Source organism: Natrix helvetica (genome assembly GCF_964273705.1).
Source record: "Natrix helvetica genome assembly, chromosome: 4".
NCBI classification, from domain to species: domain Eukaryota; kingdom Metazoa; phylum Chordata; class Lepidosauria; order Squamata; family Natricidae; genus Natrix; species Natrix helvetica.
In genome coordinates, this window is record NC_138550.1 from 89,237,106 (window position 1) to 89,381,284 (window position 144,179).

At 39.3% G+C, this 144,179-nt stretch overlaps 1 long non-coding RNA gene across 2 annotated transcripts; it reads right to left on the reverse strand.

The window, feature by feature from the left end:
* Window positions 1–34,202: 34,202 nt before the first annotated feature.
* LOC309392251 lies at window positions 34,203–99,116 on the reverse strand. 2 transcript variants are annotated; one of them, XR_014175406.1, is made up of 4 exons: window positions 99,030–99,116; window positions 97,396–97,513; window positions 52,708–52,952; window positions 34,203–34,538 (listed from the first exon to the last, which is right to left on the reverse strand). It is a non-coding gene; the product is annotated as an uncharacterized lncRNA (long non-coding RNA). The 2 variants fall into 2 exon arrangements; XR_014175405.1 differs by lacking the exon at window positions 52,708–52,952.
* Between the last annotated feature and the right edge of the window lie 45,063 nt (window positions 99,117–144,179).

Below are 144,179 nucleotides of genomic sequence, written 5' to 3' on the forward strand. Positions count from 1 at the left end.
GACCTCCTTCTTGTGCATGTCTCGGTATATGTCTCTGTTATACGTTTGTTTTGTCCACATATTTATTTCATATGTTTCATTGTACGCCGCCCCGAGTCCTTCGGGAGAGGGTGCGGCTAAGAAATAAATATTTATTATTATTATTATTTATTATATCTAAAACAAAAGTATGAACTATATCACAGTGAAACAAAGCTGAGCTGAAATGATCTATTCAGCTGTCTACATCTTGACAGTGAAATGGAGATAATTTTGCCAATTTTATGAGGTTGTGGGAGATTCTTAATCCTTCCATTCCAATTTGTGTTTTTTTTTCTTAGACATTAGATTTTTTTTGGGGGGGGGGGGGTCCTGAATAATACTTCCTCTTCCAACTAAGAGGTAATTGAGAGAGAAAAAACATCAACAACAAATGTCATGAACATTGATTTTAACAATTATTGGGAAATGTGTGTATGTGTCTCTGGTTGTATATGTATGATGAATAATTTCTGATACATTTCTGAAATTCCACTCTGTTCCTATACCACTCTTTTACCCAAATCTCCCAAAAGGGTAACCAGATCAAAGCTGCAAAACCTTGGACACCAGAAAAGATACAGAAAAAATGATAATAATGGACAAGTTTGGCCATCAGGCCTAATCCAATTTATAGTTTTTATCTTCTATCTGCAGGAATACCATCTCTGGGCTGGAAAATAGGGACAATCACTAGATGGCAGCTAAGAGTTTTCTGTAACTTTTTGCTGTCATCCAGTGGTTCTTTAAAGTTTTGCAGCACTGATATACTATGTAGGTAGTAATTTTCAGATTCACCTTAACTAACACTGTCAGTTTGGTCTGACAGAAAATTCTTGTGCAGTAGAGAAAAAAATCATAAAATCTTTCTAAAGAATCATGTATGATGGGAAGAATTCTGAAAAGCCACCATGGTATTCCACATTTTCTAAAACAAAGTTTTCAAACTTCTATTTTCAGTAGCTCTGTGAAATTAGCTCTGAGGAAACTTCTTTAACAGATGTATTCCTTGAAGAAACTACAGACCGGATCTACTCATTCTGTCACTCTAGCTTAGAGCAAAATTAAAGTACTGCTTGCTTCAGCAAGTAGGATTGAAATATATAAAAATGAAATGCTGTTGCAGAAGAACCAACAGAGGTCACATTTATTTCTGGGTTGTGATATGCAGAATTGTCTCATGCTAATACATTTTATAGGCATGGGAGTCATTGGCACAAGTAATTCATACTATTGGAATCTGGCATGCATATATATAAGAATAAGAATGAAGAGACAAAACATCACATAGTATTTTTTTAGTTTACCAATAAAACAGGAAACAATCAACAAAGAGTTGCCTTGAATTGCAAGATGGCAAATAAATATAACAACAACAACAACATCTGCTTATCCAAGTTCCTTGGGAATAACTTGATAAATGAATAAAATGCCAAATTTAGTCTTAATACATGGCTGATAGTGCAACAAATCATAATGGCCTATCAAGTGTGGTCCACTTGCATAAAAGACACATTTTTAAGTAACAGTGGTGGCTTTGTGGCTAAGATGCTGAGTTTGTCAATCGGAAAGGTTGGCAGTTCAGCAGTTCAAATCCCAGTGCCGTGTAACGGAGTGAGCTCCCATTACTTGTTCCAGCTTCTGCCAACCTAGCAGTTCGAAATCATGTAAAAATGCAAGTAGAAAAATAGGGACCACCTTGTTGGGAAGGTAACAGTGTTCCATGTGCCTTCAGCATTTAGTCATGCCAGCCACATGATCACGGAGACGTCTTCAGACAGTGCTGGCTTTTCGGCATTGAAATGGAGATGAGCACTGCCCCCTAGAATCGGGAATGACTAGCACATACGTGTGAGGGGAACCTTTACCTTTAGTACTAAGTAATAGCAACAATAAACAATTACAGCAATAAAATTAATATTCTTTTAGGGAAAAAAAGTTGTTGGTTTTCAACACTCCACCTCATGGTACCTTGATAATAGTACTACCATCATACATTTGAGGGACTTCTGGAAAATAAAAAGAGATGGAACTGACCTGAGTTCAGAGGGAAGAATATGAATGTAGGTCCTATGGTAGGCAAGACCTGCCTCCATAGGCCTGCCTCCATAGGCCTGTTGCTTCTCTCTTATATCCAGGTTCTAATCCAAACTGAAATAAATCCAGATAATCCCCTTCATTCAAGGTCCTCAGAAGCTACTGCAAAGCCAACTTTTCAAAACATTTCCCCAAAAGGGGAGATTAGATACTGGGCAAATATTACTACCACAGTATAGTAAGATCTAGTGTTGGCTTCTAGAGAAGAGGGCAAACAAAGATATCATTAAGAGATTTTTTAAAAAAACAATCCTTCATTCAAGGAAAACAGTGGACCATTGCTATAACCCATTCATACAAACCCTTCCCTGAGCCATTTTAACAAGCAGGAGGGGTACGGATTTAAAGATTAGATGACAGCTCACAATCCTAAGGACCCTGTCCACTTTCTCAGACCAACACATTCAAACAGATAATTGGACAAGTCTCCTTTCTAGACATCTTCTCTGGATCTGCAACAAGGCTGTAGTCTAACTGGAGTGACTTTGGGCCAGTCAATCTCTCTAAGTCCTAGGAAAGAGGAAATGGTAAAGTATTTTTGAAATAAAATCACACACACACTCATGAGAAAAAGAGTGAAACCCCCCAATCTCACTCTCTTTTCTCCATAAAAAACCTGTGCATGCTGACTTTATTTGTGGTGTAGATTAAAACATAGGTTAACTTCCTGTGGGGGGTTAAAATATTATTTATTCTTAATATTAGAAAGAGGCAGGATAGAATATTTCCCCTAAAGGAGAAATGGAGAAAAATCTCAACAAAGGCAGAAATCAGTCCTAGTCTTCCTGCCACAGGAAAACAGCCTCAAGCAGAACCTTCTGGCCTTTAGGAATGGATATTTAGTATCCATTCAGAAAGAATAGGCCAATTCATAAGCAAAGAGCAATAAGAAACCCTAAATAAGCAACACAACATATAAACAGTTCAAACTGACAAGATTAGCTCAGAAGAACACCTAGGATTTGTATTTCCCCTTTTGCCTGTAGAGGCAGCCATGACCTCTACATGACCCCACAGGAATCTTGCAATAGCCATTAATATATTGAAGGACATATTCTTCCAAGGGAACAGACATGTCAATCACAAAGCCCCAAAGAATCTATAAAAGTTCAGTACTCCCAATCCCATGTTCTCAGCCACCCCAGAAAAATGATGTTGTCACTAGTTTCTGGCTACCTAATAAACAGAGCAGCGGTGGGTTTCCATTTTTATTACTACTGGTTTGCTTGTGCATATGTGCTCGCTTGTGCGCATGCACAGAAGCATCCGGGTGGGTGGGTGGAGCCTCCCACCGCCACCAATACTGTTTCGCTTGATCTGGGCCAAACCAGCAGAAACCTACCTCTGAAACAGAGACTTCCTTTCCTGCAGCCTGCCTCCATTTTATTGCCAGCTACTTTCTCCTGGGTTGGACTGGACCAGATTTTTCTTCCAACGGTGGCTTCAAATGTTTTGTGAAATTGTGATATTCAAATGTTTTGTGCTTCTTTTCCTATTCTCAGTCCCACTCTTTGTCTGAAACTTTATCTGAAACAGGGGAAAAAATAATGGGAAGAAGCATTGCAAATGAATGGCGTTAGCTGTTTCCTTCCCTCCCCACCTGAAAAGTCAAAGCAAATACAATAAATCTTGGCTGTTTCAAAATAAGCATTTGTGTGGGCATAGTATTTTTGTCTTGCCCTCTGCCACATGTAAAGCAAAACTAAAACATGACACAAAGTGTTTGAAAATGGAAAAGACTGAGGGTCACACAGGAACCTTATATACTGTATCTCTGGCATCAAGCGGTATTATCATACATGGCAGCCATATGAACTGTTTGCATTGCTTCTTTCCAGAATAACAATTTATTTCTTAGCAGAGAAACAGGATAACATTTTTATTTGTGTGATAGAAAAGTTCAATAAGCGATAGCAAATAGTCCGCAGCATTTTCAGATGTATTTGCTTGGAAGTTCTTGACAGCTGCTTCTTTTAAATGAACCACATAAATCTTGATTCTCATTCTAAGGTATGAACACTTTCCTTTCATCAGCTAAGCAGTTGTTTAGCAGCAAGCAGCAAGCAGTACTAATTTAAAATGAGATCTTGAGCTATGAAAGCATCTTTCCAGCTGTCAATTAAAACTACTCAGCTTTGGTATGTCTAAGTGCTTTTGATTATGTAAACTCAGAAAAGATAATTCCCACCTCATTTTACAGGGGAAAGAAGCAGTACTCTTGTTCACAGGGTGTCAACTTATTCTCCAAAACACTTGAAGGCAGGACAAAAAGCAATGGATGGAAGCTCATTAAAGACATATCCAACTTAGAACTAAGGAGAGATATCCTGACAGTGTGAAAAAATAATCAATGGAATAGCTTGTTTATCAGACTTGGAGGTTTTCAAGAACAGACTGGAAGACCATTTGTTCAGAATGATATAAGGTGTCCTGCTGTAGGCAGACAGTTGGACTAGAAGACCCCCCAGGTCCCTTCTATACTTATATTCTATGATTATATATGGAAAAAGGGGGGTACTGTTTTCTTTCTTAACCTGCACAGAGGACAAAAATCATGGGGTACTGTTTATTTTACCATGGATATAACACTGTTACCTGCAAGTGCTATTCACATAGCTGGAGAGAGGATTGTGCTTTGAGTAGAGTCAGGACCTCACTCAAATCTGTTGGGAATGCAAAATCAGAATGACAGAAGCAGTCTTTTCTATGTTTGCTTGTTCTCTGGCATGCTCCCCATGATATATAACAATCCCCAGCTATTCTTGCCTTAAGAACATGTCTCTACTTCCAGGCATTAGGCCCACTTGATTAGTTGTTTAGTTATGTGCCTGATTGCCATTTTATGTTTTAAATTTATATTTTGTTTTTGTTTATTGTTATAAGGTGATTTCTTTTTTGATTTATTATTTTCATACTTTGTGCCACCTGGAGTCACGGTCTTTGAGTTGGATTATACTATATTGTAAATGTTTTAGATAAATGTAGAACAAAACCCTAGAGCTCATTTCTACTATCTAGTGGTTTATGCACTGTAAAGATGGAATCCTATTCAAGATGCCATAGATTTTATGGAACAGCCTGGAGTTCCACATCAGGTCCGAGGACCAAATGTTCTCCATTCTTGAATTTTTTTAAAAAGCCTGGCATTAAAATAAACTATAAAATAATATTTTGATTATTTTACCTACACTCCATAACCCTATCCACTTATCGGAAAAACAGGAGTGTAGAACCTCAAACTCATCTCCATTCCTTAAGGAATTCAGGGTTTGTCAGTAAAACAAAGCAAATATTTAATTCTGCTTTCAGACTATGCTATTGTTAGGATTTCTTTCCCCCCCCCTCCCACACACAGAGATGCTATTATTGTTTTAATGACACTGACTGCTAAAGGACATCATGCATTCAATGAAAATATCTGCAATGTTTTAAGACTTATTCTGACTTTTACATGAGGCAGGATCATAACATATCAAGATTCTCACATGGAAACTATTCATTCTGAACGTGTGTCTTTCAAACAGCCAGCTTTGAGTGACATGAGCAAGGAGTATAAATAGCTCATCTGGAGCACTTGTATGTCAAGGGCAACACACCTGAATTGAACTTCTGTCTTTGTGAAATCTAGAAATGAAATAGAACTATCACAGTCTCACTATAGTCAAGGACAACATACAGCAATTACTGATAAATAACAACGTTACTCTAAAGACAGAGATGTCTGCGGCTGGAACTGCCTTTCTTTGTTCCAGACTCCCAAGGATAAAAGCTTGCAGCCTATACCCTCATTAGAGCACCAGCTACTCATATTTATTCTTGGGCTGATCAGTGACTCCACTGATGTTGATCTTGACCTGTCTTACTGAGTTCTTGTCATGCCATTGAAACTGGTTGATTAATTTATCCTCCAATTTCATGAAGCTTTCAGCCATTCTCTTTTTACATCTACTAATATATATATATATATATATATATATATATATATATATATATATATATATGTATGTATGTATGTATGTATGTATGTATGTATGTATGTATGTATGTATGTATGTGCGTGTGTTATATTTGTACTTATAAATAAATAAAGGGAGACTAGTATAGATCTATTTCGAGCTAATTAGCTCTCATCAGCTAGCCATACCCTTACTGGGATTTGAAGGGGTTGTAACACAAATACATACATACATACATACATACATACATACATACATACATACATACATACATACATACATACATACATACATACATACATACATATATATATATATATATATATATATATATATATATATATATATATATAGTTATAAAATTGCCTAACTGTACCCACCCTCAATATGCTCTGTTTCTCAACTTAATCTTCAACTGCTTGCCTCCTTCATGACATACCCACTTACTTGATTAGTTAGTTTGTTTATCCATGTCAGAAGCATCACAATTAAATTAAGGCATACTATATGACTTAAAATATAAACCACAAGACTAAAATATGTAGAAATTAAATAGTTCTAGCTCAGAAACTAGTAACATTAATTGCATTCTGTTGTGCAGCCATGAGCTCCTCACATGTACACTGATAGAGTCAAAAGGACAAAATACATACGTGTTGTCTGCATGTCACCACAATTGCGAAGAGCAGGAACAATCAGCTAACCCTATTTGTTCCCAGTGTCTCTGGATCTTCTTGTACCCAGGCAGAATTTGGGTACAACATGATTTCCATACTTCCCAACTTTTGTCAGACCCAAGTGCCAGTTCCTCCATTGCTTCCATCAATGGAGGAGCTGTTGGTTCTTTGTAGCTCTCCCTAGATCCACTCTGTTTTCAAATTTTACAGTCTTCTGTCGACTTAAGGAAACTTCCTGGATTTTATTCTCTGCTAAGCTAGTTGTAGGCCATAGAGAGGATACTGATGATTTGAGTGTCTCTGTCTGATTCTGCTACACCTCTGCAAAAAGCAGGTGCAGCAATGCTGGCTAGGTGAAAGCCTTATTTAGAGGATTACTTGATTATCCTCTTGGTCACGGATGTTAAACTTGATTTCCCTGAGGGCTGCATAAGCGTTGTGTTTGACCTCAGGGAGAGGGGGCACCAGTTCAACATCACTTGTATTGAGGGCACCTGTGGTGGCCAAGAACTAAGGCAGTACTTCCCTCAGACCCTACCTCCCACTCATTATAATCTTTCCTTCCTTACTTCTTCTTTTTCATTCCCTTTTCATTCTCCTTTCTTCTTCCTTCCCATCTTTCCTTATTTTTTTCTTTCCTCTTTCCCTTTCACCTTTCCTGTTCCTTCTTGGATGCTCAAATGCAAAAGGGAAACATTTTTCCTTTAGTTTTGTTTTTAGTTTGTTTTGATAGCTCTCTGCCAGTGAAAACCAAACTGCAGGGGGACCACTGTGCCCCCCCCCAGGCCTCAGTTTTGGCTGCAACAGCCTCCTGCAGCCCTATGCTGCCTGAGCTATTTTTGCTGGCAGAGGCATTGCAGGCCAGACCTTCGCTGTTTCCAGGGAGACCCCGTGGGACAGATCTAAGCACCCAGCAGGCTGGATCTGACCCCTGGGCCTTGAGTTTGACACCCCTGCTCTAGATTACCTGGTTACTAGATTACTTGGTTTGTATACCTCTGACTGTTTACCACAGACCAAAACATGTAAGTAACAGGTGTTTTTTTAATCTTGCTATGAAGATCTGGCTAGTGCTTGAATGGGAATACTAATAAGAAAATCCTCATGTAACAGCTAATATAGTCATGTGACACAAGGAAAACAAGACATAAGTTGCTACATGCACACACATGTTAATGCTGCTTACATTTAAAAGAAGTCATAAATACTGTGACTTTATCAGTGGTCTCTTCAGTATAAGATTGCAGCCTTTCATGTACAGCAAGGCTGTCAAACTCCTGGCCTGTGTGCCCAAATGTGTCACGCGCTGGCCATATGCTCGTTCAGTTTAGCAAAGAGAGTGAAACTCTGGATATGTCACGTGACGCCACTGTGACAACGTGAGTTTGATACCCCTGATGTAGAGCATTACTAAATGTAGTCAGAATTATTTACAGTACAGTTAGGCAGGATAGTAGAAATCTTTACTATCTACATTTTTTTTCATTTTTTTTAAAGAAAAGTTGCATTGAAAATATTGACATTTGTTTCTTTCACAGTTTTTCCTAACACATGTAGTTGGTAATGTAAATTCCCCAAGAAAACTTTTTTAATGCAAATTTCCCTGATGTGACTTTTTTTTACATAAATTTTCCCCATGCATGTTTTAAACTGTATTTTCCCCAGGATAAGATCTGTGCTTCCCCCTCTCTTTCTCTAGATATATGCATATTACATACACATATCTATTTTCTATTTAGTTTTCAAGAATAGGTTTAACTTTGGATACATTTGATTAATCATGGAAGGGTTTTCTTTTTTTCAGTTTCAGATGAACACCAAAGGATTCCCCTTTTGGAGATCACATACCCTATGCCAGCAAGATCTTTTTAAATTTGCTCTTTCAGGAATCTACTGATGACAGCTTCCTTTTGCATCTCTAGTTCTTAATGGATATGGAGAGTAAGATAAGGAGGAAACACCTTGCTGATGTTTCAGAATTCAGCTACCTATTGCAGGAAAAGTACTGTATTTTTCGGAGTATAAGATGCACCTTTTTCCCTCAAAAAAGAGATGGAAAATCTGCTGCATCTTATACACTGAATACAGCATTTTTTGCCTCCTGAAACCCTGCCCCCTTCACTAAAATCGCCATGCATAGCCTTTAGGAGGCTTTCAGAGTGCTCCTGGGGGCTGGGGAGGGCAGAAATGAGTGAAAAATGGGCCAATTTTTGTCCAACCCCCCCCCAGTCCCCAGGAGCACTCTACAAGCCCCCTAAAGGCTATTCATGCTCTTTTTTTGAAAAAAAAATGGGCTCATTTTTGCAAAAAAAAAAAAAACAGGCTATTTTTGGGAGGTCTGCAGAGTGCAAAAACTTTTGTAAATTTGCCTCTTCAAAACCTTCGTGCATCTTATACTCTGGTGCATCTTATACTCCGAAAAATATGGTACTTAATTCAGTAAGGAACAAAAGAATTTGGAGATATTCAATAAAATATATTTCATTGGCCTCACTAATGCAACAGTGATCACTGGCCTGCTCACCAAAATAAAGAAGAAAAGTCTTAAAACACAAAAAAATTAGAGGTTATGTATCTTCTGAAAATATTGAAGGAAGTTAGCACTCATCCCTCTACTAGAAAAATGTAATATCCTAGGAAATATTTAAAAGGCAGAATGTTATATTTTCTTGTATGGGAAAAGGAGAAACATGTTTTAAAGAAAAAGCAGCTTCCTGCAGCTCCCCCCCTTCAGCTCCAGTGTGTGGGATTAAGGTATGGCCCTCAAAACATGATAGTATTAGCACTCTACCCATCTAGCAACAGATCTCACCACATGGCACCTGGGAAGTTTGAATCACCCAAGCCTGAGACAGAGACAGCCTACAAAGTTAGCTAAGACCTCCACCCCCTGGGAATCTGATAGCCAATGGGATACATTTCTTTGACAGGAACAGGAAACTCGAAGGTGGGGCCCAAGAGAGGGTATAAAACTCAGGCTATCTCAGCATCTTTTCCCTTTTCTTTCTTCAAGATCTTCAAGGCATGTGATCTCCCGTTTTACCCCAGGACTTCAAACCAATAAACCTTCTTTCCAAGCAACTTCCATGAATCCACTGTCTTTTTCCCCACTTGGAACTGAACCCAGAAGGATATTTCTTCCTACAACACATACATAAAAATTATAAAGACACTAAATTATAACATGACTTTTGCAGCCAAAATTTACTATAAGATAAGTACATGAGATAGCTCTACTGTGGGCTGAACTAGCACTTCTAAATTCCACATTTTGACTCCAAGTCCACCCTTTTATTCTGATACCAGCATCTTGTAAGTTAAACAATGCCCTTTATTATACCTATATATTGATTTCCTTCACAGCACAGAAAAAGATTAGCTGATTTGTACTATCTGTCTCCTTCCATTTCAGGCTGTGTCCATTCATCTGCTCTGTCTAATACACATTTCAGAACCATAAGGGAAGGATGGAATATCATTTGTCTTTCATATTGCATACTTCTTGATCTAGTCAGCTAAGCTGACTAGGACATATGGAGTTGCCTACCCTGAAGAATTGCAATCTTAGATAAAATTTAGCATAATGTTTGGAAAATAAGAATTCGGAAAAATTGCTATATAATACTTACTTAACTACAAGAATATTTTTGGAGTGTAATTTGGGTATTTATAAAGTGACAACTTCTTTTCTTTAGAGGGAAAATATTCAAGTTTTTTTTTAAAAAAATCAAGTGATATCTTTGTAAACAGTCAGGATTTTTAAAAAGAATCCCTGATTTATTATCCAAAATATAATTTAAAATGATGTTTCAGAAGGCAATGGAAACATCAGAAAGCCTCTCACTCATTAAAAGTGCTGTCATTCCAAAATTATTTCCCCATGCCTTAATACAAGAATCAGCATACATTTTCAATTCTGCTTAAAATTAAATAATTAGTGATGGATGTGAGTCTGGTATTTCTCAACAATGAAAGAAAAGTTGTTTGATTAAACTGATTTACACAGTGCCCTGTGCAATTAAAAAGGCCAATTTTCGTCATGAAACACATTTAAATTATTTTGTCAATCTTCCTAAAATTTCCCAGAAATTTCACAAATTCTGCAATGCAAATTGTAGGGGGGGGGGGACGGACAACCCTGCATCGTTAAGAAATTGCCAGCGGGTGAGACATGCTTACCTATCTGTATCCCAAATCAGCTTTTCCTCTTTAGATTCCTCTTAGCTCAACTCTAAGCATAAGTTCTTAGGAAATACATTAGGAGACTGAATAGCAAAACATCTCATAGAAAGATTTTATCGAAGTATTCCTGGACACATCTTCTGGAGGATTACCTGCTCCCATTGCTAGTAAAAGATAAAGTTCCCTTTAAGATTAGTGTGATTCTTAGTGATCTTTGATCACCATGGTGGTGCAGTTGTTAGAATGCAGTTCTGCAGGCTAGCTCACTGCTCATTCCAGGAGTTCGTTCCTGAACAACTCAAGGTAGACTCAGCCTTCCATCCTTCCAAAGTTGGTAAAGTGAGGACCAGATTGTTGGGGGCAATATGCTGACTCTGTAAACCACTTTAGAGAGGGCTGTAAAACACTTTGGAAAAAAAAGTGCAAAGAAGGGCAATTAAGATGATTAAGACAAAAAAAAAATATGCAGAATGGTTGCAGGAATTGGGTTTGGCTAGTCTAGAGAAAAGAAGGAGTAGGGGTGACATGATAGCATTTCCAGTATTTATATTCCAGTATTTATTTTCCAAAGCACCAGAAAGACAAGAAACAATGAATGGAAACTAATAGAGAGAAACAACCTGCAATTAAGATGAAACTACCTAACAATAAGAACAATTAACCAGTGGAATTGCTTGCCTTCAGAAGTTGTATAGATGGTTCATCACTGGAGGTTTTAAAGAAAAGACTGGACAGCCACCTGTATAAAATAGTATAGGATCTCCTGCTTGTGCAGGGGGTTTTGGCTAAAAGACCTCCAAGGTCCCTTCCAGCACTATTCTGATTGGTATGAATGCGATTATTGTCAATCTAATTTTAACAAAGATTGATAGATACATCCTTATTACAATCTTTGGCCTTTAACTGCCATGTGTGCATGTCTGTGTTTGTTTGTGCATATATATATACCAGGGCTTGTAACACAAATACATACCTATTTCCCTGGCTTAGCTGATAAAGGAGGAGAGTCTGTGGCTTAGTGGCAATTACATCGGCCTAATATGCAATACAGCCCTGGTTCGAATCCCAGTAAGGGTATGGCTAGCTGATGAGAGATAAATAGCTTGAAATGGATCCATACTAGTCTCCCTTTATTTATTTATCAGCAGAAATACAACACACACACACACACACACACACACACACACACACACACACACACACATATATTAGAGGTGACAAAATTAATTAGGTGAATTAAAGAGGTAGAAAGGAAGGAAGGAGAAGTTTTAAAGGTATCAAAGAAATATAGTTTTGTTGGACAGCATTTGTTGCCTTTCTCACAGCAGCAAAGCAATATTTGGCAATATTATTGGTGTATTTAGGTCTAAGTGCTATTGCTATTGCTATTACCTCTCCACCTCTTGGCATTTGAGACTGGGTTTTTTTTTAAATCAGAAAATGCCAACATCATAAAATTTCAAAGAGGACCATGGTAGAGTTTGGGAATCAAGATGGGCCATGAAGCCAACTTTGATCTTACATGTTTATAATGAGAAATAAATAAATAATGTTTTTCCCATCAGTTCTCAACTGGTAGCAAAATCACAAATAGATACTGATTTTGTCAGAACATTCTACCTGAGATAGTAAAATGCTTGTTAGTTATTCCATTATTAATAGCAAAGGTGGTATTCAGCCGGTTCTCTCTGGTTCCAGGGAACTGGTAGCGGTAGCTCTGGGAGGCTCTGCCCACCCGCCCCGATGTAATGTGCGAGCACTGCATATGTACAGAAGGTGGCACACATGCACAGATGAATCTGTGAACTGGTAAGGAAGGTAAGTGAATTCCACCACTGATTGTCTGAATAACCATGGCATCGTAATTCTAAATTAAATCTAAATTCAAACCATGGCATCTTAAAAAAACAGATTTGAACAGTTTAAAATGGATGAACTTTATGTATGTATGTTGTATGTATAAATGTATATATGCAGTGACGTGCAGTCAGGTGAGGCAAGTGAGGCACAGCTTCACCACTCTCATCATGAAAAGAAAAAAAATGTAAAAGGAAAAAGGCGAGAGCTGAAGTCAGGCTGAGCTAGTTACTGCCTCACCGTGGATGACTCTGCTTAACTGTTAAAAAAAGCCTCTTAAAAAGCACCCTCTATTATGAGGCAGGAGAACTGCATGCATACTACAGCATGGCTCTTTGCCTGGTTTCCTGCCTCCTCCTGTGGTCTCCTCAGTGCTCGCTTGTGCTCTCCCTCCCCAAGTGTAGTTTGATTGCAGGCATAGCCACGTTGCGGAACAGATGTGTGTGCTACAGCATGGCTCTTTGCCTGGCTTCCTGCCTCCTCCTGTGGTCTCCTCACTGGTGCTCTCCCTCCCCAAGTGTAGTGACTTCCTCTCCAGGCCCCCATTCATTTCTCTCTCACACACACACAGCTGGATAAAACTATATAAAAATCTAGCCCAGCTTCACTGATTACAAGTTTGAAAAGGCAACATGGCTCCACCTGCAATCAAACTACACTTGGGGAGGGAGAGCACAAGCAAGCACTGAGGAGACCACAGGAGGAGGCAGGAAGCCAGGCAAAGAGCCATGCTGTAGTACACACACTTTCCCCCAGCCTCTTTCTTTTGGAAGGCTCGGATAGGCTCCCCTCCGGCTTCTCTGCCTCTCCTCTCACCCCAGCCTGCCAGCAGGAGGTGAGTGGGTGGGCTTTATTGTGTTCCAGGCATTTCCCACCCAGACAGCAGGCTGCATTTGCAATGGTGGAGGTGTTTGGGGAAGGCAGCAGGGGAATGGGGGGGGGGGATGGCAGAGGAACTGCTTTCAAGCCACTGGAAAAGATATCCAATCCAACTTTTGTGTGTGGGTGGGTTTGTTTGAGAGTGAGTGAGAGAGGGAATGGGGTAGGAGAGATAGTCCAATCCAACTTCTGTGTGTGTGTGTGTGTGTGTGTTTGAGAGAGGGGGCGGAAGGGAAAGAGGGAGGAAGGAGGGGAAGGGAGAAGAAAAAGAAAAAGAAAGAAGGAGCAAAGGAGAAAAACAAATGCTGTCGCTTTAAATCAGAACTGAGCATGCCTGGCTGTGGAATTCTGGGAGTTGAAGTCCACAAGTCTAAAAATATTTGAAACCCAGCACTGTGTCAGTGCCTCACCAGTCATAAATCTCACCGCACGTCACTGTATATATGTATGTATGTATGTATGTATGTATGTATGTATGTATGTATGTATGTATGTATACTGTGTGTATGTACTACATACTTTTTCAGTTTTTATTAGATCGTTAGGGTAGTGTCAGAACCCTTTAGGGTACAGTTTAAATCTTGTGTCAATATTTTCTTTTTTATTCCTAGGTATCTGTCAACATTATTCTTTTTGTTGCTTCTACAGTGGAACTGTACCAAATAATTATCATCTACTAACATCTGATTTAAAATTATCAGAAGGCATTATGGCTGGTATTCACTGGATTCCTAGGATTTGATTAATTACACAACGTAAAAATAGCTCATTTGGATTGTTAAATTGTTTTATTGGAAAAACATAAAGAAAAAAAAGTTTTGTTTAGTTAGCTTCCCTTGATGAACAAATTATGTTGTGAAATATTTCCTTTTCCTAATTTTTAATTGAGAAGTAGTTTCCACTAAAAGGAAAGAACATTTGTTTTCTTTTTCCTGGCTCAAGCCTAAAACAACTCTTTATTTGCTTATAATCTCCTTATCCTCAGATTATGATGAGAACCTTTGCCTGCACAACTCTATTTCTAGCCTTAATTATTTTTTAATTTTTGATTTAGGAAAGGGCTTACAGGAAAGATTGGTGGCATTTCTCTTTTTTCTTTCAGTCAAACTGGCATCTAGCTTTTCTCTGAGTGGTAAGAGTTTGAACAACTTTCTTCCTTTCAGGAACATCTGTGCAGGACAAACAACATACAGAGATGCATCCCCGCTTCAACATACTTCTCTGGATCATATCTAATAATTTTCTTCAGGAAATGTCTCCACATTTGCTCTTGAACCCATAAACCTTCAGCAGTATAAATACCACCCAGCCTAAGTCAGGTTCACCAGACCACATTGTTGTTTATTAAAAGCACAGGTTTTTTTTTTAAATATCCAGAGCTGTCTAAATGCACCTTAGCTGCCGGCTAATACCACCTTCCCAGCTTTCCTCTTTTTCTTCTCTCCAGAGACCTAAGCTCAAATTGAATCTTTATTACTTTCAAGGGTCACAAAGTATACGCAGCACAAAAAGAAATATGTGGACATAAAATTAACATTAGTCAGAGAAATCAGTTGTTGTGCCATCAGTATATGGAAACACTCCTTGTTATACATTGATTTCTATCTGATAGTAGGAGCTTGAGGTAAAATTCATTCATTTTGTTTGAGAATTGTTGCAATATTAATGGTAGACTGTCATTTCATGATTCCCTGTAGTAATCCAGTATATAAGAATTCATTCATTCATTCATTCTCTCTCTCTCTCCTCCCTCTGTCTCTAATCACATGGGCATGCATATTTGTGCATAGGGATTTTGTTCTATTTGGCAATCATGAGAACAGATGGTAAAACATTATGCAAAATTTTGAAAAAGTATCTCTTTAGACTGCAAGAGGTTAAGATTTAAGATACTCAGGACATCCCAGGTATTCCTGGTAACGAGCATTCTTGAAATTTTTCTTAGGGAGATAATTTCAGTTTGTAATTCCTCATCCTACAGCCTTTGATATATTTGTCCATATAGCTTGCTCAGAGTGAACAAAAAGTTCCTTGGGTAAGCGAATGATGTTTCATTCACTTCCTACTGTTAAAGCCCATAGCAAGGTGTAATCATGTGTTAAGATAAGAAGTGCTAGATCTCAAGAGAAGACATTTCAACGAATAGGTCAGTACTATCCTCCAGACCCTACATTTAATTCTAGACATCCCTACTTCAAGGGTTAGGGTTAGACCTTATGCACAAAGCCAATGGCCTTGGACATTTACTCTCTCTCAGAGTTAGGAAGCAGGCAAGGATATATAGTCCATTTTAAATAAATGTGAATATATTTATTGAATTCAAAAAGTTATATTTGTAGCGTGTTTTTCTTTTTTTATATAATTTTTGTATATATTTTATTAAAGATTTTTTAAAGAACAAAACTAATATAAATTAAATAAATAAATTAAAAAATCAATGAAAGCTAAATGTGCAAGAAAGAGGGGAAAGGTAGTGTCTCTCTCTCTGTGTTTGTGCATGTCTACAAAAATAATCTTTTGAACTCAATAATAATTGTGTCTGTGTAAAGATTTTCGACTTTTTGAGGAGAACTGGTAAAATAAAAACAAAATACATTTCCCTACGAAGTAAAAAATATATATAGTGTGTAATAGAACAGTTTGTCAATGAATGAAAAATATATAAGCTCAAGTCATCTTCACAATATGTTGTAAATTATACCACCATGACTTCTGTAATTTAAGATAAATTGTTAACACCTATAATTTCTTATAAGTGGAGAAGAATATTGAATAGTGAATCTGGCATAAGGCCAGCCAGAGTTAAAAAAAAGAAGTCATACTGATTTGAATAAAAGTGCTAATGCAGCTACTTAACAGTCCTTCTCAATAATATTTTTCCCTTAAAAACAAAATAATAATAAGGAAAAGAGAGCCTTGAAATGAAGTTTGACCTGTTGGAAGCATTATATCTTTCTTCCAGGTTATTTTGCATTTCCAGTCTACTTATTTTATTTTCGTTCGTTCACCTGCTAGGATTTACAGTTAGCCGGAATATTGTTTGGATTATGGGTTTATAATTTGTTTGAAATCTGCAAAAATAGCTTTCTTCATTAAGCACCCTCCCCCTCCTCTCTCTCTCCAATATAAATATATTTGTATTCCTGTGTTTGCAGTAGAAATATGGCTATGCAAAAAATAATAATAATAAGAAGAAGCTATGAAAACACAGGGTAGTCTTTGTTATATAATTTTGTGTGATCCAGATAAAGAAACAGACAACATATAGCAAAAGGTGAATAAGTCAGGAAAAGGGTATTGTAAAATAAGTCCCTTGTCATATGCCTTCTGCTCTTCCCCGGATTATATAAAATTAAATAGCAATATCAGAGAATCCTTAGAAGTAGATAAAAGATGACAGTCTGATTAAGGCATCAGACTCAAGGTCTGTATTTGAATAATTTGGGTTGATACAGATTTTGCAAATGTAAAAAGAACAGTTTTCTTTAAGCACATATTTGTACAATGTTCTATACTGGCTACATTTTGAATGACAAATAGTGTGAATATGTGACAATAACTAAAATTTTCAAAGTATAATACCCCTTTGAATTGTATATTGTACCTACTACTTGGAATCAGAGAACTGGACTGGGCAATGTGAATGGATTATCTGTTTCCTCCATTATAGTGAAAAGATTGATATTACAACATGGGGAAAATAAGTGTATGGCCCCACTTATTCAATGGATTGAAAAGTTGATTATGCTTGCTACTTATCAACAGATTGCCTATAGGCAGGGCCGGATTTTCCTATAGGCTAACTAGGCTTCAGCCTAGGACCTCAAGATCAAGAGGGGCCTTTTATTTTTATTTATTATCCGTGCCACATTTTTTATAAAGGTTAGTACCAATTACAACATGTTTCATTTAATATATTGATATATATCACAGTAATGATGTATTTTATTATCTCTCATGTAATTTACAAACGTAAAAATGGGAGGTGAAAGGGCCCCATAAGTGGAATAGCCTAGGGCCTCTTTTCATCTAAATCCGGCCCTGCCTATAGGTGTACGGATAAGTATAATAAAATATGGGACTCATCTTTATAAAATACAGGGGATTAAATAAAACATGATAGTTATATAAGAATTACGCACACACATTTGTATAATTTGTAAGCCTCTCAGTTGCCTTTAGATGAGAGAGGCAGCACACAAATACAATAAATAAATAAATAAATAAATACATTTGTGTTAGAAAATTATATATATAGAATTGTAATGGTTTACAGTTGTAGTGACATATACTTTTTACTTTTTACTTTTTGTTGCATCTTTTCATTTATTTTTAAGTGCTTGTTTTGTTAATGTATACATTTTTGTGTTTTGTTAGTTTTCTTTTTCTGATACTTTAAGAGCAACAAAAAGAAATTTTAAAAAGTCATTTGTCTGACTGCATAACTGCATAATTACTTTCAGGCCATTTATTTTCTAAATTATGTTATTCAATGTGAAAAGAATGAATTTAATAATATTGCCATTGGGCAGATATTTTGTGTTTCTTATTATATCCTTAGAAGTTGTATGAAACATTGTTTTGAAAATAGTTAACCAGAAATAGAAAACCCAATGTCTAACTCTATCAATACTCAGCATGAACCAGTTTTTAAAGCACTTAATATTACTGTTAAGAAGTTGCTACAAAAACCACAAAACCCCTCAGAATCTGTTAGCTAGCCTGATGCCCTCTATAATTCCTTTTGGAGAAGAGCTGTTCAATATATAATTCTGTGTGCTTCAAGTTCAAACTGCAATGAGAATTCTAATCTTTTGATAATTATAAAGCATGTTATGCCTTCCTGTTATACGTCTAAAATACCATATCAGGAACACTGATTTACAGAGCCATATTTGTTATCTTATTAATCACATTGAAAACTATAGATTCTAATTCACATGGCTTGAAAAATCTGTTAGATAGATAGATAGATAGATAGATAGATAGATAGATAGATAGATAGATAGATAGACAGATGTATATGTATTTATGTATGTATATTTGTTTGCATGTATGTATGTATGTATGTGTGTGTATATATATGTGTGTGTGTGTGTCCGTCCATCCATCCATCCATCCATCCATCCATCCATCCATCCATCCATCCATCCATCTATCTATCTATCTATCTCTCTCTCTCTCTCTCTCTCTCTAAAGAAAGGGCCATAACAGAGAGGACTACAATATAATTGGTTATATTGTGTGCATGTAATCTTGCAAATTATCCTTCAGTTGAATAAGGTACTGTGTTTATAATGTTTATTATTATTCTCCAATGATTCCCACCCCCAGTGCATTGGTTAGCTGTTTTTCCCAGATTCTATAATCAGTACATCATATTTGAATGCTTGAGTGGTTCCATTTCCATTTATTTTAAGTTACTTTAAGTTATAATGAGATAATACAAGCTCATACCTGATGATTAGTAGATTTGGTGTGCTTGTGAGATTTGAGTTTATAATCCACTCATCTAGGATACAGAACAAACCAACAACATAAATCAAAAGAAAAAAAAAATCCAGAAAGAAGCTAAAGTTGGTCAGCATTCAACCAGCCAATCAACTTTTAAAGACAAAAAAACCTGTAAAGCAATAAATTCAAAAACTGAGAATTAAAGCCCAAGCAAGCTTAAGAAAACAAAATGTTGAAAGGAAGATGGATGCGCCAACTTTATAACCACTTCCAAAGGGAATTGGAATCTTCAACACTCCTCTTCCCAGATGGGTCTACAGCTGTCCAAAGTGCTCCCATCAAACCCAGGGAAAAGCAGCACTGCTAGAAAACCAGCTCTGGCAGCAAAATCAGCAGATTGTTGGCAGTAAAAGGGGAAAAAAACCTAATTTTTAGCAGCCATCTTGGGGGGAGGCGTGCACTCAAGTATCTTCTTTTTTCTTATTCTGTTTGAATTAACCAATCCAGGTTTCTTTCATCTCTGATCATATTACATTTTAATGATTCTTCTTCTACCCCAATCAGCCGTTTTCCATTTGTCAGTCCAGAAGTCAGGTCCCATTCATTGCATTGAACTATATTACTACAAAATTGTGAAATTATGAAAAACTTTTCCAGGAAAATGAAGTTTGACAGAATACTGACCCTTTCCTTTACAGGTGCCAGTTGAGTTATATAGAAATTCAATTGAATTTAAACACTTGTATTAAATGACAATTTAAATCTTTTTTAAAAAAAGGATTCTTACATGGTATAATACAATACAATACAATACAATAGTAGAGTTGGAAGGGACCTTGGAGGTCTTCTAGTCCAACCCCCTGCCTAGGCAGGAAACCCTATACCATTTCAGGCAAATGGCTATCCAACATCTTCTTAAAGACTTCCAGTTTTGGGGCATTCACAACTTCTGGAGGCAAGCTGTTCCACTGATTAATTGGCCTCACTGTCAGGAAATTTCTCCTCAGTTCTAAGTTGCTTCTCTCCTTGATTAGTTTCCACCCATTGCTTCTTGTTCTACCCTCAGGTGCCTTGGAAAATAGTTTGACTCCCTCTTCTTCGTGGCAACCCCTGAGATATTGGAACACTGCTATCATGTCTCCCCTAGTCCTTCTTTCTCTTAAGCTAAACATACCCAGTTCCTGCAACCGTTCTTCATATGTTTTAGTCTCCAGTCCCCTAATCATCTTTGTTGCTCTTCTCTGCACTCTTTCTAGAGTCTCCACATCTTTTTTACATCGTGGCGACCAGAACTGAATGCAGTATTCCAAGTGTGGCCTCACCAAGGCATTATAAAGCGGCATCAATATATGACTTTGTTTATTTTAAAACATTTTTAATTAAATTACATAAATAAATAACACAGGTAAAATCTCTCCAGGGAATAGACAATCCTTAGGATTTTTCTAAAGAAAAAGACAAGGAGTCATCATCAAAATGCACATGGTGAAGAATATGTTGAATGGGATTAAGAGTTAAGGATATAGATATTTTGCCTTTTGTTTTCTTTTTTTATTACATTTATTTTTTTAAAAAAGATAGGCTATTATTAAGAAATTATTACCAAGAAAGATGAGAAGCAAAACATTTTCAAGGAAAAGCAAAGAAAGTCCAGTTGCCTTTTGAAAAAGCACCTTTGGGACAAGTTACACAAATTGGAGTGATGGTGTGGGGAGTGGAGATCCCAGAAAACAAGGTAGAAACAACCATTAGACCATTAGAAACAACCATTCGATGAATGAAACCTTGAATGTGGCATCACTGGAACCAAGAGAAGAAAAAACTCCTCTGCGAGTAATTTTTGAACAACCTTGGTGTTAAAAAGTGGACTGCCAAGGTTATTACAGAATTTATAGAAGGCAAAAGGGAGATGTGGATATAAAGATTAAAAAAAAATATTCCAAGAGAAGCAACAGAAACTTCATTAGGAAGGTAGCAAGAGTTCAGGTTACAAAACAATATTATAACACCAAGTTACTTTTACTCAAAGAGACATCAATCATAAGATTGTCTAAGAGGGGGGAAAATACAAATAGACTTGTTTGAGGGTGAAATAATTTTTTTTTTAAATAAAAGATTAAAAAACCCTTTATGGAATTTTCGCTGAAAATAGTTGAAAATAAACTGGGTGATTTTTGTGTTTGTTAATTAAAAAGGATTAAAGAATGAGAAAGAGGAAATATGTATGGAATTTTAAACCAAGGTAGAGAAAATATATTTGCTTATGAAGAAAATTGTGAAGAAAATTGAAAGTTGCTTTTTTAAAAAAAATAAAACATGCTTTTTCTGTATTTTTTATCTTTTATCTTTTGTACATTTTTTTCGTATTTATTTTTTCATGTAAAAAATCAATAAAAATTGCAACTGGCCTCCCCAAAATGGAGTTTATGACATACTGAAGCTTTGCTTTGTCTTTTGTAATGCAACATTCTCAGAAGAGGCTAACTTTGTCAAGGAACCATGCCAATAACACTGACATCCAGAAAAGCAAGCTGTTGCTGGATGATGGGAGGTTTGTTCTTTAGTTTCAAACTTTTTAACACACAATATTTTCAGATGGAGCTGAATCTCTGAAGAATGGTTCACCTTTTTAACACTTAACCACAGGCTTTTCGTTCGGGAATTGGAAGGGTGCCGTGAATCCCTTACTTTATCCACATATTTCTGCCTGAAGAGATATTCAGGAAAAAAAATGTTACTTAAATTCTGAAATGATTTGGTTGAAATGTTTTTATTTAATACTACAAAAATGAAGGCAACTTTCTTTGATGATTCTTTATTAAAGCTGAGGCTTATAACAAACCACACTGTAAATCGGACATTAACATGATTGAGCGGGTCCAGAGGTATTTCATGACAAGAGTACTCCACTCCTCTACTCACAATAGAATTCCCTATGACACCATAGGCTTGAAAGTTTGGGCTTGGACAATCTGGAATTGTGCCGCCTGTGGTGCGATTTAAGCATAGTTGTCTGCTATAATGTCTTGCCTGTCAGTGATTTCTTCATCTTCAACCACAATAATAGACGGGCAAACAATCAATACAAACTCAAGGTAAACCGCTTCAAATTCGATTGCAGAAAATATGACTTCAGCAATAGAGTGGTCAATGCCTGGAATGCTCTACATGACTCCGTTGTTACATCCTCAAACCCTCACAGTTTCAATCTTAAACTATATACTGTGGACTTCACCCCATTCTTAAGAAGTCCGTGAAGGGGGTGTGCATAAGCACACCAGCGTGTCTAACGTCCCTTTCTTATTGTCCTCATTTATCTGTATTTACTTCCTTTGTTCATATTTATGTTCATACCTATACTTGTTATCTTATGCATGTTTGACAAAGAAACAAATAAACCTTAGTTATTAAACTCACTGGATCTTAAACATAAATACATTATTTTGATTGCCATATCCTATTAATCAACACCAACTTACTTTTATTTAAAATAAAGCAAATTTGGTTATTGTTCTCATCACACATTGTTCAATTCTTCAACTCTGGTTCTGCCTTGTGTCTGAGTGTGATAAATCTATGGGTTGTTGGTTTTTTTTAACTTCCACTATATTTTGTGGAATGATCCCAAGATAAAAGTGCATAGAATTGATCAGTTAATATTCATTATGTGATAAACTCTTATATACTTTGTTGTCTGAGCCCACCGCCAATGTCACAATATTTTTATAACTAGCTTTTATCCCTTGTTTGACATTATAGGTTTTCTTGTTACTAAATTGCTCATGATTCTGAGAACTGATGTGCTCACAATTAGAGTGGTGGGACTAACATTTATAGCTGAAAATTGGCTTCTGCATTTTATTATTTTTGGAGAAATCAATAAAAATAGCAAAAGGTAAGTTATGATATTGACCCATCTATGATAATGCTGGCAAATTGATTTTTACAACCTGCCACTGAGGTCTTACTAAATCCTCTGATAACATTAATTAATAAAGGACTATAAAGCACTTCTGACTGCTTTAAGCTCATAAAGTGTATTACATATAATATCACTTATTCATTCGATAAACTTTAGAATAACTTTTTTTTAATTTCACTTCTCTGCAAATTTTATTTTAAGCTACAGTTAATTAAGCTCTTCTATTAAAAAGTGTTGGCAGTTTCACCTAGATAAGCAAAGTATTTTTTTCTTCTTCTACCAGAGTAATAATGTTATAATAGCAATAATGTTATAATAAGCCAAAAATTTGATCAGGATACGAGAATATAATTGCATTACACTATCAGTTCCAAATATTTTTAGTAGGAAGATATCACTTTCCCTGAAAGCAAAACCACCACCAAGAGTATATTCTTATCCTGTCTCCCTGGAAGTTAGCATCCAATATTCACTCTTCCTTTGTTCTCTTTTGACATCATTTGGGGAACATCTCAACTTTTTATATATGTGCACTTTCAATTTTGAGAGGAAGCTAAATTTTGGAGGGATTGAGGCACACAAGAGTGACAGAAAGTGGAAAGGTCAAGAGAAAGAGGAAATTTTATTTGACATATAATTTGTTACAATTGGGTAGAATTAATAAAATGCAGTCTATATAGTTCTCATTAATTTCCTTGCAATCCAGCAACAATTTACAAGAGGTTCTGGAAGACACATAAAGATCTAAAGGGCCTACAAACCTCTATCAGTAGGTCTTTTCTGAAAGCGACAGGATTGCTAGAAGCCTTTTGTTTTGTGACAAATTCAAAATTAAAATCAACCTATTTTATTTCAGCCCTTCACAAGATCTGAATTGCATAACAGAGTGAGTTTAATGAAATAAGATTGACAAAATAGGATTAAATATATCTGGGATTATGCTGGTGTTTGAATTTAAATTCTTTTAATTTACATATGTTTATGCAAAAACCCATCAAAGTTTCCTTTTCCACTTTCAAAGAGAGGGTTGCTTTTTTTAATGTGTATATCGAACAATGCACAATTGATAAACCAAACTGCTTTTTCCTCCTTTTGTCTTCTGGGCTCAAGCAAGCCAATAATTCTAAGAGTGTGTGTTGTATCCTTGTTTGATTTTCTTCAAGAGCTTTTTAAGTTGATGCTTTATATTACTGCTGTAAATGTGATGCTAAAACCAATGTGCAGATATATTTCACAAATAAAGACAAAAGGCCTATGTTTTTGAACTCAAAGAAAAATCTACTGAAAACTTGGTCTATAGAGTTGACATGTATGTCTCTATAACAAATAAATTAGACTTACAATGAGAAAAGGAAGGATTCATGGTATGTTAAGAGATACAATAAAAGTCAATTAATTATCAATGATATGCAAATATTAATTTTTGAGAACCAGTCTTCAGATGATCAATGACTGCAGTGAAATGAAAATTTTAAAATAAATATCAAGATGAATCAGATAAAATGTTCTGCATAATTTGTATAAATATAGTATGTATGTATGTGTGTGTGTGTGTGTGTGTGTGTGTTGTATTTGTGCTGATAAATAAATAAAGGGAGACTAGTATTTGGGCATACCAGGGGTTGTAACACAAATATATATATATATATATATATATATATATATATATATATATATATATATATATATATATATATATATATATATATATATATATATATATATATATATATATATATATATATATATATATATGCTGGTTTTGTTGTATTCGGGTCTTTTCCCGTGTAAGGTTGAGATTGTCTTTGCAACGTTTCGGCAGGATCACACCTGCCATCTTCAAGCTGTGGGCTTAAAATGGGAGCGGAGCTGCCGTCTTTCTGTAAGTCTTGGTGGGAGGGGATGGGGTGGTGGCCTTCACCACTGACCAAAAAATAGCCAACATCTTAAGAAACCCCAAAGACAAAATCCAGCTAGAAAACCAAGGAGTCTACGAAATACCATGCAAAATCTGCCCAGCAATATACATAGGACAAACAAACAGGAGAATAAATGCACGCATCACAGAACACAAAAATGCAGTAAGAAAAAAAGAAAAAAACTTCTTCCCTTTTCCAGCACCTTAAAGCTACAGGACACGAAATCAACTTTGAAGGAGCCAGGTTAATCTCCAAAACAGAACACCTCCACAAGAGAATAATCATGGAAGCCATCGAAATAGAGAAACACCCCCACAGCATGAACAAACGTGATGATACCTCCCGCCTACCAAACATCTGGAAACCAGCCCTAGCCAACAAACGAACACCACCCACCACCCAAGCCGTTAAAATACAAAACAACAATGCACACACAACCTGCACCAATCAGCACCAATCTACCAATCATGATACAACCACACAACCAATCATTCCACTTACTGAAACAAAGCCACCACCCCATCCCCTCCCACCAAGACTTACAGAAAGACGGCAGCTCCGCTCCCATTTTAAGCCCACAGCTTGAAGATGGCAGGTGTGATCCTGCCGAAACGTTGCAAAGACAATCTCAACCTTACACGGGAAAAGACCCGAATACAACAAAACCAGCATACCTACACACGTGAAAATCTACGCAAACAAATATATATATATTTGTTACAACCCCTGGTATGTTTGTTTTGTTGTATTCGGGTCTTTTCCCGTGTAAGATTGAGATTGTCTTGGCAACATTTCAGCGAGATCTCACTCGCTATCTTCAGGCTGTTGTCTTTGGCTTAAAGTGTGAACAGAGCTGCCATCTTTCTGTAAATCTTGGTGGGAGGGGATGGAGTGCTGGCTTTGTTTCAGTAAGTGGAATGATTGGTTGTGTGGTTGTATCATGATTGGTAGATTGGTGCTGATTGGTGCTGGCTGTGTGTGCATTGTTGTTTTGTATTGTAACGGCTGGGTGGTGGGTGGTGTTCGTTTGTTGACTTGGGCTGGTTTCCAGATGTTTGGTAGGCTGGAGGTATCGTCACGTTTATTCATGTTGTGGGGGTGTTTCTCTATTTCGATGGCTTCCATAATGATTCTCTTGTTGAAGTGTTCTGTTTTGGAGATTAACCTGGTTCCTTCAAAATTGATTTCATGTCCTGTAGCTTTAAGGGAAAGGGAGGAAGTTTTTTTTTCTTTTTTTCTTACTGCGTTCTTGTGTTCTGTGATGCATGCATTTATTCTCCTGTTTGTTTGTCCTATATATGTTGCCGGGAAGATTTTGCATGGTATTTTGTAGACTCCTTGGTTTTCTAGCTGGATTTTGTCTTTGGGGTTTCTTAAGATGTTGGCTATTTTTTGGTCAGTGGTGAAGGCTGTCTTGATATTGTGCTTGTGGAGAATTTTGCTGATTTTATCTTTGGTGCCTTTGATGTAAGGGAGATCTATTTCAAGCTATTTAGCTCTCATCAGCTAGCCATACCCTTACTGGGATTCGAACCTGGGCTGTATTGCATATTAGGCTCTCCTCCTTATCAGCTGAGCCAGGGAAATAGGTATGTATTTGTGTTACGTATTTGTGATAAGGAGGAGAGCCTGTGGCTTAGTGGCTAATACATCTGCCTAATATGTAATGAAGCCCAGGTTCGAATCCCAGTAAGGGTATGGCTAGCTGATGAGAGCTAAATAGCTTGCAATAGATCTATACTAGTCTCCCTTTATTTATTTATCAGCACAAATATATATAATATAATATATTTTAAGTCCGTAATATTTATATTTATGTACAATTCTTAAATGCTTTATTATACTATTGATTGATTGATATTTCCTATTTCTTAACCACCCATCTCCTTCCCTTACTGCTTAATCTGGGTGATGTACTATACAATTTTATATATATCTATTTTTGCATATTCCCTGTTGCACAATGTGCTATAAGTGCTATATAACAAATGCAATATAACTTGATGTTGTTCATATTTTGCAGATATATCTCCCATCTCAAAAATGTATTTTTTAAATGTGGCAACCCAATCAGATGAGAGATGGAATGAATGAATTTGTTTTATGCATAGCTGGATAAGACTAATAATAATCAAGATGAGCACAAACAATCTAATTGCAACCATTCACTGTCCCCAAAGAGTTGATTTCTAAAAATTTTCTAAAAATAGAATCTGTCATACAAATATTTAGGAATTGAGAGAAATTTGTGTAATTCACATGCAAGTGGAATGCATTTATCCACAGTAGCCATATGTTCCAAAATGTTTAATACAGTACATTGCTTATAATGACAACAGATCTACAGAGAGAGAGAGACAGAGAGACAGACTTTTAAAGAAAATTTCACTGTAAATGAAAACTTCAGGCACATACCTCCTGGCATACCTTGTAGAGGGTAGCCATTTTCTGTTAATGTTAGGATAAATAAGCAGATTACAGGTTTGGTCCTATACATAACATCTCCATATATAGTGTTTAAAAAAGCATATCTAAATAATTTCTGCAGTAAAAATGAGTCAAACATTTTGTTCAGATTGCAGTCAGCTTTGAACTACCTTGACTGAACTCAGTGGAAAATTGATCAAAGCAAGAGTGAAGATTTGGTTTCACATAGCTAAGGTTAATAATTATTCATTTATATTACACTGTTTGCAGTAATATTTTTTACCAATGAATAAACCTTCACATCCAAATTTCAAGATAAATACAACATTAATATTTAATTCTGTTTTAGAGAAAGCAGAATCAAATCCATATTATCCTTGTCACGATTGCTTATTTACTGAGAAATTTGCTGAATTTGAAAAGTTCCCAAGGGAGCTGTTTCTTTGTGATATGAGCAAAATGCACAATATTTCTCCACAGATAGCCAGCTATAGTACTATATAATAGATGCTGATGTTTCAGACAACAACAAAAATGTGATTGATTCCTTCCTTCCTTCCTTCCTTCCTTCCTTCCTTCCTTCCTTCCTTCCTTCCTTCCTTCCTTCCATCCATCCATCCATCCATCCATCCATCCATCCATCCATCCATCCATGAATGAATGACATTTCTAAAATGCTGAGGTTCAAAAAACACATCAGTTACTGCCTATTGCTCCCCCCACCCCATACATACCTATCAATGTGCAATGGAAAACAGGGGTAGTATTGTTTTGCTGTTATCTGTTTGTATCTGAATAGAATATAAACTTTGTATCTCAGGCAGAACTGGTAGCAACAGAGAGTACATGTTGGGACCTATAGAAGAGAAGGGGTAAGAATATTGGCAGTTTTACCCATGTTCAATTGACTTGGAACTTGGAGGGGGGGCTTCAAAGTCTTCAAGCCAGCATTCTCTTTACAGGACTTGCTAAAATGACTGAAGGTTAAAAGCTAAGAGAAAGATTAGGAAAAAATTATTCAGCTGAAATCATATTTCAGAGCAGGTCTTCTTTTAGTGAAGCTGAGACAGAAGTAAATCAGCTCATATATCAAAGAGACACAATGGTGTGGAATCATTTGTGTTGAACTTGTCGTGAGGTGGCAACATTTCTCATAAGAAAGTATCCTCTATTTCTTCTTCTGCTACTTCTGTGTTGTTAAGAAAGAAAGAGAAAGAGAGAAAAAAGAAAGAGAGAAAAAGAGAGAAAAAGAAAGAGAAAGAAATGGAAGAGAAAGAATGAAAGAAAGAAAAAGAGAGAGAAAAAGAAAGAGGAAGGAAGGAAGGAAGGAAGGAAGGAAGGAAGGAAGGAAGGAAGGAAGGAAGGAAGGAAGGAAGGAAGGAAGAAATCGCCTTCTATGGAACTGAATCAGAGGGAATAGATCTACATCAGTTTCAAACTGGCATAAATAATACACTAGTTTATGGCAATTTGGAGATGCTGAACCTGCAGCACACTTTTTCCCTTCTGATTTCAAGCCTTCCAAGATCAAAACAAAAGAAGCACGCAGTCTGGCAGACAGGAGGGAATTTCTAATAACAGATGCACTTCTCTGAGTTTACAGCTCTTTTCCTGATCTCAGAGGGAGAAATCTGAACAATCCATGATTTCTGTGATGGCCTCAAAGGATTCAGCCCAAACATCTCAAAGGTAAATATTTAAATAAGTTGAAATATTAATTATTCCATCTCTCCAGGTGGGATGGGATAAAACAAATCCTTTTCCATTCTGCTGTCAGTTTTGTGGCAAAAGCATAAAAGCTTTTGCACCTACCATTCACAATTGAACATGTTCTCTCTAAGGACATGCAATTGAGAAGACTGGGTAGCCAGAAGTTAATATTAGAAAATTATATTAGAAAACTGTAAAGTCTTTTTCTTGTGAAATTTCTGCACCTAGCCTTTGAAACTTGACAGGCTTCAATGCGACGGAAAAGGCAGATATATCTGCAAAAGTCATTAATTTTGTCAAGAAACAAGCGAAAATCAATAGGCATTTTCCTTTGTCAAAAAGCACAATTAGAGAAATATAGTAAAAATTTGCAAGTAATGACTTGACATTTGTTTAATTCCCCTTCACCATAAGATCATCTGTTCATCCATCATCTGTCTAAATGCATCCATCCATCCATCCAACCAACCAACCAACCACCCACCCACCCACCCACCTACCTACCTACCTACCTACCTACCTACCTACCTACCTACCTACCTACCTACCATCTGTTGGTCTATCATCTATCTATCTATCATCTATCTATCATTTTTCAATTGTCCATAATAGTTAAAGGAATATACAGATCATTCAGTTTTCTGACACATTTTTTCAACTTTCCAATAAAATAAGTCCAGCCTAAACTGGGCTATGAAATATTATAAATTTTTCATACTTGAATTCTTTACAATATTTCTTCTATTTCATTATTCATTAGACTTTATTACCTTGGAGTGTTTCACATTTGCATTAGCTAAAACAATAATCTTCCAGATTCATAAAACCATATTTCTGAGAATGACTTGATTCAAAAATCAAGAACAATATACCTAGCAACCACCCAATATTTTCCTCACAAATTTGTTTAGCAGTATTGCTACTTTTTTTATCCAAAACTGTTACAAATCAGAACAGCAACTCACAAGATATTAGTAATAGATATATTACACCAGAATAAAACACAAATATAAAAAGGCAACATTAAAAATATGGTTTTCTGCCTGAATGAGAGCTAAATAGCTTGAAATAGATCTATACTAGTCTCCCTTTATTTATTTATCAGCACAAATACAACACACACACACACACACGTATGTATGTATGTATTTGTGTTACAACCCCTGGTATGCCCAAATATGGGAGGGAGCTTTTCTGTCTACTCCCCTTTCTGTCCTTTGGCTCATTACAGAGGACCATCCAGGCAGGAAACCATATTTTTATTTTTAATGTTGCCTTTTTATATTTGTGTTGTATTTGTGCTGATAAATAAATAAAGGGAGACTAGTATAGATCTATTTCAAGCTATTTAGCTTGAAATAGATCTAATATAATCTATTGTTAAGATCTAAATAGCTTGAAATAGATCTATACTATGTGTGTGTGTGTGTGTGTGTGTGTGTGTGTGTGTGTGTTGTATTTGTACTGATAAATAAATAAAGGGAGACTAGTATGGATCCATTTCAAGCTATTTAGCTCTCATCAGCTAGCCATACCCTTACTGGGATTTGAACCTGGGATGTGTTACATATTAAGCAGATTTGTTAGCCACTACACCACAGGCTCTCCTCGTTTTATCAGATATAGATAGATAGATAGATAGATAGATAGATAGATAGATAGATAGATAGATAGATAGATAGATAGATAGATAATTTAGGAATCCATTCCTCAAAAACATTTATCAGGATTAATAGTAACACAGGTTAAAGTATTTTGAAACTCCATAGCAATGTAGGGGAATGGGGACACAATGTTTCCCCTTCACTGCAAATGGGAGCCTATGGCCATGTGTTTATCTTGTGTGTGTGTTTATGTGTACAAGTGTAAACTATATTTCAAAACATGGTATGGCTAGGAGAAAATTATACATGATTATTAATTGTATATATAACTATTGATTGAAATTAATTGCTTGTAAAACAAGGTACTCATTTATAAAATTAATCCACATCTATTTATATTAGCCATCTGGTCCCATATGCATGAACCATCCTTCTTCCAGCAAACTGCAAAATAGAAGAAAGATGGTTACATTAAATATGTAGAAGATGCATTATAAAGGGAATGAAAAGGAAAAAAAAAGGGGGGGGGAGTGAAGAAATATGAATGGAATTCAGACCCAGCCACCATAAAATGTGCTTTGGTAGAGTTCTGTTCTTTTTTGTTTGTTTCGTTTTCAAATAATTAGACCTCTGGAAATTGACAAAAACGTTTAAAAAACATTGCACAGATATTCCATACATGGAAATACAATTTCATCTATGAAAGATGCTTGATATAAGAATCTTTTTTATGATTAAGTAGAGAAGATAGTGCCATTTCAGATTATGTGTTCATAAATATATGGTATTTCAGATGGGTTAAATATTAAATTATACATAATCTAAAGGGAGCAGTCTTGCTGAAGCCATTTCAGCTACCCAAACTGCACAGGTCAGTTAATTTTCTTCCATATGGCTCAAATAGACCAGTCAAACAATTTATTTACAAGCCCTTGTAAAAATCTATTAGCAATTTGATTGTGTGAATGCTGTGCCAGGCAAAACTACTTTGGTAATATTTTGATATGATTTTTTTCCTGTCCTCATTGGTAATAGAATTGTGTTTTAGTAGAAAGAGCAAAATACAGTTCTTTGCCTCAGAGAAAGATTTAAAGATAAATACTTTATAATTGGAAGAAAACTATACAGTCCAACTATTTCTGAAGTATTACATCGCTGCATTATGAATTTATACCAAGGGAAAGTTGCAACCACAGCAAGATTCATTGGTTAATCAGAAACACTCTTTGAGAGGTGAGTGGGATTGTGGTCCATTCTCTTGTCTTTCAAAAACAAATCCCTTGTGCTTTTCCTTTAGGAGTACTTGTATCTTTTATTTGTGGCTATCTACTGGTATATGAGTAATTATTGTTACAAGGCTGAAATCACCACATAAATAATGTTTTAAAATGGTACCGATTTATTGGGTATTTTATTGACAACATTATATAGTGTTCAGGTAATGGACTAGGATTATGAAGTACAATTAAAATACTGTCTCAAATTGAAGTCACTTCTTGGCATCAGCATGAAAGGAGTTTGGCATTGTCTTCTTCAACTTCCCAGTCTAGTTCAACTTTCTGAATTTCCCTGGTGACTTTTCATCCAAGTACTGACCAGTCTGGATTCCATTTAGCTATCAGACATCAGGCAAGGTACTCTAAATGCTGCCACTAGTTAGTCAAGGAAAATCGAGATTCAGCTCCATGTACCCTAATGAAAACGGAATTACTTACTTCGAATAATTGATTATCTCTCAGCTCAATTTACATCACAGGGGGATAGAATTCAAGAGAAAGTATTGTATACCTTACCTTGAGCTCCTGAAAAACTGACTAGAAATATGTTTTCATGACAATTAGTGTAGTCATTTTAATTAGTGGTATTATTAAGTGTACTGTTTCAAATAATAGAAGCCAGACTCTTAATCCTTAGGTTTAAGTCTTTGGATTTAATCAAAAATGTTCTATTTCCAGCCTATTAAATTCTGACAAAGTTTTCTTTTTGACATGCCAAATCTTTTAAGCTCATTTTCTTCTTGACTAGGAGACCTCTGCTGTCAAGTCATGATTTCATGTGGTTATATCTTAAAATGATTTCTAAACTATCATTAGGACAAAACAGTATTCTGGATTGTTTACTTTCTTTCCTCTCTGTCCATATCAGAAGTTCCTAATATATATTTTGTGATTCATTTTCATTAGTCTCCAAAGAAAAAGGTCATGTTTTTTAAAAAAAAAAACTTGTCATGGTTGTAGGTAGATTTGTTTCAATAAGAAGAAGTTTCGTCTAGTGGTTAAGGCACCAAGCTAGAAACCAGGAGATTATGACTTTAGGCATGAAAGCCATCTGGATGACTTTGAGCCAGTTACTCTCTCTCTCAGCACATCCCACCTCACAGGTTTGTTCTTGTGATAAAAATAAAAGAAGGAAAGGGGTATTAGGTATATTCATTACCTTGAGTAATAAAATAATAAAGGCAAGATAAAAGTTAAATAAATAAATATTTAAAATTATTGAGGAGAGAAAAAGCAGTTAGGTTCACTTTATTTTAGTTCTGCATAGGATTTCACAGTGGGGTAAAGCTCCAACACAAATTCTAACAACAGGGGAAAAAATAGCTTTGAATGTTTCATTAGGATTTTTGTTTTCCTTCATGAAACATTTTGCTGGATGTTGACTCTGCCACAAACATCAACTAGTCTAGTGAATTATAAATGCTCCTTTGAAGTACTTAACACAGATATTTATCTATCCATCAGCACATATAAAATCCATTTACAAGAGTTATGTCATATATCACATTCCCATAACTGCAGCAGTACTCAGCATGCTTATTGGGAAATCATATTTGTACATGTAGCTTTAGGGCTTCAAAAATATTTTCTACGTAATCTTGCTTGAAGAGAAGTATTATTCCTAACATTTCCATGGTCAAATGAAGCCTATAAATATTTTTTTTCCTTAATAAAAACTAGATTCCCTTTTGAAAATGTATGAAGTGAGCTAGGCTTGTAAACTTTTTAATGTTTTCTTTCTTCTCATAGTAAAAATGCCCCATGCTACTGGGCTGCCTAGAAAGATTTTTAAAAAGAACCTTTTTCTAGGGAGCATTTAATCATTATAGCATAAAATATTTAGAATTGCCTTTAACTTGTCCAGAATACAAGGAAATCTAGGAGTAAGCTCATATGAAAGGTTTCATATATCATATGTACTCAGCTATTCGCTGTTTTAATAACTTCTTACAAGGAAATTGAAAATGAGGGCTTAATGAAGAAAGAGTGCCCCTTAAAATATCAGTGTGTTGGATGACATCATGGATAATGTGCTCAGGATGGTAGCTTAGAAATATGATCTTTTTTTCTTAAAGAAACAATCACAAGTTCAAAAGCTTCTGCAGAAAGCAATGAAATGAAAATGAAAGCCCCCCCCCCTTTTAAGGAACATATGGTGGCAAAAATAAAAAAAATATACATATATATATATATGTAGACTTTGCCATTAAATACCAAATACCAATATCTACTGTATATGGCACAAAATAATCCCATAAAATTGATGGATAAACCAAGAAATGCTTTTTCCTCCCTAAATTGTATTTATACATCTTAAACTCCCTCACCCATTTACCCTCACTTAATTTCATTGCATTAAAATGTTACATCTCATTTAAACAACAAAAGAATAAAAATGTTTCTCTGTTTTTCAGCATGCTGGGCTTGGTGTTTCCATTAAAGTTAAAAGAAATACTTTATCCTTCTTCTTCTTTTAAAGCCACATCTTGTCAGCTCAGGCAAGCCCACTGGCTTGGAGCTGCCATTCGGCCAGGGGAGTGGAAGGAAGAAGAAATTCACCTATAAGAGAAAGAATAATTGAGTGTTTTGTGTTTGTTCATTTGTTTTTGTCATTCAACTCCAACCTAGTTCTGAGTCCTATTTTACATTTTCCTACTTAATTACTATCATTATTTTTATATAGCCATATCACATTAACTCTGGAGAGCATGCAATAAAAGCTTCAGTAAAACATAACATTTAATAACAAGCTCTACAAAGCCGATCTTAAAATAATTCAACATAAGGAACCATAACTGAAAGAAGAAAGGTATCTAGATATTCCTTGCTTGTAGCTGAAAGCGAATTGAAAAAGAACCATCTTTAATTATTTCCAGGAATTTCCATAGATATACATCCAGAATGCTAGGATGGAAAGGCCATGTACACCTTTGTGGAGGCTACACAATGTAGGAACTTCCACTGAAAAGTCCTTTTCTAACAAATGCAAATTCAGAAGTTTTATATTTACCTGTTCTAGTTGTATTTATATTTGCATTTATTAGTTTGTCAAACATGTACAAAATAGCAGTATAAATATAAACATGGATATAAATGAAAGAAATGAATCCAAATAGATGGGGACAGTAGGGCAGGGATTTTCTGGATTTATCAAAACAACCGTTGACTTACCTGAACGGTCCTTCTATGTGCGCTGCGAGGGGAATCCAAGCATGGGTTAACTTTGTCCATTAGCCTAGAGACTGAGTTATGTAATTGTTGACCACACCGCCTCTGACAGGATGGGTCAGTTTTGTATGAAGGTCAGCCATATGAAGATGTGCATCAATGTCACTGATGGCCATAGCCAATAGAGGTATCGATAAAGTCACGTCCAGAGTAGAATCAAGTCATCAAATCAGTGTCTATGAGAGTGCCTGGATCAGCCAAAGCTGCGGGGCGGGTTTGGATTCCCCTCGCAGTGTACATAGGACCCTTCAGGTAATTTCTTGTCCCCATTGCTGGGTGGGGTAACCACAGTTGGTTGTGCCCACTGCTTTTGAACAATGTCAAAAAATAATTTGGGGAAGGGAATGACTTCCTGTTCTGAAACTTGTTCTGCAAATAAACGTTCCGTCGCATCCAGACCCACCACTGTACTAGCCTGAGTGGCTGTTCCACCCATGTTACTGGTGGCTTTCGCCTTATACAACAGAGATTTAAACAGCGCTGGAACAATCCAGAAGAGGTAGGCTGGTCCTGTGCTAAACCTTCATCGTCTGAAAATTCCATGTCTGCTACTTCCTCTTTTTCCACCAAGGCCGATTCCTCACTATATACTGAGGGTAGAGGTGAAGAGGGGTCAACCTGAGGATTGGGTAAATCCATAGGCATGGCAGCAGCTCTGGGAACCTGGGCCCTGTGATGCAGTTCTGCATCCACGCCCTTGGAAATTGCTGCTGATATCATTCGGTATAAATCTGGGGGAAGGCCCAGTTCTTGGCCTTCCACAGGCCTGAGGCCTGCAGCAGTAGGGGTAAAAGTAACTGTAGGCCCTGCACGTGGGAACGCCTGGGCCGAGGCCAGGCTTATTTTTGAGAGACCCGGAAGAGATTGTGTCCCCAATTCCCCCTCCTCAGAAGTTGGTGCTTGGGGCAAGGGAAGATCAGGGGACCAACCCTGGTTCCCTCGAAGATGCAGGGAGGAAGCAGGGGAATGCTGCTGAGGAACTAACACAGGAGATGAACCGCTGGCCACTCCAGAGGCCTTGGCCAATGTCTTGGGCTTATCTTTGCGCCTATAGGCCCTATCTGGGGCCGTGGAGGAGGCCCAAGGTTTTTGGGTAGAGGCCCTGGTAGTGGCCCTGCTAGCCCTTGGGGTAGCTTCGGCCTCAATGGGGGATTGGGAAGCATTGGTGGGCCACACAGTACCTCTGGAGATAAATTGGTCTGCCATGATATTAAGTAGGCAAAGTGAAATGGCTTAATCTCCCTGACTCAAAGGTTTTTAAATCACCAAGGTTGATCCATAACTCAGAAGAGCTGCTGCAACCTTCTCACAGCCGAGCAAACAAGGCAAGAGAGGGAACAAGGGAGAGAGCCGTTGATGCAATGTCGCTAATTGGGCACAAAAGTGAGGACCACCCCTCATGGCCATCCATGCACGCGCAAAAAGAGGCCGGCCAAAATGGCGCCCGCAACTTAGACGGGACTTTTGAATTTGCGGTTTGAATTGCTGATGTCTCCGGCTGTGTGGCGGCTCTGCAAACGCCGCGGTGAGCTCGCGGCAAGCTCAGCAGTCTAAAGGGCTTCCAGCGACGATAGGTCTGGGAGATAAACCACATCGACCAGGGCGGGTCGCTCCCTAGGCAAAGCGGTGCGGAGCGGCGAACCGACCCCCAAGCACGTGTGGACAGCTGAGGGAGCGGCGAACTGATTCCCAATCGCAGCTGCAACGTAGATAGGCAGCACGGCCTCAGCGCTGCTATTTCTTCAGCTGCTAAAGCTCCGGAGGACAATATCAGCGTGGTGAGTGTTGTGACTGACAGCGAACTGTCATCTCCCCACTCTGTCCCATAAGGTCACTTTATCACACACAGAAATTAAGATGAATCCAAAAAATCCTGAGTAATTTGTCAATTAGTCTAGAGAGAGATATATATATGTCTCTTCAGGCTGGACTGAGTTAAAAAACTGGGCCATCCAGTCAGAGGAGGCATGGTCAACAATTACGTAATTCAGTCTCTAGGCTAATGGACAAAGTTAACCCATCCTTGGATTCCCCAAGCAGCGCACAAGAGAATGGCTAGTTACATGTAGCTGAATACAGCTACCTGCAAGCATGCTTGTGGGGGGAAAGAGACGCTCTGAGATCTCCTCCTTCCTTCCAGAAGCCAAGAATGCAGTGGTGCAATTCAGCCGGTTCTATTCAGTTTGGGCGAACTGGTAACGGTGGTGGCGGGAGGCTCCACCCATCTGCATTTGCATTTTTGATGCTCTGAGTGTACATGGAAAGTCCTGTGCATATGCAGAGGTGGTGTGAGTGCTCACATTTGCGAACCGGTAGAGAAGGTAAGTTGATTTCACCCCTGCAAGAATGTTTATGCAGCTGCTTGCTCAGCTTTGGCCTGTATCATTTTGGTGTGTGCTTTAAGGTTTTGTTTTTTTAAGCCATGGCTCTTTTGTGGCTGGGGACTGAAACTAATTCAAAGGGTTGGCATTATCATCTTATTGTTTGATTTATGCCTAGCTGACTCTTGGAAAACCAAGCTGACTCTTCCAGCCTATAAAACCAAAATAGGCAAGCTGTTCCAGGGATCTGGGAACACTGTGCATGTGAGGTCTAATGAGGCTAATGGAAGGACTCTGTTTTGTTCCTGAAAACCTCAAGAGTTTCCTTAAGGCTGTAATTATAATTTCAACACAATAGAAGACTCTCAATAGACCTGGTATTTTGACTGCATTGTTTGGATTTAGGTCCAGTTAGTTAAGGAGATCTGGCTTCAGATAGTTAAATAGAGTCAGTATCTATAATGGCACAAATGTTTGGTTTATAACTGGGAAGATCCAGGTTCAAGTCCACCTCACATATGGAATTTCCCCATTTCACACTTTGGAGGACATCATATCTCATTAGGCTTTTGTTGTAGGGAAAATTGATCAGAGAATGTTTTAAGAGACAGTCTTGCCACACACTGTAAGCTCCTGGGATAATCAAAAGCTTGCAAAGCTTGCAAAAATAGGGAGAGCTGAGTGTTGGTCACCAGCTTTGCAGTTTATGCTGGAATATGGCTTCAGTGAAATGTAGAGAGAACCTCTGAACCACTGAAAATCTCTCTTTGGAGGACCAAAAAAGCAGCATTTTTGTCTGCCCAGAATGACTGATTCAAGGTGACTGTTGAGTCTTCCCCTTGCCCAGGGAGCAAATTCATAAATGGCTTCTCAGATCTCATTATCTTTTTAAAAAAGTGCTTCCTGCTTCTTCTTGTATTCACAGTAATAAGTACTGATGAGATTTGTAATCCAAATAACCTTTCAAGAGATGTCTGTGTGTTTGCTCCATTTCTGTTCAACAGCCGTTTGATCTCTCAAGGCAGCGGAACCATTAAACCTGAACAGAGGGCACCTTTCCAAGGAAAAGGGATAATTGCCCTGTAATAACCTCATGTTTCCTTACTTATTTGCTAAATTACGAAGTGTATTTGCTTAAGAAGTTTAAAATCATGCAATATTAGGATTTCAGGGGGGAAAGTAAGGACAAGCTGAAAAAAGAAAGTTTCATTATGCTTCCATTTCTGATAAATGGGATAAAAGTGGTAGAGGAAACAGCATTCATCTTGACACTTAATCAAATTGTATGGCCAGAAATGTAATAATAAAATAAAATAAAAATCCGCAGCAGGATTTCCAAGCTAGAGATTCTGTAGGGAAGAAATATTAGAATTTCCGTCAGAGTCTATTGAATTCATTTTGGATTCTTGTTCAAAAAAGATTCTTTACAGAGTACACCTCAATGCATGACACACACATATCCCAAATACAATAAGGATAGTTTTGAGGATGCTGAGTTTAGCTTTTGGGAAAGCTGAAATTGTGTTATGGAGCAGAGTATATAAATGGCTTATCAAAGGAGCAGTTGCTGACTAGAATAAAAGCAAATCAAACTATAATATTGATTGTATGGCTTTTCTCATAACTAATGACATGGCCAACACAATAAGCTTCCAGAAAATCAGGTTACATTGTAGAACTGTTTAATGAAATTGAAGCTTCAAATAGAAATAATACAAAAGATATAGTATCTACACTAGCCATATCACTGACAGCAATGACTCTATGCAGGCATGAGGTCTGAATGAAAAATGATGCCTCCAATGTCATAACTTGCCAACAGATGACAATGCTGATGTGCTAGAAGATGCTTTGACATGTTCCTCAGCTTCTTCCCCCCCCCCCATCAGTTGATGCATAGTTGCTATGAGAAATGTATATATGGCTATTATTTGTAGCCTGAAGTATTTTTCAGTTAGCTTTGAACAACTGGCTGCAACTAATTATTTCCAATTGAAATTCATTGTTGAATGCAGATTGCTTATGGTGATGGCTATGATATGAATACGGTGCATTGCTGGGTAAAAAAATAATAATAAGGATGTTGAAGCAGGAAGATCTGATTTGTGTGATGAAGAAGAAAGCAGATGACTTGTGACAAAACGTGACAAAGTCCACATGAGAAAGGTTGATGAACTGATTAAGAACAGCAAAAGGAAATTGCTGTCAAGTTTGGTATTTCACAGAAACATGTGGATTGCATTATTAATGTTCTTAATATTGGAAGGTCTGTGCAAGATCTATTCCTTGCATGCTGATGGCAGAGAAGGAAACTTCAAAAGTTGAACTTTAGTGGCTGTCACGCTATGAGAAAGAAAGTGAGGAATTTCTCCACAGCATTGGGCAGCTGATGATACATTGGTTCATCATTATGACCCAGAAGGAAAATACAGGTCGATTGAATATCATCCACAAAACTTTGCCCGCATGCCTATCTGTCTATTTCAAAACCCAGTCTTTGACAAGAAAATTTGTGGCTACAACTTTTCTGAGAGGCAGATGATGTTACGGACATGGATTTCCTTAGACCTGGTACCACTATCAGCTTAGGGCAACATTGTCCTAATCAATTCATCAACTTTTTTTTCCATATGAAACTGATTCTCAGGGGTCACAATTGATTATACAGATCAGGACTCTGGGCCTTGTATTGCAAGATTTAAACTTTTAAAATGACAGTTATGCAGATACACAAGAGCTCATTTCAAGGATTATTTTTGTCCTTCATTTAAACTTATTTAAACTAAACCTGCGAGACAGTTTGATATAGTGTTTAAACATCAGGCTAGAATGAGAAGACTGTGAATTCTAGACCTACTGTAGACATAAAGCCAGTTTAGGCCAGTCACTTTCTCTCACTCTCTCTCTCAGAGTGGCAACTGTAGCACTCTCCTGCATTAAACATAAATTATGGCTTATCAGGATGTCCAAATCCTTCTCATAAGTACCATAGTAAGGCAAATATCACCTATGTTTTACCTTAGCATTTAACTTTTTATATTAAGTCAGAACCTTACACTGTCATTAAACTGCATATAATTTGATGCAGCCCAAAGTTCAAATCTGTCATGATTTTTTTTAAATCTTGAACCTGTTTTCAGTAAGTTTGTGTCATCCACAAATTTAATGAGCATTTAATTTATCCTGTCACCCAAGCTATTTATCGAAATGTTGAAGAGCAAAGCCCTGAGACATCCCACTACTTATATCTGTCAGGGCCACATTGGGTACAGTTGTTTGGCCAACTGAAAACCTATCTAGTAGTGGACTGATCATACCACAATTTTACAGAACAGACTGTTGAAATTCAGGTAACTTTTCTAAGTGTCAATGAAAACTAGGTTTTGAGCAAAGTAGTATCAAAATTTATAGGCTAGGAAAAGAAGGGCACTATATGTGATTCTCTGCTCCACTTTGCATTGGGTAGCAAGTCAAGGAAACCATAATCGATGTATGAGTTCAATAAAATAGCTAAAACCTAAAGAAATAGGTCCCATAGGGGAAGCAGATGCAACCTAGAGAAATGTCTACTTTTCTCCATATAAGATTGCAGCAAATGAGTACTATCTATGCTTCCAGAAGGATGACATAAGATGATGTGAAAGAATTATCATTATGAACTTTTATGTAAAAAAAACCCCATTCATACTGTGAACCAACCTCTGCATTTTAAAGTTCATTTTTTTAAGAATAGGATGAAGAAGGCTCCATTCTCAATAACATGCATACTTAACACACACAAAGATGTCTGATTGCTCAAACCCTTTTATTTTTAAAGTATGAGAGTGAGCAATGAAATGTGGTTAAGCCTGACTGTGCACAAAGATGGCCCATGTGTGCTCTGTGAGTAGCAAAGTGTGTCTCCCAATCTAGCTATTATTGGATATAATCAGGACTAAAAGAGCAGAAATAAAATTAAATGATCCATATGATAAAGAAGTTTATTCATACAGTAAAGATTGTGTGTGTGTGTGTGTGTGTGTGTGTGTGTGTGTGTAGATAATTATAGTAGGGGGGGAAAGGAAAAATCAAAGGAGAATATTCTGTCAGTCAATAATACAAATTGCTTTCTTGGAATGAAGTTCAAGCTACTTTGAATGTTGAATAAGAAGTACCGTAGTATTTGAACTGGGACAATGAATCCTTCAAAATACCCAAGTTGAAATAACTACACTTTCTACTAGGTCCACAAAGGATTTTGCCTCAGTAGTTTTCCACCACAGAACCAGTGTCATTCTGCTCACTGAGGCAAGGAGGTGATAGGATCTGGATCAATGAAATATTTCAATGTTACCCTGAAGTCTTGACTAGAGGTCCCAAAATCCAAAGACGAATCTTTGCATGTGACAGATATACACTGAACTTTTTAAATGTATATTGGAACATCCAGCAGAGGCAGTTTGAGTGGGTGATATGAAACTTTATGGCCATTAAAAGCAGGGAAAGCACATTGTTTCATGAAGTACATTAAGTGTTTCATTGGAGTCTTCTTTTTAAAAATAAAAAAAAATTATTGGTTTTTTAAAACATTTATAAGGAAAAGGGTAGGTGGAATGGTATACAAATTTTGGCAGTTGCAAGTATGGCAGACGCCCCCTCCCTCCAAACTCATAAGATACATCTATGTATAAAACATTAATACAAAATCGTATAAAATCAGCATATTAATTCTATAAAAAATTTTCAATCAGCTTATATATTATGATATATAGTCTAGATATAATTTCATTATTACTTTCGGTCTGTTTATAACAATGTGATTTTCTTATTCATTTTTGTGATCTGAGCTTTCTTAGTGTTGCCCCTTCTCCCCCCGCTGGCAGAGCTCCGGCCCCTCCCGTGTCCTGTGTGACCGTTGAAGAGTCTTCTGTTTTTTCTAGGTTCGCTTTATTTTTTTCCATAAAGGCCTGAGCCTCTATGGGTGTATTGATTCTGATTCTTGTCTCCTCCCAGAATATCAGCATCCCTTCAGGCATCAACCATCTAAACCACACCCCTTTCTGGTATAATTTATTCGCCAATTGCGAATAATTTTTCCTTTTCTCCCTAATTTTTTTTGGGATCTGCTTCAAGATGGTTATCTCCCTGTCGTGATATGTCAATACTTGCCCCCTTTGTACACCCAGAATTATGTCTCTTGTGCTTTTCCTGAGAAATTTGATATGGACCTCCCTGGGTACATTGTGTGTTCTGGCATATGCTGAGTTCACTCTATAGACCAGGTCTATCTCCCATTCCATCTGTTGTTTGTCTTTGTGTATATATTCAGCTAAAATATTAGTCATGATGTCCCTTATGTTTTCCCCATCTGCTTCTATAACATTTTGAAATCTAAGATAAAAGGACATTCTCTCAAATTCTGTTTTCATTTGTTGTATATCAAGTTCTTTGTTACCCTTCTGCAAAGCTTCTACCCCCCCCTCGCCTCCGCCACCCCACCCTCCACAAGGTCCAGTCTCTGTGAGTTCTTATAAATTTGGACTTGATTCTCTTTAATTTCTTCCTTCATTTCCTTTAATTGTTTCTTAATTTCTTCCTGGCCCTGTATGAGTTGCTGAAGCATTTGTTGCAAATCCATCTCTGTACTCTTAGGTTGCATCAGTTCTGTAATCTTTGACTGTGTGGCAGGACTGGATGTTGCAGATGTCGGTGCAGAGGTAGCAAAGCCAGGTTTTCCAGGTGGTGGTCTTTTTGGAGACATAGTTTATAAAGCAGAGAGATCAGTCAGTGTAGAGACTGGACAGGTGAAGAAGTAGAGCAGGCAGATGAGTTCAGGAGGCAGAAGATCCAAGCAGCTGGGAGTTTCTTTGGTCAGTCTAGCAATAGAGGAAAATTTTCTCTCCAGAGGGTTCAGGAAATAGCAATCCACAAGAGATTCTTCTGGGTGACACGGAGACAAAGACCGGAAGCCTGAATTTTAAAGGTGGAGTCAGGTTTCACAGTTCATGAAGACAACGGAAGTGTGCCATCTTGCCCTGCCAGCTTTGGGCTCAGAGGCATAATAAAATTTTAAAAGTTCAGAAAATTCTCAGTTCACCCATAAGTTCTGGAACTAAATCCAATGAAAGTCACTTTTACAGGGGTGAGGCATCATTAGTTGGCTCTCCCCCCTCCTCCTTCCCCTGGGGGCGAAAGCAAAATCTTCTCAAGCCGCTTGTCCAAGGGGGGGGAATCCCCCTCCCTCTAGCCGCACCTCCAGCAAGAATCCGAAAGTTTAACTTTTTAAAAACGCTGAAAAGTCCATCATTTCAAAAGAAAGGGAATGAAGAAAGGAAGCCTCTCACCATACCGCCGCTGCTTCCTTCAGAAGTATGTTGTCCGCTCGGCATGGAACGAGATGCATGCGCGCCCTCCAAAACTGCTCCCCGGTGCCTAGAGCGAAGCGGAGAAGCCCCCACCAGCCGCCGCCGATGCAGGGGCCCTCCACGAGCCGCTCCCTCGGCAGGACGCCTCTTTGGGGCGTCCTGTGCCCCCCCAGAAGCGGGGGAAGCCCACCGGGAGAGCGGGAGCAGGCAAAGGCTTACCTGTCGCCATAGCCGCCGGAACCGGAAGTCATTGGAGTCTTCTTCAAAGTAAAGCAGTTGCTTTAATATCTCCACAACTCTCTTTTCCCCTTTAACTTGTGTATATCTAATATTCTTCTCCTCAACTAATCTTTGAAATTCCTTTTGAAGTTGAGATATGCCGATGAGATAGGAAGAAAAAGACTCCATATTGATTATGTTAAATATTGCACAGGCTTATCAACCACACTTTATACTTAAATCTACTATCTTTGCTAGGTAACAGTAGATTATTGTGATATTGATTTTAAGATAAATGTTATATTTTATTAAATCTGGCTATAATGTACTTTTCCAATGGTTTTTGGAAAAAAATAATTGCTTTTAATAAATAATTAAAAGGAAAACAGCTGTGTAAAATCTATTACCTATGAATCTTTGTTGTAAGTAAAACATTTCTGGAACTCTCTAAAGCAATCTGAAACTAAAAAGTCAATAGAATATTTTGTTGAACCATTAATTAATTAATTAATTAATTAATTAATGTCTGTGTGTGTGTGTGTGTGTGTGTGTGTGTGTGTGTAATATATTTTATATATTTCAGTGTTCTGCAAAACCTAAAATTATTTCAATTTAAACAGAGAAAGCATCCTGATTCTCATAGGGATATTCTCCTTCAGTTATACAGATCTATAGAATCCTTGGTGTTCTCTGAGCCTTGTATTTTCTTGCAGACATCTCATTACCTGGCTAGGTAATATCTTCAATACTAAAAGAAATTGGGTTTACTCTCTGTTTATATATAGCTTGCCTTACCAGTGTTGATGGAGGTATTGTTTTTTGCTTGGTATTTTACTACTGCTGTTTACTACTTGTTTGTCTGGTGATGCTCCTGCTGTTAGTCTCACAATCAAGTAGTAAACGGCCTAAGCAAGGAACTATCAACTCAACAGAATTAAGCAACAAAGGACTTTGACCTGCTGGACATTTCTAGGACTTTCAATTGTGCATAGACAGGAGAGAGGAACTTTTTTGATCATAGTAAAAGTACAGATATTATACTTATTTCCAAAGAAGTTCCTATTTTGGCTAGTGTTATTATTTTCAGTGACCTGACAGTGGAAGAAACATGTTACCAAGTCCAAGATTTGAAGGAGGAGTTTGAGGAAGAGGTCTGTTGTTCATTTGTCTTCAAATAAGTTTCCCCTAGGAGAACTGAGCTAGGAGGCTGAGCTAGGAACCACAAAGTTCCCAATTCATTTCTAAATCTCTTCCACAAACTGCTTAGGTAGTATTAAATAAGCCACTCTCTTTCAACTTTAATCCCCTATTTGCACTATAAAGCATAGTAATAGCTTGATTTATTTCACAGCTGGCTTAGGATCCTGCTTCTTCCACATGCACATGTCCAGATCATAGCAAAACTCCAATTTCTAGTGTCACAGGTATTCTTGTGTGGAAGGAAACAATCTATGTTCAGAACTGATAAATCAACACCCCAGAATGCTTTAGCATTCATTTCACTGCTTGACATTTCACTGCTTCAATCAGGCTGCAAAAATGTTACTAGCCTCATTCCCAGCTGCCTTTAGAGGCTAAAAACAGTTAAAAAAGAGGAGCAGCTACCAGCCACAAATTAGTTGTCCAGCCCTTGCTTCATAGTGGTCAGAATCTACATGTTATATGCTTTAAAGACTTCAAAGTGCTATATAGATGGTAATTGCAGTCAAGATCAACAGTCAAACTCAATCCCCTTACTGCTATCAGATGATAACTTGGAGTTTGACAGCCAAAGACCTGGTAGACCTATTCCAGACAAATTTCCACTGACATCTTCTCTCCATTGCCTAGATCCAAGGAAAGCTTTCACAGAATTGTAAAGCCTTCTTGTGCTGCAGTCCGGTAAGTAATGTTTTTTTTCCATATAGAAATTTAAGTTATGATGAATCACAACTTTGCTTTTCCTGGAGATACTATAAAAGGAAGTAAAGCATGGTAGTGGGAAAGTCTCAGTAGGAGCAGTAACTACTCGATGTATTTCTCTGCTTGATTGCTGCTTGCAAAGAATAGAAATTTGAGGCTTAAAAAGCAAAATTCAACAAACACCATCATGTTTCTGGGAATGAATGTGTGATAATCCCAATTTATCTCTTAAACAGCAACCATTTTTACTCCTAAAACATGTTTTCTAAGGCAGCAATTCTCTACATTCTTTCCAGAATCAAGTACCACTGAGCAACTGAGATTGAGCTTTTTTTAGGATATGTATGTTATGGCTTCTGGACAAAGTTTTCAGGTTTCAGCCAAAACCACTTTGGTCATCCTTGTAATTTACTTGTAGACATTTACTACAGTGTTTCCAATTTTTTTTTAGTGATTTAGAAACGCTCTAGCAGGAAAAAAAATCAGAAGGGTATGGTTGCTAGAGGTACAGTGATAACAATACACAATTATTCTTGTTTATTTACCTTTTTTGCAACACAGTGAACATATTTTATGCATACCCACAGTGCGAAATTAAATAGCTGGAAATCAACAGCTAAAAAATCAGCATATATACTCCATTGAAAAACCTGGAGAATTACTGCCAGTAAAGTATTTCCCATATTCCAAAGCTTGCAATTTTATGAGTAAATGAGGATGAACAGCATATAAATTGAGGGCTACCTATGGCTCATATACCTTCTCATTTCACCAGAATAGAACCAATGGTGAATTACTTTAGGTAATTGTATGAAAGAATTAGAAAAAAAAAATTAACTATAAAGAACATCAGTTTAGAATGTTAAAGTCTGATCAAGCAAGATCTAAATTTTCTTTTGCCAAAGAAAAGATTAGGGGAAAATGAGGCCTGGTTTACATTCCTCATAGCAAGCCTTAGCTAAACTAGCAGAGTCGTATATTTTCTACAGATTATTTAAAACCCAACTCTTTTTCACCTGGGGGACATATTTTACAGTTCCACACTTGAGTATGGTTGGTAATAGTTCTTATAATGGAAAGAAGAATTAAGGGATTCTGTTCGTTCTTCTGGTAATAAAAGATCCAAGAAATGCAATTCATATTTAAATCTATTGTTGAAAAAGGAGCAGAATAAGTTTTAATTTAGAGATCTCCTGGCCTCATTTCCTTGAAAGAAAATGATATTAGAAATAGGTTCTCTGATTATGCAGATATTAGGGATTTTTTTGTTGTTATTGTTTTTATTAGCCATGTATGATTTGCTCTCTGAGTTTCTTTTTGTCTTTAGCACCACTTTCTATTCATTAAAATAATCTACACCACTTAACAGTAATTCTTGAGAATTAGGATATATACACACATGATTCATTTAGCCTGTAACTGTCATAGTCACTTTCCTCCTCCTGGGTGCAAGGAATAGATGACATCACAGTTGTCTGATCCATTGTGAAATCAATATTTGGCTATGTTTTTCGGAACTGATTCATAGCAAAGATACATTTTGACCACAGTGCTTTTTAAGTTCCTCAGAATCGATCCTTTCAAATACTTAAGGGCTTTTTAAAATCTAGCAGTTTACCCAAAGATGGCTCCATGGTGTTTTCCAAACTTCTGTAAAAGCTCCTGCTACATACAACCTCAACAGGTTTCTGCTTGTCTAAATTTCAACCCATATGACAGAAGATTGAAGGCAGCGATGAAGTCAATATGACTTTAGGGTCATTCCAAATGGTGTTCATTGCTGACCTTACAAACATTGACATGTTCATTCAGAACTTGAAGCTCATGTTATGAGTGCACTTCCAGCTATTAATTATGAGCTGACAATAACTGGATTTACACATTATTTTTATAACTAGATTTAACATTTCTGATGCATATAAAGGACTAAAGTAACTAAAAGACACTTATGATGGAAATGGTTCTATTTACGTAGGAAATTTCATACCACTGATTCCCTCCCCCTTAAAGTGTACTTTAGTTAGTGAAGCTGGCAATTAAAAAAAATGATATGTTGAAGGGAATATTTAATGTTTAATTATAACCAAGTGATCTACAACAAGTCGAAAGGAACATAATAGAATTGTATTGGCTGTAATAATGGGAATTGCAAACAGAGATGAAAGCCAAATTAGTTTGTATATGTCTTCAAAATTATGGATTCAGCACTCTTAGATTGCATTATTACTTTAATTAACTTGAGTCAGAGTTATTTCATTACATTCACCTGGTTTTGAGTGCCTGCCTAAAAATGCTTTCACCTCCTAAGTTTTGAATTATTGATTTGGGGGATATGACAAATTACTTTTAAACTGGCTCCTAATGTGTTCTTAAATGATAGCATTATGAAAGAATAGTTGTTCCATGTTTTGTTGCTTAGCTGAAGGATTTTGAAAACAGAGGGTAAATATTCTCCTGTTCCGTACCTGTCTGTTAGTGTTTATAATTGGTAAGACAATTGTTAAACGATTAGAATGAATTGTTTGTGCATTCTGAGATCAAGGATAATTAGAAGTCAAATTAAAGGAGAGAAAAACCAGTTTTAGAATGATTGAATGTCCATAGGTACTCAAGAAAAGTGTTTTCTTAGTTTCCTTGAGGAAAAGAGCACATTATATCTAGTAGAGAGAAGTGTTGATATTTCACCTTTCACTCTCTGGCAGTAAAAATCTGCTGAGCCATTTTGGACCCATCCCTGACCATCCTAGTGCCTCCCAAATATACTGGGACAGCAAAATCCAGAATTTTCAGGCAAAGTCTAAATATCCATTTGTTGGCAATTCTAAAAGTCCTAGCCCAAATAGAACTGATGGTTGCTAGGTTGAATACATTTGCTTCTTTTCATAAATCAGAATCTTTCATACAGAGGAATACCATTTCTACCCCTTGTCCAAATAATCAAGATGGTACAAAGGTTGTCATGCAAACAGCAATAAAAGCAATTGAATCCCAATGGTAGTGACTAAAAACAAGGACAGTGGGAGGGAACCGTATTTCCACATTTTCAATGAGACCCTCATATTTCCAGAATAAACACATCATGGAATTACTTGAAAATTGGTCAGAAATATTTATAGTAAATGGAACTGTCATTCATAAAAAAAAGTCTGACAAGTTGCACAGTCCAGTCTGAAGACCTTGTTACTTTGGCTTGCTCTTTGTGCTGACTAAACTACTTAGCCTTAAGTGGCACTTATTCATTTACTATTTTCGTCTTTCAAAATTGTGTCTGTCTGTCTGTCTGTCTGTCTGTCTGTCTGTCTGTCTGTCTGTCTATCTATCTATCTATCTATCTATCTATCTATCTATCTATCTATCTATCTATCTATCTATCTATCTCATCAACCATGGATTAGATTCACAATTAATTGATTCACTCAGTTTTGTTTCACTGATAAATCCTGAAATATCTGCTTCCCCATAATAAGTACTAGAACATGGCAGTCTTCATTTTTTATGAAAAAAATAAATGTGATCACCTTGTTTGATGCATGTGCAAAATGTCAATCAATGGATGTCTATAAAATCTAGTCATTAGGAAGTATTGTGCCAGCCACTGAAAATTAACAATTTGTGGTATGCAGGCGTGATGACACCATCCATTTAAATTGGAAAACTTTAATTAAATTCAGCTGAAAAGGTGAGCTTTAGCATCCTAAGGACAATCTTCTATTCTTTGGGAAAATAGCAAAACAAAAACAAAACCTGTGTTGACTCTCAGCCAATCTTTTCTTCTTTTCTTTGATTCCTGCTGTCCAAATGCTGTGTCAGGATCATCAAGATGGAGCAGCAGGTCAGGGGAAAGGTAAGATAGACATACACAGTTATATGAAATTGTTGCAATATTTTTCGGTGCCATCTGGAATGACAATCACATTGTAACTGCTTAGAATTTCTTACCAAGGAAGGAAGAAATCAAATCCTGAGAAATCAATATTTCAAACTGCTCAGCAAAAGAGAAGTTGAAAGATATTTGTGCTGTTTTATATAGTTTTATATAAGTGAAACCCCATGGTTGTGATAAAATTTAGGAATAATTAGCAGGGTTAACATTTGATGCAAACTGGTAGTGTGTCAGGAAGATGTGATGGGGAGAAAAATAAACTGCCAAGTAAAAGTTGGAAAGGGACGAAAATATGAAGTTTCAGAAATAAACTAGAAGTCAAAGGAAGAGATAAACTGTTACAGTTAGACACAGTGGACTTGGAGAGGGGATTAGAGCTAGGCATCTCAAAACATATGCATTCATTTCCCATGAATTGAAACTAAATGCATTGAGAGAAATGTATGGCTCAGAAAGAAAGGAGCTATGGCAAGAGGGTAAAAGAATGGTAGCTTGAAAGAAACATCCTGAAGATAAAGATGAAATAAAGAACACTATGAAGATTTTTTCCCCTTTGAACGAGAGAAGAAAGTGCATTCACAAGTAAGCAAAGGAGGAAAAAGGAAAAAGAGAGCAACCAAATATTGTTTTCTTTTTTGCAAGAAAGTATTGTGGAGAAACTAAGGCCGTGATGGTGAATCTATGGCATGTTGCCCAAAGTGGCACATGAAGCCATGTTACCTGGCATGTGCGGCGTTGCCTGTTTGTCTTTTGGGTTTCTGCATGCACAATGATCAGCTGTCCTTTGCAGTGGACAGTGGCAGTGCTGAAGCATGCCAGCCAGCTGATTGTCGGGTGCACATGCATACCTGGATGTTCAGCTTTTCTGAAGCATGGTCCCTTCGCACGAGTGGCAGTGCTGAAAATTGGCCTGTGCATGCGCATCGGCCAGCTGATCGTCAGAAATTTGGCTTTTCCAGAGTGTGGTCTTGATGAGTGCGTGCACGAGCAACATTTCTACACAATCCTTTTGGCAATTGGTGCTGAAAAGTTTCACCATCATTGAACTAAGGCATTGAATGGCCTGGGTTGGCATCACCTGGATATTTAGAAGGCCCCAAACAAGATAGCTTTCCCCCATGCATTCAAAACCCTAGAAGTTGAGTCAGATGCAACAAGATAATTTACTGAGCGCTTATATAAATAAAATAAATAAATAATGCTGAAATAAACCAAGCAAAAATATGAAATCCATAACACTGAGAATATCTCTCATTTACAGTTCAGTAATAATGTTTCTTTTCAAGTTTTCCTTGGTTTGTGTAATTTGTTAGGCTAGATGACAGCCCTGGAATCTAAGATGAATATTCAAATTGATCAATAAAAGCACTGTCAAGGAAGAAGACAGCCTGAAAACATCATTGCTCTTCTCAACACTGCAGTCTAGTGCCATATGAAAAGCAGATCAAATAGAGTGACAGAAAGGAGGAAAAACAGATTTTGAAAACCACAGAGTTAAATGGAACTATTACAGTTCATGAAAAACAAACTACTGAAGAAGAAAAAAATGCCTTGCTGAGATCAGAGCTGCTTTCGATATAGTGGTGATCAGTATTCTGTTGCCAGCCAGCCAGTTGCCTTTAGAAACTCAGAAACAAGCCAGATGTCCATATATCTGTTGTCTATCTCTAGCATTAATTTAGGTACTTGTTCTACTTAGTTGTCATAAACGTGAGCCACTACTGGGCATGTCTTCCAGGAATTTAAATATCATGGGGAAAGTTTTCTTCCCTATCAGTTGACATTATTTCAGCATGTGTCCCGTGTCCATGCTCCAGATTATAGGATGAGAACACAGTAGGGTTTTGAAAATCCAAGGAATTAGATAGTAGGTTCAAGTCTTTCTTTCTTTTTATTTTTATAAAGTCATTTCTAGATCCCATCGTCATCTCATGGGAAATAATCATTAATAGGGTTTACAATTTCTCAGAAACTGGGCAAAAATATATATATAAATCTACATTAAACAGAAAACTCTGTTTCTTTCAGCATTGGATTAATCAAATTTCAGGATTTATTGGCAGCTTTCATTTGTTATATTTATATCTGACTGCAGTCCAAGTTATTTCCCAGATTATCGACACTTCCATATATATTGTAGCATCCTGCGATATGAATTTCTCCTGTTTCCTCTTTGCAAACAATGTTGCCATATATAAGTCCACTTACATTTGTTGTTTTCTATGGTTGCAGTTTTAATTCTATGGGTGCAGTTTTCAATAACTGAAGTGTACTGTTTCAATTTAAAAGAGATTAAAATACTGGTTTGCAATTTTATTATTGAACCTCAGAATTTTCAATAAAAACAAACAAAAAAAGCTTTGCATGAAAACAGTAACAATGGGAAGAATATAAAAGAAAAATGTTGGTCCAATTACAATAGTTGCTCACAAATACCGCAAACTGTTGTCTAAATAAAGTCCAGCTATACTTTCCCCAGAAGGGAAGAATCAAGTGAGAAGATCCTATGCCAAATCAGCACAATGCTGGTCATGCACATAGTAAATGGATCTCAACATCTGTGCTTATCACAGAGGTTAATTTACTGTGATTTAGTTTTAACATGTTTAAAATATTGTATAGTATAAAATAGCAAATTAGGCCTGGTAGGCAGGGAGATAGGGGGGAGAGAGAGAGAGAGAGAGAGAGAGAGAGAGAGAGAGAGAGAGAGAGAGAGAGAGAGAGAGAGAGAGAGAGAGAGAGAGAGAGAGAGAGAGATTTAGAGTTTCTTCAAGGATTATATAAATATGATAAATAAAGATAAATATGTGATAAATATGAAAAAAACTCACTGCAGAGAACTTCTTTCTTTGATGAACAAATTGCTAGGATGAGACTGTTACTGGCTTGCTTTTTTGGAGCATTTCCATAATTCCTATGCTTTCTTGGGTGCCCTGGAAGATGTCCTGAATTTAGTTTGAAGTATCTTTGAACTTTGAAGTAACTCAAAGTTTTTATATTAGAACTGTTGGAGATGGTTCGTAGGGTATCATTGCTGCTGAAGCCATTTTCAGTTTTGAGTTAGGGAAGGTCAAACCTGGCAGGAGGAAATCAAGGCAAATATCACACCATTTCAAATGTGTGAGGTTAAAAGTCAATCTCTTTTAGTGAACAACTAAAGATTCTTCTCATCCCTCCCCACATTCAGTTTAAGACTCTGCTTCACACCAAACTCCCAGCTTTGTAATATTGTCCTCAAATCCTTGCAAAACCTATTATTAATCATAAGCGTTTTCCCGAAGTCTGCAGGACACACAAAACCAACATCAAGCTGAAAAGAACTCTGTCATGTTGAATGGTCATTAAATTGCCTCCTAGCTGCTCTCTGGTTTCAGTTCACTTTTTAAAATGATGTATTTTTGGTAAGATGCAATGTAAGTACCTTAGACAAAGGCCTACTAAAAGCCCTTTCATTGAATGCACCCTATGAGGCTATTTATTGTGATCAAAACCACCGTTGCTCTTTAACAATGCATCTTTGCAGAACAATGCATTTGTTAAAATTTAGGAAAGAATTGAATTCTGGGATGACTTCAAAAGCTTCCAAAGATAGAAGTTCAAAAGCTTCAGCAAATCCAAAGCCATACACTAGTTCTCTTACTTGATACTTATATTTCAACAACATGACATCGAAGTTGGAAAGCAAACAAGTCCTGTTGTTAATTTAGTGAAATTTGCTTTGAAAGATTATTTAAACTTAATTAATGCTATATCAGGTGATAGGCATCAATATATCCTTGATCCCATGAAAAAACGTTTAAGTCCAAGCACATTAAGGTAAGGGAGTTTCTCTAGCCCCACATCCTCTCTTCCACTAGTGAGTTTCTTCCTATTCTAGTGAATATTCAAAGCAGATAACCACAATTTTTAAAAATGAAATAAAGTTATTATCAATTTCAATTCAATCTTTTTTTCTAGCATGTAGAAGAGGACATGATGATAAAAACGGTATATCTTTCTGTAGCCACTCTCTTTTTTCCCACTTTCTAAAAACTCTATATCTTGTTAATACATATTTTTTTTGTTTACAATTTCCCAGAAAATATGTATGACACACCCTTGAGCCCTTTTATAAAAGAATGTCAACAATTAACTAGGCTATGTGGAAAAGAAAGGGAAATGATACAGTATTGGGAAGATAAGGTTTTTTTCATAATAATGGATTGGCAAAATCTGGAAAACCATACCCATCACCAGATAATTCATCAGGCAGATGCTGTTATTTGGCAAGCAACTTATCAAATGAGCTTCAAAGGGTAAAAGTGAAACTAGATTAATTTGAGTAACAGATATTTTTAGGCACTATGTTTCCCAACCCTTTAATGTTTTAATGAATTTGGAATATCTCTGAGTTTTCTTAGTTCATTTTTTTTTTCATGTATCAGATGGCCATATCTCTATTTCTGACAACAAGAATAGACAACCAACAGACCAAAGTCTGTGTGCAGCTCTTGGATTCACTTTTTTTGTGGACATCATAATCTCATTTAGCTAAAATTGCTGAAAACTGACATGACAGTTTTCTCCCATTTTAAGTTAGCAGAAAGATTAGAATTATTTCATAAGCCCTGACAAAGATATACCATAGATAAAAGCAAAGAATCTCCTGCAAATCCTTCCTCAACCCAAATCTCATATTTGTGGCCTTCAAAAAATGTTAATTACAACATGCTCTGAAGCGTACATAGAAAATATACCCAACACTATTTTCTTATTATCTCCAAATTATTATTTGGTCAAAATCTTCCATGTAGAGTTTGCAATGAAATATTTTCATCAGACATGTGGAAGGGGGAAAAACTCTATTTGATTTTCCCCCACTACATTAAATTGCATTTCAACTATCTGATAGGGCTTTGAAAAAAACTGTAGTCCAAGGCCAATATATTTGAATTGGAACATATATTAGCAAATTAGTCAGGAGTACCTTTAGCTGTGTCTTTTTCCGAGCTCATACAGCTTCCTTTCATGGATATCATAGGAAAGGATATGTTGGTTTAAGGAGTTCCCATCAAGTGCTATATGAGCACTCATGTGTCTTCTGATTCATTGCCCTTCAAATCAGAATTTTGGCATAGCCTTATTCATAATACTGTTGGAAGAAATGTCCTTCTGGATTCAGTTCCAAGTGGGGGAAAAGGCACTGGAAACATGGAAAAGATGGTTTAATGGTGGACATGATCACATGCCTTGGTATTGGGTGAAGAAGAAAAAGGGCTGGCTTGAGGAGGAGCCAACGTCGCTATGAGACAGTCATGCAATCTCAATGCTCTGAGATCGCTGCTAAAACGTTTATCTCTGTGTGGTCCAATCGAACCTAAACCATCCTGTAGAGATGGCGAATGGGAAGAATATGTCCTGCTGATCGCAGGGACACTGCAAAGTCCCTGATCGACCCAGGAGAAGTTCTTCTAGCTGGTGATAAAAGCATAGCCCCTAGGCTGATGAAGTTGGGACGGCTCCAAATGGAAGGAAATGGAAAGAGAAAGTGTTTACAGCTGGTGAGGAATTTTTACCATTTTAAAAGAGACTGCCTACAAAAAACCTTAAAATTAATTTAAATCTGAGAACAGAAGAAATAAGCAGCGGAATTAAGCTTTGAACGGTTTTGGTCAGTGTGTTATCTTGCTCTTAAATGCTATCTTTATGGATGGAATTTATGCAAGCCTTTTAAAATGAATGGATTAAGTTTTCTTCTTCTATCCTTTATTATTATTATTATTATTATTATTATTATTATTATTATTATTATTATTATTATTATTGAAACTTATGGACTCAAATTCTCCTTCCTCATTACTACCTGTGTTTTCCTCTTTTTCTCCTCTATTTTACTCAAGAATTTGATTTTTATTTCTTTAACTTGGAATATAAAAAAGAAAAGAAAAGAAGGAGACAAAGAGAATTCTAACAACAGAGGGAAAGTCAGTGCTGCTGCTCGGAGGCTGAAGGCTTGTGTTTTAGGAATAAAGCACTTTCACTTTCCTCACTGAACAGTCTGCCTTGACAATTCAAAGTCTCACAGTTTGTTTATAGAGAGTGATAAGAACCAAAGGATGAATTGTTTACATGGGTGTCCTTTTGAACTATATCTCTAACCAGATAAAGTGAAAAGAAGATTTTACTGTGAATTTGCTTAACCTTGTAAAAATCCTTCAAGCCAGAGCAGCAGTATTTGTCAGCTGAAAATTACGGCACAACTTCAACAGCAGAAAGAAGCTTTAAGTTTGCAAAAGATAATGTTTGAAATTCAGAAATTATCAAACACATTGGAGAAGTTGGAAAATCTAGAGCATCTAACAGTAAAATGTGATGGAGAAGTTGGAGATGTTTATCAAGTGGAAAAAGTGGAGGTTAGAGTCCTAAAAACCGAAGAGAAAAATGACCACAAAGAAATCAAATCCGCTGATATCTATGGTGATTGGTTTGTGTCTGGAAATGGAGAGAGTAGAATATGGAAAGAGGAATTAAATGGAGGGGAATTCTACCCCAGATGGCAAGATACAAAAGAAGGAAAAACAAAAGAATTTATGGATTAAAGAGAGAAATTTTATTAGCAACATCATTGATAACACCACTGACAATTAAAGATAAGCTGATCAAGGAAACAGAAGAAGGGCATCGAAATTACATGAGAGACTTAATAAGCAATGAGTTGCAATGAGGAGTCCATACAAATTTGATTAAGGAGATGATTAGAGGACTGATATCACAAATGGCAGAAGACATGAGATTTTTTTGCTATTGGAAAGATACAGGTTGATATATGGTTAAATAAACAACTGCTAATGATAATAATGTATGCATATGTATTGGTATGACAAGTAGTAATTGGATATGAATATTGAATGGTACCTATGAAAGGAAGATTAGAAATTATTTGGTTATATATATAAAGGTTAATAAAAAGACTAAGTTGAATTTAGTTAAGTTTTTATTATTGGGGGGGAATGCTATGATAATTGATAGAGTTAAATGAAGGAGGGATAATGATAACAATGTCTATATATGTATGGGTACAACATAAGGAAATTGGATGTAAATTGTAAACAGTGATTTGGAAAGGAGGATTAGAAATTTTTGTTACTAAATATTATCGATGTTTAGTCAGAATAGGCCATAAGGATATAGTGTTATTGGAGGATATTAGAAATAACAAATGAAATGCCAGAATGTGGTCAGGTTTTAAATCTTGGTACATTTTATGATGAAGGACGCGTAAACAATTATAGTCAAATGAAAATGGAGGTATGATGATGGTAATATGTATAAACATATTGGATTTAAAATGCTTGAGTTAATACTAATTTTGTGATGATAGTGGAAGAGACACATGAAAGCTTTTTGTAACCAACTGATATACTTTCTACAGTATGTAAAGAAGGAGGATTCTTTGTGTTGTGTTTGTTTTGAAAATTGAAAATTAAAAAAAAAAACTTTAATAAAAAAAAAGAAAAGAAAAAGGGTTAGAATCCCTTGCTGAGAGTTTTATGCCCTCTGTTGGGCCCCACTCCTATTCAAGAAATGCACTCTGATTGGCTGTCAGATTCCCATGGGGCCATGTAGGCCCAACTCTGTAGGCTGTGTTTTGAGTCCAAGTTTGGTTGAGCCTTGCTGGATGGTGTTACAATGAAAGGGCTTTAGGATTCCTATTATAGCTCTGCCTGTAGATCTTTGTTATGTAGAATAGACTGGCTCAGGCGTTGATGACTCATTGACAAAGGTGGGGGTGATTAGTTTCTTCCTCCTTTTTAGGGAGGAAATATTCTGCCCTTTTAATATTTCCTAAAATATTTCATCTTCTAGTAGAGAGGTGGGTATTAACTTCCTAAAATATAATACCCATGAAGCAAAACACTTGTGGGAAAAAATGGTTTATTACACAATAGGGCAGGAAAACATTTAAATAATTTAGGAATCAAAGGATAGGTTTACCTTTATAATGATATTTCTTTAGGGGAACAAAGTGCCTTAAATCACTTTGGATTATGGAGAAAAGTAAAAGGTGACAAAGGAGAATTTCTGTTGAGAAGAAACATTAAAGGGATTCTGGAATTACATTGTTTAATTTGTGCCAGACATGTAGCAAGGCTTAGATGTGGTTGAAGTCTCTCAGACATTTGACAAGATTTGGTCAGATAATAATTTTTACAACAGACTGGAAGCGCTGTTAAGCAGTTAATTGCCTTGTGTCAGCAAAAGAATACAGTTCACTCTTACAGCCACTGCTGCTTAAACCATTGCCTTTTCTCCTTCTCTGTATTTCATCTAATGCTTTGCCCTATACTTCATGACCTTGAGCTGGGTGTTGTCGGTTATTGACATAGCTGATATTGTGGTTCTGGGATAGCTCACAATATCTCAACATCTCAAAAAGAGAACATTGGTATAACAAACAAAATCTCAAGAATGAACTCATTCATATCATTTATTTTATTGCTTGCTTATTTATTAATTAATTACACAGGATTCTATGTTAGTTTAACCTGTCAACACTGAGCAGCTTAGGAATATCAATTTGGTAATGAAAGATAAAACCATATAATAATCATCCCTCCAAAAATACATCCACTTTTCCCCAGGACAATATTTCAGGAAAATAGAATGGGACAACTCGCCACAGCCCACTCACCATGGCCAATTTACCAGGGCACAACTCACCAGAATGAACATGCTATGACCAACTTGTCAGGGATAACTTGCCATGGCCAACTCACCATGGTACAACACCCCACAGCCAACGTACCATGGCTAACTCACCATGGTCAATATGCTATGGTCAACTTGCCAGGAACAACTTACCATGGTACAACTCACCACAGCCAATGTACCATGGCTAACTCACCATGGTCAACTTGCTATGTCAACTTGCCAGGAACAACTTACCATGGGACAACTCACAGAGCCAACGTACCATGGCTAACTCACCATGGTCAACTTGCTATGTCAACTTGCGAGGAACAACTTACCATGGGACAACTCACAGAGCCAACGTACCATGGCTAACTCACCATGGTCAACTTGCTATGGTCAACTTGCCAGGAACAACTTACCATGGGACAACTCACCACAACCAACTTGCCATGGGACAACTCACCACAGCCAACTCACTACAGCCAACTTGCCAAGTTGTCTAATTTCGAGTTGGCCACAGTGAGTTGGTCATAGTGAATTGGCTGGATTACTTGGTGTTTTCTGAGCTTGATTATTTGCTGGAACACATTTCATTACCTGGCTAGTTAATATTGTTAGTTTTGATGATGTTAACTAAGGACTCTACAATTCAATCTTGAGCTGCATATATTCTTTTCTATTAGTGTGGGCAATCATCCATCTGCTCTCTACAGAGAATGCTAATATTTCAGGCATTTGCATAATGTCTGAAATATTAACATGGACCAGACTTATCTCTTGGTGTATGTTAGGGAAGAAAGGACCCATCTCTAAAAACTCTTCACTCCTGAGTACTTAATGTTTGGGCTAGATATAGAGATCAAGCTCTTCATCTTTCACTTAACTTTGGGCCATATTCTGATTTTTAAGGAAAGAAAATCGGCTTATAGCAATCAATAGTTTCATGTCATAAATAAAGCTTTTAATGAAGAGGTCTGATAAGTGGTTTTAGGACACTACAATGTATTAATAAGGATAATGTAGAATAAATGTTCAAGCTTTACTCTGATGAAAGTTCAACATAAGAATGGCATGCCCCACTCACTTCCAAGACTGAAGCAAAGTGGTTAAAACATGGCACATTTCAATGTTTGTAACATTGCTCATTTCAAAGAATTTTTTTCATTGTCTTTTCATTCTTTGAAATGTCACATACCCACCCACAGACACACAGAGAGAAGCATTTAATACTTTTCTCTTTAGACAATTCAAATTGTCTTCATTTCTAGTTCAAATTCTTATGTGAATTACACTGACCCAGTCATAAAGGTTGGGAGCCTGTGGACTTTGTCAAGCTGTTTAATTTTCTTTCAATGTTGATTTGCAAAGGGAGATAGTTAGAAATCTGTTTTTCCTTCTTCCATGTTAGGATTTCACTCTGGAATTTCTCAGCTTCCTCTTCCTCTTTCATTATACTTCAGGTGAGTAACCTCAAATGTCCTTTAAATCCATAACAGCACTTGAGAAGTAACTTCCTTCATAAATCTTTCATTATCTTCCAGTGGTAAATATACTAGAAAAAACCTTGTGTTTTCTAAATCCAAATACCACAGAAGCCTTTACTTTGTACTATGTGACAAAATATCATATATAATTTAGATAGACAAGATTAAGAAAAAAAGTTATTTTGTCTCAGCATACAGATACATTAGCATACCCTTTGTAATGTGAATTCATGTTCAATTGTAATAAATCTCTGTAATTCTAAACCAAGTGATGAGGTGAGAATATTTATAAAAGGTTTTTATTCAGTACTATTGTTAAATTTAATAAAACTGTCATGTATAATATTTGTTACTTTGAAGACTAAATTATGAGATCTGGCAGCTTATTCATTTACAACTTCTGTGTTAACAAATAGTGGATGTCTGTAATATCTACAGGAATATACAGAGTATAGCTAGAGAAAAGGTAACATGTTGTGCAACAGTGGATTTATATACAAGTCCATGGCAGAGATGGCAGAAACAAGTTTAAGGAGGTATTCTTGGCTCCTAAGTAGAGCTTGCAGACATCTTTGTTTATTACATCACCCTGTGTACACATAGAGAACAAGTTCCTTTGTTCAAATTCTTTGTAAAGAATGGTACAACATTTGTTGTTATTAATGTTCTTCCATTGTTGTATGTAGTGATATAGAAAAAAAAAACCATGCTGGGTTATGTTGGAGAGAATCAATTGAGGCTTTGAATGACAAGCCAATCATTCCTCTAGCAATTTCTCCAGAAAAGATAAACATGTATGCCATCTTTGGAGTGGGCATGTTTATTTTCTTTCTGCAGTTGAATGTAATGGAGGAAAAAATGGGGAAAAATCAAGATAAAGAAAACTGACTAGATTTATTGGCTTATGTTGTGTATAAATACAGCAATAAATCAACCAATTGGTTAATTAATCATACACTTCCATATTGCCCTGATTGGCAAAAAACACAAGGTGATAGTTCATTGGCCATAGAGGACTACTATTAGTAGTAGTTTTGCTAACTAGATTAGGATTCATACATCACATGAAGCTTCTGATTTTTCACCAGCCTTTTAGGCACATTAGTAGCTTGATCAACATATTATGTGTAGCCAGAATCTGTCAAACTACTTTTGGACTTTAGGGATGTACACTTCCAATATATGTGCACAATCCTCTTACCATTTTTTGTAAGGAATATGAAAGCTATTTGAAGATTGATAATGATGGAAACAGATCTTTGTCTTGACATTTCTTCAGAAATGAAACATTATAGAGCTTCCTGCTGATGGATGTACTAAATCTTTTAGTTTTGCTGTAATCATTCTTAACTCTTTCATACAAGTATGAAAACACACATGGAAAATAGTTACAAAAAGAATTTTGAAAATTATTCATACTGATACAAATCTTAGTTCAATTTAAGCAAATTCATAATTACTAATAAAATAAATTACAAGGAAAAGTCAACAAAAAACTTCTAGAGTTTGGGTTTCAAATACATCAGATATTGTATAAGACAGTCATGTTTGTATTTTTTTAAATAAAATTGAGATTAAATTAATTAAATTAAATTAAGCTCCCTGTATATTAAAAATGAGAAAGAGATGAAACTAATTAAAATAGGCATAGATTAAATGTAATACAAGGTTAATTAATCAATAAATAATACTTATTGCTGATTTAAAGCAAAACACAGGCCTTCAAATAGTACTAGAATTCCTTGTCATACATAGAGACACAAAGCAAAATTTAAAAGCAGTTCATTCAACTGAATTGTCTGTGATAATGGTAATTCTGGAAAAAAAAGTGCCTGCTAACACAGCCATCTTGATAGTAAGGTACCGATCCTTCATTAATTACATAGTAATTAATCTATAAATCTAAGGGTGATGCAAAAAGTCTTCTTACCCACTTTCTGCCATAACATTCCCAGATGATAAAAATATGGGAAGAATTTCATGCTTTTCTTTAACATCCGGATGAACTTCCTTGAAATCATAATTTGAAATGATCCTTGGAAGGAGGATTACCAATGGTGGGATTCAAAAATGTTTACTACCAATTCTGTGGGCGTGGCTTGGTAGGTGTGACATGACTTGGTGGGCATGGCAGGGGAAGGATACTGTAAAATCTCTACTCCCTCCCCACTCCAGTGGAAGGTTACTGCAAAATCCCCATTTCCCCCCCAATCATCTGAGACTCGGGAGGCAGAGAAGAGATGGGAGCAGAACCAGTCAGAGGTGGTATTTACCGGGTTTCCAAACTACTCAAAATTTCCACTACCAGTTCTCCAGAACTGGTCAAAACCTGCTGAATACTACCTCTGAGCAGTGCATGTTTTTTTTTTGTGTGGTGTTGTTGCACTATAAGAAACCTGTACATTTGTCATTACTTATATTAATGGCTGACAACACTGAAACTCTGTATGATGAGTCAAAAATTCTTAATACCATTTTCCCCCCATGTAAGCATGACCTTGGAATTACAAGTCCTGCTTTCCACACATTATTGATGTTATTTAAGGTGACAAAGTTTCAGTAAAGAAAAACCTGCACACATATCCCACCTACATGTTTATGTTCTCATGAGTCAGGATCTTGCATTATAACAGTTTCTTTCCTGCAAACATTCACAATGAATGTACAAAAGCCTACAGGGAATCCAATATTATCAGAGCATTCATGGGAGCTGCAGGAGAGCTACCATTAGAAGAAAACTCATGCAGTGAGCATACCATATTCATCATGCTCCAGGTCTAGAGTAACATTCTGGAAAGAACAAGGCCAATATAAGGTGTATTAAGAAGGCTACATTACCATAAAGGCTAAAAGCTTTGTGTCTTTCTACCTGCTGTAGTCTTTCTCCACTGATGGTAATTATAGTGAGTGTGACTGGATATTTAGTCTTGGGGAGAGATGGGAGATGCAAAATAAATTATAGGGATAAGCAAACACAAATACCAAAGGCTGAATGTCCCCCTTCTCTCCCCCAAAAATCACATTTATACAATTTATAGGCTAAATAGAATAAATGTGAAGGATTTAGAAAAAGAAATAAATTGATTATTCCAAAGGAATGCAGCTGGAGTTAAGAGGTATTGAGCAGACAAAGTTAGATCTCTGGTTCGCCTGAATCACCTAACTCCTGGGAAAGTGTTGAATTTTTGTCCACTCTTTATTTTGGAAGAATTGTCTTGTGTATTTTTTTCTAGCTAGAACTCTTGATAGTACAGAACTCTATCTTCGCATATAGAGTTGCCTCTTTGAAGTCTGTAGCAAAATATTCCTCAGTAATAAAACAAGATGATAATCTTCCTGTGGTTGAGATAAGGATAATATCTTCCATAAAGTAAGCAGCAAGGATGCCAGGATCATTTAGGAAAGATAGTATGACATGTAGCTTTCCCATTTTCAATGGCTTATTTTATAAAGTTAATCTGCATAATTAAATTGGTTCTCTTTGCAAATAAGCTTTTGTTTCAGGCACATTAACCACAGCATGATAGCTTGTAAGGAAATCAAAGTCTGAAGCTAGAACAAGGTCCCCTCTTTTAAAGACATGTAGCCATCAATTCCACACTTACATGAACACTGGAATTCATTTGTACATAATGAATAAAGTCATAGTGGAAATCTATTAAAATGCATTTAATCACTCATGTCTTTGATTTAACATCTGTCTAAAGCCTAACTTCAGAATTAAATAATTTATCATAAAATTGCATAAAAGTCCATGTAATGTAGCTATTAATGAAAAATTAATTCAAAATTAATACAAAGGAAGTTTTTGGCTGGCCCTGTTTCATTATCCATTTAGTGGACTGGTTAAAGTCATTTAAAAAAAATATTAAAATGTTTAAAAGTATGACTCTCAACCATTTTTTTAAAATTAGGAACTATAAATCTTTGTACAAACCTATCTAAATGTAAACATTTAAAGGCACACCAGAACTGAAAAATAGCTTTTGAAAATAGTAACCATCTAATTAGGGCCACGGTAGCTCAGTAGCTAAGATGCTGAGCTTGTCGATCAGAAAGGTTGGCAGTTCAAATCCCTAGCACCACGTAACGGAGTGAGCTCCTATTACTTGTCTCAGCTTCTGCCAACCTAGCAGTTCAAAAGCACATAAAAATGCAAGTAGAAAAATAGGAACCACCTTTGGTGATAAGGTAACAGCGTTCTGTGTGCCTTCGGCATTTAGTCATGCCGGCCACATGACCACAGAGATGTCTTCAGACAGCGCTAGCTCTTCGGCTTTGAAATAGAGATGAGTACTGCCCCCGAAGTTGGAAATGACTAGTATATATATGTGAGCATAACCTTTACCTTTAACCATCTAATTCTGTTAAACTCAGTCCTAGAGGAAAATGGCAAGAAAGCACAGTATAATAATGAATGTAGGAAATGGCAGTGGAAAACAGCAAAATTTAGAGGCAGTGCTCCATTTACAACAGTTCATTTAGTGACAGTTAAAAATTACAAATCAAAGTGCTATTGCTATAATGGTGGTGAAAAAAGTGGCTTAAGATCGTTTTTCACACTTACGACAATTGCTGTGTCTCCATGGTCATGTGATCAAAATTCAGATGTTTGGTAACTGACTCATATTTATCATGGTTACAGTATCCTGTACAGTGTCCTGCAACTTCTGACAAGTGAATGGGAGTAGTCCAATTCACTTAACAACCATCTTATTAACTTAACAACTGCAGTGATTCACTTAACAATTGTGGCAAGAAAGGTCATAAATTGAGGGGGGGGGAGCTCACCAGAGATGGTATTCAGCAGGTTCTGATCAGTTCTGAAGAACCGGTAGCGGAAATTTTGAGTAGATCGAAGAAACAGTAAATACCACATCTGACTGGCCCCACCCCGATCTGTTCTCTGCCTCCCAAGTCCCAGCTGATCTGGAGGAAATGGAGATTTTACAGTATCCTTCCCCTGGAATGGGGAGGGAATGCATATTTTACAATATCATTTCCCTCGAGTGGGATGGGAATGGATATTTTACAGTATCCTTCCCCTGCCACGCCCACCAAGCTATGTCCACAGAGCCACACCTACAGAACCAGTAGTAAAGAAATTTAAATCCCACCACTGAAACTGACTTAACAACTGTCTCACTTATCAATGGAAATGTTGGGATCAATTGTGGCCATAAGTCAAGTACTGCCTCTGCTTACTTTTTTTTAGAAAACACCAGTTCAGTCTACATCTGCAGCAGAAGCAGGTCCTGAAACAACCCAACACAAAAGTACAGTGCTGTACATTTTTCTTTCTTAACTTTCAGTCAAGGGGCTAGCAATGAAATATTGCAAACCTTCTTTCTTATCATTCTTAAAGCATTTCACTTACCGTTTTGAATTCCTGAATATCACAAATGATAAAATATAGGAACTTTGGTTTTGTTTTGATGAAAGAGAGCGCATGCTTATATTTGTGTTTTTGCAGAAGCATTCCTGTAGAAAAATGGAACATTTTCACAACTCTCTTTTTCCTATGGCAGACTTAAGCTTTCCAGAGTATTTCAAATGGTAATTCTCAGGCAGAAATTCAGTAGGCCATGCAAAGAATGTAGTGAGAAGGGAGAATTGAGATGTATAAGAATCTCAGGTAATATATGAGAAGATATTTTCTCTTAGTGTAAATCTGCCACTACATCCTTTGGAACCCAACAGTGTTTTAATAATAATTCTGTGCATTAGAATCAATTTGTTGTACAAATTATGCTTGGGATTCTCTCCTTGAGGGACAGATATAATGTTGCTCTGATGTCTAATAAATGAAAAATAACAATTAATAACAATTATGACTGTAAATGATGGGAAAGAGGTTTCTAATTATCCAATTATCTGATGTACGCACTGATTCAGGTAATTAGACAGCTTAGCTCTAAAATTTGCACCTGTAATTAATTATGTGTGCAAAAATGTTAATGATTTAATGCAAGACAGGTAAGATTACACTTATTTATTTATCATTATTGCCTGGATAATCTCAACAACGTGAGCCATGTATTTCCCCCTTCTGTTTTATAGCCAAATTATCTGAATTTATGTTATGGTGCTATAGCAAGCCTCTCTGTTTGATATGTTCATTGTTTAAAGTGTAACACATCTGGCAGCACAATTCTTCATTAACATTATGTGGATTGTTCTTCTTTTAGTCCCACCATAAATATTTATGATTTAACGCTAGAAAGAAAATTTAATAAATCAGTTCCATGGAAAATAGCTCTAGATACATAAACTCTGGGAGAATGTTACTACAGAATGTGTCTGGTAGCTCCTTTCTACATTTTATTAAAGGTATAAGCTTCTGTGAGCTGTAGCCTATTGATCAGATGCATGGTATGGTTGAATTGATGTAGCATTTTAAAAGGGGGTGAGCAAGAAAGAAAGGATGGTTATGTAGAAGCAGGTGACATTTGAAAAGGCAAGAAAGAAAGGAGGGTTATGCAGATGCAGATGACATATGAAAAGAATTACAAGTACCGTACTTCATCAATTAGTCCTTGTAGTGTGTTATCTTTGATAAGACCTTCTGAGATAGCCTAAAACCTTTTGATGCAAGTTCAGCACTCTTTAACGTTAGTGTAATTTTTGTTTTTAAAAAAAATCTGCAATCAAGTCTCCTAGAAAGAGTACAAGATATTCTGATATTACTTAGTCCTTTTTTTGAGTCTTATTATGAAATTTGTGTTTATTAATTCTTAAGTACAAAATATGCCAGGAACGAAAGACCAGGTCTATATATGAAGGTTCAGTAAGCTGATTTATTGCTAAAAGCCTATGAATGTTCATAACTAATGGTCAGCCCCTGGGTAGAGTTAGATAAGAGTCAATGGCATTCAAGGTGGTATTGGACTTAGTTTGCTTGTGTCTATGTATCCATAGCTAATCCCTCTTTTAATACTGACCCCAGTTCTGTCATTCTCTATCCTGTACAGTCTGCCCTTTTATTTGGCTAATTTGCTAGAGCCTTTATTTGTGTACTATTCCTTTGATTTCATTACTTGAATTCACAAAAAGAATGCATGAAGATTATTATGACCCTATAAGAAATCTAAATGCCTGCAGACCAACTTATGACTTTTATTTGTGGTGTTTTGTGTGTTGGCTATCTGTACCTCTTCCAATGAAATATGAAAATATGAGATTCACGGGGGTTTCTTTTCCTGGGAGTCTTCAGAAAAGCAAGGTGGTTAAGAAACAATCTTGAATCAGTAGGATACAATTGGCAGGGTTAATACAGTGCGGTCTTAATACTGTTCAGTAGTTAGTGCAGTTAAAAGAGTCTGTGCAAAGTCACATCATTGTGTAGATGGTTCAGGAGGAAGACCATCTTAGTCTGTAAAAGTCAAGAATTAGAAGGAAACTACTGTAAGGTTTTCACTTAACAATATACATTCAAAACTTCTGGAGCCTTCTAATCTGGTTAATCAGGAAAACTGAACTTTTTTTTTTTTTTAAAAAAGCTTGGTCCTGGGGAAAATATTATGTTTTGTCCATTCAGATTAGGAGTAAAATTCTAGAATAGGTAATGACAGCATGATTACCTACCCAGTTGAACTCATTCATCTCGGGAAGGTTGTAAAATTAAAGGCCCACGGGCCAGATCTAGCCTGTGGGGTGCTTAGATCTGGCCTATGGGGCTGCCCTGGAAACAGTGAAGTACTAGCCTACAGTGCCTCTGCCAGCAAAGATGGAGGTCAGGAGATCCGCGCAGGGCCCTCCCAAGTTCCATTTTTGGCTGCAGCGGCTTCCTGAAGCCCACTGCTAGCAAAAACAGAGATCAGGGACATGCACAGCCCCCCTCCGCTCCCTTTTTGTTGGCAGAGGGCTTCAGGAGGCGATCATGGGCAAAAATGGGGTTGACTGGCAGAAGGCAGACACAAGTGATGTCAAGCAGGCCACACACCCCCTGGCCATGCCCACTCAGCCCCCAAGGTCAAACACAACTCTGATGCAGCCCTCAATGAAACCAAGTTTGACATCCCTTATCTAGGACAATAGCAAATTCAAGCAACCTAGAACTCAGGAGACATATGCAGGTAGTGATGAAGGAAAGTACTCACTGGGTTGATAGAATTTATAGTAAAGACATATCTGATAAAAGAGATTCTGTATGTATGATATCTTTGTCTGTTCTATATGCCATTATATTGTATAAGAATTCTGTTTCCTGTGTGTTTCTGAGACTGCAGAAAATTGTCAAATGGTTAACCCAGTCATGCACTTGCATGTCAGTCCCAAGTTGAGTTAAATGGGGACGACTAAGGTAAGACTTGGCAACCTAACTTGTAAAAGCTTCACCAACAAAGTGTTATGGAAAGACTCTCAAATGAATTAGATATGGTGCCCATTAGTAGGACCCTCAGGCCAGAAGATACCCAGCAAGCTACTGGAGAAGAACAAGGACCTGCAGTGAGTAGTCAAGGCCTGGGGCAAATGATGTGCCTGGGGCAAATCCAGCAGGAATCCCTTTTTCTAATATAGTCACTGATGAAAGCAAGGATTTGTGCTGCACAAAGATCAGTGTTCATTCCATTTTTTTAAAAAAAAGATGACTCTAAGAATTGCTCCAATTACTGCATAATTGCTCTTGCCCCTCAAGCTAGCAAAATAATATAAAACAGAAAAATTGTCAAGATTTGTATTACCAGGGACTCGATTACATTACCGCCTTTTGTATCAGACAACATTTATTTTAGATCTTATGATTGCAAATGTTTCATACAAAAATAAGCAACTATTGAGTTAATTTTTTTAGAGAAAAAGTTATGGAATTATTATGATTATGTCTCTCATCCATATTCAAATCCATATGGATTGTTTGTCATGATAAATGCAAAATTTAACAGGTTTTACAGTTCTAAACAGAATGCTAATGCATTGTGCAAGCTGATATAAGCAGGATAAAACATCTAGTGAATAATTGGTTCTGAGATGTAAATGTAACATACCATTTGTTTGAAATATACCGTATTTTTCAGAGTATAAGACGCACCAAGGTTTTGAAGAGGCAAATTAAAAAAAAAGTAGGTAGTTAGATAGAGGGATAGAGAAGGAGAGAAAGAGAGAAAAATAAAGTAGGTAGGTAGGACACAGAGAGAGAGCAATTGGGTAGGTAAGTAGATAAAGGGAGAGAGAGAGAGAGAGACATAGAGTAGGTAGGTAGGGGGAGAGAGAGTGTGTAGATAGGTAGGTAAGTTGTAGGTAGAGGGATAGATAGATAGATAGATAGATAGATAGATAGATAGATAGATAGATAGATAGATAGATAGATAGATAGATAGATGATAGATAGATGATAGATAGATAGATAGATAGATAGATAGATAGATAGATAGATAGATAGATAGATAGATAGATAGAGAAATGCAGTTGATAGGTAGGTGAGTGAGAGAGAGTAGGTAGGTTGGTAGGTAGAGGGATAGATAGAGAGAAATAGAGAGAGGGAGAGAAATACAGTAGGTAGGTAGGGAGAGAGAGGTATGTAGGTAGATAGAAGGAGAGAGAGAAATACAGTAGGTAGTTAGGGAGAGAGAGAGTAGGTAGGTAGATAGAGGGATAGAGAGAGAAATACAGTACATAGGTAGGGAGAGAGAAAGAGAGAGTATGTAGGTAGGTAGATGATTCCAGGTGTATTTATCCATGTGCTGCAGCACCTAAGACTTTGTTTCTGCTGGCACAGCACTTGATCAATGTAGTTCTCATCAATCAGTTAAAGAGCTTTCCAAAAGGGGAAAAAAAGTTTTTGCACTCTGCAAACCTCCCAAAAACGCCCCCCCCCCATTTTTTTCAAAAGAAGGCATGAATAGCCTTGGGGGGGGTGGCTTGCAGAGTGCTCCGGGGGGGGGGTTAGGGGGGAGCAAAAATGAGCAAAAAATAGTCAATTTTTCAAGTTTTTTGTCTAAAAGAATGTATGCCTAGCCTTATGGAGGTTTATAGAGAGCTGCTGGGGGCAGGGGGGGGGGGGCAAAAACGGCCTGCTTTTTTTTTGCTCATTTCTGCCCTCCCCAGCCCCCAGGAACTCTCTGAAAGCCTCCATAAGGGTATGCACAGCCATTTTGGTGAAGGGGGCAGGGCTTTGAGAGGCAAAAAAAATGCTGTATTCAATGTATAAGATGCACCCAGATTTTCAGCCTCTGTTTTGAGGAAAAAAGGTGTGTCTTATACTCCGAAAAATATGGTAATTTGGAAGACATACTGTATACACATCTACATTATATAATGCTATTTTTTTCTCAACAGACAAGGTGTTTTTTTTTTTTTATCAAAAGGAACTCCGTTGTGAATTAAGGATCCATGATGGAGTATGTGATGATCTAATTGAATCCACAGTCTTCTATACATGCACCAATATTCTAAGTATCTACAAGGAGGTGCAGCTTTGATCTGCAATTGTATGTACTAATCTGCACTCCTTGTTCCTTATTGTGCTTCATGGTACTGACATCTGACTATCTGAGGGACAAGTTGTCTGGAGAGTAGATATGTTCTGGAACATCTCAATTAAATAACATCATTTTGAGGGACATAAGAAGTTCACCTACTCTGTAGAAGTTTCTGCTCTCTAGAATAGACTTACAGATTGCAAACTATTTCTGAATGAGACTGTGAGAATGTGGCCCCAGTTATAGCACATCCCTTTCAGATTTATCTGAAGTATGTTGAACCTTATCTGGGCACTAATGGCCTTGGTGTTAGTTGATGTATGAACTTCCCCACTGGCTTCACATAGACATTAAAAGGGAAAGAAGATTGTAGCACTCCACAACAGAGGACCTCAGAATTTTTTCTAAGTTCTTGATTTCTAAGTCGACCACATCACTGACTGTTAACTGGCCATGGATAAAGGAGGACTATTTTAAAACAATGTTTCCCAATCTCTGAGACAGTATTGAAGAATGATGTGAACTATGGCAGAATTTCTCAACTTTGACATACTGAAGATATGTGGACTTAAACTCCCAGAATTCCCCAGCCAGCATGAAGTCCACACATCTTAAAGATGCCAAGATTGAGAAACACTGATCTATGGCAGTGATGGCAAACATTTTCGGCACCAAGTTCCCACACCGGAACTCATGTTGGTGTATGCAAGAGTGCTGGAAACCCAAAGACCATCTGGCCAGCACCCATGTGAACACCGGCCACCTGGTCTTTGGGTGTCTGGCATGCATGCTGGTCTTTGTGCATGCTGTAGCACTAGAAACCCAAAGACCAGGTGGGCAGCACATGCATGCATGCACACTGTCCAGCTGGTCTTTGGGTTTCCAGCATTGCAGCACATGCAAAGAGTAACTGGTTAGCGCACATGAATGCTCCAGAAACCAGAAGAGCAGCTGGCCACAGCGTGCGTGCCCACAGAGAGGGCTCTGCATGCCACCTCTGGCGCATGTGTCATAGGTTCATCATCATGGATCTATGGTATTACAGGCAGCTGAAAAGTCAAGCAATCACAGCCCCTCTAACTTCTTAAGAAATATTTCTATGGAGGGAATGTTAGAGACAAGTTAATAATTTTCCAGACTAGCGGGTGTTGACTTTATGAATAGGAAACACACCAACACTTACCTCAAAGCCAGAGGTACTTCCTCTCTCACAGATGCATTTTGCATTGCTCTCATCCAGCCTTCTCTCAGCTCTCAGGAGACTTTTTTCACTCAGTAAAGTATGGATATAACCTGTACATGATGAACTTGCTGACTCTGCCTGCCTTCTTAGGTCTAAGGAGAAATTCATCTTACATGATTGTACAAGATGAAGCTTTCTTCATCTCAAGAAGATGAACCCAGTTAGTGTCTTTATCCAAACAAATCTGAATGATTTTTACTCTCTAGGTGCACTGTAAATTCTGTAGTTTTTGCACATTATTCCCCAGAAAGAGTCTGGGTCATTTTAAAGAAGGCCACTGGTCAAATTGTAGATGAGGAAAGCCTTACTAGAGGTAGAAATGGCATTCAGTGTAACAGAAAGGGCCCGTGGCCCCAAGAAAATGGTGATCAAGTTGCTAAATAGATTTCAGAGAGACAGAATTTGACTTTAGACCTGCTAGCCTCCAAGAGTAGAAATTTTGAAAATAACTGTGAATAGAACATGAGGGGAAGACCATATCATTGATGCAGGGAATTTTATGTTTACTTTTATCTCAATAGTACATAAACATTAAAAACAACCTGCTTATTCTATAAATAAAATATAATACCGGTAGAATAGAATTCTTTATTGGCCAAGTGTGATTGGATACCCAAGGAATTTGTCTTTGGTGCATATGCTATCAGTGTACATAAAGAAAAAATAAAAGACAAGATATATTCGTTAAGGTACAATACTTAATGATAGTCATAGGGTGCAAATAAGTAATCAGGAAACAATCAATATCAATATAAATCATAAGGATGCAAGCAACAAAATTACAGTCCTGCAGTTATAAGTGGGAGGAGATGGGTGATGGCAATGATGAGAACTAATAGTAATGCAGTCTTAGTAAATAGTTTGACAGTGGCAAGGGAATTATTTGTTTAGCAGAGTGATGGCGTTTGGGGAAAAATTGAACTAAATCAGATTTGATGTCAAAATAAAGTTTGAGTTTTACATTATATTATTTGCTTATATTGGCAAATTTCCAATAAGCCTTATTAATTATTAAATCTGAGCTTACCCTGTTTGATGCAGAAGGAAAAAGATCCAGACAGATGGCCTAGAGTTCCCTTAAATATTTTGGATAAAATAAATGCAATGAAGATAAATATAATTCCAAGGTTGAGTGACTGATTCTTTTAGATTCTTAAATCTATTACATTATTTTAAATACAGGAATGCATTTGTTTAGCAAGGAAGTCCCACAAAATCTTTATAGCACAAAGGACAACTATTCGTTAAGAAAAGTGGATTTAACTTTACATACCTTCAAGTTTATTACTGTACATTCATACTACTTTGGTCACTATCTGGTACAAAAATTTTTAAAAATACTATTCTTTGTTGGGCTCAACTTGAGAGTTATCTACTTGCCCTATACTCCAAATTCTCTTTGGTAGTCATATCCCTTTTCTTTTTTTCTTTTTTAAACCTTTTTAAAATTACTTCGCCACCTATCATGCCATGGAACTTTCAGAGACTACTTTTATTACCATAAAGCTCATATGAAAATTATTGGATTATACATTTTTAAAGATTTTCATCCCATCTTTATTACTTTTTAAGTAACTCAAGGTGGCAAATGTACAAAGTATTCTTTCCTTTTATTTTCCCCAGAACAATAACTTCATGAGATAAATTGGGCTGAAAGACAAGAACTGGCACAAAGACACAGCCTGTTTTTCATGCCTAAGGCAGGACTAAAACTCAGGACAAAACTCCTCATTTCTAAACCAATACCATAATCACTTAAATTACATAATTTAAATAAACAACAATAAATAAACTTAAAATCTACCTGTTTATCAATTACATTTTATGTTGTAATCCTAGTTTTAAAGTACTATCTGAATCTTAGAGATGGTGGGAGGGACACATTAAGTATTTCAGACCATTATAAATAGCCAGTTTGGTTGAAATACCCAATTAGAAATGGGGAAATTATAAGTCCCTTTGGTATGGATTGGGTGACTTTGGGCCAGGCACTAAATTTTAGCAATGGATGGAGGGACTCATTAGGCTACATCTTTCAGACCATTACAAACAGTCAATTTGATTGAAATACCTAATTAGAAATGATAAAACTATAAGTCCCTTTGGTATGGCGTGACTTTGGGCTAGGTACTCTCTCTCAGCCCAACCTCCTCACAGGTTTGTGGTTGTGGGGAACAATAGGAGACAGGCATGTTAGGTAAGCTTGCTGTATCTATACTGTATGTGTGTGTATGCATATGCATATGTATGCATAATATGTGTGTTGTATGTGTGTATAAGTATATGCATATATACACATACTATAGGTACATACAAACTCATACACCAAGGAGACAGAGATGATAATAGATGGTGATGATGATGGTGGTGATGATAGACAGACAGATAGATAGATAGATAGATAGATGATAGATAGATAGATAGATAGATAGATAGATAGATAGATAGATAGATAGATAGATAGATGATAGATGGATGGATGGATGGATGGATGGATGGATGGATAGATAGATAGATAGATAGATAGATAGATAGATAATAATAATAATAACAACAACTGTGAAAACTCAGCAGTAACAAATGTTCTTAAAAGTTTTGTGAAATTAAAACATGACCTACATCACAAATTGATTTAACTCACAAATTTGGTAGCATATTCAATTTAAGCACCTGCTATGTAGTATATTTGTTTTTAGGCCCCTTGTTGCTTCTGAACCATAACAATGATAGCAATTATTTATGTGGTTTTGGAATAATGAGCCCGGGTGGGTATACTACTAAAGCAATGGAGGAATTAAATTAGATTCATGTTACCTTAAAATGAGGTTAATACTGCAACAGCTTCAGCAAAGGGAGAAAAGAAAAGAATGCATTTCTACTGGGTGTCTAAGAATACATTTAATGAGGGTTGATTACAAGATGTTTCTCATCTGAGTATTAACCCATATGGTTTGGTTCTGTACTACTAATGTTGGCCTTGAGCTGTCATCAACAGCATTGTTAATATGACCCTGTTAAGATTGCTTATATTCTTCTTGGCTAGATTCCCCACTGTCCTGAATCTATCAAGAAATCAAGAATTCTGGGTTTGGGGGAAATAGAAGCGGTCTCAAAGAATTAATAAACTGGAAAGAGAAAATAGATTGTCAACATGTGCTATTTGTCAACAATTTCCTGGAGAGGCAAAGACAACTTTCAACCAAATATGGCCAAAGTTATGGAATTATTTAGAACAGAATTTCTAGATGCTTGTTTTTTCTTTGTAGTTTCTTTGCCACTATAAGTTTATTAACTTAGAAGAATTAGAAGAATTAATGTTCTAATCCTGATGCATCCATTTGATTATTTTATTATATTCTATAAGTATATTATGTATTAAAAACAAATGCAATAGTACCTTGGTACTCTATTGCTTCAAAACTTGTCCAATTTGGTACCCAGTGCATTTTGACATGGAAATATCCCAGTACTCAGTGTTTGTTTAGTACTTGATGTACTGCAATAGGAATAGGGGGACGACTGTGGAGAATAGATAGTATGCCATGCTAGGGAAGATTACTGCAAAAGGAGGGGGTTGGCCACACAGGGCGGATAGGAAGTTGGCTATGCTGGAAGGTTGTTGACATAGGAAATGGGACAAATATAAAGTTCTTTCCAGCCAAAGCAAAGGGTACATGGTAAGTCATGTGATTTGTTTGGAACTCATTCTTTTTAGTCACATCTCCCGGAACTAATTAACAATGAGAACCGAGGTACCATTGTAAAGAAAAAAGGTTAAACAGCAAGTAGATGATATATACCCTATGGAAGACTCCTCCCAATCCTTCAGCTCCTGAGCTAGATCAGTTTCAGTGTGAGATTCAATGAAAATTAAGCAGTGCACTTCACAAGGATTATTGTGCTTGTTCTTGTATGTATTAAAGAAAGAATTATTTTGAGCATATCTTAAATGTTGTAACTTAAATTTCCAGCATTAAATCATTTGGCCATGTTAACCTACTTTTGTCTTCTCCTTTTGCTTCCTTGCTTGTTTAATTTTTTAAAAAAGTAAATAATTAAAAAAATAAATGTTTGAAATTAATTTTATAAAGTGGTTGATGCTGTAAAAATCAGGCATCCAATATGACTTTAAATTAGTTAGATGTGAAAACTATCCTTTGAAGGCTGGTAAGGATTATGAATGAAGCAGAATTTATGGACAGTGAACTAGAATGCTGCAAGAAATTTGAAATGGCTTATTATTGCCAAAATGATTAGATCATGTTATGTTTAATTTCTCTATTAATGACCAAGAGGAAGGCTTTCACATCACTCCCATTAATCTGCCTGTCCTTAATGAAATAGAAATTAGGAATGCCAATTCTCATGTGAGAATACCAATAACAGGCCTACAGATATCCAATAGGTATAAGTGGAATTTGCACAAACATTCAATAAGATAGAGTAGTGGTATTTAAGATTGCAGTAATAGCATTTCATTGTCTCCTCTTATTTGTTTGATTTCAATTTGACTTGTTTGGTTCTCCTCAAACAGTAAAATACTGAAAAATTAAACAGCAAGTACAAAATTAACTACATAAACGTGTCTCACACACAGACTTCCAGGCTGCATCTTTCTTTTGAGTCTGTACTATTCCACATTTTTCCCTTGTGGTGGTGGGAGATTTAATATATTTTGTTTAAATAAATAATGGAAGTCACACTCTGAGCAAGTAGAGATAGGTTATCATTTTTATTTGACAACACAAGGGTGGGCATTTAGTTTTTCCCAGTGGGAAATCTATAATTTTGAAGCAAAAAGTACAAAATCAGGATACATGAAATTCTAGTCTTAATTAGTTGCGAGATGTGAAACAGATTGAGTTGCTTTAAAATGTAGACTGGGCAAAAGCCTGAAGGATCTCTATATGCTTCCATTTGGGACATATATTTGACTATCCCAATTCTATAATAACTGTTACTTCTGTATCAACCTGAAGCAAGGATCATCAAATATCTTATTGCCGATATCCATTTTAGATGGTTTGAGGTTCAATGTGGCACATACATGTACTTGAAATGTCTGGATCTGGAAATGCCTTGTTTATAACATAGTTATATTAAAATAATATGTTTTACATGTAATTAAATGAAATCATCTGGTTCAAAATGTATCAGATAAATTGCTAGTAGATGCATAGAACTCAAGACACACTATGTTTCTGTTGAAAGACCTCTATTGAATATCATTTTTCCTGATGCAACTTGGCATTCCCTTCAAACTGAGTTTTCTCATAGACATCTCTGTTTTACGAGTTTTCCCATTCTATACAGGACAGCTGATAAAATACAGTAATAAATTTAAAATTTAAAAATCAATTTTGACATATTAATAGTTTAACACACAGAGAGAGAGAGAGAGAGAGAGAGAGAGAGAGAGAGAGAGAGAGAGAGGGAGAAAGAAAGAAATGGACACATATATACACATAGAGAATGTGAGTATGCATTCTTTGTGTTTCATTTTGTTAGCCAGATTCACATCTCACATGTACATGCAATTATATTACAAGAGATACTGTTTTTTCAAAGGGAAATTTTAAATTAAAGTTTTGCAGTTTTTTCCCATTAAGATTTGTTTGTGCAAAAATAAATCTATTTTTTGATATCTTGACAACACTTCTGCATGTGCACTGCTGTCTTAAAACACATAGCACCTGAAGTGTCTTAGTGCTTAAACAGGTTTTTTTTTAAAAAAAACAAATGTTATAAAAAGAATAAAATGAACCATCTCAGTCAAACTTTTCCCCCCTCTCTTGTAATCTCACCAGTGGATTTTTTAATGATTCTTTTTTATGTGCTTTTGATATTAAAAAAGAGCTGTGTGATATAAACTCCTTCAACAATATGGCAACAGACACTAAAAATAAAATAAAATAACAAGCAAAGATGATAGTTTTCCTGTATTGTATTATTGTTGTTATTGATTTAAAAATTGTGATTTTTTTAAACTGTTGCTCAATTATCTTGAGCTGTCTGTTTATATTGTATTTCTTGCATACATTCTGAGCTTAGTTTCTAGAAGCTTCAGTAAAGAAAGTAGTTTAAAAGCCTATTCTTGACTCTAGTGTCTTCTGTCTAATCAGTGGAAAAGTTACAATAGCTCTATCAACAATCTTTGCTCATTTTTGGTGGTAATATGATTGGTTTTCTCCTCTCAGTTCAGCTTTCCTTTACTTACTCTTCCTTACAGAAAGTAAAGATTTCAAACTAGCTCTATTATTTTCTACCTTAGGGTAGTGTTACGCTAATACAGCATATATTTATAAATCTTTATATCTAATTTTCTGGAACTTATTTCTTCAGTATGCTCAAATGCTCTGTTATTATTGTTTCTGAAGTCAATCTACTTCAAACTCTAAGGATAGTGAGGCCACTAGCCTTGATGGTCTCTAAACAACACAATTGGCCTATAATAAATGGTAAATTAAAGGAGAACTCTTTTCGTCCACTGAAAGGATATGATTAATAAATATTTTGATGGATTCTATTCAGCAGATTGTAAAGATGTAAGAGCCCTGAACAGACAAAAAGGCCTAAATAGCTCATGTTATCTACACTGACAGGCCACATATTCTGGGAAACCATAAACAGATTATGTCGATAATCGCCTTTTCTGTTATTTTCCACCACTGGTATTCAGAGGACGTGTATCTCTGAAAAATATACAATCCCTGGTGTTGTGTTCAAATCCATGTCATTTTTAGTAACACTATAGTACTAACAATGTCTGTCTGTATTTAATTTCTAGGATCAGTCTTCAACTAAGTGGTGAAGACGCTGATTGACCTGAGACTCTATCTTAAGATAATACTTTCCCTAGTTTAAATTAATGCTATAGTGTGAAGAATTGCTTACTTTTTATCTCTGAATTTCACTTTTTTTCAATCTAATCTATTACTTTTGTTTCAATAACAAGGGATGATTTTTTCCCCATCAAGTCAACACATGTCATTTCTTTCCCACTTATACTTTTGTTGTCCTCCTAATGGTGACTATTTTGGTCTCTGTAAATATATGAGATAAAACAACAGTATCATTCTTATGGCTGTCTATCTTACATATAATAAGATTTAATAGTATATAAACAGACATGTCAGCAACCTGGGCTGCTAATAGAGAGATCAGCAAAACAGAAAATGAAAAAAAATGTATACAGCATCAAGGGACAGCTGTGGAGACAGCACACTTCCTAGATTTGTAGATGACAATTTAAGGGAAGGAGGATCTAGAGCATGCCCACCTTATCAAATCTGGAAGAACAGACGAATTCTCCATAAAGAGGTGGTCCTGCTAATAATCTGCATGGTGGTACATTGATTAGACTGCAGTATTGCAGGCTAATTCTGCTCACTGCCAGAAGTTCAGTCCTGAGTGGCTCAAGATTGACTCAATCTTCTTTCTGAGGTCAGTATAATGAGGACCCAGATTGTATGCTGATTCTATAAACTGCATATTGTAAAGCACTATGAAGCGTACATAAATCTAAGTGCCATTGCTATTACCTATCCAGCCTTATGTCATTCAGGGTTTAAAAGATGATCACCAGAACCTCAAATTATATCTATGAAGAAAATGGAGTTAATGCAGCTCATGTAGTTGTAATGTAATATGGCCAAACCATAGGCTGCTTAGAATTGCAGGTTGCTTAGAACTGCATGCTCTACTACATTTTGGATCAGTTGTAGTTTTTGGAAAGTCTTCAAGGTTAGTCCCATTCAGAGGAGATGATCATCAAGGTCAACCCCATATAGAGCATATCACAACTCAATAGATGAATAATAATGCCAAATCCAATCTAAATATCTGGTTAATTGTACAATAAACATAACAATAATAATTCATCAAATGTACATGGTGCCCAGCATCCAGCAAAGTAGTCTACCTGGGAAATGACAAGGTTGAGTGATTGTGATCAAGCCTCCTAGTCCAGCAATTTCTTAGACCAGCTTGAAAATGGGGGTTATCAAAAATTATTGTAATGCCAGAATATATGGTTGATGCCAGAATATACATCCAAATACAGAATAAATTGTATAAATACACAGTAGTAAGGATGGGAGGAGCTGCTATTGAATGTATTGGATTTATATTGTCATTAGTTGATTAAACATGCCTATGAATTTATATTGTGACTTATTTACCTAGGAAGTGTTATAAATACTATAGACTTAGAAAAGTTTACTCTGAAAGTTTCAAGAAAGTAAGTAGCAGAATTCTTAGTTCTTTTGTAATTAAATATTTTTTCTGTTTAGTTAACATTATATGGGATTCTGGAACTCTATCAGGTACAAATAAGGAGGCACAAAACAGAGTAACAGTTAAGACCAATAACCCTATGAAATAATGATAGTTATCATTACTTATTGATAGAGGAAAGATGCCAGGAGGTCTAAGTATAGTTACTACTTCTGCTTCAGTAGTGCATGAACAGATTTGCATTTCTATATATACTTAAATATCCTTCCTTCCTTCCTTCCTTCCTTCCTCCACCCTCCCTCCTTTCCTTCTTGCTTGCTTTCCCTCCCTCTCTCCTTCCCTCTTTCTCTCCTTCCTCTTCCCATGCCCTTTCTTCTTGTCCCTCTCCCTCTCCCTATCCCCATCACTCATATTTGAAATTAAAACCATGGTTAGTATATCGAGTTTCTTTCCCATAGCCTTTAGTCATCATTAAAATTTTTGGTTCCATCCTAATAAATGTGATGAACAGTTACATCAATATAATGAATGACATAGTTCTCTGTAGGCAAATCATGTGTTCTCTGTTCGATAAAGAAGCATGAGCTCCATTTTTATTTACTCTAAAGTATGTAAGTAAAACTAATCTGAGTATGTGGATGGATAAATTCTAACTAGTTGCCATCTGTTAATTGCACCAACAATTTGTTGATAGCACCAAAACACCAATTTGCTTGAGTGCTCTTTCAATTTGAATAACAAAGATAACAAATTCCTAAAAGAAAGGAAACATCTGGTTGGATTACATCCACTGCATATCTTATCAACACACTTAATGTATCTATTTTACAAAGCATTTATTTAAAATTTGTATATATTTCAAATACAGTTAAATTAATCTCCCAGATTATTTATATATAAAATTATGCCATCTTTTCCACTCCATTCTCCCTTCCCTCCAATAATAGTTACTTTAGATGAACATGGCATGTGATATGATAGAGCATGTCATGAAAAAGCAATGAAGTCTCTTTCATCAGGAAAGATACACCATTGGTAGGCTCAGCCAAAAGTCACAATGGGTGGATTCTGGCAGGCATCAAGCCAGGAAGGAGCATTTTTGTTCCTGTCCTCATCTCACAAAACGCACACATTTCCAACTTTTTACATATACAAGTGTATCCACCATCATCTCATATCTATCCAACCATCCAGCAATTATATAGCAAAGTACTTGATCTAAATCAACTGAATGATGAAGCTTAAAAATATAAGTATTTTACACTATTCATACATTTTTTTAATCTTACAGTATATATTAATCTTAATATATATAATCTTACAGTATATATTAATCTTACGGCATATATATGGCCTGTTGCCTTGATAGGGTGGCATATAAATGCAATAAATAAATAAGTAAACAAACAGGGAAAAGTTACACAGGTCTGCTAGAGAAAAACTCCAGACTTTATAACAGAGTCCTTAAAAAGATGAAAGGGCCAATCAAAGAGGCATATTGAAAGTTATTCCTAGTATCTCTGCGTTTTTAATAGTACAAGGTGTTGTGAAACTAGCAAGGTGTTGCTAGTGTTATATTGGGTAATGGATAGGCACACACAGGCTTAACGGTAACAACAGCTCTTTATTAAGTACAAGTGAGAACAATCCAGCGAAGGTTGAGTCTGACAGCAGCCCTCTTATAGGGAGCTGTCAGACCCTTCAACCAATAAAATTAAACCTCTGTTCCCACTGGAAAAGAGGACCTTGGTGGAAACCATTGCAGTTAGTACAAGTATTTAACACCCCTCCCCTCTTAGATGGAACAGTCCTACTGGTAACGTAGTCACGCAGGTAGGCGGGCTTTTTGGTAGCTTTCCCTGACCTGCACAGTTCAGTAGGAGGGGTTTCCTTGGACAGGTCGGATGGACCTGTTTGCTCCACAGCTCCGCTTGGTGGAAGCTCCTGGAACCTTTCACAGCCTGCGTCTGGAGCTTCTGGAGCCGGTTCACTCGGACCTCACTACGGGCTGCAACAAAACCAGATAAGTTTCCTGGTACCCTCGGGCTTCAGCTGGCTGTGGAAGGAGTAGGCATTTGCTCCGTTTAGGTAGGGCTTTGGCTAACTCGTGCAGGAGTTACCTCTGGTTGTCTAAGAGTGGAGTTGGAGAGGCAGCCACGGAGTTGGTCAATATGCCTTCTCCAATTCCTACTGTCCTCGAGCTCCAGGAGGTAAGAGCAAGGCAGGAATCCAGAGTTCCCCCGGCATAGTTGTGGGCGTATACCGAATTTCCTACACTAAAAGTCCGAATCTTGCTTGTGGAGTCTGGGGGCGATGAGGCAGAATAATTGGGGTGTAGCCAGTCTAAGTGGGATCTTAGCCGGTGACCCATGAGAAGCTCGGAAGGGCTTCTCCCAATAGTGGCACTGGGTGTGATGTGCTGAATTAGAAAGTAATGGTCAATCTGTGTTTGCCAATCTCCTGGGCCCATCCTAGAGAGGGCCTCTTTTGCAGATTTCACCATTCTCCCTGCCTGATTATTGGAGGCCGGATGGAATGGCGCGACCAGGGCATGCCTGATTCCCTGAGCTGATAGGAAGGTCTCAAATTGCATGGTCATGAATTGGGGCGCTTTGTCTGAGACCAAGATGTCGAGCAGGCTGTGCGTGGAGAAAAGTCTCTGTAGCACCTTGATGACCGCTTCTGCCATTGTAGAGGTCACCAGGACTACCTCTAACCACTTCAAGTAAGCATCCACAACAACTAAGAATGTCTGGTCATGAACAAAATCAATGAGCACCCTAGACCATCGTGCTTGAGGTCGCTCCGACTCCTTAGCAGGCGCCTCGGGAGGAGCTGGTTTGGACACCTGGCATGGTGTGCAGGTAGCTACCTATTCTTCGATCTTCCTGTCCATGTTAGGCCACCACACATAACTCCTAGCCAAATACTTCATCTTGACAATTCCAGGATGCCCTATGTGTAAAGCCCCTAATACTGCAATGCGCAGTTTGGATGGAACAACAACCCGGTCCCCACACAGTAAACAGCCATTTACAACTGATAACTCATCACGTTTAGTAAAATACATTTTAAAATCAGCCCCAACAGGCCCCTTGGGCCACCCCCTCCACCCCCAGTTCAAAATTTGCTTGATGGTGGAATCCTTAGCAGAGTGACGGGCAACGTCAGTGGACGAGACAGGCCCAGTCTCTGGGTAGTCAATGAGGAGGACTGGAGTCTCGGGGATAGGGTGAGCAAGAAGTTCAGGCAGCAGACAGCAGCTGAGACCATCAGCATGCCCCAAAGTGGAGCCTGGTTGGTCGATGAGGCGGTAGGAGTAGACAGTTAGGAAGATGGTCCATCTGATAGGGGTGATACCGACACTGGGGTAGGTCAGTCCCCAGCCAGTTAGCCCAAGAAAGGCTTGTGGTCCATAACCAGTTCGAAGTCCCATCCATAAAGGTACTCATGGAACCTTTTTAATCCATCCACTGCAGCCAAAGCCTCACGGTCCAACTGGCTGTAGTTCCGCTCTACGGCGGAAAAGGTCCTGGAGTAAAATGTAATAGGGGCTTCGGTTCCATTGGGCATGTGGTGGCTGAGGACGGTGCTGACGCCGAACGGTGAAGCATCGCAGGTCAGCACCAATGGCAGGGTTTGGCTGTACTGCAGAAGGAAGGAATCCGCTGACAGGAGTCATTTTACCATGGCAAATGCGGCAGCCTCGGCTTTGCCCCAGGATCACTTCGTGTTCTTAGCTAAGAGACGTGTAAGGGCTCATCAACGGTGGCTTTCTGTTTCAGAAAGATGCTGCAAAAATTAAGGAGCCCGAGGAATGCCTGCACCTTGGTTTGATTGCGAGGTGTGGGGGCGTCCTGAATAGCTTTGATTTTTTGTGTGGTCGGGTGAATCCCATAGCCATCGATTAGGTACCCTAGGAATTCAACCCTTGGCATGTCAATTTGGCATTTCTCTTTTTTGAAACGGAGGCCTATGTCTCTAATTCGAGCAAAACTGTTTGCACACATTTTAAAAATTGTGCCTCATTTGCAGCCGATACCAAGATACTGTCAAAATAGGGGACGGCTCCTGGAATCTCCTGCAAAAGCTGTTTTATGATGCTTTGGAACAGTCCAGGGTCGATACTAATGCCAAATTGCAGGTGGTGACATTTGAATGCACTCCTGTGCATCACAATGGTTTGGGCCTCCACCGTAGCGCCATCTACAGGCAATTGTTGGTATGCACCATGTCCAATTTAACAAAAAAATTTCCGGGGCCTAACAAATGAAGGAGGTGCTGTACAATGGGTACAGGGTAGGCGCTTTGTTGTAGCGCTTTATTAATTGTGCATTTGTGGTCTGCGCAGATGTGGACAGACCCATCAGATTTGACAGGTGTCACTATAGGGGTCTCCCAGTGTGAGTGATCGACCGGCTCTAGGATTCCCTGTCCTACGAGCTTGTTAATTTCCCTGTCAATTTTGGGGCGGAGAGCAAAAGGTACTCTCCTGGGCTTTAGCCTTATTGGAGCTATGTTGGGGTCCAAACTAAAGGAAATTGGAGTCCCCACATACTTACCCAGACTGGTGCCAAAGATGTCCTCGAACTCCTTAAAGATGGCCTCAGCGCCGTCGTCTTTCAAGGAATTGATACCGGTCACCTCTAGGCCCAGGGCTTGGAACCAATCTAGCCCTAGGAGGTTCTGCAGGTTGCCGCTAAGCACAGTCACTGGGAGTTTTCTGCTGAACTGTTTGAATTTCACCTGGAAGGTGCCTTGGCCTACGATGGTGACCCGGTTTCCATGGTAATCGTGTAGGTGGTTGTCAGGGGTGCAAAGATGCTGCTTCTTTAGGCTAAGGATAGCCTGCTTCAGGGTAGACCATGGTATGATGGTCAGTGATGACCCGGTGTCAATCTCCAACTCACATGGGGAGTCCTCGATGAGGACTGCAACCTTCAGGTTTTTTGGCTGCCGGGCGCGGACTTGGCCGAGTGATGTGTGGTGAGTGACTCTGTCGTCGCCCTCTGAGCACCGTGGTGGCTTCTGCCAGGCCCCTTGGCTAGGCCTCTGTTGACGGTTTGGTGCACTTCTAGGCTGCCAGGCAGTGGCCAGCACACCTTGGCAATGTGCCCCTTTCACTTGCAGCACTGACAGGTTGTGTCACCAAAATGGCAAGCCACTCTGGCATGGCCTCTTCCACAGCTCGCGCAAGGTGGGAGACGCTGTTTAAATTTGTCCCCTGGCTGGGCGCGGCTACTGCGCATGCGGCAGCTGTCATCTTCTTCTCCTTCTGAACTCTCAGGCTCTGTGGCCTCGCGATGTACCTGTGTGCTTTTCCGCGCATCTTGTTGTGCTCTTTGGCGCTGCAGAGTCTCAGTCAATTTGACAGCTGATTCTGACACCCCGGCTTCGTCCAAGGCAATCTGCACAGTGAGGTTAGATTTAGTGAATAACATCCTCTTTAAATTAATGTCCTGTATGCTGCAAATTATGCGGTCCAGAATCAGCTCATCTAGGTCTCAAAATTCGCAGTATGCTGTGGCCTTGAAGAGTGCAGCAACATACTCATTTATCGACTTGCCCTCCTTCTGATTTCTGATGTTGAATTCATGCCAGCAAACATGCTTGGACAGCTTGGGTGAGTAATGAGTCCTAAGCATCTGCTTTAGCACGGACCAGGCAACTGATTGGAGCAGTGTCGGCTCAGAGAGGTCTTTCGCCATCTCAAACACTTCCCAGCCACCGTATCTGAGGAACATGTTCTTCTTACGCCCTTCAGAAATGCCCATGAGGTCATTTGCCTCGAGGAAACAGTCAAACTGTAGCATGTACGAGTCCCAGTGCTCGGTGACTGGGTCATACGGAGTTGGTGGGGCATTCATCGCCATTTTGTGTTCCGAGGGTGTTTTGAGTTTGCTGCTCAAAAATGGCTGCTCGAAGCCGCTCTGAGCTCTGGGCTGGATGTACTTCCTGGATTGCAATGCCCTTTTTGGTTCGCCTAGCTGCCCTCCAATCCCATCTTCGTCACTAGTGTTTGATTGGGTAATGGATAGGTACACACAGGCTTATCAGTAACAACAGCTCTTTATTAACTACAACAAGTGAGAACAATCCAGGGATGGTTGAGTCTGACAGCAGCCCTTTTATAGGGAGCTGTCAGACACTTCCACCAATAGGATTAAACCTCTGTTCCTGCCAGAACAGAGGACCTTGGTGGAAACCACTGCAGTTAGTACAAATATCTAACAACTAGCATTGTGTTATTACTCCTACTGTTGAAAGCTTGAAATCTTTGCTCAACTGCTGCATAAACCCATAGAATTTGTACATTAGTTTCAACTACAATATGTTCAGAGAAGAAAAAGAGCTGCATAATGCATGTATAATTTGCTGCTACCATCTGGGCTCATTCTTTAATATTGCCAGTCGTGAAAGACAGGCTATTTTCATCTTTGCGAAGTTTTCCAAGGTAAAAATATCATTATCCTCTCTTAGTGCTTTCTCCAAGTTTCCTCTTTCCTTCTTTTTCTTCCTCCCTGAAGTCATCTGTAGAGTTTGGAATTCTAATATGTTTAAGAGGAGAAAAACCCTGCTGTGCTAGTTAATGGGTTTTGTGAAAAGGGAATGGATGGTTTCTGAGAGACTGCTACACCTGTCGTCTTGTCAGAGTCATGGAGAATCAGTGAGACCTACCAACTGGTTACACGTCATTGGTGAAGAGAGGAACTGGGGTCTCTATTCATGAGAGTAGCCATTAGGGACCCTGAGAATGCCAAAAAGGCACATAGAAGCACGACAATCTAAGTCTAACAGGTGCCATCATATTATATAGTTTGACAGGGTGACATTTCAATTGCACAATTACTTTTTGATATCTGACAGTATTGGTTTTGGGAGAGAAGAAGAAAAAAGATTGTTACATGAAAAAAATGGCCTGACAAAGCAATGGATTAAAATATGACTGTGGAGTTGCATTGAAATGATCCTTCTTTTCTGTTATTGTCTGAAATAAAAGGTTAACTGGAGTTAAATAAATATGCATCTCTATCTCTCTCTTTCTCATGTTTCTTTCAATTTCAAGACAAATAGGAAGTTGTTTATGTTGTAAAAGGAACATTTTGAAATCCAAACTATATTTTGTACATTTAACATTCTGAATATTTTCTGAACAATGAGGTATGGGGGGGGGGGATCATTATGAGAAATTCTACAATAGTGGTTCTACGACAGAAAGAAAAGAACTCTCAGGTTGAGCTTGTCTCCCATTAAGCCTCAGCCACCTCTGCAGTCTTCTTGGCAGCTATATAGAAGCAGCTTGTCATGGTTATCTTCTGTTTTTTCTTTTCCATGACTCCCAGACATAGACTTTTGGAAAATCCCCTTCCCCATAACTACAATTGTGGAGGGAGTAGAGATTCATTGGCATTAATAAGATCCTGTTTCATTGCCATACATAGCTCTGGAAGGCAGCTATTTTTTGAGAAATTATAATGGGAAGTTAAGAAGGAACTCAATTTTCCATGTATTGTGATCTTCTACAAAGTGTTCCTATAGCAGCTATAGACATTAAAGAACATCAGAAAGTGCAGATGGCTGCTATAATATGTAGTTAGTTCCTGACTTCTCCTTGGCTATAGAGTGGTCATTTAAAACAACCATCTGCACACATACCAGTTGAAATGTGAGTTAGATTTGATGTAAAAACAAGAACAATGTTTTTTTATATATATAAATCATTGAGCAAATTGGATCACAGCCATATAATTATATATTTGTGATTGTTATTAGTGTATGGCATTGTTACAGTAGCCAAGAGATCACAATACTATCACAGAGTAGTAGTTTGGCTTGGCAAGGTACCAGTCCTGTTATAGGACATGCTTGAATGCCTCCCAAAGTGCACACAGGAAGATGAGCTGGCTTCACACCAGAAAGAAAGATGAGTGCGGCATCATCCAAGGCCTCCTCCCTTCCCAGAGTTGCCTAACAAGCAAACGCTGCAACTGGGGAGGTTCAGAACCATCAGGAATCTGACTGCCTGCACAGAATACTAGCTTGTTGTCCCAGCAAAGTGATATCTATCTATTTATTTGCATAGAGCATGCATTCAAACTGTTAGGTGCACCAAATCTGAAGTAAGTGACAGACTCTCGCCTTGCCACATAGTGCTAGGACTTGAACCACTGGATCTGAGATCTCCAGCATCATTAAGCCACTGAGACAAAGCGCCTCCTATATATTTGTGATAAATGGATATTCCTTCATGTAATATGCTTAGCCTCAAACTATGGCTAACAACTGAATTTTTATATCAACAAATACATTTTGTACAAGTTATTCATTACTATACCTATATAGGAGCACTTTGGGTGCCCCGGAATTAAGAGAAGCATCAACTATTAAGCATTCTACTGTAGTTCTTCTATGGAACTAGATGGGCTTGGAATTACCACTGTAGCCCTGAGTAGATTCCAGCACCATTAAAACCTCCATTGTTGCCACCATGAAATCTTCAATCTGGTTTGCTGTGCATATTTGACATCTCAACTTTAATCAACATTTTCTTCCAGGTTGCATGAGACAATTGTAAGCTATCAAGCATGGCATTTCCTGATGGGATTCCTATTGTTTTCTTTCCACTTTTACATCACCTTCCAAGAAAGAAGCTGAATTTAGAAAAAAATCAATATTTTATTTAATGATGCAATCCATTTTCAATCCAAGTTCTTTGAGAACTTCTATGAACACCATTTAACTTACAAGATTCATGAAGCATAAAAACAAAGGGAAGAAAGAAGGATTTGGAATCGACAGATTTGCCAGTTCCTAATTACAATAGAAGACCAATCCTTATTTCAAGTGGCTTGTTTTATTTGACAAATTCTAACAAAAGAAAGGTCAGAACTGCAGAACACTTTCCTCATTAACTCAGCTTTCACTTTTCTGGATTTTTTATTTTAAAACTCCTTATTTACAAAAGAGATTTCACTCAACTAGTAACAATTCATATCCTGAAGCACTGAATTTCAGTTCTACTATAATATAGTGATTGCTTTATTTCCAAGTGTAGATTTAGAACTATTTTTTTAATGATTACACAAACATGAATGCACATACAATTTTAGAAAACAAAGATCCTCAAGCTTGCTTTATAGAGCCTTTTCTACCTTTGGGCCTCTCAAAATCATGGAAATTGCATCTTCAGAGAACAGATGAAGACAGAGATGGAGGAATTATCTTTTTAATAGCACCGTAGCCCTATGTCTCATAATGTAAATGTTTAAAAATTCAGTTTCTTGAATCCCAGTTTGAGATTTGCAAAAAATCATTACTAATTTACTTAAGTATGCATGTACATCACTTGATTTTATCTATAATTGATTGCCAGAAGAAACAAAAACAAAACTTAAATTTCTATGAATGTTTACCGTTTACTATACACAAAAGCATTGTTCCACATCTCAGATTATTCAAGGAACAGTTCAGCCTACGTTTTCAGCACATTACATTTTAAATATTAAGAAGTCCAAACCCGCTTCTTGAAAAGTTTAATCTAATCTTTATATCCAAAACTTTCAACAAGCTTAATAATGCCAAGATTATTGAAATAATAGCTAGCATTTCTTGATAGGACTAAAATAAAAATGTTGAATTTTTTCAAAATGCCAGATTTGATTTTTGTCATGAATATTATACTTTTTCTCTTAATCCTGACAAAAGTGAATGTATCAAAAATAGATACTAAGTTATTTATAAATTATCTACACATGTTAGAATAAAGACAGATGTAGTTTTAATTAATCAGCTTTCCACCTACCCATCTTAAAAAGCACTTTAAATAAGCAAGTTAAATCACAATTAGGCCATCTGAAGACACTGACTATAAATAATCCCTTCCAATTAATCTCCCTTTAAAATGAAACACAATGTGGTGTAAGTAAAACAGTTTGATGAGCTTACAAGGAGCAGTCATTTCTCAGTCTTTGGCACTTTAATAGACTCATTTCATTATGAATAAATCAACTTCAGAGTTTTTGTTTTTCTTCCCAAAAGCAAATTCTAAGTAGAAATTGCAATAAAAAATATCCATCCTTGATGTGGCTTCTGAAATACAACAATACAAAATCCAGCTGATATTCAAAAATATACTTTGCCAAAAATCCATATTTTACAAATCTGACATCTGGGCTGCCAATTATGTTTAAACCTAACCCACTCAGTCCTATATTCCCAGAACAAATACTGTATATAGTTGCCTTTTTTTCTGTTTTATGTAGGCAGCAGATAAATGTGTAGTTTCATTACTTTGCTGAGCAATTAAATGCATACAGCAATTTGCGTCAATGCTGGTCTAGGGGAATTGAGATTACTTTTGCCTACATGTTATGATCCAAATTGCCTACCAAACTTGCAACTACTGAAGAGAGGAATATTTATGAGTACAAGTTGTACTTCCTTGTCCCTCTGAAGTCTTCTATTGGCCTATAAAGTTTTGAGTCAAAAGCTGACAGTATGATCTGTATAGGCCAGGAGCCTGCAATTTTAGGAGCCTAAGCTCTGAACATGTTTTTGCTGTAATTTCTCTACAAACTTTGTCATAAAAATATATTTTAAAAAACACAAGGCCATAAGCATTACCATGAGGACAAAGAAGGTAAAGTAAGAGAAACAAAAACACATTAACTATAGTTGATGTAATTTAATTTATATTTTATAATTGTATAAGTGAATATATTTAGCAACATCAATAGCATTGTTGTTATATACCACCTCGCAGTGCTTTGCAGCACTGTCTGGGTAAGTATAATGTAGAAGCATGATTTTCATATTGCCTCCAAAAATCCGAGTGATCATTTTACTGACCTCAAAAGGATGGAAGGCTGAGTCAATTCTGAGCCCCATCAGGACTGAACTCCAGCTGTGGGCAGTACCGTACAACCCCTGCACCACCAGTCATTTGACACAAGATGGGCAGCAAATAAATTTCATAACCAATAAAGTCCTTTTGTTATCTGAAGTCCTTTTCTGATCTTAAAGTTCTCACAGCTAGTAACATCACAAAGCATCAGCAGCATGCAGCTATAGGTTCTAGATGGCATGTAACATATACATTTTTGCTTGTTGTGGGACAATTCTTTTACTTCTATTGTGTTGAGTCTAAGTTTTGCTAGACTTTTTTCTACAGTCTTCAGGCCAGTTTTCACTCATAGGGCATGATTTTTAGAGAGGTCTATAAAGAAAGCACCATGGGACCACAGGGTAGACAAGACTAAATCACCACATATTATATTGTGTTTTTGAATTTCATAACTAGTCCACAGTTTGACAAAGGAAGAGTCAAGCAAATGAAAATGGACATGTACCTGTGAAATAAATTAAATTATTCAATTCAATATAATATGGTTAAAATGATTATTTCCCATATATTTGATATTCTTTCCTTTCTCTAGAATTATTAGAGAAAATTAAGATTACTTTGCCAGCAGTACTAGCACTAGCAGTACTAGAGTGACTCTGCACAATTCTTTTTATGCCATGGTGTACGTGCCTTGAGACATAAGATTTTGACTCTTGTTTTAAACAAAGAATCTCAGGTGAAAAAAGAGTCAAAAGAGAACTAAAACTATACATTTTAAAAACAAAAAGCCCACTTGAAAGACACTTGAAGATTGAATCACAAAAAAAGTTTGTGGTTCTCAGAGACATCAGGATAGCTGAGGATGTTTGGTGAACTAACTACTGTATTTTTTTCACTACAAGATGCACCAGACCATAAGATGGACATTAGCTTTAGAGGAGGAAAACGAGAAAAAATTCTGCCTCTGCCTCCCAGCATCCATCTGGTATTCAACTGGCTAGCATCCTTGCAGCAAACAACAAAGAGCCTGATCAGCTTCAGCATGTTATCACAGCCCCAGCACGTGGCTCGTCAGGGTTCCGCTCTGTTGCATCCATCACCGGTCAACTGAGCTGAGCTGCTGCCACCGCTGGAGAACATGGGAGCCTTTGCTGTCGAGCAGCTGATTGGCAGTTGGATCAATCTCCCAAAATACTGCAGTTCAACTGTTCTAGGAGTTTAGATTGCTGCCACTGCCGCCTATTGCCACCACCATTGACCATTTGCTGCTGCCGATCGCCACCGCCTATCACTGCTGATCGCTGCCAATCACTGTTGCTGCCTGTCACCACTGCCACCATTGAAATGGTGAATGGTGGTGGCGGCTATTGGTGGAATTGGTGATAGGTGGTGGCAGCAGTGATCCCCATATGGCAGCAATGATCGGTGGCAATCAGCAGCAATTAGTGGCAATCGGTGACAATCGGCAGTGGTGATTGGCAGCAATTGGCGGTAATCCCTGCCACCTAGAACAGGTGATTGGCAATATTCCAATTGACCAATCCAACCACTGATCAGTTGCTTGGCAGCAAAGGCTGCAGCATTTTCTGGCAGCGGTGAATGGTGGCAGCGGTGACAGGCAGCAGTGGTGACAGACACACCAATCCTTCTTCCCCCCTGCCACAATATCCACTTTATAAGATGCACAGACATTTCCACCCACTTTTATTTGGGGGGTGGGGTGCATCTTATAGTGCAAAAATAATGTAGTTGTTGTTTTCTGACAGGAATAAATATAATTAAATGTCAAGAAATTGCTAACATTTCACTTCTACGATTATATGCTTGAAGGCTTCTGCAATTCTGGAGTTAGTAAAGGAATTTTTTTTTGGATTAGTTCTATCACAATTAGATAACAGTAGAACCTCAAAGAGTAGAATGTGTCTTTGCTCAGCTTGTACAACAAACTTCATCAGTGCTTAAAACCATTTAAGAAAAGAGAATTACTAAAATTAGAAATGTAATGACTCTGTTATTCATTAAGCAATCATTTTATCACATTTCCAGGAAGCACCACATTTCCAGATAAATAATGGCAGGCTGAAAGAAATTCAATGGCCTGTTACAAAGCTGATACAACAACTTGAGGATGTGTCATACAAGGACAGACTGAAGGATCTTGGGATATTTAATGTATAAAAAAGAAGACTTAAAGGAAAGTCATCATTGTCCAGTAAATAAAAGGGTGCCACAGGAAAGATAGATAATATTGGCTCCTAATTAGGACTAAAAATAATGAATTGTTTGGACATTGGAGTTAAACAACAACTCCCTGCTATTCTTGAAAGAACTGCTCTATCCTGCTATTGGTTTTCCTGATTCCCAAGTCTGTAAAATCCTGTTTTAGCATATCATTTGCTCAGTCATCTCCTATTCTTCAAAAGATCTGGAGAAAATATCCACTGTGCAGTAGTTTCTGGTCTGCAGCCAGATTATATACAACTTGAAAATAGGGAAGGGACAAACCTTATATAAGCAGAGATGATAGCCCCAGACAAGTGTGAACTTTTTGAAGGCATAGTACTTCATAAAATGTTTTCCTTAAAAACATAGCTGAATGGGTTTCAAGTAAAACTGACTGTATCTTAGTTCCATTCCATAAAGGGACTTGGACACAAATAGCTTGATAGCAGCTGGAACATATTGTGCTCCTCCTGTATGGGAGATAGAACAACTACAATACTTATTTGCACCTTCTGAGTAGCATAAAAAAAGGAGAGCTTTCCAATTGTCACTTGAATAAAAATCACCCCCAAAATAGATAAAACAGGCCACCTGCTCAAACATCTGTCCATTAATAATCCAATTCCCATTTTTAGATCTTTTGAAAACACAGCTTTTGTTTTAAAGCCATTTAACTGTAGCTGATATGCCTTACAGAAGAAAGATGAGGACTGGGGAGCCTTCTTCAGTCATGTTCCTTTTCAAATTCTACTTTTGTTAAATGATTGACCAAGGATTTTATGTAGAAATTGAAACAAAAGCAGTAACACAACAAGCAAAGGTTATATATGTAGCAAGGATTAGCTGCATTGTTAAGTGTCTGGAGGGAAGTGGTGGGCTAGTTAAGGGGAAAACATGAAATAATTACCGTATGTAACTGAAAACCGAGTAGATGCTTCTTATCACTTGGCATGTGCAAAGCAAGGAAAAGACATGTGATTTTGTTAAGAGGGAGACTAAATTTAATGTGGTGGTTAAAAGAGCAGTTCATCCAGAGCCCATTTATAGATTAGAGTAATAGAGCAATAGTCACCAGTCACTAGATATATCTGTGAACTTTTTCCTCTCCATTTATTTCTAGATGTGTTCACAAAATAAATGAATGCAGCATATAACATAGATCTTGCTTTTGCTATATATTTTCCATTGAAGATTTTACACAAATACTGTTATTGTGATTCCTCCTTCACAACCTGTTTGGATGCAATAATATTTTCTGTCTCCATCTAGTCTATATGCACAGTATTTCAATATAATATATCCCACTTGCAATGTGTAGTAAAATGGACATGCAACAAGTATCAAAGAGATACTTTCACTTCTTAAATATTATACACATATTTACAGCTAAAGTCTAATCTGAAAGAATCAAAAGTACTCCTGGTGCCTTTCTGGATTTTAGCTGGCAATTTATTTAATACTATTTAGAGGCTACTTTATTCCAAACGACTCTGGGCAGCTTAAATAAAGTACGAGCAGTTTTAAAAAGAAACTTATAAACATCTAGAAGGTAAACTATGTAACAACAAAACATTCTATATGGGATCAATGGTACCCAGTCCGAAAGCTTAGGAAACATCCAAGTATTCATTGACTTTGTAATTGTCACCAGGGCAGGAGCTGTATGATCACTGGTGGTGGAGGCCATTCCAGTGGGCAAGCACTTGCATAAAGAAGTCACATTTCCTAAATTCTGACAGAGTACCCTTTTAACAAAGGCCTGGAAGTACATTCACTCTATCCTGTTCTCAAAAATGGGAAGAATCAGATTGCAGAAAAAAAGCACACCTCCATGAGAGGTCCAATTATTTTTCAAGGATCAAATCATTCTCTTAATAATAGCCCTCCTTCTACCTTATAACTGGAAAGCATCATTCAAAGCAACCACCTCTGAATATAAGTGAGCAGATAACAATCTCCAGAAAAAAAACATAATATTGTTTATCTTACAAACTCCAGATAGCCTTCTGCATTTTTATCCATAGTCCACATAGCCGCCTTTCACTTGAGATTACCCTATACTTCCTAACGAGAATATTTTTTTTTATGCCAAGCTAGGTAGACATTATGGGTGTTGAATAAAAGATTTAGTATATCTAGTATAAGTTGAGGAGATGTTGCTGATGAAAGCAGATATATACAGTAATTGAATGAGGTCTTTAATCTGGGCCATTTTTCTTTCTCTTATTTTAAGTGCCTTTCACCAACCCTAGGGTCAGTAGAGAACTACATCAGCATGACATTAGTTGTCTCCACAGGTGGTATTTAGCTGGTTCAGACTGGTTCGCTCGAACTGCTAGTGGACATCGCATGTGGGCCTGCCCACCTGCCCCAGCTCTATGCCATCCTATTTAGGCATGTTTTTGAGGCCGGGCACATGAGCAAAGTGCATACATGGAAAGCCGGGCACATGCACGAAAGGGGTGCATGTGCCCTCAAAGTGGCCGTGCATGTGTGAAGAGAGCAGGTGCATGGGGCATGAATCAGTGGTAACAAAATATGAAACCCACCGCTGGTTGACTCCACGATTATCACTATCCTCCCTCTATTATCTCAGTCTCATTCCCTGGAGTTTTTTCTGACCTCCCTCACTGGGGTCCATGGGGGCAGCCAAGAAAGCCCCTAGTGTACTATTCAGTTTAATTTATCACAATGGTGTAATTTAGAGCTACTATGGATAAGTTTCTTGTGTCTTGGCAAACTTGTTATGAGTGTAGACAAACAAAGATACCTCACATTTTTTAAGCCATTCAAAAGTGGCATCATCAAAACTGAAGAAAATTTCAGAACTTCATAAAAAGATGTAAGATGTAAATGGATAATAGAGAGATATTTATCAGTATTAGTAGTTATTTTTGAATGTGATGTATGCAATGGGGAACTGAGGATTTATTAGAATTCTGATGAACATTTAGACCTACATAAGGAGTTGCATATTAATTGTTGCTATACTTGTTCCAAAGCTTCTTTTCTCAATTTGGAAATCACTGGATGCATCATCAAAATCATTTTTAATGGACTGAGAAAACCACCGAGCTTTCTTCGTTCCTTTTTGCAAAAGTTCTTTTATTTTATTTTTTAAAAATGCTTTAGGAATATAACTGTTAGTTAACGCTGTTGTGACTGTTATTTGGAGAATAAAAAATTAAAGGGAAAGAAAAGCAGGTAGTTCCCAAAACTGTAACATCCTTTGGAAATACATTTACTTAGTTAGTTGCTGTCAAATCTAAAATAGTCACCTTGACCATTTTTTCCAGAGAGAACCCTTTTTATTTTATTTTTCTCTCTGTTCTCTTTTGTGTTGAGAAAAAGAAGCACTGGGGGACGAAAATTGCTATTTGGCAGCCACTTTGGCCTTTAATCTGTTATTCTGTTTACAGTGGATCAACGAAAACTACTGAGTCCTCGAAAACTGGTTTTGAAGAAAGTACACCAGAAGATTTTTGCCAATTGTATTATTTTGGCTATATCCAGATAATGCTATTAACATCTATGCTTCCAGTTTCTCCCATGTAAATACAGGCAATAAATAGGGGACACGGCGGCTCAGTGGCTAAGACGCTGAGCTTGTCAATCGAAAAGTCGGCACTTTGGTGGTTCAAATTCCTAATGCTGCATAATGGGGTGAGCACTCGTTACTTGTCCCAGCTTCTCCCAGTTTGAACCTAGCAGTTCAAAAGCATGTAAGAAATGGAAGTAGAAAAATAGGGACCATTTTGGTGGAAAGATAACAGCGTTCAGTGTGCCTTTGGCATTTAGTCATGCCAGCCACATGACCACGGAGACATCTTTGGACAGTGCTGGTTCTTCAACTTTGAAATGGAGATGAGCAGCACTAGTCGGGACGACTAGCACATATATGCAAGGGGAACCTTTACTTTCTTAAATACAGGCTACTAACCATTGCAGGAGGGTTGAAATGGCAAGTTATCATGCTCAGCTCACTGAGACTGCAAATTTTATCTATGCTTCCTTGACACACATCAAAAACTAGTGTTTCCCATACCAACTGGCTCAGGTTCTGCTGTAGATTTAGCAGTATGTTTGGCTTCTTTATGCACTAATCTCTTCACTCCTTTTGTTTAATGTGTGTTATGCAAGAATCATGTCTCTGCTCTGATCACCATTCACCATGGCCATATGAGCTGAAATTACTGGGCTGCCAATGCACTTCTGATGAGACTAATTGAAGAAATATATCCTTATGTAACCCACTCAATAGATCAACAATTACGCTTCACATTCTCTGTGTATTTAAACATTAAAAAAAAACCTGGACCTTGATTTCTTCTGCCTCCCCCAGACCTTTCCTCAATGTTCTCTGTCATCAACCATCCTATATCCTTCACTTTCCTTACCTCTCTTGAAACATTTTCCTTTTTGCCTCCATTCTCTCCAGTACTGTCAATGTGGAAATGCTGCTGAAGGCCATGTCAATCTTTTCACCATATCACTGGTGGCCAGATTGTATTTCAACTGGAAACAATAGAAGTATCTCAGTGGCAGAATGGGCAATATCCTGTGCTTCCCCTCCCAGAAAGAGCAATTTAGGTAGCATAACATTTTGCTTCGGACAAACAGTGTGATAGATGCTTGTTTCAGTTTGCGTGGCAATGGATATTGGTTTTCTTTCAGCAGTTGTATCACATAAGGACTGTTATCCATAAGGGACAATTGCAGTTTCAACAGTTTATGAATCTGATATCAGCAGAGTACCAGACAACAGCTTGACCTGCAAGCTGCTACTTAAACAAGAGTGGAAATGATAAACTTTAAGGCTGGGAAAATGATGCAGGAATTGTTTCCTATGAACTTCTGGAAAATTAGAAGTGTGCTAAAATGTACATTGTGTTTCATTCCCCACCATCCCCCCCAAAATGAAGTTTGTGAGCTGTGTTTAAAGAGAGCTGAAAAAAAGCAAATATTTAATCACATTTCTTTTTGTTCTACTAGAGCACAGATGTCTCTCATGCAGTGCCCACTTCCTCACTGCCTTGATAAAAGATTGATAAAGTTATGGGATGGAAAAAAAATGGAAGCAAGAAATAATTTACTGCCCATTACCAGGTGGGAACTCTGCCCAATACTCCAGTTCAGATGTGGAATATGCAGAGAGCTACACTTAGACGAAACATTCATGCGATGCTAACCCTCAGGTAGTAAACAATTTTGAGATTCTTGTCATATCAAATTCATTGGTAATACTCAAACTTTGCTAATAAGAAAGATAAGATCAAGAGGAGATATAGAGAACAGTTTAAAAAACAAGAAGCTAAGGGTGAAGGAAAATAGAAATTATTTGCAACTTTAACTATTTGAGACATAGCAATAAGTAAAAAGAAAACAGGAATGTCTCTAGAAGGGTAAAAAAAAATCAAGATAGTGGTCGTAACCATAAGATCAAAATCCCATCCCTTTTATGTGTGCATCGGGACAGGGCTTTGATCCCATCATGATTACATTTATGTATGAGGGAGTTCAAAATCTGAGTGCCAATTTTAGTGAAAACAGTTTAGAATTATATATTGAACAAGAGGTTTTAAGATATTTTTAGGTCATTATATAATTTTAGTACTCAAAGAGATATAGTATTGGCCGGTATAAATAATTTTTTGAAGCTCAACATGAAACAAATCTAGCAATGTACACAACTCTTTGCCTCTTTAGCTAATCTCTTTTGGTTACAAGTAGAACAGGAGAATTGTTTCCAATTCCTTTAATTTACTTTTATGTGTGCATGTCTTTGAAACAGACTATCCCAACAGCTAGCAAACATCTATTGGTTGGGACATCCATATCTACTTTCTTTTCCAGTTAGAGAATCCATCTAACACCAATATTTGAATACCAGAACTATGTGCTAGCACAACTCAGTACTGCAAAGAGGAAAAGCATTCCTTTCTCTCTTCTTCTCTTTCTCTCACACTTCAATCTGCAAACATTGTTTTACAGAAATTCTCAAGCAAAGTATGCAAAAAATGATACTACTTACCATATGGATCCCTCTGTGGTAGAAAGTGTCAATGCTGTGTTTCTCTTTCTTTCTTTCTTTCTTTCTTTTCTTTTCTCTTTCTTTGTTCTTTCTCTCCCTCCTCCTCTTCCTTCCCTTTCCTTCCTTCCTTCCTTCCTTCCTTCCTTCCTTCCTTCCTTCCTTCCTTCCTTCCTTCCTTCCTTCTTCTGTCTGTAGCTGAAGACCTCTGGAAACTTCCCCCATTCCTCTGAAGTTCTACTTCAAATTTCCCTCATTGAATTGAGCGTGCTACTCACTGAACACTTTCCTTCATTAATCTTTATATATAAAAAACTTTCCATATATTACTTCCTGCTTCTTATTTGATTGCTTTGTATGCTAGACTCATATATGACTTGTGGTATGTTCCCATAAATTGTCAACTTAATATTTGATTGCCTTGTGCACCATTATTTTAAAATATTATTTAATAAACTGCATTGACTAGATATTAATGATGGTTTTATTTTTAATCATCCTGGGGGAAAAAACATGCTTGTTTAATAATTTAATACAACTGGCACTGTAAGAGTTCTCAGTCCATAATCAACCAATAGTTAGCTATGAGTTGTAATTCAAAATAAGTGATGAGGGCAGTTTGGGAAGGACTGAGCTACTTAAATACTCCTAGATTTTGGCATCATTTGAAATGCCTCGAAATAAAATATAGCTCATTCTCTGTATACAAAGAACCTTGATCCTTAGGATTTTGGCTACCTATAGCCAGCCCTATGGAATGACCTCCCCCGTGACATCAGGATTACTTCCGATCTCCGCTCCTTCCGTGTACAGCTGAAGACCCACCTCTTTCAATTATCCGGCCTGGCTCAATCGCAATCGTAATTTTCCCATTCCTCCAAACTGTTTTTTAAATTGTTCTTAAATATTAATTTTATTGGGTTTTTACAATTGGGGTATTTTAAAGTAGATTTTTAACTGTCTATTGATGTAATTTGTTTCCTCCTCCGTGTATATGTATATGTGTTGTGTATGTATGTACGTTTGGTGTTGTTATGTATTTTATGTTATATGCTCCATTGTACGCCGCCCCGAGTCCTACTTGGAAAGGGAGCGGCTAATAAATCCAAATTTATTATTTATTATTATTATTATAGCAAATGCTTCCTGAATTTTCTGAAAATTCTCCAATCAATATGTGACACCAGATTTTGTTCAGTGAAACAGGTTTTTTAAAGCCTTGTTGTTGTTGTTGTTGTTGTTGTTGTTGTTGTTGTTGTTGTTAATTGTGAAGTCATGTCTGACCCATTGCAACCCCATGGACAATGTTCCTCCAGACCTTCCTGTCCTCTACCATGCTTTGGAGTCCATTTAAGCTCATGCCTACTGCTTCGGTGACTCCATCCAGCCACCTCATTCTCTGTCATCTTCTTCTTTTGCCCTCAATCTTCCCCATCATTAGGATCTTCTCTAGTGTGAATCCAGTGTAGAAGCCAACAAAAATGCAAAGATAAATCTTCCCTAGAAAGAAGAGACAATTATCAAACCTGTTTAGGTTCATGAAAGATTTTCCTGATACCTAAATGAAAGAAAATAAAATAGTTTTCATTTTCTTAGAAATTTTCACTGGCTTCATGTATGAAAACATACAATCAGACACATTTTCTTTCCATAATAGTGACCTAGGTAATCACAAATCACTGCTATATAAAACAGAATTGATAGATTAGGTCAACAGTCCACAAAATAGAGTCAAGACTTTTGGCTGTTTATTTCACAAGGGACATTTTTATAAAGCATTGGTACTCATAGCAAGTATAGTCAAGAGAAGATATACTGAAACAATCAAGTTATATAACATTACTGAAAGGAACAGTATATTTCAGCCTGGTAGCTTTGCCCTTTCAATCATATTTTTGGATCTGAAGTCTACTGAGAAGTAAATAAAATGGCCCTGTGTTTTGTATGAGGATCCTTTCCTTCCTCTTGAAGGATTTAACTGTTCAGATGGCAGCAAACTCTTATTACTGGTGACATCTAACCCAAAGGATGGTTCAGTCCTGCAGTTGCTACAAACCCAATGATGTTTAGAGTTCTAAAATATTATGTACACACATTGTGAATCTTTAATGTGGGACATTTGTACACAGATAAGTACCTACTCCTGGTCCTAAAGTCTGCATGCAGGTTTCCAAACTAGGGAATTGGTAGATAATTCAAATATTATCAGTAAATTATATCATGTAATGTGACTAAAGAGGTGTGATTACTTAAATAGGGAATCATAACATTAATGTTTTCACTGAAGCATATTTAGTTTTAGTTTCGTAGACCCATTGTATCAGGTTTCAGCTGAACAAGATTGTCTGTCAAGCAATTTATGACTCTCATCAGCTAACAGTTTTCGCCTACTTATGCTTTTCCTGCAACTCACACTCTGCTAAGTAACAGATAGGAATCAAGTCTATGTATTTGAATGCATGTTGACATAAATGGTAGAACATCAATAGGAACGTTTTCACATGGTAAAGAAATAACAGGGTAAAAAATCTCTTTGAGTATATAGTGACTGCTCTTCTTTGCACGAGACTTCACTGATATGCAAACAAGAGCAGACTTCACATCATAAATATTAAGTAAACAAACTCCCAAAGTGAACTAATAAGCCCAGTTCATTTATCCACAGTGTATTATACCTAATCACAAATAGTTGTATGCACATAACCCCCCTCAGGTCATGTGGCTTACTTACAGGATATTTAATTATCCATTCTGACATCCACTATTGAGACAAAATGGGGGTTCTCTGGGCACTTCAATGATATTTTGGTAACTGCCACCCTCTGACACCATGATGTCAGAGGGTGAAAAAAAGGTTAGAACTGTGTATGTGATATTTTGCTAAACATATCCATCAGAGGTGGGTTCCTACTGGTTTGCACCGGTTTGGATGAACCAGTAGTGTAAATTGGGCCTGGGTTGCTGAACCGCAGGCTGGCCACACCCTCAAACCAGTTCAGATACTCACCCTGTGTTCTGACTCCCCCTCGTCCCACACCAACACACTCTGAGCTAAAGATACTTTACGGAATTTATTTACAGACAGACAGGTCCATGGCAGCAAACCGGCACAGACAAGCCTGGGCAGCAATCCAACACAGATAAGCCTTGGCAGCAATCCAGCCTGCCAAGCTCACAATCTTGTTCTCGAACATTAGTTAATGCGTTGACTTCTGCAAAAGGGGCGTGTGCACAAGCAGTCCTTTATAGTCTGGAGAGGAGCCTAATTACCACCAGCCTAGTGCAATTATCTCCTGTAACTGCACAACTGTTCCTTATGCCTATTAGCTCTCCAGTGCCGGGCATCCAGGAATAACTCACTGCTGACGTCTGGCTCAGGCACCTCCTGGTGGCCAACCAGCCTCTCTGCGCCCTGCTCGGAGTCAGAACCCTGTCCAGGGTCCTCTACATCCTCCAGAGCCGACTCATAGGGACCCTCGCTGTCGGAGTCTGGTGGCATCTCCAACGGCTCCTGCTGGGCCACAACACCCTGCATCACCTTTGCCACAGTACTGCTTCCTCCTGCCTATACACAGGTAAGCATTAACGCTAGGCTACTCTCTCCCCATGCCATTACAGCCGCGGCAGGGACAAGGGCAGCCCAGCAAGCTTTGCAGCGACATGGCTGCAAAGCTTGCCAGGCCAGATGGCCTCCTCCCAGCCAGGACGAAGCTGCCACCATTGCAGTTCCTGGAGAGCCACACTCATGATGGCGATCTGAAGAGTAAGGGGAACCACTACCTCCTAGCTCAGGAGCCAGCTGGGGGCGATGACAATGGCAGACTCCAGTGCTCGGGACGGCAAGATTAGCATACGCCCAGCCACACCCTGTGATGCCTACATCTGCCAGCTCAGGGCAGCAGGTTCAGCTGCAGCCTGGATGAGCCAAGAAAATGCAGGGAGCCTACCGCGTGTTATACCCCCACTCCCAGCCTTCGCCCATGTCATTTTTGAGTGCCCAGCTTGCTGGGATTTCCCTGTCATGGCTGCAAGGGCAGCAACTTTTACCAATCAGGATGCAACTACACAGCCAATCAACCAATTTACAGAAACAAAGCCAGCACTCCACGCACCCCCACTAAGATTTGTAGAAAGACGACAGCTCCGACCACACCTTACTCGCACAAGCACAAATCCGAAAACACCAGCTTGAAGATGGCAAGTGGGACTTCACCGAAACGTTGCCAAGACAATGAAATGAAATTATGAAATTTTATATAAATTGTAAATGAGGACTATGGAGAGGATACGTAAAATTTTTGTAACCAAAGATAAACAATTTTATACCGAATAAAATATAAAGATGTAATATTACTGGTTGGTTTTGGGATGATGTGATGAAATGCCATAATGTAAATTTATTCTAAACTTAGAATATCTCGCATAAAAGGAAGTAACAATGGTTGTAGTCAAATAAATGTTTAATAATGATAATAATTGTATGCATATATATTAGATTGATAATATGAGATTCTATATAAATTGTAAGTGAAGACTGTGGTGAGGGAGCACAAAAGTTTTGTAACCAATTGACACACTATGTAACTGGAGGATGGTTTTTATATTTTATGTCTGCTTATGTTTCTTAATTTAAAAAGATGCATATTTCGCGGCCTGCCCCACCCCATTTCCTTGCACAGTAAAGAAAAGCTTCTCGCAAGTGCTAATATTTGTTAATTGCCTTCCCTTCACAAGAAGTTTTTCTTTACTGTGCAAGGTTTTTCCCTGCACACAATGGTTGAGAGATGCAACAGAGAAGCCAGACTCTGGTAAGATGTGTGTTTCGCAGTGGGGCATAATTTGAGGGTGGAAGGTGGGACAGGGGATGAGGAGGGGTGGGGCCATTAAAGAAGTGAAAGCAAGGGTGACTGGCAAAGGGAAGGCGGGGATATATAGGTAAAAATTTCAAAAAAAAATCCTACCTATTCCTGTGGGCGTGGCTTGGTGGTGGGGTCGTGTGACTGAATAGGTGTGGGCGGGAGTGATGTCAAGTTGGCCATGCCCACAAAGCCACACCCACCAAACCGGTAGTGAAAATATTTGAAACCCACCACTGATATCCTTAGTGGGACTTACTCCAATTGTACAACTGTAATTTTTTTAAAAAAAAACTCCCTTCTGAAACAGGAAATAAATAGAAGGCAGACAGCATTGAGGGAAGTGACAAGTCCCCAATCCTCCTCCTCTTCCTCCTCCTCCTCCTCCTCCTCCTCCTCCTCCTCCTCCTCCTCCTCCTCTTTTTCTTCTTCCTTCTCCTTCTTCCTTTTTCCTCTTCCTTCTTCTCTTCCTCCTCCTCATTCTTCAACTTCTGTTTGTGTGTCATGCAAGTAGAGCAACCACCATTTTTTACCCAGAAATCAGAGGATGCACCTTGCATTTGGTAGCTCTCAATTTTATACAATTTCTTCAAGCTTTTAACAATGAAATCAGAATAGACAGCATTAAACCAATCTCAAATAGTTAAAAGGGGAAATTGGATTCCTTCAACTTACTCTCAGTAATAATAAGTGATCCCATAGGAGAACTCTTGAAAGGACTTTTGCTTTTGGAATTTTAGTAGTGTGGAAGAATTTAAACAACTTGAATATTAATTCAGTAGAGAGCATAGTGTTTCGGAGCATAGAAAAAAATTAAAGTATATTTACTAATTATCAAGCTTTTAGTATAGTTTTAACTATGTATTAACTGTTTGATCTCCAGAGAAAACTGGTTTGACAATTTTGACAAAACAGAAGGTTGTAATCTGCCATTTAACAGGTGCAACATAGCACACAAAATATATTTTAAACCTTTTCCCTTTTTATAATCAATTTGTAACCAATTACTTTACATTCCTGTAGTTTCTTGTTGGTCAATTATTAATATACGCTCTTCTCTGTTTCAAGACTTGCCCTTGAAGTATTAGTGAACATGTCTAGGTGTGTTTGAATTGGCTTTGCAAATCCATAATAAATTTGAAGATTTAAGTACTCTGGCGTCTTGCTTGAGTAGAGAAAACAAACCCCATCTTGTCCCAGCAGGGCCGAAACAGAAGGGGAAAAATATTTCACACCATAATGAAAATGAATTAAACATTCCCCTTAAATATTTTTTCCCAGTCTTCTTCCTCCCTCCCACCCACTGCCTCCCTCCCTCCAAATAGTTCTTTCAATAGTATTTTGTATTAAATTTACTTCTATCAGATATCAAGGCCTTTGAATCAAAGTACGGATGCTAACTTCTCGTTCCAATCCCTTTTGTCTTTGGCTAAGATCATGCTTTCTGCCACATAGAATAAAAGATGACAGCAAATTTAGTAATGGAAAATACAGAGAGAATTCCCCTGAGTTATAGCTGAAGCTCAGATATCATTCTTATCAAACCTAGTGGGAATGAGATAAATGAGCAGCCACCAGAAATATACTTCGACTTCGAAGCAAAGGCACACTTCCTCCTATAATAAGAAAATGAATTATTATTAATAATGTTGTACAACTTAAAGAATAAAGAACACAGCAGAGGCAGACTTGAAATCACTTTGGGGGGAAAATGGGGGTGGTGGCTCATTCTTTAATTTCAGATAATTAAACAGCACGTAAACTCCAATCTATCACTGTATCACTATAACATTTCAAACAGTTAGTGGTGTTTAACATACTGCTGTCACTTAATAACAATGCAGAAAGGGCACAATGGATTGTCAAAATTCTTTGGTTCCTTGAACAAAGTATATTGGAGAGAGGATTTATACATGGATGTACATCCACACGCAAGCAGACATAATTCTCTAACACCCACACCCACCAACATACAGTATATATACAGATATATTATCTGTGAAGGAACATACTAGTACCTGTTATTCTCTTCATTTTTCTCTCACTTCTCATTCTGTTTACCAGAAAGATCATGCACATGAATGTGTTGGAATAATTCCTTATATGTTTAAAATGAGCTTAAATTAAGAAATAATGAAAGATTGTACAAGCAGTCATAATGTCATTTTACAAAGGCTGGTTCCATATAAACATTTTGTCATTATAAAGAAAAGAGCACATCACATAGCAAACTACATGCAAATGAAGACAATTATGAAAGAAAACACATATGTATAGGACAGATAAAATGCCTGTTTAAGAAGACATCTGCTTTAACACAAAATAAGGAAACATTTGTTTTAACTATAAATAAGACAGCAGCTGGTTTAATTCGAGATAATGAAATATTTGTTTGTAATAATTTAGGGCATTTTATTACATTGATGATCACTGGCTAAATCTCTAAACTAAAAATAAAACTATTTTTAAAAAAGGAGATTGAGGGGTTGTCCATTTGCAGCTATCACCCAACATTATTTGGTAATTTTAGATTGAATAAACATATTTTTCTTCAATCTCCATTGATCTGATATGCTTCATTACATTCCTAGCTTGGAAACAAACAGGAAAAAGATGTCTGATCTTTCTGACAAATCAGCTACCATGCATTTCTATTAGGTTCCATTTAGCAGAATTCAGGGAAGTCAAAGAAAGGGAAGATGGTGATGACAACTGATGATTGAAAGTCAATTTCTTCATACATGCTCATGATGTTAACATAAATACAAGGGGCAAGTTTTTGATCATGAGTCTGTGACCATCATGTTAACTTTTCTCTCCCTTGGACTCCCTGCCTCTTATATAGAATATAGTTGGAAGAGACCTTGAAGGTCTTCAAGTCCAACCCCCTGCGTAGGCAGGGAAACCTATACCACTTCAGACAAATGGACATTCAACATCTTCTTAAAAACTTCCAGTGTTGGAGCATTCACAACTTCTGGAAGCAAGTTGTTCCATTTATTAATTGTTCTAACTGTCAGGAAATTTCTCCTTAGTTCTAAGTTACTTCTTTCCTTGATTAGTTTCCACCCATTGCTTCTTGTCCTAATCTCAGGTGCTTTGCACTCCTGACTCTGTTATTGTTACCAAACTCCATCCATGCAAAGGATTATCTTAGGAAAGTCTTTAAGGTAAGTCATGAAAAATGTCATGTTGAAGTACCCTCCATTCACGGGTTCCTACCAGTTCACACCAGTTCAGTAGAACCAGCAGTGGAAATAGTGACTGGGTCTCCGAACTGGTAGGCACGGCATGCTCGCCACGTCCCTGAACCAGTTCCCTGGTTGCCACGACATCTTTTTTTTTGACCTTTTAAAATGTTCTGCACATGCGCAGACCTATCTACAGGCAACTGTACATGCAAAATCGCACATGCACCGAATCAGCAATAATGCCAGCAAAAACCCACCCCTGCCTCCATTGTGATAAATTCTTAAGAAACTTTCCATTCAAACACTCATTTTTCATTTAGGAGGAAAATCTTAATGTTTCTCACCCTGGGTCTCCCTTTCTTGTGTTGGTATGCTGGTAATATACTAATCAATAATTATTTACATGATTAGATTTTCTCTCTCTTGCTGGTTGTCCTTCCAATCCAGTTTGTTGCAGGTAAAAGAATATTGAAACAAATAATGTAAATAATAGTCAAGAAAATTAAATGAAGATATGCAAAACCTGAATTAGTGGGAGGACAGGGGATTCAACTATCTCATCACAATGATTTGTCAATTTTACGTTTCCTCCTTCCTCTTCATAATTTAAGCATAAATCTTTATAATGTTTGAGTCAAAACTGAAATGAGGCAAAAATTGTGTCATCTTAAAACCACCTATGCTTTCATTATAAATTGAAATATCAACAGAAAAATCTCTAATTACTTAATACAGAATATATGTGCTAATCTCCTTCTGTTTTCATAAAACTGAAATAGCCTTTAAAAAAAATCAGGGAAACAAATTAGGACACATTTGCTCAAAATTTAACAGGCTATTATTTACTTATAAGATTAAAAAGAAATTTAGATGGATCATTCAGAATCAGGTAGGATGCTCTCAAATAAGAGACCAAATTATGTAAGTGAGCATTTCAAAATAAATGTGTATTCTAACTTTGCAGAATTCAAATTAAGAAAGAAATGAATATTTTTATTGCCTGCTTGTGTGAAAGAGAAATTTATTCCACCAAATCTTAGAAAGCAGCTCTCTGAATTCTTGTGAGCTTAATGACATTTTATCCGCCATGGGTATTCTTTTTCCAAAAAAAACCCAAACATTTAAAAATATAGTAACTCTCAGTATGAAGGATGAAAGTAAGCATTTTTTTTTAAAAGATATATATGATATAGTGGGTTGATTTATTTCTTTAGGGTTTGAAGCCAGTATCTTTTCCATTATGTTGTGCTAAGATATAGCTCTTGCATCTCACATTTATTTCTTACCTCTTTCTTTTTTTCCTTTTTCCTCCTTCTCAAATGGAAAAAAAAGTTTCCTGGTTCAAATTCTTTAAGGTAATTTGCATATTTATTCCTTCATATTTCATCAAGGGTATCTTCTTCACGTCATTTTGTTCTTTAATTATTTGTGGGGGGGAAAGTAGTGAACAGATTTCTTCAGACAATCTTATTGAACTCGATTCTTCCATATGAAATCTTCAAAATTAAAATAAAGCAATAGATTACATATCAAGCTAAGAAATAAGAAGCCCTCTGTAGACCTTCCAAATATACTTTGAGTTATGAATAGATGTTCTATGTATCTCTAATTTTTCATACTATAGAAAGAGGCTGCAGAGGAAATGCATCTATTCTGAATTAATTGTATGCAGATAATATAGAAGAATTATGTCAGTGTATTTTTAATGAACTATCTTCATGGAGAACATAATTTACTGAGAATATTAATAGTATCAAATGACTAAAATTAGGATAGATGATGATGACATTTCAAATTTGGAAAGAAGATTGGAAATGTTGAGGCATTAGTGAACCCATTCCTTCATGCTGTGAATGCTAGACTAAGTATGTCTTTTTTAATGCTTCCCACTAACTGTCACTCCCTCCATGAATAATAGCTACAGAATATTTCTACCTTCACACAAATTCTTGGCAAATGAAGGAAAAAACACAGATGATTATCAGTCATGTTCGTGTTGCTCAGCATCTCATCCTCATCGTTAAACATCAACATTCAAGCTCTTCTCCAAATTCTGGCAGAAAGAACTAGAATTCCTGCCAAAAAAACCCTCAACAACCCCAAAAAACAAAGTAAAATAAATCTTGTAGTTAATTTCTAAAGTAAATGCATGGGAATATCAAATGATCAAAAAGTTTCAATAAGACTAGGGAATTTGAAGGATTTGAAGATTTAACTAAGAATGTGAGTTTTTGGGTTGCTATCTATGCATTTTCCTCTACAAAGTGAATTTCTGTTCTTTACAGTAACTCCTGCTTTATGCAAAAAGGTTTAAACTGTTAAAACAGAAGGCACTGAATTCAACTTCACGATATAGCTAGAGACAATCTCCCATGCACAATGGTGTAATTCCATTCAGTTTTTTTCTGCTTATCAGTGGTGGGTTACAACCGGTACGCCCCAGTATGGGTGTACCGGTGCCTGCCGGGAGCACCGGGTACACATTCCGGTATGGTGCTCCGGAGGATCCATCCGCCTGCCTGCATTCCTTACTGGTATTTGAGCTCTTCAGCACTTCCGGGATCGTACATGGAGTGTACGGCGCCTGCGTGATGATCTGCCGAGCACTGGAGCATCGCGGAGGCATCGCAGATAGTAATTATGCATGCACACGCGTGCTGCATGCATTCATGTGGTGGACTCCAGGCCCCATTGCACCGTATCAGTTGCAACAGGATCTGGACCCCACCACTGCTGCCTATAGTTTATTGTTCAGCAGTGTTGCAAAGAGATGTCAGGACAAGTATGAAGGGCTATTTAAATTATTGATAGCCATTTTATTCTTGCAATCTAGTGGGATAGAAAAGAAGGAGGAAGGAAGAAGGAAAGAAAGGGAGGAATTCTTCCCTTCTCTCCCATGGCTTTTCCAATTAGTCACTTAAAAGTTTTAGAGGACATTTCCTTCCCATCTGTTACCCTGCAATAAATATATAGCAGCAGATGTAGAACGCTCACATTCTCTGACCATGCTGACAACATATCATAGAATACAGTAATTTCTATAAATGTATAGCCAATCCATCTTGAAAACAGAAACCAAGTTATCTATACATTTTGCCACATTATTTGTACCTCCTGATGAGCCACTTTAAATGAATGTATGAATGTGTTTTAACATAGATTGAAAATCAATATAGATTAAAATAGATTAACTAGAATACCACACTCAACTATCTTACACAAAATGAAACACGTGAGCCTTCTAGCGCAGCACTTTCTCTACCTACCGTCAGTGGTTATCTACCATTTCAGTGATAGAATCCCAATAAGTCTAATTACAACCTGGAACATTGGACATGCATGCAAAGTCTACATTGTACAGGAAGTCCTTGATTTACAACAGTTCATTTAGTGACCCTTCAAAGTTACAATACCACTGAAAAAAGTGACTTATGACCATTTTTCAGAGTTAACAACAGTGGCAAGAAAGGTCATAAAATGGAGCAAAGCTCACTTAACAATAGATATGTTGAGTTTAATTGTGGTGATAAGTTGACGGCTACCTGCACTGCTGAGTTATGTTGACTATTCTCCTATCGAAAGTTGAAAGTTCAACATTATTTGTAGATTTGGATTTTTTTTCCACTGAAAACAGGAATGGAGACTTTAATTAGGTGAGGGAGCAACACCAAATCCTTATCCCTTCTGATTTCATCCCTTTTGCCATTTCCTTGGTTTCCTCCCACCCTTTCTTATTTTTATTTATTCAAAGCATCCATGAATCAGTTGGGAGTCAGCAAAAAGAGAACATTAATGAGATCATTTTCACTGAAATTGACTCATTACCATGCTGACTTCCAACATTTTGTGACAGTTATGAACTCGTTTCTTCTCAAGGCATGTTTGTCTCACTGCCTATTTGAAAATAATGAGGCTTTTAAAACAAAATGGCATTTCTTTTTTCCTCAAGGAAAAAAAAAGTTTAGCACTATAGCAAAGCCTGAAGTTCCTTTCTGAGCTCTTCTAAACTACAAGACTCATTTCTTTAAGCCATAGGGCAAACAGGTTTATGCAGTGGATGAAAACTACAGTAGGGTTATAAGAACAATATATATATATACAATATATATATATATATATATATATATATATGTATGTATGTATGTATGTATGTATGTATGTATGTATGTATGTATGTATGTATGTATATATATATATATATATATATATATATATATATATATATATATATATATATATATATATATATATATATATATATATATATTGTTAAGTCTCGAATGAGGAGACTGAGACGGGTTTAAGGCAACTGTGTTTATTGCAACAAGCACTGACAGGAACAACAAAACTAGTCGTCTGACAGCTATTTATACCAGGAGCTGTCAGACGACGAACCAATAGGAATAAAGTATTTCTCCCGCCGGCTGGCCGGTGCGCCTGGGCCAATCAGAGGAGCCCTATTCTCGGCTGCCCTCTGCTGGCCAGGCTCACCGGTACACAACACCCCTTTCCCCTGGATTGCGCAGGCGTACTCGTCTAAGTACGACGGACGCCTGCGCACGCGCTGGGAGCGTCTCAAAGAAGATGGCGCCTCGCCCGGGGGAGGTGGAGTGTCGGCTCCGCTCTTGTGGCGAACAGGCCTGGCAGCGTCCTGGATGGGTCTTCCTCCTGGCAATGCACCGACGGCCAATGGTAAGTGAGCCAGCGCACCGGGGGGGGCTGTTGCGAGGTCGGGGCTAGTGGTGTGTGGACGGTCGAGCCGGCAGGCGGCGTCGTTAGGGCCTGGTTGCTTTTCTGCAGGTGTGTTGTGTCCTGGTCCCTCTGGTCGCCGACGCAACTGGCTTATATGCCGCCGCCAATGTCTGCCATCATCGAGGAGGACCCTGTAAGAACAGGGCCCCGTGATGTCAGTCACTTTGCCAGGTAGCCACTTCGGCTCGCCGGTGTAGTTGCGAGCGAATACCCCCTCACCCACCAGAAAGGACCTGGGAGGGGAAGGAATGACAGGAAAAGAAGGGTGGTAGAGAGGGTGGAAACGGTCTAGCAGGGAACGAATACGGCGACCCAGCAATAGTTCTGCTGGGCTTTTGCCCGTGGCGGGGCAAGGGGTGGAGTGCTGGGAACGGAGGTAGGTGGAGATGCGGAGCGGCCAGGGAAGGGTGGCCATACGGGCCAGGGCTTCTTTAGCAGAGCGAACCGCTCGTTCGGCCAGGCCATTGGCCGCAGGGTGGTAGGGGGCAATCGGGGCATGTCGGATGCCCAGGGAGGCAAGGTAGGACTGGAATTCGGTAGAGGAAAATTGGGGACCGTTATCGGAAACGATAACGTCCGGAAGGCCATGGGTATTAAATAGGGAGTCAAGGATGCGGATAGTGGCCGAAGAGGTTGAGCTGGGCATAGGGAACAGCTCAACCCACTTCGACCAGGCATCCACCAGAAGGAAGAATAGGCGGCCCTCAATGGGCCCCATGAAGTCGACGTGGAGTCGGCTCCACGGGCCCATGGGGAGTTCCCACTCCCTAGGTGGGGAAGAAGGTGGCGCGGAGCGCACCTGCTGGCAAGGGGTGCAGCGTTGGACGTAGGCGGCGATGTCCGCATCCATGGACGGCCACCAGACATAGCCGCGGCCGAGGCTTTTCATCCTGACTATGCCAGGGTGGCCGTCATGGAGGCGAGACAGGACAGCTGGCCGCAGGGAAGAGGGAACAACCACGCGGTTTCCCCACAGGAGGCAATCCTGCATGATGGAAAGCTCCAGGCGGCGGCGGAAAAAAGGGGAGAGTAGGGGATCATTGGAGACTGCAGACCAGCCCCGGGAGACAGCGGTCATTGCACGGTGCAGGATGGGGTCAGTTCGGGAGGCCTGCGCGATGTCCGAAACGGACATCGGTAGGGAGAGGTCGGCCAGAAGGTTAATAGAGTGGACAGGGGCTGGATCAGTGACAGGAAGAGGCAGAGGGCACCGGCTCAACGCGTCAGCGTGAGCAATGTGGCCGCCAGGCCGGTAGGACAATGTGTAGGAGTAGGACGATAGGAATTCTGCCCAACGGGACATGCGGGGGGATAGAATGGGGGGTGTGGGACGGTCCCCTGCAATAATGCCCAGTAGGGGCTTGTGATCGGTGATCAGGGAGAAGGGGCGGCCATATAAGTAATAATGAAAACGTTTTACTCCCGCAACGGCAGCAAGAGCCTCCTTATCCAGCTGGCTGTAATTTCGCTCAGTTCTGGATAAGGTGCGGGAGTAAAAAGCTATGGGCGCTTCAGAGCCATCAGGGTACGAATGGCTAAGAACAGCCCCGACCCCAAAGGGGGAAGCGTCACAGGCCAGGGTTAGAGGTAAACGCTCGTCATACTGGGCAAGGACTGGTGGGGCAGTGAGTGAGCGCTTGACAGCCGCGAGCGCATGCGCTTCGCGGCTGGTCCAGACCCATGGGTTGGAAGAGTCTAGTAAACGGTGAAGGGGTTCGGCCAGGGAAGCTTTGTGGGGAATAAAAGAGGAATAGAAATTAAGGAGGCCAAGGAAGGCTTGGAGCTCCACTTTGTTGGAAGGAGTGGGGGCGGAGAGAATGGCTTCGACCTTGGATGGGTCAGGGTGGATGCCGTTGGCATCGATGAGGAAGCCGAGGAAGGTGACAGAGGGAACGCCGAGCTGGCATTTTGAAGGTTTGAGGTGCAAACCGGCGGAACGGAATTTTTGTAGGACCAGACGTAGGGTTTTGATGAGTTCTGATTGGTTGGGGGCGGCAATCAGAACATCATCAAAATAGGGGGTGACCCCGGGAATGCCATGGAGCAACCGCTCCATGAGTCCCTGGAAAATGCCGGGGGCCACGCTTACGCCAAACTGAAGGCGGCGACATTTGAAAGCGCCGCGGTGTGTGACGATTGTTTGCGCAAGCGCGGTCGACTCGTCGACAGGCAGTTGCTGGTACGCCTGCGCGAGGTCCAGCTTTGCGAATATGCGACCCTGGCCCAGAGTGTGCAGGACGTGCTGCACCACCGGCACAGGGTAGGGGTGTGATTGGAGGGCTTTGTTAAGTGTTGATTTGAAGTCCGCGCAGATCCTAATAGATCCGTCGGACTTCAAAGGCACGACTATGGGAGTCTCCCAGGGGGAGAAATCAACGGGTTCTAAAATGCCCTGGCCGATTAGTTTGTCCAGTTCGGCGTCGACTTTTGCTTTTAAAGCAAAGGGAAGTCGGCGGGCCTTCAAGCGGATTGGAGGAACTGACGGGTCGAGGTTGAGTGAGATAGGAGAGCCGGTATAGCAGCCTAAAGAGGGGGAGAAAACATCGGAGAAGTCGGAAAGGAGGGAGGAGATAGAGGGCGGGGTAACAGGAGGGAGGGGTGAAAGTGAGTTAACCCCAGCAATAGAAAGGCCGAGGGCCTTAAACCAGTCCAGTCCTAGAAGGGAAGCGAGGGGGTTTTTTACAATTAGCAAGGGAAGCTTAGCCTTGCGAGAACCCAAAGAGACGTTAAAGGGTCGGCAGCCCAATAGGTCTATGACATTTCCCTGATAGTCGCGTAAGCGGCAATCAGGGGGTTGTAGATGGTGGAGTTTAACCCAAGGCAGTAAGGAGTTAAGGGTGGCCCATGACATAACGGATCGGGCCGACCCTGTGTCCACTTCCATAGGGCAGGCCACCCCCTCAATGGAGATTAGGAGGTGCAGCTTACCTCGGCCCTCCAAAGTTGAGGAGGCCGAGTCTACAAGCCATTCAGGGTAGGCTTCAGCTGGGTCCCCCACGGAGAGGGAGTGCTGACGTCGGGAAGACATAGAAGGTTGCTGACGGGCCGGAGAAGGTTGCGGCAGAGGGCTGCGGCGGTTCTGTTGGCCGGAACGGCAAACTGCAGCGAGGTGGCCTTTTCTGCCGCATTGGTGGCAAAGGGCTTGCCGGAACCTGCACTGGGAGCGTTGGTGGCGGCCGCCACAACTGAGGCACTGACGTCCATCCCGGGTGGAGAGGGTTTGAAGGCGATCGGCAGTTTGGTCTACCTCAGCATGAAAGGTAGAAGCGGTAGATGGAGCGTAGGCAGAAGAAGGTGCCGCGCGGGGAGATGGCGGCAAGTAAGCGGCATGCGGGTGCTGACTGAGGTGGCTGAAATCCGGTGTGGATTGATCAGCCATTTCATAAGCCCTGGCATCATCTACCGCAATCTTTAGAGTTAACTCAGGGCGAGCTAGGATGCGGCGATGGAGTTTTATGTCTCGTAGCCCATAGATAAATTGTTCAAGCAGCGCGTCTTCCAAGTCACTAAATTCACAGAGACTTGCCTCAGCGCGGAGAGCGGCCACGTACTGGGCAATGGTTTGGCCCTCCTTTTGAATGCACCGGCGGAAATATTGCCGCCGGGCAAAACGAGACGGGGCGGGCTCGTAGTGTTGCTTGAGGCGAGCCAGGAGTTCGTCCCAGGGCAGCGAATTGGCAGGATCGGGAGCAGCGAGAGCCCTCGCAGTGGCGAACATCTCCCTCCCGCAGTAGTTCAGGAAGATTCCGCGCTTTCGTTCCTGGGTGAGGCTGACGAGATCGTGTGCTACGAGGAAGCAGTCGAACCTCTCGAGGAACGCTTCCCAAGCCTCAGCCTCTGGCCGGAACGGCGAAAAGGCAGCATTTGAAGCCATTTGCGGCACTGCGTAGGGTTCCACGTCGCCCGTCCTCGTCGCCAGTGTTAAGTCTCGAATGAGGAGACTGAGACGGGTTTAAGGCAACTGTGTTTATTGCAACAAGCACTGACAGGAACAACAAAACTAGTCGTCTGACAGCTATTTATACCAGGAGCTGTCAGACGACGAACCAATAGGAATAAAGTATTTCTCCCGCCGGCTGGCCGGTGCGCCTGGGCCAATCAGAGGAGCCCTATTCTCGGCTGCCCTCTGCTGGCCAGGCTCACCGGTACACAACATATATATATATATATATATATATATATATATATATATATATATATATATATATATATATATATATATATATATATATATATATATATATATGCAACAATCTTTCTCAAGCTACTCAAACATCATTTTTTTAAAAAAAAAATTAAAATGGTTAGTAAGATACTTTCAGGGTTCAATTAAGAGAAGCTACCATAGAGCCAGAAACGACTAGCACACACGTGTGAGGGAAGCTTTACCTTTTTACCCTCATTTTTCTTTGCCATCTTTTCTTTGTCATGCTCTTGGAAATGGAAGATCCATTTAGCTATCCTTTCTAATTCAAGTCTTGAATCGGTCTACAGTAGTTGTTTTTCAAAGCTTCCTTGCAACTCAGAAAGCTGCCATATGCTCCTTTGAACCATTTCTCCATCTAGTCTGGCATAGCCAATGCAGAGGTAGCAGAGGCACCTCAGCAGGATGTTATGTAGTTTGAAAATGCAAAGAATTGTACCCTTATGTTTCCCAAGCGTGTATTATATAGAGATTACATCCAGTGATGGGATGCTGCTGGTTTAACAACTGGTTCGGTGAGTGTGTGCTTTGTGCATGCACACGTCTAAGGAGCTTCTGCGCAGCGCTGAAAATAGAGCATTTAGAAGTTCAGCTGCTGACCTTCCAAATCAGCAATGGTAAGTAGAACAGGGAGGGGGGGAATCAGCTGTGACACGTGATTGAGACGAGCTAGAAAGTAGGAAATGAAGGACAGAATAGGGTGGGGGTGGGTGGGCGGAGCCAGTTGATTATCGGAGCTACAGGTTTGCCCGAATCAGTCCAAACCTGCTGAATACCAGCTCTGATTACATTCCACGTAAGCAGAAGATATTTTACTTTCTTGAATAATCTGAAACTAGACTAAATAATCTGAAGCTAGACTGAATAATAAAATTTGAACTGCAAAACTCTAGAGAACCAGTAGATAGAAACAGATAATCTGTCTCTCTTTGCTGCCATCTTCTGGTAGACTAAATTATTCCATCCAGATTCAGATAGCCTAATTTTAAATACTTTGTAGATGTTGATAAACTGTACTCTAGTTAGATTTATTGATGGTTTTTTCTCGTGACTTGCAGTCAGAACCACAAAATAGATACCCAACTGTTCTGACCCCCCTTCTTCCTTTGCCCACACAGAACATTAAACCACCACAACAAGGCTCACAAACACGAGACACGAAAGCAGCTATCCAGCCTGCTACGTTTCCAAGACCAAACTTCTTGCAGGATTTCTTTGTTGACTGATGCAAAGGGCGTATGCTCAGTCAACCCTTTTATAGCCTGAAGGGGAGTCTACTTATCAGCAGCTGAGAGCCATTACCGCCGATAACTGCTCCCTTGCTCCCTGCGTCTGTGGGCGCGGCGATAACAAGTGTCCAAGAACTCCCTGCTGATCTCTGATTCACTGTCCCATGACTCCTCCCCACTGCTCCAAGGCATGGCATCAGGAGCCCCCCTCCTTTGGCTCTCACCGCTGCTCCATGCCTCAGGTGCCTCCTGGTGGCCGACCAGACTCTCCGATCCCTGCTCAGAGTCAGAACCCTGCCCAAGATCCTCCTCATTCTCCAGAGCTGACTCATAAGGACCCTCACTCTCGGAGTCTGGTGGCAGCTGCAATGGCTCCTGCTGGGCCACAACACCCAACAAAGTACTATTTGTGCATTTTCTTTTGTGCCAATATTTTAGTATTGTCATGTTTTATAGCCAAACAAATACAAAACACCATTATCATAATTCAATGACATATTTTATTTGAATAAAGTATTTTCCCTTGACTGCTCTGAAACTGCTGTCAATGAAGTAGATTAGCTAGAAGAAATTCTTTGTGATTTAAGAGCAGACACAGTCTAGGTCTTCACATATGGCGTTCTTTCATTTTTACAAGTTACATTATCATCTTGTATTCTAAAACTGAAATGTTTGATCACTATCTCTGCAGGCAGTACTTCTGTAACAGAATATGTATTTTATTGAGCTTTTATCTTTCATTCTATTGTTGCCCATTCTCCATTATCAACTTTTTGTATACAGATATATAATCAGATTTAGGAAAGACATCTTTTTGGTAAGTGTGGCATTCATGCAGTGGGTCAATGCTGTGCTTGAACAAATATAGAATGTGCTATTAAAACAGGAATTAAACAGCTTAAAATGATTCATGCTCAAAAATAACTGCACTTTACGGATTTCTCTCTCATACACACATAGAAGGGCTGATATCATTATCTTGTGCTAAGCCATAATACTTAAGCTACTGTAATTTGTAAATGTTGCTTACCTGCTGATTGATTTGATAAAACCTGGTTAAGCAAATAACAACTTAGCAATATATACCATAACATAACAACATATTATGCAAAAGCAACATTTGCAGTGTTTGGATTGGTACATAGTTCCCCCCTCAAGCCTTCTTATACTGTACATCTTTATTTTAAAATCAAATTGGGGTTAGACAAATCACCCTTAAAATCCTTAGAGTCATTTCTACTGACTGCCAGCTGCCAGCAGTTTGGCAATTCAGTTCTCACTGGTTCAAGATTGACTCAGCCTTCCATCCTTCCAAGGTAGGTAAAATGAGGACCCAGATTGTTGGGTGCAATATTCTGACTCTGTAAACTGCTTAGAGAAGGCTGTGAAATAGTACATAACTCTAAGTGCTATTGCTAAAACAAACAACTGTTCCTTTTGACATAAGATTGTCTTCTGACATATCTTCAAACAAGATACTGCTCAGAATATACTCAGACAACTACTCACCTGCTAACAATGCAGTCATCTTTTTCATTGCTTTTATTAATCAAGGCACATTTCTAAAGTAGAATATACTGTATGTATAGGAGACAGAGAGATAGAATTGTTCAGTTGTTCACAAATCAGTGATGGGGGACAGCTGGATCATTTGGAAACAAAGAAGCTGAGAATTCTGAATGCATCTGTCTCACCCAGTTAATTTGCAATTGCAACATCTAAAAAGAAGTTTAAAGAATAGCAAGACAAATTTGTAAACATCCTTAACAATGAGAGACATTCCTTATTCCATTGTACTCACTTACCTAAGAATCAATAGCATTAGCAATGAGTTGTGTAGTTCTTTATTATGTGCAAATATTTAAGTCATGCCTGTAATTAGATTATATTAACTGTGGACATGTTTATCTGGGTTTTTAAAAAAATAAACTGAATATTTATTTCAAAAGCAGCATACCTAGGTCAGCAGTGGAGATTGTTGCATAAGTACAAATAAATTCTGATTTATTAACATACAGTATTTATTCAGTGGTGGGATTCAAATAATTTAACAACCGGTTCTCTGCCCTAATGACCAGCTGGATAGGTGGGACTCAGTGGTCATGTGACTGGGTGGCTGTGGCGAACTCAATGTCACTCACGTCGATGGACACTTCACCTTAGTTGTTACAATGTAATAAGGGATAACCGGAGAGGCAGTTTCTATAAGAAGGGCAATAAAGATTAGGCTAGAAACAACACCAGAATGTTTCCTTCCTACCTTCCTTACAGGATTAGCCCTGTGAAGTAGAAAAAAAAAAACAAAATAAGATTTCTTCCAACAACTGGTTCTCCAAACTGCTTAGAACAGGCATGTCCAAAGTCCGGTCCGCGGGCCATTTGCGGCCCGGGGGGCGGTTTAATACGGCCCTCTAACAGCCCTCCCTGCTCTGTGTAAATGCGGCCCTCCCATGGCCCTCCCTTCTGATTGGCAAGCAGAAGACTGTCTCACTGTTGCTCCACACCTTGGAAAACAGGCGCACGTGCACAGCTCAGAAAACTACAACTTCGTAACGGCGGGAACTTGTTGTCACTTGCCCGGGCTTCTGCAGAAGCTTCCCTCCGAAGCCTTCCGAGGGAGGAAGGGCCAGTTGGGAAAGGGGCTTTGCTCCTGCTCCGGGCTGTAATTGCGCCTATGTTTTCCACGGCGTGGAGCAGCGGCGAGGCTCTGCGCAGCCAGCGATGATTCCGGAGGCCATCCGGGAAGATGAGGAACGTGAGGGGGGACTCTGCCCCCCACTGATGGCCTCCGGAATCATCGCTGGCCGCGCAGAGCCTCGCCGCTGCTCCACGCCATGGAAAACATAGGCGCAATTACAGCCCGGAGCAGGAGCAAAGCACCTTTCCCAACTGGCAGTCCCAAAAGGACAGAGGGAGACAGAGAGGGAGGGAGGGAGACAGAGACAAAGAGCCAGAGAGAGAGAGAGAGAGAGAGAGAGAGAGAGAGAGAGAGAGAGAGAGAGAGAGAGAGAGAAAGAAAGTGGGAGAGAGAGATGAAAGAAAGAAAGAAAAAGAAAGAGAACTTATTACCACAATTGAGCCCAAAATTTTGGTTGCTAAGCAAGAGCATCGTTAAGTAAGTTTCATTTCATAATTCATTTGCATTTAATTGTAATTGTTCAAAGAATGTTCGGAAAAATGTTCGGCCCTCCAGCATGTTCACTTCATCCAATCTGGCCCTCTTTGAAAAAAAGTTTGGACACCCCTAGCTTAGAAAGTTAACAACCAGTTCTCCCAACTAGGTGCGAACTGGCTGAATCCCACTCCTGTATTTATTAAATAAGCAAGGAACTTGTTTTGAGTTTTTGCTAACTCTGCAGGGTAATTATTTAAGTAAGTTGTAGACATGACCTACAAACTGTGGACATTTGGATCTTTTTAAGAAGAGCAGCAACATAATTAGTAATGCATAAAGTAAGTTATGCTGTGTTACAAAGGGCATGTGCACGAGAGTGCTTGTTTAGACTGGGGAAAGGAGATTACAAATCATAAAGATGCCTCTAGTAAAAAAAAGAAGAAGAAAAGAATGAAGAGGAAGGAAGTGGGGAACAAAAACATGGTGGTGACATTTTATTAATGTTCTTCCTAATGTATATGGATCCAAAATATTTGTGTGGGATTCGTTGGCTGGTTTGAAACAATTGCAAGCCAAACACTTGTAAAAGAAAACAATGGTAATTTTATTTACTATTTTTATTTACTATTTTGAAAAAAGAGTACACTATACATACACAGCACCACTTCCAGGAGACCTTGCTCATGCCTTGGTCACTTCACATATAGATTACTGTAGAGGAAGCCCTTGAAGACCATTTATAATCTACAACTATTTCAAAATGTGATGGAGTACACAGTGATAGTCACCCATAGATTTACCAATGTTATACAGTACTTCTATTCTGTGCACTACATTGCCTCCTGGTTTCCTTTCAGGTGCAATTAAAGGTGCTGGTTATATGGAACAGGGTCAAATTATCTGCAGGACTGCTTCTTCTTAAGAACTACCCATTCTAACATATGTGATAGGATGGGCATGCTCCTAGCTCCTTCCTTATGTGATAGGATGGACAAGCTCCTAGTTCAGGAGTCTCCAAACTTGACAAGTTTAAGACTTGTGTACTTCAAGTCCCAGAATTCCCCAGCCAACCAGTCTGGTTGGGGAATTCTGGGTATAGAAGTCCACAAGTCTTAAGCTTGCCAAGTTTGGAGACCCCTGTACTAGTTCCTTCCCTTAAGCATTGTCATCTCATGGGATCTAAGAAGTGTGCCTTTTCTGTGAAAGCCTCTGCTGTACAACATCAGTCCCTCTAAAGCAGCGGTTCTCAAATAGTGGGGCGCGCCCCCCAGGGGGGGCAGGAGGCTCCGTAAAGGGGGGCGCGAAGGCTCCCTTTCCATCTGGGTGCAAACGAGGGGGCCGCGGCCGCCGGTGCACAAAGAGGCTTTGTGGCCTCGCTCGCGTCTCCTCTGAGCTAACTGGCGGCGAAGGCGGCAACGGCGGGTCCCATCGGCTCCTCTTCCTTGCCAGGTCGGGGGGAGAGCACGAAAGCCGCCGGGAAACGGGGGTCCGCCCCTCCGCCTCTGCCCTGCTGGCTGAGCAAACAAGCCTCTCGGGGACCGCTTTGGCCACGCCCGGTGGCCGAGCCGCCCCAGCGCACGGCCCGCCTGCTTGCCTGCCTGCCTCCGCCCCGGAGGAGCGCTCGCTTCGGAGCTCGCAAATACAAACCCAGGAATCGCTCCGTCCGGAACATCACGGCTGCCGCATAGGGATTTCCCTTGCCCCCCACACCCAAACCGGGAAGCTTTGTGGGCTGCGGGGAAGCTGGGCCAAGGAGGGCTTGGAGAGGAGGCCATTAGGAAAGGCCAACCTCTTTGCTAGGGCTGGCAAGAAATGGGAAATAAATATTTTTATAATGTTTTTGTTGGAATAGGGTAGGGTGGAACATAATACATCTAGTGCTCCTTGTTCAGCTTATTTTCCCTACAACAAGAGATGCCATGGGCACAATATCCCTCCATTTCACAGCCACTGAAAAATCAACATCCAGAAAAGTGGATGTTCCACCTCCATCTCAACTCTGCCAAGAGTCTACTACAAGCAGCCTATGAGCTCCAATAAGGTGGTAGTATTTCCAGGGATATTGTAATAATCCTTCTTCAGCTCTCCATCCTTTTGATGGGTTGGCCTTCCTTTCTTCTGCATAGCTTTCAAGCCCTAAAACCATATTTTCTCTTTGTAGTCCATTATCCACTTCGCAAAATATGGGAGTTTGGTGGCTGGACATCATCGCAAGGGGTAACCGTCCTTATTGGGATCCATCATGGATTGACAAGGATACAGTGTTATGCAGAGGTGTACTTATAACAATTTTATAGACAAATGATACTATTTACAGTCGCGCGGGGGGCGTGAAATGTTTTCTTCTTCCTAGGTGGGGCATGACAGAAAATAATTGAGAACCACTGCTCTAAAGTTTGACAGGCCCTGATCTTCCTAGTCTTCTAAATATCACTTAAGACCTGGCTTTTCATCCAAGCACTGGGATAGACTGACATCAATGATGGTTTTATGATGGGCTGCTTGTTAAAATTTATTATGCTGCCAGGTTTTTTTTTAACTATCTCTGGATTTAATTGTTGATTGGGAACTGCCCAGAATTTGATATGAGATGGAATAAAAATGTTGTAAACAAATAATAAAATAAATAAGAGATAAGTTCCTTGTCTAATTCTGTACTATCAGAATATGTAGTAGAATACTTCCATTCCCTTTGCAAGTACAGAAGATTAGACACTTGTTCTTATGCACGCACATATTGGCAAAATGGAGCAGCTGTCGTAAGAAAGGCAAATAACTTCATATCCAGTATTCTGCCAAATGAACGTAAGACCAGGAAGGAAGACTATTTTAGTAAAACAGAACAGAGGGCGGGAAGGATGCTGCATTCATTGTTGGATGAATCACTCTGTATTTTTAAAGTACCCATTTATCTTTATAAACCAGATCAAGGTAACACAGCACTTCAGTTATATTGTAAGGAGACTATTTTTTTTTCTGTTGCCCCAGAAATAAAAATTACTACAACCAGAAAATACAGGTCCTTAGACAAAACTGTTGATTCCAGTGTAAATGAGTGAAATTAAATTGCAAATGCTGAGAGTAGAGAACCCATATTTAAATGATAATTCTAATTTAAAGTACCAACAGCAAATTTTACTTACCCAAAGTGTTGACTTTAGGTCAGGGGTGTCAAACTGGCAGCCCACAGGCCAGATACTTCACACACAGGCCACACCCACCCCAACTCCATGAATGGCAAAAACATTGCAAAATGTGACGGGGCAGCAATGAGACGCAGCGAGTTTGACACCTGTGCCTTAGGTAATGGATGGCTAAAGGACAAAATCTGGGAAAAGATAATCATAGAAGATGTTAAGAATTCTCCCTTGCCCTAAATCCTCACATTCTTATGGTGAATGAGGGCATTTTATAATAGATTGCCCTGGCAGGTAAGGCAAAATTTTTGGAGGCTTTACCACAGAAGCAGGATCCCTCTTCTTGGTTTTTTTATTCTGTTTCCATTTTTTGCTAGGGAAGCAATGAGCTGCCCCATGTGATTATTGTAAATATTGGAAGAGGAAACTAGTCTCCAGGTCATCTCCACATTTAGTGAGAGAGATTGTTCTGAGGGATAGGTCTCCTTTCCTCACTTGATTCTTTAATAGGAGCAGAGGTGATTGGCAGTCACTGCACACCTATTTCCTCTTTTGTCATGGAAAAAGAAAGTGTTGTGTCCTGCGGAGGCACGGGGATACAGGAGAATCCCTGATTGGCCCAGACGTGCCTGCCAGCTGGTGTGACAAATACAGCCCTCTCATTGGTTCCCCGTCTGACAGCTCCAGTATAAATAGCTGTCAGACGGGGCTTGTTCTGTTCTGTTTTACATAGTTGGTGTTAATAAACAGTTATTGCAAGAAGCCGTCTCCTCAGTCATTGACGCATTAACAGAGACCACAAAACTGCTCTCTGTCATGCAGGGCTGCCTACTCTGTGGCTTCCGTGTTGTTGTTCCGCCCGCCCTTCGCCATTCCATCTTAAGCCGCCTCCATGAGGGCCACCCAGGCATTGTGCGAATGAAATCCCTCGGCCGCAGCTATGTCTGGTGCCTTCCATGGACGGCGACATCTCCAGGTGGGTGCAACAATGTCCTGCTTGCCAGTGTATGTGCGTGGTGCCTCCTGCCGTTCCACCCAGGGACTGGGAAACCCCCATAGTGCCCTGGAGTCGCATTCACATTGACTTCATGGGTCCCCTCGAAGGCCACACTTTCCTTATTGTGGTAGACACCCTGTCAAAATGGGTCAAACACTCCGCCATGCGCTCTACCACCTATTCACAACCCATGGCCTGCCAGACATCTTAGTCTCAGATAATGGCCCTCAATTTACTTCCCATGCTTTCCAAACATACTTGGCAGGCCTGGGCATTCACCACACTCAGGTCCCCCATTCCACCCTGCTGGAAATGGCTTGGCCGAACGCGCTGTGCGCTCTGCCAAAGAAGCCTTCAAACGCATGTGCCAGCTTCCTTGGCACACCAAAATCACCACCTACCTTCGCACTCAGCACTCCATGCCCTGCCCTAGTCCTGCAGAAAGTTTAATGGGCCGCAGGCTCAGGACCACTTTGGATCGTCTCCACACTGCTTACCACCTTGTTGATCTCAGCCTGGGGTCTTTTTTGGTGGGTGATGGGGTATTTGCCCAGAACTTCGCAGGCGATCCCAAATGGCTGCCAGGCTGCATAACAGAGATAACCGGGTCCTGTTCTTACAGGGTCCAACTCGCTGATGGGAGACTGTGGTGCCGCCATATAATTCAACTGTGCCACAGATACACCCATTTTAAGACAATCTGTGCGCACATGCTGGCGTCCTACTTATTTACAGGACTATGCATGCGCAATCCAGGGGGAAGGGGTGTTGTGTCCTGTGGAGGCACGAGGACACAGGAGAAGCCCTGATTGGCCCAGACGCAACTGCCGGCTGGCGGGACAAATATGGCCCTTTCATTAGTTCCCCGTCTGACAGCTCCAGTATAAATAGCTGTCAGACGGGGCTTGTTCTGTTCTGTTTTACATAGTTGATGTTAATAAACAGTTATTGTTAATAAACAGTTATTGGTTAACAGAGACTACAAAAGAAAGGTCTGGGCATCAAAGTAAACAAAGCTCATCCAAAACAGATTGCAAAGTTCAGTGCTTCCAGCTAGAAAATATGCTTCTCTTCAGCAGTAGCCCTTAGATTTATATACCACTTCATAGTATTTTACAGCCCTCTCTAAGCAGTTTACAGAATCAGCGTAAAGGCACCAACAGTCTGGGTCCTATTTTACCAACCTTGGAAGGATGGAAGACTGAATCAACTTTAAGCCAGTTAAAGTTGTTCCCCAGGTCAGCAGGCTAATTCCTTTTCCAGGAACATTACACGTATTCAGATTGGCTTTCAATAGAATAGGTACATTCCCTGAGTTTCCACCACCTTGTGGCGGGGGGAGGGGGAGGGATAGTGTGAATCATTATCTTGTTCCGCCTCCATTTTACCTTGGAATCAAGGCATAATTTGGCCCAAAGCTTTAGAGTAAATGAAACAACATGCTGTTTGAAAAGGTGTGGGGAAAGATGAGGCTTGACACGGAAAGAACGTCCAACTCTATTTTATTCACTAACAGCAAAACCAAGTAATACAGGAGAGAAGCGCGCGTTCTGTAGCCTGACAGCTATTTAAGGGAAAGCTGTCAGGCCGAGGAACCAATCAGAAGAACAGATCAGCCCGCCTCAGCCATGCCGCGCCTGATTGGCTGAGGCGCAGCATGGCTGTTGCTGGCTGACAACAGGGGGAATTCCCCGGTCGTAGGTCGGGGAAGAAAGGATACAATACTCCTTCCCCCCCAGCGAGTACGCATGCGTAGCAGTGGAGCATGCGTAGTCGCTAAGGTAGGCTGGGCGGCGACGGACACGCCCAGAACGCCTCAGAACTGGGCAGACCGTCGGAGAAGGAGGTGGTGTCCGTGGAAGCTCCTCCCGGAAGGGAGTGGAGCTCCGGGCGCCATCTTGAAGGCCTACCCCAGCCGGAGGAGGAGGAGGCGGAGACTCTGGAACAGGTAGGCAGGGCCGGGGTGGCGCGGCCGCTGACGGGCTTGAGTCAGGGAACTTTGAATTGTTGCGAGGGACAGGCTGGCCTGATTGAGGGAAGGCCAAAGTCGGTTGCAACGGCGGAGCTGGTAGCCCAACGGGGGCTGAAACGATGGAGGGCTGTGGAAGGCGGAAGGCGCCTGGAACAGTCTCTGGCGGAACTTCTTGCGGCCTGGGCAACTGCCACGGCTGGGGAAACGGCATCAGCATGCCCTAGCTGCTTGCCAGGGCGGTAGACCAGGGCATACGAGTATGCCGCTAGGAACTCCACCCAACGTGTCATCCGGGGTGACAGAATGGGAGGGGTCGGACGGTCACCGGCCAGAAGCCCAAGGAGCGGCTTGTGGTCAGTGAAGAGCGTGAAATGCCGTCCGTAGAGGTATTCGTGGAACTTTTTAACCCCGGACACGGCAGCCAGAGCCTCCTTGTCGATCTGGCTGTAGTTCCTCTCCGCTGGAGAGAGTGTCCGGGAATAAAAAGCTATGGGGGCTTCTGAGCCGTTGGGAAGGACGTGGCTCAGGACAGCCCCCAAACCCACGGGGGAGGCGTCACACGCTAGAGTCAGGGGCATCCTGTCACTATATTGGACTAGGACTGCCTCTGACGTCAGCATGTCTTTGACAGCCGCGAACGCATGCGCTTCGCGGCTGCCCCAGCGCCAGGCTGCCGATCGGTCGAGCAACCGATGCAGCGGCTCGGCTAGTGACGCCTTGTGTGGCAAAAATGGCGCGTAGAAATTTAAAAGCCCCAAGAACGACTGCAGCTCCGCCTTAGTGGCGGGGGTGGGGGCGTTCTTGATGGCTGCGACTTTTGCAGGGGTGGGGTGGATTCCGTGGGCATCTATGGAGAAGCCGAGGAAATCCACTTTAGGCACAGCAAATGAACATTTGCTGCGCTTTAATTTGAGACCCGCGCCCCTAAAACGGTCGAGGACCTTCCCCAGTACTTCGAGGAGTCCTGAGCGGCTGGATGCAGCGATCAGGACGTCGTCGAAATAGGGTACAACGCCAGGGAGCCCATGGAGCAAACGCTCCATGAGGCTCTGGAAGATCCCCGGGGCCACGGAGACGCCGAATTGGAGGCGGCGGCAACGGAAAGCCCCTCGGTGGGTGACGATAGTCTGCGCGGCCGCCGCTTCGTCATCCACCGGGAGCTGCTGGTAGGCCTGCGCCATATCCAGTTTCGCGAAAATACAGCCCTGCCCCAGGGAGTGGAGCAGGTGCTGTACCACAGGGACTGGATAGGGGTTTGCCTGAAGGGCCAAATTGATGGTGGATTTAAAATCGGCGCAGAGGCGTATTGAGCCGTCGGCCTTCACTGGGACCACTATAGGGGTCTCCCAACGTGAGTAGTCTACAGGCTCCAGTACGCCCTGCGCCAGCAAGCGGTCAATCTCCTCATCAACTTTGGCCCTTAAGGCAAAAGGCACCCTGCGGGCCTTCAGCCTAATGGGAGCAACCTGGGGATCTAAGTTAAGAGAGATGGGGGTGCCCTTGTATAGTCCCAGCTGGCCGTCAAAGACGTCCGCGTAGGCGGAGATGACAGCCGCTACGTCAGGGGGCGTGTCTGAGATGGAGTGCACCCCCTGCACGGAGAGACCAAGGGCGGGGAACCAATCTAGACCCAATAGAGCGGGGAGGGGCTTTTCCACCACTAGGATTGACAGGCACCCCGAAAACCCCCCGTATTCCACCCTGACTGTATGGCAGCCCAGGGTTGGGATAAGTGACCCCTGATAGTCCCTTAAGGCCACGGGGCTAGCAGACAGCTGGCGTTTAAGGACGCCGGGGCATAGTTTTTGAAAGTCTGCCCAGGCAATCAAGGAGCGGGACGAGCCGGAGTCCACCTCCATCACGCAAGGCGCGCCCTCAATGAGGACTGACGCCTTGATTCTGTCCGCACCTGCGGAGGCCTGGTAGATCGCCTCAGCAGGGGCAGCTGCTGGGCCTGGCTCCACTGTGTAACAGTTGGCTTTCGAGCGCGGCTGGCGGCGGGGCTGCTGCTGCGGTCCGGCTGTCATCTGCTGGCCTGTGGCTCCCTGGGATGGTGATGGTGGTAACACAGCACGGCAAACTTGGGCCAGGTGCCCTTTTTTCGAACACCGGCGGCAGATGGATGCCCGGAACGGGCAGGCTGACCGGTCGTGGCTGCCACCACAGCCAAGGCAGGCCGTCACAGTCTGGCGCGGAGGTCGCGGATTGCGGCGTCTTTGCAGTTCTGCCAGGCGAGCCACGAGTTCCTCCTCTTCCTCAGCCGGGCTCGGAATGGGCACCAGCTGATCTATGAGGCAGGTCTGCGCTGTGGACGATTGAAACGGGTGGCGGTCCATCTCAGCAACAGACTGCTCCGACAACTCCGCCGCCCGTGCCTCAGCGACCGCCTCTGACAGGGTGATTTCTGGCCGAGCCAGGAGACGCCTCCTCAGCCGGCGGTCCCTGATGCCGCTCACGAATTGTTCCACCAGGTTGTCCTCCAAGTCTGGGAACTCGCAGGGTATGGCTGTGGTCCGCAAGGACTGGAGGAACTGGCTGACGTCTTCGTGCGGCTTCTGGACGCACTGACGGAAAGCGTATCGCCTGGTGATCTTCGATGGGGTCGGGGCGTAATGTCCCTTCAACTTGGCCATCAGCGTGTCCCAGTCGAGGTCGTGTACTGGCACTGGGGCTGCCAACGCCCGGGCGGCGTTGAACATCGGGGTTCCGCAGCTACTGAGGAAGAAGCTGCACTTCTCCTCCATCGGGATACCCCGTTTCCCGTTGGCTCGTAGGAAGCATTCGAATCGTTCCAAAAACCCCGTCCATCCTTCTCCGTCGGTGCCGAAGGGAGCGAACGGGGGAAGTGAAGACATAGCGGCTTGGAGTTGTGCGGCTCGGAGAGCTAAACTCCAGCGGCTGTGTAATAGAGGTCGGATTCCGTTAGGGTCGTCGCCTCAGCAGGATCCCATCCTCGTCGCCAGTGAAAAGGTGTGGGGAAAGATGAGGCTTGACACGGAAAGAACGTCCAACTCTATTTTATTCACTAACAGCAAAACCAAGTAATACAGGAGAGAAGCGCGCGTTCTGTAGCCTGACAGCTATTTAAGGGAAAGCTGTCAGGCCGAGGAACCAATCAGAAGAACAGATCAGCCCGCCTCAGCCATGCCGCGCCTGATTGGCTGAGGCGCAGCATGGCTGTTGCTGGCTGACAACAGGGGGAATTCCCCGGTCGTAGGTCGGGGAAGAAAGGATACAATACTGTTATATAGAAAATATCAAGATGGATTTGTTGCAAAGTACTGAGTTTAGAGTGTTGGGATTTCAGTTTGCGGCTTTTCATTAAGAGGTATTTATTTATATTATAAAAATGTTTTTAAAATATTTAAATAACAACAACAAAAAGAAAAATGGATAAAAGAGTAACATATAAGTAAAAAAGGAAAGATTTGAAAAGTAGGAGGGATGATGCAAAGTGTGGATAGAGCTGAACATGCTTTTCTCTGGCATATGGATCATGGTCTATTACTGAAAAGAATCATGGTGCGCTAAAGTAACAGTGAGAAACTTTAATGGCCTTTGATATCTGTGTTCCCATAAGTAAAATATGCAGAATGGCATATGAACAGCTGTTTATTCATTTGTTCAACATTAAAGACTGATTTTTTTCTGCTGCTGACAAGTCTTTATCAGATAAGTTCTTCAAGCAGTAGCCACCATCTGTTAGCATTCTTTGCTGTTTTCCCTTCCAGAAGAAACTTCTCTTGTGTATCACATTATTAGATGCCATCTCCTGCTGTAACAAAATAAGAATTTGAATTTATGTGTGTGTGTGTGGGCGGGGGAATCTAGAACATAAATAGTACAGTAGGAAGGGACCTGGGAGGTCTTCTAGTCCAACCCTTGCTCAAGCAAGAGACCCTGTACAATTTCAGATAAATGGTTGTCCAGTCTCTTTTTGAAAGCCTCCAGTGAGGGAGCATCCAAAACTTCTGAAGGCAAGCTATTCACCATTAGGAAATTTCTCCTTAATTCTAGGTTGCTTCCTTAGCTAGTTTTCATCCATTTTTTCTCATCTTGCTTTTTGGTCCTTTGGAAAGTAGTTTGACCCCCTTCTCTTTGTAGGAGCCCCTCAAATATTGAAACAGTACCCTCATGTTACCCCTAGTCCTTCTTTTCACTAGACTAGACAAACCCAATTCTTGCAAACCTTATTTGTATTTTTTAGCCTACAGCCTGTACTGGAGAGTGAATGAGAAAAGAAATATATTACTGATTTTCCTTTATCTACCCTACAAAATGGATACTCTAATTAGAAACAATAATACATTCTTCCCTTTTATGGCATTTAATCTAGGACGTTGGAGTTACTTGCCACCCAGAAAATGTCTCTCACATTATTTTCTTTCAGAATAAGCAGCTGTATGTAAAGTTCTGGATAAAGATGAGAAGTAATAGGAAAAGGAATTGAAAGGCAGGAGAGAAAAAAAATAGAATCAAATCTAATTTACACCAAAGCTACTTAACCCATATCTTTTTATCCTTTGTATCTAGGCTTGTCCATGCTTTGTTAATTCATGCTGATGAGTTTGGAATGCTATCTGAAATTTCCCTATAAGAAAAGTAGAGAGGTAGCTTTCATCCCTTTAAATTGTCCCGTCTCTCCTTGAAACATATTACAGAAAAAAAATGTGTTGTGTGATGTCATTGCTCTATAGATTGCTCTGCACACCTCTTCAACGAAAAGGTGCTTTAAGAGATAAAGTTAGGCAATGCAAAGACTGCTGTTCTCATGTTGGGCAGTGAATCTAGCCAGCTGTTACAAAGCGGAGCGGGTAATAAAATAATATTAGCAGTTTTCATGGCTCTAATAACTTCTAATTAGACCCACAGAGGAGTTGCTGAACCTGGCAGGAAAATCAATCAGGAGGCATAACGTCCCTTTTTGCCATAGGACAGTTTGGTGTAAAACCAGCCAGATGACAGACTTGCTAGTATGCTTTTGGACTTTGTAATTTGGCAGCTCCAAAGAGTTTCATGGAGATTTGTTCAGCCTGTAGATTAATGGCAATGTCCCTGCAAATTAAAAAAAAAAAATCCCTCTCCTCCCAGAACAGCTTGCAGAGCACATTGGATCTGCTCCAAACAGGCTTTTTGAGTGTTTTGTCCTGTGTAAAGTATTCCCCACACGAGTGGAGAAACTCAAAAGTTCCGTTGCTCAGAACCCTCCTCTCCGCATTTTGAAGTATCCATCAGCCCATAAAGTTTCAACACAAACTCAGCTGGAATGGGGAAATGAAATGTCTCAGCCATTCACCTGTTAACAGGCATCTACACAAAGAGCCCAGATTAGAGTGAAATGAGTATTTAATGAAGTAAAAAAGTAATTAATATTTTAACACTTGTCTAGTGTTAAAGCAAAAAATAGAATGAGCTTCTCCCCCACTTCTGCATACTGCTGGATCTGTATATAATGAGAAGGAAAAGTGTTATTAGTATTGCCAAATTCCAGACGAGAGGCTGGTTCTATAAAGTTGAAATTGCAGACAAAAGAGTCAATTAAATCCAACCAGAATTGCCCGCTTCCCAAACTGACAATCCAATGAGGTGTGAGCTGTTGGATACATGCTGTCATCTCGATCATTTTCTCCAAAGGTAATTTAGTGAAGGAAATAGTCAAAGGCAAAGGTGTGTTATTATTGTTGGTTTGAATCAGAATTGTCTAAGTCACAGGACTTCCAAAACTTATCACCAAATTAAATTGTGTAATGTGATGGAAGGAGAAAATTATTCAATATATGGGAAGCAACAATCTTAAAATGCATTTAATTAATTTAATGACATTAACATTTAAATTTAATTAAGATAAACTTCGTTCTGGACCTGTCTTTGCCCACTCTCATTTTTAATTTTCATTTTGTGGAATGTGAAAGCTGATATGGTGCCACAAGAGGATACATATTTTCTGTGGACAGTTGCCAAGTGGAGTATTAGCATTTCCTGAGGTTGGTGCAGTGTCTATAGCCAATTTGTACATCCTGTTCTCTTATTGCCTCCCCTCTCCAACCCCACCAGGCCAAAATAAAATGCTGGTCACCATTCTCTTCCTCAGAATAATAATTTCTAGTCATGGTGGAGAGGTAAGTAGCCAGAAGCCATTAACAGTTACCTAGCACCATATATGGCAGTAGATCTTTTATGCAGGTTGTATTTTTGAGAGCAAACCAGCAAGTAAACAAACAAAAACCAGAAGGCATATCTACTTCCAACTACCACAAATGGCCCCTTGCCCTATAAACATTTTGTAGGATGTTCTCTTCCCTGACAGTTATCATGCACATCCCAATTACTTTTTGCAGCATTACTAAGCCCTAGTTTCCTTATTCCAACAGATAATATCTATCTATTCTGGTACACCAAAATTTGGTTCCAGAGTATGGAAAGGAAGACAGCAGAATAGCATGTGCAAATGAACCATGGGAAAGTGTTATACTATTTGTGGGCAGAAGAACGGGAGTGAGCAAATAAAGGAATCATTTCAAACTTCTCTAAAGGAAAAATATTATTTTGCTGTGGGTGAGCAACATCAGAAGCACATCTTCTTCTTTTTTTCGCCTTCAACACTTACTTTATTTTGTCCAAGAGCGGTAGCCAGAGAAGCAATAGTGTATTTAGTCCAACATCATTTTTGAATCCTTAACAATGGATCAAACTTAGCATTCTAGGGCAGAGTGGGAGAAAAATGGTACTGGTCGCATGGACACACAAACAGGTTGAGAGAGGCAGAATTTGTAAAATGTTTTGCAAAATACTTTTCTTTTTTTAAGATGGAAAGCCTAAGCAGAGGGTGGATAGCAGTTCAGAAATATTTCAGGAACTCAAAAGTAAGCTTAAGCAATGTTGTCTCTTTTCTAAAAATGCATTGGAAGTTTGTGCCAACTCTCCTTTCCTTTCCTTGTTTTTGTTTTTGTTTGTTGTATGAGTTTCAATTTCTATTTGTTTAGTTAGTATTCAAGTTCTTCTTTCAGGAAGGGAGGGAGGGAGGGAGGAATGAATGAATGAATGAGGGAAGGAAGGGAGGGAGGGAGGAAAAGAAAACTGAAAGACAATCACTTCTTGCTAAAACAAAACATAGGAGAGATATCAATGGATAAGAATGGAAGGAGGGGAGGGAACCATAAATAAAGAAGGTTAGAAGGCAATTTCTAGAAACTAGTGTCCATGATTGGAAGACTAAAATGCAGGCTTATGACAAATGTCCAAAACAATAAAAAACAAAAAGTTTTTTTCCAAGTACATCAAAAGAAATAGAAAACCCAAAGAAGCAAGGGGTCCAAAGCAAATCTGAGATACAGGGCATAATTCCCTGGAAATTCCTCATATGGCATTTATATCAAAGTTGCTGTCACCATTGTGGAGTTATACCATTCAGAAAGTGGTGGATAATTTCTTCTTCCTTTTGGAGGGGTTCAGAGGAATCATCTACCCAATCATCTTCACCAACAAACTGCAGAATTTCAAAAGCTATTTTTGACCCATCATGAAACAAGATTTTCTAATGTATCTTTATGTTACTTAACTATTTTAGAATTGCTTCGATCTGTTCATCTCATGGCTATGACTTATGTGTGAGGCACTGGTAGATCCCACATACACAAACTAAATGTCAAAGATAGGAGCACTACTGCTCCCTCTGCTCTTCTCTATACCCACCAATATCAACACACGGAAGGGGGACAATTCATATATATCTTTTAGTATGACAGTGCTTTGATTGCTGCACTTTATTGCTTGAAAACCTAAAAACACATAGCAGTAACCACTTACCACTTACATTAATCCACAAACACATATCAATGAAACCATGGCTTCTTTGTTCCCCATTCAGATGTTCTTCAGACTTCAATCATCTATAAAGAGACAGCTCTTCTGATGATAAAAGAAAGCCTCTCTCTCTCTCCCCCACACACCTCTCTCTCACACACACCATACACAGACAAAGAGAAGAAGTGATTAATTTATCCCACACATACACGGAAACAGATCCCATTATAATTCTAGAATAAAAAGTGATTCAGTTATCGAAAACCTCTCAAATTATGTGGTGTGTGCCAGGTGTTTCAACCTTGGGAGATATGTGCTGTGTGATTGATAACTCAGAATTTGTTGCCAATTTGCTTAGAAAATCCTTTCAATGTTAGTCCTTAGATGTGTCCTTAGTGCAAGGCCCTTTCATGCTAATGTTTTTGGCCTTGACTGTTAACATATCTTGGAAAGAAGAAATGTATCTCTCTGCTATCCTAACCATGCCCAGTAATGGACAGTCCTTTATTTGGAATGTAAATCTCAGGAGTTGCCAAAGTTTCTTTGAACATTAATAGATAGATCAGCCTCTGTGTCTCTTTCTCTTCCTCTTTTCTCACAGCAACATTTTGAGCCATGCTCTGTTTCCAAAATACTGATGGAGTTGCTGATTTTTCTTTTTTGGACCTGACAGTTTTCTTTGTTCAGCTCTATGATGAACTGCTGTTGATATTCTCACAACAGGTTTTCTTTCTTTCAAGCTGTGACTGATTTCATGCTGGAACTAGTAAATTGTCTGGTTGTAGGATGTTCTTACAGCGTCCCATAACCAGATATGAATTTAGGTGTGAAAATCTTCTGGGGACCATGCACATATCAGAAATAATCTTCTCTCTTTACTGAATGGACAGGGCATCTTTTTTATATGTATCAGTGGTATCTGGCAAAGCTGTCCCTTGGTCTTTATTTTCAAATGAAGGTACAGCCTTGGCAGATATGCTTCTGACACATTGATAGAGGCACACACACATACAAAGGCAGAAAGGGAAGAGGAGATAATTGTATGCAGGGAGAGAGAAAGATGGAGAAGGAGAAATCAGTGTTAAAAGTTCTCATGCTTTCAGTGACTAAGAGCATGCATTTATGAGCATGAAAGGATCCAGGTCATAGAAGATTATGTTAAAGCTTTTTTCTAATGGCACAATCATTTGTGTGTGTGTGTTTGCCAGGAAGAAAAACATCATTTTGTTTTAATGTGTAAGAGCATCTAATCATTTACTTCATTCCTTCTCCCACCTGCCACCCGCTCATGTTTTTACACATACCTCACACTCTGAGAGGCACTATAACCGGACTTGTTTATCACTATCTATTATATATAAGGCTACATTTGAAAGGTGTTTAGAAATTTAAATTAGCTCATTTATGGCATGAGTGTATGTATATTTACCTTGTTTTCCTCCGTTACTTCTCAAATAAATAAAATAACAAAGAACTCAGAAAAGCAAGAACAAATATCGTCAGAGTAGCTGACTTTTAATCCGGTACAGAATTACAACTTCACTTTTCCCTTAATCCTAGTTTGGGATACTCTCAGAATGTTGCTTTTATCCTACAAAAGCCTAAAAACCCACTGCTTTATATAGTTAAAATTCAGATACTGTTTCAACATATAGCAAATAAACTATTAGATGAACAGGCTGATAAAAGCAAATTTGGCCTAGGCAGTTAACTGTTAAAATGGTTATTGTAAAGGCTGGCCTTGGATTTCTACTCTGTAAATAGGAGAAAATGGTAATGCTAACAAAGCATAATAAATACACTACTGTATGATGGGATTATATTACTGGAATTTGTTATATACATATATAGTACAATGTTTCCCCGAAAATACGACATGTCCTGATACTAAGGCCATGCCACATTTTTTGGGTGGACAAAAATGTAAGCCCTACCCCCAAAATAAGCCCCCTGGACAACTTGCCCCATCCGGCCGGCAGAGCGCCGCTCACCGAACTAGCGGTATCCTGAAGGCGCCAAGCTGCTGGAACCAGGTGGGGGGCAAAGGCTCACATTGCTTGGAGCCTTCGGGATACCGCTAGGTCAGTGAGTGGTGCTGTGCCTAGCTAGAGAGGGAGGTTGCCAGAAAGCTGCTCTCTTGCGAGCTGGCTACCGAAGAGCCAGGCACAGCCTCAAGGTCGAATGGATGTGTTGCTCTGTCGCAGCCATGAGGTGACCACGCTGACAAGCAGCCACCCATCATCCCCCCTTTCCAGCCTGGCACAGCGCCACTCATTGACCTAGGGGTATCGCCAAGCTGCGAGAGCACCCGTTCGCAGCCGTCCAGCTCCCGCAGCTTGGCGCCTTCAGAATGCCCCTAGGTCAGTGAATGAAGCTCTGCATGACTGGAGAGGGGGGTTGCGCAAGTGGCTTTTCCTCTCCCCGCTTGCATGACTCCCAGGCTCACGATGCCTTTGCCTAACTCTCCCTGCAGAACCAAGGTACCTTTGCTGTCACTGCTGCCGCTGGCACCACATGACTTTTTCTGCTGCTTCCAAAGCATGGAGGTAGGATGCTGAGTCTTCTGGCAGTTGCCCTCTGGGAGTATGCTCTATGGTTGTGGGCTTGCTGCCAGCAGAGCATACAACCATAGAAAGTTAGGAGAAGGTATCGTGAGCCTGGGAGGAGAGCGAGCAGGGAATGGAAAAGCCACTCACGCAACCCCCCCTCCAGCCATGCAGAGCCCCATTCACTTACCTAGGGGCATTCCGAAGGCGCCAAGCTGCAGGAGCTGGAGGGCTGCGAATGGGCGCTCTCGCAGCTTGGCAATACTCCTAGGTCAGTGAATGCTGTTGTGCCTGGCTGAAAGAGGTGTTGCCAGGTGGCTGCTTGTGAGCGTGGTCACCTCATGGCTGCTATGTAGTGCTGCTGTGACAGCGCAACACAGCCGTTCAATCCTGAGGCTGTGCCTGGCTCTTCTGGAGCCCACTCGCAAGGGAGCAGCCATCCGGCAACCCCAAAACAAGCAGCCCTCCACTGATAATAAGGCCCAAGCCATATTTTGTGGGTCAAAAGAAAATAAGACCCCGTCTTATTTTCGGGGAAACACAGTATGTGCATTCAATTTATTCAGAGGTATCCATTGAACCACTAAATCATGCATGTTCAACTTGTGGCCTATAGACTGCATATGGCCCTGGACAGCTAGTAATGTAGCCCCATGAGATTGTAAACTTTAACATTATTATATATGTATATATGTGTGTCTGTGTGTTTGTTTATGTACATGTGTGTGTGTGTGTGTGTGTGCACATACAAGCACACACACATATCTACATATACGCACATATGTGTGTATGTGTGAGTGTACATATGTGTATACATATACATACATATACATAGGCCTGCACACATATACAACCAAAGCTGGGTGCTTACATGGAGGCTAAAATACATAAAGAAAAGAGGGGGTCAACCTATTATCCAAAGGACCTGAAGACAAGAAGCAATTGCTAGAAACTAATCAAGGAGAGAAGCAAACTAGAACTAAGGAGAAATTTCTTGACAATTAGAACAATGAATCAGTGGAACAACTTGTGTCTGGAAGTTGTGAATGCCGGAAATTTTAACAAGAGACTGGACAACCATTTGTCTGAAGTGGTATAGGGTTTCCTGCCTGAGCAGGGGGTTCGTCTAGAAGACTTCCAAGGTCCCTTCCAACTGTAGTATTCTGTTATTCTGTTCTGTTACACACAACACACATACACATACACACATACATATATTATATATTTTATAGGTGGCCCAAACCAATTTATCTTCAGCCAAGATAAGCCAAAAAGTTGGACAAAAAATTATACATGGAAGATAACAAATTTCAATCTTGGAAGGCATTATCTCAGCTATCTAATTTGTCTATATACACTTGTGCCTAATTCTTAGGTAAGGTTATGGTATGAGAAAAATAAAAGAACAAAAGACAGAAGGTTCTATGACACACATAAACCCACTCGTCCACTTGGTTCGAACGAGCAGCTTAGTCGGGAAATGCTTTTGCTGTTCAGTAGCAGAGGTGGGTTCTGGCGGGTGTACACTGGTACAGGCGAACCAGGGCCAGAAATTTGCCGTACTTTTGGTACCCATTCCATGGCGGCGTGGCCACGCCCCCAAATCAGTATGCTCCCCTGGCCTCCCTCCATTTGCAAGGTGCTTCTCAAAGAGAAGGAAGTGAGGGCAGGGCTTCTTCAGAGGACCCGAGTCAAGAGCAGAAGCCCTCTCTGAAGCAGCTGGAAAAGGTATGCGTGGGTTGGAAGGGGGGAAGGAATTCAAACTTCATCCTCCTGGTGCGATGTGGGGCTTTGGGCAAAGGCTGGAGGGAAGGGCCCTGGCTCGCTCACGCTCTCTCCCTCCTTTGTGTAGTTTGATACAGCCTGCAGTCAGTGAAGCTGGGTGCCGGTGAGGGCTAGATTTTTGCATAGCTTTATCCAGCTCTCTGTGTGTGTGTGTGTGTGTGTGTGTGTGTCTGTGTGCGTGTGCGTGTGTGTGTGTTTGTGGAGAAACGGACAGGGGCCTGGGAAGGAAGTCAATCCCCCTCCCTCGACAGCTGGATAAAACTATGCAAAAATCCAGCCCAGCTAGATTTTTGTAGTCCATCAGTGGACTCCAGGTTTGAAAAGACAATGTGGGAGGGGGAGCACAAGCGAGCACTGAAGAGACCTCAGGAGGAGGGAAGCCAGGCAAAGGGTCATGCTGTAGCACAACACTTTCCCCCAGCCTCGTTCTTTCGGAAGGCTCTGATCGGCTCCCCTCCAGCTCTTCTGCCTCTCTTCTCACCCCAGCCTGCCAGCAGGAGGTGAGTGGATGGGATTTATTGTATTCCAGGCAGACTAAAAATAACTGTAAATCTAACAAATTCTTACTTAAACTTGGGTCCTTGTTCTGTATCCTCACTGTTGGGCTTCCCCCAGCAGCCCTCCACTCTGTCTCCCCACAGAGCAGCTCTCCCTGCAACCACCCAGCAGCAAAGCTCACAGGAAAGAGAGAGAGAGAGAGAGAACTCTGCCAGTCCCATGATCCTTAGTGGGAACATATAGTATATGATTGGCTGGCATTTGCTCCCTCCTCTGCCCAACTGGGATATCCTTTTCAGATCAGGCCCTAGGAAATGCACATTAACCAAGACAACAATCGGTAAAAATATATAAGAAAATTAGAGGGCTTTCAAAAATTCAGTTACCGGTTTATTTTTTAATTGCCCCCAATGAAAATCAAATTGCACCCCCCCCCCCGTTGGGGTGTGGGCCCCACATTGGGAACCACTGCTTTAGTTTTTTTCCAAGCTAAGTCGGAACTTTCTTATCTTATGACTTCTTGTTAGCTGTTATTGCATACATTGCTAGGTGCAGATGTTTTCATTTTATTTATTATTGCTTTGAAATCCAAAAGACAAACAATATAAGAATCTCTCCCTCTCCTTCTCTGAAGGAGATCAGCTTGTAAGATCAGTCCACAATTTTGGTAAAAATTGGTTTAGGTGGAATGAAAAAGTGAAATGTTTACCGCCGTAAAAATCCTTTCTTACAGCATATTTTTAGAAAGACTGAATTTATGCACATTAAAACAAATCCTGAACCTGAACTTTCTGGATTTAAATCAGATAATTAATATTGTACTCTAATAGAGTAGGAACTGGAAAAAAATATTGATTTGTTCCCATAGAACAAAAGTATTCAGCCCTGCTAATTAAAATAAGGAGCACACTAAAGAGATAGAAACAGCTTTAAAATAAAGGAAATAAAGATCTTCAGGCCTATTTAAAGCTTGTCATAGTGTTGTCTCATTTGGCTTAATATCCCTAAGTTTGTTAATATGGTGTTTCAAAAAATCATTACACTTTAATGATTTGAATTATTTTTGGTGTATATATTAATGATTTGGGATTTATCATTATGCGAACTATTATGGATTTACCAGGCAAATATTATTTTTCCACATTAACAAGATCCCAGGATTACAATGTTCAATTGATGATATGTGTTCATTTTCTACCAATTACCTGCTCTCTGCTGGTGTACTGGAAAGATCGATCATATTGTGTCAAGTCAAGATTTAATAATGTATTGTAAAATAAGCTGAATGATTATTTATAAATGTAATGTGTTACTGCTTCCCTTTTTTCTTATTTTGGCATGTTTAATTTTCTTCTTTGAATTTCTTATTTTTTTCTTTACCCATCTCTATATCTTTTTCTTTTTTAGTTGTGTGTTAAGACATTGCCTTTATCCATTCTCTGACCCATGAGTGAGGGAGTGTTAAGCTGTATTGGCATTAAGGTAGCATTTTCCCTCTGGCAACCTAAAACAATGCAGTGTTCATCACAGAAAATGAGAACAAATTTGCAAGCCATTCTATCAGGGTGAAATTAGTTGAACAGTCATGAACCAGTTCAATGGGAAGAACAAGTTCCATCTATACAGCAGTAACAATAGCACTTAGACTTATATACTGCTTTACAGTGCTTTACAGCCCTCTCTAAGTGGTTTACAGAGTATTGCCCCCAACAATCTGGGTCCTCATTTTACTGACCTTGGAAAGATGGAAGATTGAGTCAACCTTGAGCCGGTGAGATTTGAATTGCCAAACTGTACTGCACTCTAACCATTGTGTCACCTTGGCTCTCATATACAGTATATGTCCTTTTAGTCATCAGATACCTTGCCTGTATGATAAGATGGCCAAAGGAGAACATGGATGTTTTTGATGTGAAGACCCAGAAGCTCATCACGATGTACAGAGGTTTTCACCAACACCCAGATACTGTATCAGCCAAAGTATGGTTAATGACAAAGTCGCATCTTGGATGAAGCCCAAAGCATGCAGAATTAGATCAGTAAGATGGCACCCAAGGATTAGCTGCTGAGAGCATGCTTGAGGCAACAGCAGACATGGAAAAAAGATTAAGCAGAGGACATGCATGATGGGATGTACCAAAAACAGATAGCTGAGTTAGCTGACATTAGGAGAGCCTAGTAGTGTCCAGAAAAAGCTAGACTAAAAGGTGGCACTCTGATTGTAGCAGCAGAACAGCAGGTACTAATAGTAGATCGATAGAAGTAGGTGTGTACCACACTAGGTAGGATATGAGGTGAAGACCTGCACAAAGGCCTCAGACACAGTTCAACATATAGTGACAGGATGTAAGATGCAGACAGGAGCAGATACAGTGAAGTGTAGCTGTATGTGTGTCACCATGCCTCTTGTTCTTATCTATATTGATTGGAAGGAATAGCCATCAATGGGTTATATCTATCTATCTATCTATCTATCTATCTATCTATCATCTATCTATCTAATTCCATTTTAATTCTGGTTGGCATGGAATACCAAACACAGCATGCAATCATAATAAGAAAATAAAATAATGAACATTTGGAAGAAATAATTCTAAAACCATCTCAAAAATACAATGTTCTTACCAGGTTTCTATCACCAACAAACATGGAGGAACAGCCAGGTTCAAGGGCCCATTTGAGCAAGAACAAGATCAATACAAATCTTTAGGGAGATGCTATTCCAGAACAATGTGAAAGAGAAAGTCCACCTCCTGGGCAGTTCAGATTTAATCAATGGGTAAGTGTGTGACAATTCTATAAGATCAGGCAGGATGCATAGAATTTATATGAGATACATCTCCCTCAGATACCTGGCCATATGTCATGAAGGACTTTATATATGATCACTAATATCTTCATTTGCACTTGGAAGTTTATAGGAAGCCAGGACAACTTATTCAGAGGAAGTGTATATGGGCATATCATAGTCAGTGGTGGGTTGCAGGCGGTACGCCCCAGTACGGACGTACCAGAGCCAGCCCGGAGCACCAGATATGATTCCGGTACAATGCTCTGGAGGGCCCGTCCACCCACCCGCGCTCCTTACTAGTGTTTAAAGGCTTCTGCACTTCGCTGCAGGCGTATGGCGCATACAGCATCTGCACGACACTTCGTGGAGTGTCACGGAGGTGCTAAGATGCATGTGTGCACTGCATGCATGTCTGCACATGCTGTGTGTATCCATGAGGACTCCACCAGCCCTGTTCCAACCCACCACTGATCATAATATGCATAAATGCCCCCCATTGTATTCTGAAGCAACTGCAATTGGAAAAGTTGAAAGCCCCAGATAAAGCCAATATGAGATGAGCAAGATGTGAATGACTTTCCATTTCAGAAAGAGGCAGAGTTGGTTCAAAAGACAGATCTGTTGGAAAATCTTCTAGTCCGCAACTGCTCCTTCATGTATCCAGAAAACTCTCAAACTACTCCAAATTCCCTGCAATTGAACTGTACTCCATTTGGCACTAAAGGTGGAAAATCCAGTTCTTGGCTTTAGGGATTTGGAGTATTTGTGTCACATTGTGAATACATATGTGCATGTGGAAGGCAGCACGCTTCTCCTGAAGGCTATCTACCTAACAGATTGCTGCTTCAAATCCTCAGGGAAATGCCAGATATGGTTGTTGAAAAAGTACTTGCGGAGTTTTCTGGCTCAAAATCCTACCGTACATTTTGCCTGCTGCGAAAGACTGAGCCATCTGTTGTTTCACCTCAAACGGCAACATGTCCACTTCATTAACTGAGATGGACAGATTTGAATGGAGAAAAACCAGCCAGAAACATCTGGGTGTCAGGGATTATGGGGTAGGAAAAATCAAGGAATATAGGGATTGGAATATGAAGTAGTTTAGAAGGACAACAACCTGAAACTATCATGGGAATAAAGATGCTGAAAGAAAAAGAGGAAATAGCAATAAAGCAACTGCAATAACAATAACAATAATTGAAGCACATTCAATTAAGTTAAGAGTATGATGGTTCTTATATTGATTGGAAAATGAGATGTTCTTCTGTTTTAGTAGGAAGGTTTCTATCCTCAATGTAAAGGAGCTCTGAAATACAGGTTATCACAGGAATCTTTTTTTTTAAATCTGAAAATCTCTGCCTCTCTGTTTCTCTGTTTCAGATAAAATTAACAAAGATAATGAGACTTTCACAGAACCCAAAAGATTGAGATACCACAGTGTAAACATAATACAACAATTTAGAATGGTATTATGTTAAATTGGTGCAGGTTCCATACTGGCAAATCCATGAAGAATTAAGCATTTATATTCTTGTCTATCATAAAATGAATATTAATGACAACAGTGCTATGCCATGCCTGCAATAGAGAAGTGTGCAAAGTATGCATTTAGGTATGAGATGAATTAGGTTTTTTTAAAAAAATGGCCAAATGTTGCCTTTCAAAAGGTGATGAATATTTCATTATCACAGTAATATCTAATTCATTCCATTTCCACTGGAACAAAGGAAATTCATTATATCGCTCGACTTCAGTTTCCTTTGAATGGGATTCTAAACAGTATCAGTTATAAATGAAATTCCTCTAAATTCCACATTTTCTTTCTTTATTGAGGAAGGCAAACTATCTATAATCTTAGATCTTCTCTTTCTATTTGCTGCCTTCCTTAACTGTAAAAAGGTTTTACAAAGTATTACAAAGAAATGTAACCAACCACTAGCCATTCTTTCAAAGATATTTTCTTCTCTAACCAGAGAAACACAATGACCATGGGCAGATTGCAATTTTTTGTTTTAAAATTAAAGACAACATCATTCCTTTCATTTAATAAAGGGCACATATAATGACATTTGTGGTTTATCTGCCATTCTTTAAGAATGTTCTTAAGAATCTCACTTCTTTTTCCTTGGCTTTAAGTAACATGCAGCTGACTATTTTGGAATACCACTTTCTCTGGGTAAATCAACATATTCTCGGCAGTTTGTCTTTGTGCTTTATGGATATTAAGAACAACACATGACAGTATGGGAACTATGTCCATCGAAGGGAAACATCTTC